This window comes from Electrophorus electricus, chromosome 6, assembly GCF_041902795.1.
Source record: "Electrophorus electricus isolate QZ-2024a chromosome 6, ASM4190279v1, whole genome shotgun sequence".
Taxonomy (NCBI): Eukaryota; Metazoa; Chordata; class Actinopteri; order Gymnotiformes; family Gymnotidae; genus Electrophorus; species Electrophorus electricus.
In genome coordinates, this window is record NC_137502.1 from 36,832,993 (window position 1) to 36,968,953 (window position 135,961).

Consider the following 135,961-nt stretch of genomic DNA (forward strand, 5'->3'; position numbering starts at 1 on the left):
TTAAACAGCTTGAATAGGCCTAGAGTTTTATGAAAATTGTGAGCTCAGCCGGAGGGTTCGATGAATAGTGGATGATGGTAGAGGGATTCACCCCTTCTGCCTCTGTGTGACAAATTAATGCACTACATAAACTATTAGACAAAATGCAGTATTTTAACATATGTTAATCAACTTGTATCAACTCATTCAGTATATAAACTATTTCATCATTTTGTGTCCTTACATCTGCTGATAAAAAATAACAAAAAATTAAAATGATAAATAAAATATATAAAATTTTATAAAATGTATAAAAGTTTACAAATTAGAAATTACCTTGGTCGGCAATTCTCTCTACAGATTCAAGGAACTCGTGATCATCTGAACCTACGGAAATACATAGAACAGAATTATAGACCGTGAGCATAAAAGATCGTCATGATGGTATCCTTTATAACAGAACAAATAGATGTTACGTCATTTAATGCTTAATATAAATAAATAGAATTACCTACTTCGAAGTTAAAGTTTTTCTATATAGCTAGCCATGAGAATAAGAATAGCCGATCAAAATGTTTCACATACTCTATGGTCATATTAAATATTGATTAAAAAAATCATCAGAATAAAGACAATATCCTTTCCTAGCTAGCTCACAAAAAGAATAGATAAAATAGCTTGTACATATTACGTAATGATTGTATGATAAGATACAATTAAGTTACGCAACCTGTAGAGATATCCAATCGGCTAATTCATAAAAAAAACTTCTTGGAGGATCATTACTATTTTCCCCCTAGTTTAGCTAATATGTGGCAGTGAAAAAAGACGACTGACCAACGTATTCTTTTTCTAATACGATGAATAATTTTCAGATCCTGACAGCGCAGGCCTTGTAGGTTTTATGTAGACCTGAATTTAATTACTATCTTAGGCTGCTACATGTTAAATCATGCAACGCATGATAAAGTATTTCAACCATTAGCTAAATAAATAGCTAGATACACGTCAGCCTTTTTAGTAAGTTACTAATATGTTTTAACATGAACAGATAAAAAGAACATACCTGTTGAAAACTGTTGAGCCATGTCCATGTTCGTTCAGAGGTCTTGACAAAAGTTTTCAGATATATCGCTTTACAATTATGAGTGTGAACTAAAGGAGTGAAGTACCATAAAACACAGCTTTAAGAAAGAAATGTAGGTGGAGAAAAGAAATGGTTTTCAGATAAAAGCTGTAAATTACAATCCACCCCTCCCCAACACCACTCTCAGATGTGGAATGGACTGAAAAGTGTTAAGGGCCCAACATGTGATAATGGACAAGAACCTAGTGTGATAAAACTTAGAGTAAACATCTGGGCAACAACTGATTAATAAGTTCCGAATGTTACTACACATTTTCTGTAAGATTCTGTAAGTGAAAATTCATAGGTATAACAGTAATTTCCAAGAGCACATGGCCTAACGAGATATGAAAATGAAGAACAGAATAAGTTGATACAGAGGAATAATCTAGACAACAATTGAATGGTTATACTGACTAGTTGGATTTTATTCATGATTAAGCACAATTCAGAATTTCCATGTATAACGTTACTTTCCATGAGTTTATACTTACATGTTCATTTCACTTGCATATGTTGTGAAAGTGGTTGCAGTCACTGCGTGGCACTGTGGGTCCATGACTCAAAACAAAAAAGGAAACAGTCAACTTGTAATTAATAGTTTTTTTTAAATTAAAATTAGCTGTTTTGATATCATTATAATGCATGTGGAAAGATATGTCCTTTGGGAAATGTTAGAATCCTGTAGCCATTCAAGATCTTAACAAGCATTGCAAATATAACTCCTTTGACCATCAGGAGAGGTCAGGGATCCAGCTGGGAATCCAGGGATCCAGCCATGTGTCCTTGCAGTAGCCAAAAACTTTTCTTTATTTAAAACGTAAGACTTGATAATGGTGACGCAGCTCAGCCTGGCTGGAGCCATGTGTGCTCTGTTTCTGATAACATGGTGTCCAGGATGGTTATTCTATGGTTCATTCACAGGTGAGAGTGTGGTTGGAAGGGGGGACTGTCATTCTCCGCTACACACATATACTCATGTGTAAAATATTGTTCATTAATGTATTACAAAACCACTAGATGTACAGTATGAAAAGACTGATAATCACCCATTGATTCAATTTGCACTGTAATCTTCCTCATGGTCCTCAACAGGAGGCTCTACAGAATGGACACTGAACCCACTCGCCCACTTAGCTAAGATATAATGAGGGAAATACATGCAGAGTCAGCATTGTAGTAGCTAGATCACCATTGTATTTATCCAGAAGGACTAGACATAAGGGAGAAACACTAGCAGTAGGTGGAGCGTAATCACACTGGGAGTTCTCACATCAGTGGATATCAGGGCAGCCGAATGATGTGTTAGCTCAGTTACAGAGGGAACTAGAGTCGTGAGTTATTGGGTTTTCCTGATTAACTTCTCCACCATGTTACTTAAAGATTCCATCTGCTGATGATGTTGATTAAGCAGCTGACCTTGGGCAACCATAGCAACAGGTAATAATCCATTTCCTGCCAACTCCATGTGAAGGTGAGGTCTTCTGTAAGATTTGATAAGCCAAGATGGAGTCAAATGCAGAAAGACAGAATTTAATAATAGAAGGGGGCAATCCAAAGGTGTAGTCAAAAACAGGCAATGGTATAAATCCAGAAGATACATGAGAGGCAAACAAATCCAGGGGGGAACAGGTAATAGAGTACATTCTAGAATGCAGGCAGAATAGACATAAACCAGGAAAACATACACAAATACAACAGCTCAGAAATGTATGGCAGGCAAACAAAACTTCACAATAACAAAAAAAAAACATATGTAGTGAGAAATATTAGGGAAAACTAGAAACAGGTGAGACTAATAATCTGGGGAGTTAGCTCGAACAGGAGGCTTGTGGGTAATGTAGTTTATTGTGGACTGAGTCCACTCAGAATGCATGACAGTATTGTTCTTTTTTTTTTGTTTGGAGCTGTAGGGGTGGGTGCCATGTTAATTTTGCCTTTGCTATTATCTATTTTTGCAATAGGGAGTTAGGGTGGGAGTGTTTTTTTATTTTATTTTGTTTTAGGGAAGTAAGTGGTTCAGCTGGTGTCAGTTAATTTTTGTTTTGTTGTGTTTTGGCATAAGCCAACCCTGAAGAAATAGTCCTATCTGGGTTTGATTTATATTGTGATTATATTTTTATGCAATGGATAAACAATACATAATTGAATCCCAGTAAAGTGTATGTCTCTGTGTTTTTTATGTTGTACTATTTTTTATGTCCTGGACTATCGAGTTCATGAGGGGAGCCTGTTATAGGGCCGTAACATAAATTAGGGGTTCATTTGTTTGTCTCTGCATTCTTTGCTGGGCTGTTTTCATTTTAGTGTGGGGATGTGCTTACGGTTTTCACCATATTTGATTTAGATGTGTTTACCACTGTGCCTTCATTGAAGCAGTTTGACATGTGCTGGAAGGTGGAATTGTTGCTGATTTTTTCAGTATTCAAGTAAGCCATTTAACTACAGAAATTGAAATCAAGGCTGATCTGTATAGACAATTGGTGGACCAAGGTCTGTTTCCTGAACATGCTTGTGCTGTGTTGGGGAGGGTGGGTGGTGTTGATTTCACAACTGAAGGAAGTAGATGTGGAGGCCATGGTAGGGTCACCCAGCACTGACAGACCTGTGCCTGTACCATGTTTGTCTTTGTCCAGTTGGTTGGGTGATTCTCCTGATTTCGACATTAGTAGGCAGATTTTGCTTGTACCTCAGTTTAGGGATTCAGAAGTTTATTCCTATTTTGACACTTTTAAGCATCTAGAAAGTACTAGGAAATCTCTGACTCGTGTATGCTTTTATTTTCACGAACATGGTCACCTTGCTGACATTTTGAAATGGAGGAATGTGCTGACCTTCCCTAAGGAAGTCGCCCTGATTTAATACGTTAGCTTGTGGGTTGTAATTTTGGGGATTTATAATGTGCATTTGGATGCTGCAAATTCATTTTCAGTCATGCTCTACATTTTCTAATTCACCAGGGTATTGGCTAATAATGTGAACACTTCTGAACATATACATGATATTACATAGGAACTATAGTTTCCACTAGGTGTCCTATACATCTCTAAAGTGCCCCAAAACCTCTCCAAATGCACACAAAATCAGTAATCACTATACACTATACATTAAATTAATGAGATCCAGTAGAACAGGAAAAAGGATGAAATACAGCATTAGAACTTTACAGAGAACTTTAAATTATGCTTCTGTTGTAATTTTGTGCATAGTTTTTTTTATCCTGTTCCTTATAAAGTTATAATACAGATCCTCTATATTAATGTCTGTGTAGTAGTAATGTCAGTTAGTGAGTTTAATACATAAATAGATCAAACCTTTTAACATTGTAAATATATTCTGAGGTTCCTGACCATTATGTCCATTGACAGAAGCCACCAGTGCTTTGTGTGATAATATAATGTGGGTGTGCACAATGTTACACTGCACCTGAAGATGTGGGGTGTGATTTCTGCACTGGGAGAAAACTCAAAGCCATCAAGTCCTGTCTGGTGTGTCAGGCCTCCTTCTGTGAAACTCATCTGAAACCTCACTATGAAGTTCCTGATTTGAAAAAGCACAAGTTTGTCAAAGTGTCAGTCTCAAAGTGACTGGGGTTCACTCTCTACCTTTTGGTTATTTACTTTTCTTGTTTTACCGGTTCCACGATCTAACTGTTTTGCATATGGGCCCACCATTGTTAGAGTGTGGTTGCTCACCCAGTAGGCTGTTGGTGTCATCACTTATCTCACTTGGGTTTGAGCCCATGCTACAATTTACAAGACACGATTTACAATCTTTAAGTGTCGTAATGTGAAATTTGGCAAAGATGAGTCAGGAGAGTCATGTACAGTTCCCCAGATTCTCCATGTTTATTTGTATAGCAAACTCTGGATCAGATTTTACTAAGACAGAAAAAGTGTGCTAGTCTAACCTCAGGAAGTCAGTCCAACCACAATAGGGGTGAAAATTGGAGTTCAGAAGAGAGAGAAAGACAGGAAAAGGAGAGAAGGAAGGAGATAGATTAGGCCTCAGAGAATGTTCTCACCTCCTGACCTGGGAGCTTTCACAGGGACACCATGGCACAGTGACATTCAGAAAATAAGAATAAAAGAAGTACTTTACATAAACAGGTGGTGTAAAGCTGTCAAACAGAATCAGAAACGAATACGATTTAAACACGCATGTGGTGGCATATGAATTCCTTCAGCAGTCAACACCCATCCAACATTTTACAGATGAGGAAAGTGCACATATGACAGTATTAAAGGACAGAAGGACAACAGTGAATTTGTACTTTTTAGATACCAATAGTGCTCCATATCTTGGTTAAAAATCACAAGTATATGAATATAATCCATTTGTCTACAGAGTGGTTCAAAGGAGGAGCAAAGGAAATGGCAACAGAGAATCCAGGAGAAAGAGAAGAAGAAGGTCCAGGAGCTAAAGCAGGCTGTGGACACTCTTAAGGTGAATACTGAGCAGAGAGCTGCTGGAGCAGCTATTTCAGAGCTCAGTCATGCCTCTCTTCCAGTAAGCCAGTGAGAAGACCAGTGTTGACACACTTTGGGATCCTAAACAATTACAATGTGCACTATAAGTCATCCAGGGTCACATTGAAAGAGTGAATGATAGTTCAGCTTTAAATGGACCTTGATCTTGTCTGTGTGTCTCTGAACAGTACTCTGTACAGGCAGCAGTGGAGGACAGTGAGGAGAACTTTAGTGTGCTGATCCACTCCATTCAGAAAAAGCGCTGTGAGGTGAGAGAGCTAGTCAGAGATCAGGAGAAGACTGAACTGAGTCGAGTTGAAGGACTTCTGGATCAACTGGAGTAGGAGATTGCTGATCTTAAGAGGAGAGACACTGAGATGGAGCAGCTCTGCCACACAGAGGATCACATCACATTTCCTCCAGGTAACAAACTCTGTCTCAGCTACAAAGGAACCTGCTCCTCAAGTTTCTATAACTCTTCACAAAAGCTCATAAAGACCACAAAAATATAAATGTGTAATAACAAATGTGTCTTTGCTGTAATTTGGTTTGAGATCATTCATTACTCTTGTACACCTTTTATCCTTCTCTTTGTAGAGTTTCCAGTCCTTCTGTGTTTCTTCTGGATCTGGATCTACATCCCTCATTTGATCGAGTGAAGAAATCTCTACCTGATCTGAAAGAGCAATTTGAGGAATTCTGAGGTGGAATTCAATATGATCCCTCCACAAGGTAAGAGGAGCCGTCATTCTGTGAAACACAATGATGGAAATCTCTACTTACTTAGTGGCAGAGTAAAGAAAACTATAAGATTTCCTAAACTACATGGACGGGTTTTAACATGCTTGGATCATTACTGGTCCAGGCAGTTTGGACCCGGTATCTATGGCCAGGCGGTGGTCAACGAATCTGTACTTGGTCAAGGTGGACTTCAGTTTTAGATCAGGCATCTAGTAGGTCATCTACCAGATAACATTCCATTTTACTCTGTGTTTGATTGAGTTTCCCAGTAGGTGATAATTTTGTTTGAGTAGTTTTGTAATATGGGAAATTTTGAGTGGGTTTGCTGTTATGTTCTGTTCCTGATTGTGTGTGGTCTGTGTGTGTTGGTGTGTGTTAATGCTGAGCTGTGATTCAGATCTCAGAGGACTGTTCTCTTTGCTCAACTCCTGTTACTGCAGGGCTTTAGAAAGATATGAATGGGGCTTGCTGTTTTATAAATATGCCCAGAATTTTATTCCCCTTTTGTGAATTATGATTAATGGAAAATGGCCTAATTCTACATTGCATGCATTGTTTGTAGTGTTCCTGTGCACCTTTAAAATCATTTAAAAAAAACTTTGCCTGCAAGGTCTCAAGTGGATGTTTGCTGAGTTCCTGATTTATATACAGGCCCCAGACCTCACAACCATACAGGGCAATTGGGTCAATTACAGATTCAACATTTTTAGCCAAATTCTAATTGGGGTTTCTAGAGAACATGTTGTATTATGGTATAAAATGCCCTGTGTGGTTTTTGCTGCCAAGTTAAATGTCCTGATAAACTCATTTTGAGTCCTAAATAATTAATTATTTAAATATTCAGCATTGTTGTTAATGTAAATGTGTATTTTGTTCCCTGAAATGGAGATCCTTTCTGGAATGTCATAACATAGTCATTTTAGGTTGACTGCCAGGGCCCAGGTCTGTCAGGACTGTTCCAGTAGGTCCAGGGTGCAGGTCTGTCAGTACTGCTCCAGCAGGTCCAGGTCTGTCAGTACTGCTCCAGCAGGTCCAGGGTCTATGCAGTGGGGGACAGCAGAACCAGGTTGTCTGCATAAACTAATCTGAGTCATGAAGAGTGAGACCAGGAGCTGTAGACGCTTCTAGTATTTTTGCCAATTCATTAATATAGATGATGTGTTAAGTGTTGGGCTTAGATAGTAGGCTTGTCTCACTCCACATTCCTGAGAGAAGAAATTTGTTATAAAATTTGTGAAGCCGAGGAAGCTCTGAAGTTTCTTAATAGTAGTGGGAACAGGCCAGTTGCAGATGGCCTTTATTTTCTGGTCGCCCATTGCGATCCCACCATGACTGATGACGTAGCCTAAAAATGTCATCGTAGAGAGATGAAACTCACACTTCTCTCCTTTAACATATAAACCATTGTTTAGGAGTTTCTGTAAAACAGAACGGAAGTGGTGTATGTGGCTATTGCGATCAGGTGAATAAATGAGAATGTCATCAATGTAAGATATAACATATTTCCTATATAATCCTGGAAAACATTGTTCATAAAAGCTTGAAAAACAGAGGATGCTACACTGAGGCCATAAGGCATGACTCGATACTCGTAATGACCCCTGGTGGTAAAGAAGGCAGTTTTCCATTCATCCACTTTTTTTATACGTACCAAGTTGTAGGCACTAAAGAGGTCTAACCTGCTGAAATATTTGCCTGTTCTGAGTTGATCCAGGGTGACTGAGATAAGAGGTAATGGATAGGCATATTTCTTGGAAATCTGGTTGAGGTTTCTATAGTCTACGTATGGGCAGAGACCTCCGTTCTTTTTCTTTACGAAGAAGAAGCCAGACGCAAGTGGGGAAATGGATGGTTGGATGAACCTCTGGTCCAGTGCTTCTTTGATGCATGTATCCATGGCTCTTTCCTCTTCCTGAGAGAGGGGATATACCTGGGCTTTACAATAACATTAAGACTAAGATCCCAGGACCACCACCCTCCAGAATAGGAGTGTATGTGGATCATAGTGCAGGAACTATGTCCTTCTACAGAGTCTCTAACACAATGACCCTCCTATACAAAGTTCACACCACATTCACTCAGCCCCTCTATGCTGGGTTCAGGATTGGTCTAAATTCAACTATGATGTTATGTGATCCCATATAATGTGTTTGTGGTATATTGCGGTTAATAACAGAGATTAAAAATTAATGCAAAATGCCACATTGTTCTTCAGTTGTGATCATTCTCTGATGTGTATCATATCCTCAGAGAGTTGATATTGTTCAATAGTACAGATTAGCTCCTCTGGTGTAAAGACTTTACTAATTACAGCATAACTACTCCTAAAAAAAACTAGAATCATCAGTTAGTCTGCTGTACAACATACACAAACAGTGAAAACAGGTTTTCTTTAATAAAAGCTGTGTTAAAATTATACCATTACATTAGGACGCAGTTGAGTTTAAAATGCAGAAGATATCACAAATGATCTTCTGTAAAGACTTTACTAATTACGCATAAATACTCCTAAAAAATTACTTTTTAACTTTTATGTTGCTGGTTTTAAATAAATAAATAGCTATTTTCTGAAACAAATGTAAATGTAGATTAATTTTCTTTAGGTATATAAAGATCTCATCTTGAAATTTACATTATGGATTTCTTTCTCACTATCACATGTAGATGGAGAACAGTATAATTCTTTTTCCTGAAATAAACTCCATCTGATTCTGCTTCACCTACACATCACCTCTCCAAAGACTCTTTACCCCCTACAACCCAGGAACCAGACACAGACCCTGTAGTTTCTCATTTGCTGTATCTGGGATAAACTGGATTTGGCTACTCCAAAACCTGTTCTCATTATGCCCTGTAGAATTCAGATTTCATTGAAAAAGTGCTGTGGTCCTCTTGTGGTCATTTATAGTGGTGCATTCTTGCTGCACTCTAAAGTCTCTGGGACCTAAATGGACAGACAGCTTCTCTCTTTCTCTGTTGTCAGCTATTGCTGTATTACATGTCCAGTTACACTAAGAAAGTAATCTATATGTCTGTTGTATAATGATTTAAACCATGATAAATGTTACAAACTGCTTCAAAGTGACCAGTCCTTCAGGTTCGATCTCCTCCAAGTTACCCTCTGCCCTCTGTCCACTGTAGCCGGATCAATCCGGGGAAGTCAAGAGACACTGACACCAAGGTAGCGAATCAAGAGAGTTCCACTTTATTGAGAAAAGCACAGAGTATATATGTGTCCTATATCTACTATCTAAATCTACAGGATGATGGGGAAAAGCAAGGTATTTTTTAAGGGTTTACGTAGAAAGCAAAGAGACATGGTTAGTAAAGATTAGATGTTCTCTGCATGAACGAGCCACGAACTGTTCCCGTGCCTGCCATGAGCCACTCCTGTGCTAAGAGAGAGAGAGAGGGACAGAGAGAAAGAGAAAGGGAGGGGTAAAGGAAACAAGAAGAGGGAGCGGATGACCTCGGGCGACCAGCTCACGGTCAAGCCGCCATGTCATGGCTGATAGGCAGAGACCTTGCGTTGGGTGCCTGAAGGCAGAAAGGCTCCAGTGTCTAACAATAAATGTGTTTTGTGTACATATGTGTGTTGTGAAGGGTGGTGTTGAGTATGTGTTATTTTGATTTTTATGTAGCTCAACTGTATATATTTGGCTAAAATAATGAAACTGCATTGTATTACAGATGTCTAACTTTGAGATGAACACTGTTTTTAACAAGTGTGTTTTCTGTTTTTAGCTCTTACGGTGTGTTTATGCGCAGTTAATAAATAAAGGAAGCATGAGCATGTTGGAGAGCTGATCCATAATTCAGTAGTGATGCTGTAATGACAGTGTTTCTGCACCTTAATTGAGACTGTGGTTTCTGTTAGAGTGAACACCCCCACACACCTTCTGGGTGATTTAGGCTACTGGAGTCTCACACCTCCAGGGTGATTTAGGCTACTGGAGTCTCACACCTCCAGGGTGATTTAGGCTACAGGAGTCTCACCCCTCCAGGGTGATTTAGGCTACAGGAGTCTCACCCCTCCAGGGTGATTTAGGCTACAGGAGTCTTACCCCTCCAGGGTGATTTAGGCTACTGGAGTCTGACATTCATAATGTCATGTAGGCAAGCTTTTCAAGTTTCAAGTTTGGTTTATTTGTTACATACATAGTCATATACAGTATAACCCGCAGTGAAATGGTTGAGAGTCCTCTGTCCAAACTGAGGAAAAAGAAAACAGGGGTGCATAGAGAAATATATATTCTATATGTGTACAAAAATATATTAACAATGTATGTACAATATATGTATATTATGTTTATATACACAATGTACAATGTATATGGTTCTGTATATATGTATGTACACAATGTACAGAATGTACAGATCCATCTTGTAAAATGACATTTTCAGTTTTTATGTTACATGGTGGTAATTGAACATATATATACAGTTATGTTACATGGTGTTGGTGGTCCCCACAGTTTATCAGTTTCCCTGATTCAGGGCCCGAATGGCCTGTGAGAAGAAGCTCCTCTTCAGTCTCTCTCTATTGGTCTTCAGGGAGCAAAAGCGCTTCCCTGACCTCAACAGAGGGAAGAGCCTATTGTTCGGATGGGTGGGGTCCTTCACAATCCTCCTGACCCTGGTCTGGCACCGCTTGTGGTAGATGGTCTGCAGGTCAGGAAGTTCCGTGTGAGTGATGCGCTCTGCTGAACGCACTACCATTTGGAGTGCTTGTCTGTCCTGCTTGGTGCTATTCCCAAACCAGACTGTGATGTTCCCCGTGAGGATGCTGTGCAGGTGTAGAAGTTTCGCAGTACCTTGGAGAGCAGTCTGAAGTCTCTTAGGCGTCTGAGGTGGTAAAGACGCTGACGAGTGTTCTTTGCCAGGGAGTTGGTATGGCGGGACCAGGACAGGTCCTGCGAGATGTGAACACCAAGGTACCTGAAACTATCTACTCGCTCCACCGTGGTCCCACTGATCCTCACAGGTTGGTAGTGCTGTTCCTGCTTCTTGCTGCAATCCACAATCAGCTCCTTTGTCTTACTGACGTTTAGGAGGAGATTATTTTCCTGGCACCAGTTTTCCAGGTGTTTAATCTCCTCCAGGTAGGCCCTTTCATCATTGTCCGAGATCAGGCCCATGACAACGATATCATCAGCAAACTTGACGATGATGGTGGAGCTGGAAGTGGCTGTGCAGTCGTAGGTGTACAGTGAGTAGAGCAGGGGGCTTAGGACACAACCCTGAGGAGCTCCAGTATTGAGGGTGAGGATGGATGAGGCACAGTTGCCCACCCATACTGATTGTGGTCTTTCTGTTAGGAAGTTGGAGATCCAATGGCACAGGGATGTATGCAGTCCTAGATCCTCCAACTTAGTAGGGAGGGGATGTTAGTGTTAAATGCTGAACTGTAGTCGACAAACAGCATTTTAACATAATTACCCCTCCCTTTGTCCAGGTGGGTCAGTGTGGTGTGGAGCAGATGTGCAATTGCATCATCAGTGGAGCAGTTGTGGCGGTATGCAAACTGCACTGGGTCCATGGAGGCTGGCAGTGAAGATGTGATTAAGTCTCTGACTAGCTTCATCATGGCTGATGTGAGGGCAACAGGGCGGTAGTTATTGAGGCCGGAGGGTCGAGGTTTCTTCGGGACGGGGACGATGGTGGATCGCTTGAAGCTGGATGGGACGATACCGAGCATCAGGGAGAGATTAAAGATGTCGGTGAATACTGGGGCTAGCTGATCTACGCAGGCTTTGAGGACTCTCCCGCAGATACCGTCTGGTCCCACCGCCTTCCTGGTATTCACCCTTTTAAACACTCTCCTCACGTCACTCTCCGTGATGATGAGAGGGCGCTGTTCTATGGTGGGCTCTGCGCATGCACCGTTGGCTGCGCCAATAGTACCATTACCATTCGCACTAGCACTGTTAGCATTGGCGCTTCTAGCATTAGCTCTGTTAGCATTAGCGCGACTAGCATTAGCGCTGCTAGATGTAGCCTCGAAGCGAGCGAAGAATGTATTCAGCTCGTTCACCAGAGACTCATCCGCGCTCATCAGTCCGGAGGGTGGGCTCCTGTAGTCCATGATCGTCCGTAGTCCCTGCCACAGGGATCTAGAGCCACTCTGCTGAAACTGTGACTCTAGTTTCCTCCCGTAGCGCCAGTTCGCCTCCCTCACCGCCCTGCGCACTCCGTATGCCGCACACTTGTACTCGTCCATGTTCCTGCTGATGATCCCCGCGTTATAGGCAGCAGTGCGAGAGTTCAGAGCCTCGCGGATAGTTTTGTCCACCCAGGGCTTCTGGTTGGGGAACTTCTTGATGGTGATTCTTGGAATCGTGTCGTCCACCAGTTTCCCAATAAAATCTACTACTGTCTCCATAAACTCGCTGACATCATCAGTGCTGCGCCGGAACATGTCCCAGCGTCATCCAGAGCATCCTGTAGAGCGGCCACTGATTGGTCTGTCCAGCGCGCAACCTCCCTCTGAACCAGAGCTTCCCATTTCAGCCGTTGTTTATATTTTGGTAGGAGGAAGATGGCGGCGTGGTCCGACTTACCAAACGGTGGATGAGCTAGTGCCTTGTAGCTGTCCTTGTATGGGGTCTAGCAGTGGTCTAGTGTCCTATTTCCCCTGGTGGGGAAGGTTGGGCACTGCACGCTTGAGGTTAGCACTGTTGAAATCCCCAACCACGATAAGTGCAGCGTCCCGGTGCTGTGCCTGAAACTGTGTGAGAGCCTCATGAAGTTCACACAGTGCAGTGTCCATGTTGGCCTGAGGTGGGATGTACACGGTGTTGATGATGACCGAAGTGAACTCCCGGGGAATGTAGAAAGGACGAAGCTTGAGGGCGAGCAGCTCCAGGTTGGGTGAGCAGGAGCGGGCGAGAGTAACAACATTGGCAGTGTTGCACCAGCTGTTGTTTACCATCACACACACTCCACCGCCTCTCGACTTCCCCGAATCTGCTGTCCTGTCCATACGATGAACAGAGAAGAACTCGGCCGGCCGGATGGCGTGGTTTGGTACCGCTGGGTTCAGCCACAACTCGGTGAAGCAGAGGAGATTGCAGTCCCAAATGTCGCTCTGGAACTTTATCCTGGCCCAGAGGTCATCGAGCTTGTTGGCCAGAGACTGGACATTGGCTAGCAGGATGCTGGGTAAGGGAGCTCAGTGTACCCGAGCCCTCAGCCTGTTCCTGACGCCAGCTCGCTTCCCTCGAGGTCTTTTCCTCGCGTTGCATCCTTTGTTTTCCCTCAGGATCTCCGTTGGCCATCTTGGGTCCGGAGTTGGAGACAGCTTGAGGTGAGTGCTATGTATATTAAAAGCAATAAGGGCGTCTCTGCTGTACGAGATACGCATCGTGGTGTAGAGAGAAGGGCTGCAGAGAAATCAGGGGTAGCGGGAAGAGCGAAAAAAGTGCCAGGTGTGGACGGAGCGGTCGTGACGGCAGCCAACCTCACCGGCGCCATATTGAGTTTCACCCCCACCCCCACAGTGAAATGAACTATCCACCTTGTCTAGAATAATCAGTTACACTGTTGTACACAGAACAGGCCATACATCTAGATAAAGCTTATACAGCATAATACAGAAATAATACAGTAAAAGACATATTAAAATGAAGAATTATAGTATGATTTTTGAGTTTAAAGAAAATCATTTGTCAAGGCTTAAATGCAGATTGGCACTATGTTGGTCACTGAAAAACACTGGCATATGAAACGAAAGTGAAAAAAAACTCTTCTCTAAACGCTAAGAACACGTGTGCTTGCTCTCAGCCTTGATTCAGGTGATTTTGCATTTCACAAAGCTAAATTATGATCAGTGGTTGTATTTTTTATTAGTTACTTTAACTTCCTAGAGTAGTTCTGCCTGTTTGTCATAACTATAAACTGTACCTTATCTAACACTGGTAATGTGTTCCTAGCAAAATTGATGCAGTGCCTTCATTTCTTCATAAACCATGATTTTTTTTATACCTCAGAAAGCTTAAATGCTCTGGTGTACAGTTTACTCTATCTGCTCCACTCTGATAATGTGCTGGACTACTCCACTATAACTTAATCGTTCTTGGGGTTCCTACCACAATCATTTGTTTGGTTTCCATGGATGTAATTATTATGAAATGTATAATTTCATAATAACTTATAATGACAAACAGGCATTACTTGGTAATGAACAGGTCTCAAACATAACATGAGGATGATATCCTGTTTCAGTGTGCACACAGTGTCTGTTCTGTGCTTTATGATATTTTCTATTTTTATTATGGGTCTAGATTGCATGATATAGCAATGATAGTTCATTTTGTACTGTTGCTTTGCCATGCGCAACAAGCGTGAACAAAGCACAAAGCATATTTTTTTGCTTACTTTGCACATTACTGCTTTGGTAAAAACGTTACATTAGTTAACATAGCATCATTAGACATGCACCTGGTGTCTGTAAATCTTCTTTGTGTTATTGTCTTTTGTAAATGCCATTATAGAAATAAAACTGAATTGAAATGAGCTGAAGATTATCAAATAGTGTCATTTAAATCTGTTATACTGAACAGTAAATTCTGCTAGCCAGGAAATGTTACTAACATTTAAACAGAAGAACAGGAAGAGGAAGGATACAATATTAAAACTTTGCATAGAACTCTGCAGAGTATTTCTGTTTTATTTTTTATTAATAGATTTTATAGCCTGCACCTTATAAAGCTGAACCACGGTGCCTCCATAATAACTTATGTTCACTAGTAGAAATAGCAGTTAGTAGTGAGTTTAAAACATAAAGCCTTTAAATATTGTTTCTGACTTTACCTGTTAATACATTTACCTGCTGCAGGTAAATTGTTGATCAAGAATTATAACAGAAATGTATTTGACATTTTCTGAACTTTTTGTAGGATCGTGAAGTCCAGCTGGTTCTGTCTGGGGGCTTCATTCTGAACATTATCCATCCAGACTGAATCATGACTGAAAAGGGTATCAAGAGAGCAGCAGAGGGCAGTGCTGCCCATGATATCACTGTGGAAGGAAAACACCTAAACTTGTCTGCTGAGGAGAGGTTAGTGGAACTAACGATTCATGAACAGAATTACTGAACAACAGGAAGAAATAGAATCAAATGCAATATGGGGAAATGCTCTTCCCCATATTGCATCACCTACTGATTAATCCATAGTGTGTCACTCTGTCTGTTTGTGCTTGACTGTATGTCCCAATATGTCCTTTACCTGCACCATAAAAGTCTTCATTATGTCTGAATGTGAACGCTCTTACATCTTGTAAAATTGACTTAGTTATGTCTGTGTGTGAATGCTGTTAGATTTTATAAACCAGATTTTATGTCTGTGTGAGAATGCTGTCTTAGATCTTATAAAACAGACTTAGTTATGTCTGTATGAGAATCTTGTGTTAGATCTTAGAAAACAGACTGCCACTGTGCTAGTTTGTATGTTAAAAGTTAATTTATTTACATATCACACTTCGAACAACCAACACTAGACTGAATTACTAGGAAATATAGACAGATGATATTTATACTTGACTGTAAATAATATTTATTATTTATGCCTCAGAAACTGTTTCAGATACAGCACAATCCCTCAGTTTGTACAAATTACAGTAATTTAGTAATAATACAGTAATGATATTACAGTGATATTTGGTCATACTCACTCCATATGTGGGTATTACAGTAGAGTGATATTCAAGCTCAGTGTAAACCCCCCACTCCATATGTGAGTATTATAGTACAGTGATATTCAGTAACCGGGTAAACCGCTCATTCCATATGTAGGTATTACAGTACACAGTACAGTGATATTCACAGTGTACACCCCTCACTCCAAATGTGGGTATCACAGTAGAGTAATATTCAGTCACAGTGTAAACTTATTCGTTTGTATATGGGTATTACAATAGAGTGATATTCAGTCACAGGGTAAACATATTAATCCATATGTGGGTATTACAGTAGAGTGATATTCAGAAACAGTGTAAACCTCCCACAGCTGGTATAAACACGTTACTGGTTTCTGTTGACTGCATATCAATAAACTCTGCACACACTCCTTTTAGACACAACTGCACGTAGTTGTACGATGCTAACTGGGGGAATAAGCTTCCCTTATTAGAAAACTACATTACCCACAAAGCTCCAGTGCAAAACTAAAGAAGGAAAATTGTATAATAAAAAAAAACACTGGCATTATTTAACATTATTTGAATGATATTATTCTCCATGCAGGAAAATGGAAGCAGCCAGTATTTCAAAAGGTCAGGACCAGTTGAGCTGTCCAGTCTGTCTGGATCTACTGAAAGATCCAGTGACTATTTCCTGTGGGCACAGTTTCGGTATGGTGTGTATTAATGCCTGCTGGGATCAGGATGATCAAACAGGAATCTACAGCTGCCCTCATTGCAGAGAGACTTTCACTTCAAGACCTGTTGTACGCAGAGACAACATGCTGGCTGAAGTGGTGGAGAAACTGAAGAATATAGAACTCCAAGCTGCTTCTCCTGCTCACTGTTATGCTGGACCTGGAGATGTGGAGTGTAATTTCTGTACTGGGAGAAAACTCAAAGCGATCAAGTCCTGTCTGATGTGTCTGGCCTCCTTCTGTGAAACTCATCTCAAACCTCACTATGAAGTTCCTGGCTTGAAAAAGCATATGTTGATCAAAGCCTCCTCATACCTACAAGAGAAGATCTGCTGTCAGCATGATGAAGTGACCAAGATCTACTGTCGTACTGATCAAAACTGCATCTGCTATTTGTGCATGATTTATGAACACAAAGGACATGATACAGTTCCTGCTGTAGCAGAAAGAAATGAGAAACAGGTGAGAACAAGAAATATTTTTCATTTAGTTCATACTATGTCAACTGTATGTCTGATCTGGAAAAAAAAAATTATTTGCATCTTTTGCTTTGGCACCTCAAGTTCTTTCAATGCAAACAAGTCAAGAGCAAAAATAATGCTTCTTTTGAACTATTTGTTAAAAATAGGGACTTGCTGCACACAGTTCAAATGATTCCAAAAAACTGATTTGTGAGGACAAAAATTGTGAAAATAAATTTCCATGCTCAAAGAAACTGCTGGTGAAATATTTGATAATTTTACAGGTACCACAGGCATGTATATAACAAAAAACAAAGCAACCCTAAACTTCTAAATTTTACAAAAATAAATTGTTGATAAAATATCAGATTGAGTCACAGTTAAGTAAACATTTTCTTAGCCATTTGATCCTGTTGACAACCTCAAGCCTATGTTTTGCATTTGGCAGATGCATATCTTTTGCATTATCCAGAGCGACTTAAAAAAGTGCTTTGTCATTTGTCATGCTGATGCCTAGAAGTGCAAAACACATGAGCTCTATAACAGACAACAATAAGTACAATAAACAGGGATCAATGCTGATGACTAGAAGTCCAAAACACATAATAAGTGCAATAAACACTACCCTACAGTAAGTACTAGAGTTTCAGTTACTCAACATAGGTGCAGGATCAGTGGTCATTTAAATATTCCACAAATAAAGGGTCTTCAGTCTACGTTTGAAGACTGCAGGAGACTCTGCTGTCCAGACAGTCAGCGGACGTTCGTTCCACCATCTGGGAGCCAGGACAGAAAATAGTCTTGATGCTTGTCTTCCATAAGACTTGAAGCATGGTGTTTCAAGCTGAGCTGTACTTGAGATTTGAAGTAATCAAGGTATGGATCAGGCTTTGACCATTGTGACACCATGTATGGAGGTCCATTTTTGGCTTTGATAGCATGCTGCTGCATTCTGCACAAGTTGTAGAGGCATGATGGCTCTTACAGGAAGATCAGCAAGTAGTGTGTTGCAGTAGTCTTGCACTGAGATTTAAATAGTCTGCACAAGAACTTGGTCAGATTCCTGTGAGAGAAAGGGCCAAATCCTTTGTAGGTTGCAAAGAAAAATGTGCAAGACCAGGTCAAAGTGGAAACATGAGTTGAAAATGACAACTGGTTGTCCAAAGTTGTGCCCAAGCTACAAGCAGCTTTAGATGGTGATACCATAACAGGAAACGGTTGTGTCATGTTATGGGCTGGAAGTTCCTAGGATGTACAGAAGCTCGGTTTTACTGGGGTTGAGCTTCAAGTGGTGGGCTTTCATCCATGATGCAATGTCAGTCAAGCAAGCTGAGATACATCTGGAAACTTGCATGTCGGAGGGTGGGAAAGAAAGACTTAATTGGGTGTTGTGAGCATAGCAGTGGTAGGAGAAGCCATGAGAAGATATTACATCACCAAGAGAATGAGTATACAAAGAGAAGACAAGATGGCCTAATACTGAGCCCTGTGGGACACTGGTGGAAAGTCTACATGGCATGCGTGTGATGCTGTTTGGCGAAACTGATGCAGTCATGGATATTGTTTTTAGTGAATAATTTGACCAATACCTTTGGACATCATGGAAAGGAAGAGGCTTATTTTAGCTGGAGTTTATGTAGAGTTGTTTGGGTGCAGTTATGAGCTGGAACCTGAGAGATAGTTCAGTAGCTTCTAGCATGGACTACAATGTTTGTATTGCAAATTACTGGATGTTTTCATTCAATGCTGGAAAAAGTCATAATCCTGCTACAAATTGTGAATATAAATGAGAAAGCTTACTATTTCTTTACAGTATTACAGCATTTACAGTATTACAGTATTTTCCCCAGTATAACATTTTAGCCTAATAGCAATGAAGCTATAATGAAGCTAATTTTTGTCTTTTAGTAAGTTTTTGGGCACTAGGACACCTAGTGGAAAATATTGTGTGGCTCTTGAGTAAATTCATGTATATGCTCAAAATTGTTCACTTTATTTGACAAGACCCTGGTGAATCAGAAAATGTAGAGCATGACTAAAAATGAACCTCCAGCATCCAAATACACAATATAAACCCCCAAATTAAAAGGTGTTTTAAATTTTGTTTTGACATATTGTTCTGTATTAGATAAGCTCAAATGGAACCCAATTGAATGAAAAATAAACCTGGATAGGAATGAATGTCTTGGACCACTGCAATTTGAACCCTGAATGATCATTGTGCTGTGTACAATTTCAGATAACTAGTGTTAAAGTGAACAAGTACAAATCAATCCACGATAAAGATGCTCTCTAGGTTTCAATGGTTAAATCTCGAGTGTGAATAATTCTACAGATAATAAAACATATAAAAGGGGCACAGAATCGTTTGGAGGTCATACAGTAATACAGTATATCACAACATTAAAGATGTTATTTTAGATACTTCAAAAGTCATTATATTAAAAAACTTCTCTGGCTTAGTTTTACACAAAGCAGCCCTGCTTTAACACTCTCTCACACACACTGCTGTTTGGCAGTTTGATCACATGTCCTTATTGGCGTGAGAGAGATGGAAACACCAGAGCACAGCAGTAGGTGGTGTGACCCCAGAACTTTTCCCTCCATCAAAAAAAAGTCAACAGTACAGAAATATTTTGGCTACAGATTAAATTAAGCACAGATGATTGCAGACACCTGGCCAATATACATAATGTGTGGGAAGCAGCAAAGTTAGCCAATGTAAGCAATGTAATGGTGTAACTCCATGATAAATTACTCAAAGCAATTCAGCACACTTACGGTAATATTGCAATCCCATTTGAAAAACATGACGATGGTTTTTAACAATAACGTTATGTGTAAAACAAAGTTCTGGCTAGCTGGAATGAGAGGTAGACAACTTGACCCAAAATCGAAGGGGGCTGACAGGTATTGGTTATTGGTTCAGGCTCCTGTTTGTGTTCTAATGATGGAAATATTATGTACCTATCTAGTAGTTGTATGTGTATTAAAGGATATTATGATGTGCATGGATTTTCTCTCTCCTGCACACATTCTCTCTACCATTAGTCTCATTATAGTTAGCTAGATGTGTTAAAATCACCCTGCATTTCAGCAAAAGAGCAAACAAACAAACAAAGAACATAACCAAAACCATAGGCTACTATCACTGCCATAGAGGATGCTGTAATGTGGAACAATTATGAGGCAGGTGCACATGCGGAGTGGAGCGAGATTTGTTAGAGGAAAATCCATAAGCAGTGTCAGTAGAATGGGTCAGAGTCACGAAGTCAAGATACACAGAACCGGAATGCATGATAAACAGAAACAAAACCCAATAACTAGAACAGGCTACAGATAAGCAGACAAAAACACATAACATAGAACACTGTGAGAAGACGAAACACAGCAAGACGAAACACTGAAAGGAACAGATGGAGGGTAGAACAAAGAAGAAGAGAGATTACGTGCAATCATGGCAGCTTCAGATCCAAGGCCTGCCTGCTCAGTCCACGCCCTAGTAAAATGGGAGACAAACACTGAGCACGGCTCATCGGGGCCACATCTGCAGCTGTTTGCTGCATAAATGTCTCTCCAAGAGGCTTGTAGTTTAAGTAGGAATTCCCTCAGTTCCTGATAAAAAGTGTCATTAGTGTGCTTTGCCCAGTCATAAACATAGGCTCGGTCACTATTTGAATTTGGGAGGGTGTCATTCCTAAACGACAGTGACTTCATGCCATTAATCAGCTCCTCCTCAGTAAACCTGTGCTTTAAACAATGCATCAGAATGGTCCTGAATTCAGGTCCTGTTAATTGAGCATATTTGGTGCATCCCTTTAACGCATCCACAAATACATGAACATTAGTTGGATCAGGTAAACTGTCACATATATTTTTAATATCAGTCATGCTAGGAGGCATAACTCTACACAGTTTCTCACCCAGCATCATGAATGGAGCAGAAATTTTAACGGGGGGGCTGGAGCCATGCCCTGAAGTCTCACCGTGCTTTAGAGAGGCTAGGTTAAGATAGAGGGTGGGTGTGGTCTTGCTGTCCACTCCTCCTCCAGAAGCCCCCTTCTCAGGTTCCTGACTCAGCTCAGATGTGAAACATCCGCCCGAGCAGGAGCCTGTCTTAGCAGTGCATGCTTCAAAAGCGGAGGAGGAGATCCTTTCAGCTGTGTGGTAGCAAAAACAGCTATTTGAGACCCAGGCCACTTCTTGGGTTTTATCCAATGCACCTTGTCCCACACTGGCTTGGCCTTACTCCAGGCTTGCCAAGAATTCTTCATATACTGAAAATCCCAGCTAGGGTCCCCATATCCCTCATAAACAAACATAGCACTGAGTGCTATAAACTCCCTTTCAAATGAGCCTGTACGTGGATAGTGTCTCAACCCAGCACATTTAGTCCAACCAGCCCAAACGTGAGACAAAAACGCACCTAAACTAAATTTAAACAAAATTTAAGCACAGAGATATAATACTAGGGTGTCAATTACCTGCGCAGTATCTCACTTCTGACCCAGACTGTTACAAATTGATTCAAAGTGACCAGTCCTTCAGGATCAATCTCCTCCAAGTTACCCTCTGCCCTCCGTCCTATCTAGCAGGATCCGGGGAAGTCAAGAGACACTGACACCAAAGTAGTAAATCAAGAGAGTTCCACTTTACTGAGGAAAGCACAGAGTATATATGTGTCCTATATCTACTATCTAAATCTCCAGTATCTAACTATATATATATATATATATATATATATATATATATATATATATATATATATATATATATATATGATGTCTAAATGTTAATTGTGAGCGTCACCATTGTCTTTGTGTTTTGTGTCATTAAATGTTTCACAAGCCAAGAGAGTCTGTGTGTCCTGCTCCACGCCCTGCAGCACTCAGGCAGTCGTTCCACATGAGCAGATCATCTGAAGCACAAACACAATTCATCTTGTACAGTTTCTGTTATGATAATGACTTCTAGTTTGGTAATGCAGGATGATTTTGTACTTTTCTTCTATTTTGATCAGAAAAGCTCTCATGGTTCTCAGCCTTCCAGCTCATGCAGGAGCTCCTGATAAGCAGGTCATTTTAATCCTTTGTGCAAAAACTCTTTGTTTAAAGATCAAATCATCTATTATGATTTCTGCATCGTAACACGTTTACCTTATTTCCACAATTCAAAATACTCTAATGAAACAAAGCATCTTTCCAGTGAACCTGACAATACCCATGATGTTGCAAGGTGAGTGCTTAGTGATTAACCTTTCTTGTTAGCCTGAATAGCAGAAGTATGCACTTTTCCTTTCCATAGAAGAGAAGCATGACTTTCCAGTGAATCTGATAACAGCCTTATTTTCTCACTTCTGCAGAACTCATAAATAACTGTGCAAGACTTAACAGATCACACCTTTTGAAATCTTTGAAACCTCACCCAATTTTCATGATAAGCTTAACAATCACAAGGTAAACAAAAGTACACTGGTAAACCTCTGTGGGATTCTATGGGATTTGAGTATAGTTTATTATCTACTTTCTTTAAACATAGGACTCTTCTTGGGACTGCTTTTGGGTGGTGCTGTAAGTTACCAAAAATTATCTGATAACTGATAATTCCCATTGTGTTCTGCAGCTATTCCTTGTAAATATTATGACTTTTAAATGCACTATGGTTGACACATAACATTCAGTGTCCAATAGAAGGCCTACTGATCTTCAATTTTACAAGCAATTTGAGTTCTGTGCTATAAAATATGTAAAGTATACATCTTTTTATTTAGTTTTGTAAAAATAAATGAATGTACAAGTGGCATATTTCTTCTTATGTCATGGGCATGCTTAAGCAGAATAATTTATAATGCAAATTCTTTTACTTTCAGGAATGTTTCACACACATCAGTCAAAATGAAGAACTCTGGGAGAAGAATTCTAGTCATGGATACAGTATATTGCACTGAAATGGATTGATGGCACTAAAATGAATTGAGAATAAAGAATATCTACACATCATGTCACCGACATGCATAAATGCCTTATGATGCTGTATGTGTCCTTACTGACAGTTTCATGGAGGAAGTATTTTTTGTGCTGTCCAGCAATGCAACTTAAAATTGGGTAACAGCAGGTCTCCTCTGTCATATGGAAGTTAGAGTAAAGAATTTGTCTTAGTGACATCTGGGGATATTTTAACTCCAAGGTGAGTGAATCCCACTTCAGTAGAGATAAGTGGTGTTTGTAGAGGTGTACAGGTGTTGTTTAACTTGTACCCATAAATAATATCAAATGCTCCAATTAATTCAAGGAGTGTGGGAACTGCTTGTTTCAAACTGGACAGTAATATCATCTGTCCAGGGTTTATGCCAGTTTACACTGAAAATGAATTAGTTCAAATATCAGTTTATACTAATGAAAATTAAATAGTTCATAGTTCAATTTTTTTTTTTAATTGAACTAAGTTTACAGTTCCAAAAATGAACTAGATGACATTCTTTTTATCTCAATTCTTTTTCAATAGAATATCTTTCTACCCATTCTTCACAAGCCTAAAATCATTGGTACTCCCACTGAACAACCACAGACATTAGTTACATTTAAAAGTTACACTGAAATCCAATGTTGAGATTGAGAATGTATTTTACCTCTTAAACAATGTGTTAAGTTATGCGAACAATAAACGATGAACAATGGCTTTGCGACCTTACTTAAAGGCTGTGGATCTCCCACAGTGTAGTCCAGTACAATTTCTTGTTGGCAAATGAAGGCAGCATGTCCTTTACAGGACATGTGAATGAACTCTGCAGTTGTTGCATCGTAGTTGTTAATGATTTCTTGTGCTCATGTCACATATATTCTACAAGATTGCTTTGATACTTCAAACCTATGTGTCATTTTAAATTCAATGCAGATATGGCTGACGTCCAGACATGTTTTTTCAGACACTTGTATGTTCATAAAACTGATTCAAACGCTCAAACAAACCAACTTTTACTTACACCACTAGCACCAGACATACTGGGCTGTGTTTATAGAAGTATCATGCCACGTGCCATAAAACTGTCGTAAAACATGAGTGGAGTTCATATTTATTATTTGTAAATTCGGTACTCATAAAAATATGTTTTCAATGAAATGTGAATGTTTTCAATAAGTATTTCTATTGGTATGTCATCAAGTCTTTCCTTCCCTTCATGTTACTCTTCATGTTCAGGTTAACACTCCAAGGAAGCAGAACACTTTTTACAAAGGTGTGCTGTAAAACTGTAACTATAAAATAACTATAACTATAACTGATAACTATAAAATTCTGACTGCCTATGTTGCGATACATAGGAGTATTATCAGATGCATAATGTCTGCTTATATGCCTGCTTATATGCAAAATGAATTCTTTCTTTCTTCTGGGTCAACGGCAATATGTTCATCCTCACCCTCAATAGCATTTATGGATCTGTCTGACAGCATTTGCTTAATACACAAAGCCACAAGATTCCCTGTTCTCTCTCCCTGTTTCTAAAGTCTCTACTTTAGTTGCACTGAGGTCTTCAATCCCTGGTTTGACATTATTTTGGGGTTTCAGTTTGTGCAGTTGGGGAATGAGTCCTGAAGACATTAAATGAATACATTTGTATTTTCTCCAATGTAAAATGTTCTCTACTCTAAAGTATTTGCCTTATTTCATTAATTCTAGGTAGTTTATGTAATCAGTTACAATATACATTCACAGGACCACTTAACCTCAAGTTCCAGGTAGCAGTTTGACTGTGAATAGCAGAGAGGTTGTCTTCCTTTCTGGGGAAGACAACCACATCACTAATAAAACAGAGGGTGTTTTGCAATGAAGGGAATGATTCATTTTTCAATTTTCAAATAACTTTTGGTATCTTACAGCACCACCCCACATAAACCAGGAAACTAGAAATCCTGCACTACATGTTTGGTTACTTAAAGAAGAAAGACCCTAATGATAATAGCACGTTCTGGGACCATAAAAGAAAAAATTAATTGTTACAATTGCAACCGTGTCCCAGCACTTAGTGGGTGAACCCCTAAAACACTGTAACAAAGACAGTACGGTTGGCAGGCACTTATGTGCTTGAACCCATAGTAAGAAAAAAAATATGAGCAGTTCCAAGAAGGCTTAAGGAAATCAGATAATAAACTATACAAGTACTCACATTCCACAGACATTCTATAGACATCTGCTGAATGGTCTGAGAATTATCTTTCTTGAGGATAGATTTTTCTTTTCTCAATTTTAGGTTCAGGACAAGTGAACACCACAGCACAAAAAGTATTTTAAAATTCAAGAATAAACTTTATTGCAAAGATGATATTCTCTTCAACAAGGAGCCTCTCGAGAGGAAAAGTTAACATTTGAGTTAATCTTAAATACACAAAAAGTTTTGCAGAGGGGGAACCTTCAGACTATGTCTGTTTGACTTGCTAGAATTCTCTCTTGCTCACACTTTCTCCTCATTGGCTATCAGCTGGTGAGCTGGGTGATGTAGCTATAGCCGATAAGACTCATGTATCGGGTCAGACTGACCTCAGTAATGGCTACACTTGTTGGCATTAACACATATTGCTCTTAGATATGTACTTTGAGTTTGGTATGAGCTGGCACTATTAGTAAGTTTCACTAGCATTTTTTTGCATCATGGAATATGTTTACCTCATTCCTCCCAGATCTCAAAGGGCTCAGCACACACACACACACACATACACACACACACAAACACATGCACACACGCAGACAAACACACTGAGTGCACTCTCCTGCTGCCCAAGACTGCTTGTCCTCACACACATGCATACTTCAGTTCATCTTTTCCTCTCAAGTCACATTATGAAACATGGAAATAGAGTGTTATATTGTATAAGTATATAATATAAAAGTAGAAAACATTATATTCTGATTATTATTCCACATTTCACAAAACTGCTGAAAGTTTTTGTGCTTAGTACTTGGGACAGTAAATGATCCCAAGATGCTAGAATTAGAAGAGCTAAACATGAAACCTATGCATTTGGAGGTAGAGTGTGGGTCAGAGCCTTTTCAGTCTAATCAGGCTGCAGCTGGCTGTGCAGGGTCACTAAGTATTGAGTGTGATGCTCAAACTATACTAGAACCCTCTGAGTCTTACCAGTTTGATGGGGACCATACAAAGCCGTTAGATGTGGAGTGTGATGCTAGGCCTACAGTGACTCCCCAAGGTGATGTACCAGTACCAGCTCCCAGACAGAGTAAGAGTTAATGGTGAGATGCATTCAGATCCATGTCAGGAACCTCGGTCAGATTGCGGTGTTCTTGAGCCCTGAAGTGTTTTTTCCAGGTCTTAAGAGATGTTTTAGATTGAATACAGAGATCAAAAGGCAGTTGTTCTAGATGTTCTCCAGATAACCTGCAGTACTTGATATCTGACTGAGGGGTTGATATTTAATGACCACAGAATGTGTTTGAAACTGATCAAAACTATTAAAACTACTACAGCAACAGCTGAAAAAGACCAAGTTACTTTTGGAAGGTTAATTCAATTACTGGCAAATTGAAACTGTAGAATAAAGAGATAACTATCTTTAATGGAGTTATACTACAATACTATACTATATGTTCTACTATATAGAACAGCACAGTAAACAGGGCTACCTATGTGTACTTGCAGTCATATTATTGTGTAATCATTGCAGGCTATTACAGCAGCAAAGTACAGTTCTTATCTTGGTTGCAAAGGGACAGTTGCAAAGAGACAGAGTGTTTTCACCAAACATTCACAAAAGTGATGTAACCAGACACATGCATATAAGCTTTCACTCAGTCAGAACTAACTAATTGTAACTGTCACTGGAAGTTAATTCCATACAAAAACATTAGTTCTAAGGCAGTGTGGTGCAACAAACAATAGAGCAGCACTGAACAGTTACATTTTAGACCATCATCAAAAACTCAGTAACCAGCTTTTCACGTTATATGCAAATTGTTATTGTATACATTTTAAAACCTTTACTGACTGGATGGAGGGCAGGGGATATAGTAATCTATACATTTATATGTCTATACATTTTTATTAACTTGGCAAGCTCCAACATGTATTCACTTAGGAAAATACAGTACACCTGGATTCAGATGATTCCTTTCAGGTGTCCAAACAACTTGCCAAATGCAAGTGTTTTTCAAAAATGTTTAGTTCTGTCAAATTCATTATTGTATAAAATTTGCATTTTTTGAACTAGATTTTTTTTTTCATTCACATCAGTTCAGGTCTTGAAATAATCTTTAGAGTCTGAAATTAAATAATTGACTGTATGTGGTTCCAACACATTGATCAAATGGGTACCAGTATCACTTTTCTGAGTCATATCACTGATACACTATCATAGACCAAAATGGAAACATGTAGTCAAATTACCATTCTGAGGAAAACAGCAAAGTTTCAGCTAAATCCGTTACTGGGGGGCTCTACAGTGCAGAATTAACTATTTTGCTTATAATCGTAAGCCTTGTGTTTTCATACCTCAATGGGCAGAAGTCAGGAGCAATATTTCAAAAACAGAAATCTACAGACACACATGTAATGATAATTGCCTGCAAAGACTGAGCCAGTTATGACATCGGGAGGCTGTACAGTGCACAATTACCTTAAAGGGCAGAAGTCAGGAAAAGTAATTCATATCAACACAGAAATTTACAGACATACATGTAATGATAGCCTGATGTTGCCTGCAGAGATTGAACCAGTTATGACATTGGGAGGCTCTACAGCACACAATTACCTATTTGGCAATTATTCACATGCTTTATATTTAAAGAATATTTTATTTCTTTTTCAGTTCATCAGTTTCCTTTCTTAGTTTCTAAATTTCCTTATGACTTTGTCCATCCAAGAAACGGTAGTTTTTTCAATATTTCATATAGCTTTTGATGTTCTTCCACCATCTCCTGGTTGTGTTTATTTTGACCTTTGAAGACATTAAGCTCCTCAGTCTACTTCTGGTTTCATCCTCATACTTCTAATTCATTGCTCTCATTTCCTGATCAAAATTCCTCTCCATATCCTCACGCTCTCTTGCCTCTCTCTCTTTCCTAGCTCTTTCTGCTTGCTCACTTCTCTTAATGTCTTCATGTTGTTCTCTCACTATTTCCTCTCTAATTCCAAACAGACTCTCTCGTACCTCTACGGTTCTCTGATCATACTCATGCCTTCTTCTCTCCCATTCCTCCTTCCTCTTATGCTCCAGCTGCTCACAGATTGTTCTCATCTGCTCTTCCATCACATGTTTCTTTTCCTCATACTCTTTTTTGCTTGCTTTAATCTCTTTTCTGTCATGTTCAGCCTGTTTTATTCTTTGCTCCCAACTACATCTCTCTCTCTCTTCTCTCCATCTGTTTTCCTCTAAATCTCTCCTTCTAAGGTCTTCATCTTGCTTTTTCTTCAGTTCTCCATAGCACCTTTGCTCATTTTTGAGATTTTCCTTATCTTTTCTGTATCCATCTTCTCTCTTTATATGATCTTCCTCTTTCACCTCCAGTTGTTTTTCAAATTCAGCTCTCTGCTTTGTATTCTGTCTTTCCAACTCTTCAATTTCCTGGTGCCATTTTCCATTTGCTTTTTTTTCCTCCTCTGACCCTTCAAAGTCTTCTGTCTGCCATTGCTTCTTCTCTAGTTCATCTTTTCCTTCAAACTTTTCTGAGCGCTTCCATCTTTTCCGTTAACTTCTTTTCTGTTTGCTGTTTTTCTTCATCAGCTTTTAGTTTTTCTTCCTCCAGACTCTTCTTCATCTGCTCCAGTTCTCTGTGGTATTTAGCCTTTATTACTTCCACCTCAGCCTGAATCTCTCTCTCTCTTTCAAAATTTCTTCAACTTTCTTTATTATTGACATTTCTGCATCTTCGAACATACTGTTTGTGAAGTATTGGCTTGTAAGTTGATCACTGGTTCTATCATTGGAAAAAGTGTAGAAACTTGCATGCGGTCATTCTTTTCTTTGTTATTAAAGACAAGAAACTATGTCTGCAGTCTCTGACCAGCTTCTTAGTCTGGGCATTCTTACTTTTTTGAATGTATTCCTGTATTGACACTTCTATGTCATCTCCTCTAGTGAACAGAATTATAGTGAGCATTGCAGCCTTTGGGCCAAAGACCTTGTTAATCAGGTCCATTATGTCCAGCTCTTCCTTTGTAATCCTTCCCACAGGCAACACAATGATGAACACATGGGGAGCAGGAGATAACAAAGAGATGCACTTCATAATTTCCTACTGCAAATGTTCATTTCACAGTGTGGTGTCAAAAAGGCCTAAACTGTCGAAAACAGTGATCTTTTTCCCCTGACCTTCACCAACTCCTTTCTGGCAAACCATTGTTACTGAATCTCTACTGGCTTGAGATATAAATTCCTGTTTCCCCAGGATGGTGTTTCCTGTTGCACTCTCCCCATTTCCTGTCTTCCCAATCAGCACCACCCTCAAACACTTTATACCAGATTGTTCATATGCATCATCTGAGGGTAAAACTATACATTTAAATATTACTGAATGTCAGTATATTACTGAATGTCAGGCTCTGTCAAAGTTCATAGTGCACTCAGACTTTCAACAGATTGTTTTTTTAACATATTAAGAACAAAGAACAACAAAGTGATGATTTTAATTTTTAATAGTACGAAACACAAGTTGGCAGATTGAGTATTGAGTATAGTAGTGTATGTGGTTGCAGATGTTCGTCAGAGCTGAGACAGTGAACAAGGAATTATAAGAGATCATTCCGAGAGATTATAGGAGTTAATCTCAAAAGACAATAAGAGATAGTCAGTGAGTGTTCATTGTACTGTGATGATGGTCACAGCTGTTCACATAGTTGAGGTGGCAAACTAGGAACCTTATACTGATGAGTATTTGTGTTTAGTGAAGATGCGCCGGTGCACATGGAACAGTCTGACGAGCATTCGTAACAGACACATACTGCCAAACATATTTTGTATTGTGTTTCTGATGGTCGTTTTTGCTGTTTAGTAAAGTGTATTGTGTGAGGCTTATATATATATATATATATATATATATATATATACATGAAAAAAATATATATATATATATTATTGTTATTAATTATTACTATTGATTACTATTGCTGATAGTGGGAATCATAATCATAATAAAAATCAAGAAAAAAGCCAATGAACCAACTCTAAAAGTTAACGGTCAGGATCCACTGCCGCCCCCCATCATATATGAGATAAAGAGAACAGGGTGTTCTTTTGTCAGTCCAAATATTCAGTTCATGATGCTCAATTAAGGAGAAGAATGTTGAGCACAGTTTAACATGTGGATTGAAGACTGTGTGTTCCCAGATAGAGGAAGTCTGATCACTAGACAGATAGAACAACTCAAAGTGAGAAGAAAGTTGGGGTAGATAAAGTGTTTTTCGCAGACTGGAAGGTGTTTGGGGTCTGATAGATGGAGGCACATAAAAGAGAGAGGAGACAGGCAGGCATCTCACCCTCTTCTTAGTGTCTAAAGTTACAGAGGGACCCCGACCTGGACTCCGCCGCACCTGTACTGCCAAGACGAAAGCCACCACAGAATGTGCAACTACTTCTGCTTGTGTACCAATCAACAGCTGAGGGAGGAGTCTCATCACTCTATCCAAACCTTTCCCAAGTCCAGGAGCCTCCCCCTTACACATCAGGCATGTCAGATCTACCTCAAACTGCAAAGATCACCCCTACTCTCCCCGCCACATTCATACTCTGGGACAGCTTATCATGCGGAGGAGATGAGGCATAATGAAGGGTCCATGCCAAGCAGTCCCATGAGAGCTGATTCACAAGGTCAAGAGGAAGAGGGAGAGGTAGGGGGAGAGGAGGATATGAGTCAGGGGACAGAGAGGGGCCTGTTTTACCTGCGGGAGCTTTGGACACTTAAAAACTGTGCTAAGAAAGAGGAAGAAACAGCCCAGTCTCCAGACAAGACCAAGCAGACTGATGGGTGGAGGGCAGCGAGGGGCCCTCCACTGGGAGCAGGGGAGGTAACACACAACACCAGTAAAATCAGTTAGCTCACATTAGTCATGATACACACCACAAAGTGCACAAATGTAGAACAGAAGACAAGCCCCAAATGCCCAAAGAAGGAAAGGTTGATAATAATGTAGTTAAACCATCAGAAATATCCTATTGTTTGTTATGCCTGTACACCCTATAACCAATTATCGTGCATACCATTAACTATTGATGGGGAATTGTTGACATTTTTAGCAGACTCAGGGGCAGGACATTCAGTCATACAACAGGGGGCGTTGAAGAAAGTACCAGGTCTCACTAATAAAACAATTCAGACAGTGGGTGTCATGGGTCATTCAACCACAAAACTGAAAGTTTGCAGTGTCAAACTGAGAGTGGGACGCACACTACCCACTCCTTGCTAATATCTAAACATTGTCAATTTATTGGGGCATGACCTGATTGCACCTAACTCTTTCTTCTTCCCCAGAATGTATTACAGTCACCACAGGGGAGCCTCATGGAGTCATGTATAACCCAGGGGAACCCCTATATGTGTATGTTTGGAAACTCTGCCCCGATAAGATAACTCGCGTGTGTGTGTGAAGAAATGCTTATCACTGCCCGCAGCCATACATCACCGAACAACACTGATTACATGTTTGCAGACTGCCTGCACTGCACCAGACACTTCCATGAGGTGCAGGATGAGAAGTATGAAAGACGTTTGTTTAAAGACTCCCACATTAGAGAACGATTGAATCTGACAATCACATTCTGCTCTGCCCATTACTGTGCCATACAAGTTCAGCTAACTAGATGCACTGACGGCTGCCCGGGGTATGCGGTACCATTAAGGCTACTTTTAGCTAACAAAAACATCCATCATCATGGCTGTTGTCAAGCTGATTATTTTTATTTATTAATTTTTTTAATATAATGGGCTGCAAACCCCACATTTCTCTGACTAAGTCGTCCGATAGGGATTAGAAGGATATAGGCCACTGGGTTCTGAAATGCTCAAACACAAGAAGTGGTTGGGTCTCCACAAAAGACCCCTCCTTCTTGTATAATGCATCTCTGGGGGCCTTTAAACAAGGTCATGCCTCATGTGTACATGTTAAGCGCAGCATTGTACTAACCTCTTGTGACAAGTGCAGCATGGAAGTATTTGTTTCTGTTTCAGAATTAACCATGGCAGCTGAAATTCATCCCAGACTCCAAGAAGTTCCAGAATCAGTGTGGGCACAAGGAAAACATGATGTGGGCTTAAGTAAAGAAGTAGACTCAGTGGTGATTACACCAAAATCTGATTTTAGGCCAAGACAAACCCAGTATCCACTGAAGACAGAGGCCATTGAAGGCATTAGACCCGTGTTTATCTCACTGGTGAAAGCCAGAGTAATTGTCCCCTGTCCAGACTCGCCGATGTGTACACCTCTCTTCCCTGTAAAGAAAGCTAGAAAACCACAACAACCAGAAGAATGGAGGTTTGTACAGGACTTGCAAGCAGTCAATGCAGCTGTAATTCCAAGAGCACTTGACATTCCAAACCCATACATGATTTTAGGGCAGGACCCTGCTGATAGCAAGTGGTTTTCTGAGGTGGGGCTAGCTAAATGCAGCATCCCAGTTCACAAAGACAGCCAGTGCTGGTTTGCATTCATGGTATGATGGGAAGCCATACACCTTTACATGACTGTGCCAGGGGTATTGTGAATCCCCAATCATTTATAACCAAATGTTCAGAGACTGTTTGAGCCCCTTGAAACTGATGCCAGTGTCGGCCATCCTCCAATACGTTGACGACCTCATAATCTGTTCTCCCACAAAAGTGAAAATGTGAAGATGATACTGTGGCATTGTTGCAGCACCTCGCTAAAGTGGGCCACAAAGTTACCCTATCCAGACTGCAGTTTGTAGAACAAGAGGTGCATTTTTAAGTCATGACATCATGGGGGAAGGCAAAAGTGTGTCAGCTATTCAAAAGATTCCCAAGCCTGTCACAGGTAAAACAAGTACTATCTTTCTTGGGCATGTGTTCTTACTGCAGGAATTTCATTCCTAACTAATCCATCCTGGAAGCTCCTATTAAAGAGATGGTGCATGGCACTTCACTCAGCGCATCCTTACAAGTCACCTGGTCCAAGAAAGCAAGTAAAGCTTTTGAAGAACTAAAAGAAACTCTACAGAGAACTCCTATGTTAGGCTTACCTGATCCTAGTAATCCATTTGTACAAACTGTTGAGGAAAAAAAAAGTTGTATGACTTCTGTTCTTTTGCAGAAACACAGGGACAGGCTGAGAGCAGTGGCCTACTTTTCAAGCAATTTGGACCTGGTAGCAACTGGTCTTCTGGTGTGCCTCAGAGCAGTGGCCACAGCAGAAAAGGCAGTGGCAGCCTCCAGAGATACTGTAGGATATTATGACTTGACTCTCTTAGTTCCTCAGGCCATCTCTCTGCTTCTGCTGGAACGAAATACATCACACTTGTTGACAAAGAGGTGGCTTATATACAATACAGTCTTACTAGACATGCCTAACATCATAGTGAAGCGCTGTACTGTACTTAACCCTGCTACATTACTTCCAACAGAGGATGATGGGGAGCCCAATGACTGTGTCTCATTAACTAACCACTTATGCTCTCCTAGGAATGATCTGACGGATGAACCCCTCCAGATCCCTGTTTTGATTTGTATGTAGATGGGTCAGCATCCAGAGATCCAGACACTAGTAAAAACAATGTGGGCTATGCAGTAGTCACAGATCACAAGGTGTTGAAATCAGCACCTCTCCCATCAGATCTCGCTTCACAAGAAGCTGAGCTCCATTCACTAATAGAAGCATCTAAAATAGCTAAGGATCACTCAGCCACCATATACACTGACAGCAGATATGCCTTTGGCATAACTCACGATTTTGGCGCCATCTGGAAACACTGCCAATTTCTCACAAGCTCAGGCACTCCAATAGCCCATCATCAGCTCGTGTCTGACCTCTTGGAAGCCATCCAACTACCTAAAGCAATTGCAGAATGTAAATGTTCAGCTCATACTAACAATTCTGATCCAGTCCCCCTAGGTAATGCACAAGCAGATGCAGCAGCCAAGAATGCAGTTCTAATGAAGAAGAAACTGTTTCTTGTGACCCCTCCCTTACAGCTAACAGAACTCCAAGCGAGAGTCACAGCGGATGAGAAAACACTCTGGAAGAAGTCCAGATGCATCCTTAAACAGAATGTGGACATTTCTGCAAGGATGTCCATGCTCACCCAAATGCATGTTTCCATTCTTCACTAAGTTGACTCATGGTAAAGCACGTATCACAAGGGGGGATGGTAGCCAAAGTAAACAAAATATGGCTCACTAAGGGTTTTTCTAATTACTCTCAAAACATTTGCAAACAATGTGTTATTTGTGCACAACACAACGCAGGATGTGGTTTTAGAGTGGAACAGGTAGCACACCCTATACCAGACAAGACATTTGACCATTTATAAATGGACTTTATAGAACTGACATCTAGTGAGCAAAAGAAATATTGTCTGGTAATAGTCAATATGTTCTCCAAATGGATTGATGTTTTCCCAATGGCAAAGCAAGACTCTGATGCTGTTGCAAAAGCACTTCTGAGAGATATAATTCCAAGATGGGGTATACCTAATAAGATGTCTAGTGACAATGGTACACCCTTTGTAAGCGAAGCATTGAAAATGGTGGGAAAATTCTTTGGAATAGATCTAAAACAGCATTGTGTTTAACACCCAGCTAGTGTAGGAGCACTAGAGAGGGAAAATGGCTCCTTGAAGAATAAATTGAGCAAGGCACATGCAAAAATGGGGATACGATGGACTAAGGTCCTCCCTGTAGTACTCATGCAAGTGACTCCAGATTAGCCCAAAACACAGACCAAGCCCATGTGAAATTTTGTTCAGATGACAACACAACACTGGAATATCTGACCTACCCATGTGTGATGACGCTATGCTGAACTATTGCGCAACCCTGTCCTGTGCTCTTGAATCTATTCACAAGCAGGTGAAAGCAGCGCTACCAGCTCCAGCAGCAGGACCCCTACATGACCGGAGACTGGGTGGTGATCAAGGACTTCAGAAAAATGAGATGGAACAAATCTAGGTGGACCGGACCACTCAAAATTTTACTACACACACAGCAGTGCAGACAACTGGAAGAACCACAGGGGGCCATGCCAGTCACTGTAGGAGAGTTCCTGAATCAACTGAACAATCTGAATCAGAAGAACGGAGTCAGTCAGACCAGTAGATAAGGGCATACTTGTTACCAACTAGCTTCAAGTACCACTAAGCCCCGGTGGGAAGAGAGAAGATTTGGTATACCTGCACTCTGGGCACCAATAAAAGGTTCTATCCTAAACAGGCTATGCCTAGATTTTGCCTCCTGCAAAACCATTGTGTCAAATCTTTGCTCATAGGCATTATTGTCAGGTGTGTTACCCAGGTGGAGTTAAATTTCTACTGATATATAGTATGACACATGACAATGGCTCCCTGGCCATAGATCTCAGTCATTCTAATTCCTAACCCTATGCCTCATGCTGCTAATAACTTGACACATTATATTTCAGGAGGGGCAGCAGGCCCAGTTTTACTGTGATGTTTGGGCAGGGAATGAGTTTAGAGTGCCCTCGGTTTCAGGACAAATAGCCAATTATAAGTATGCCTGCAAAGGCAGTTGTCCCTATTGGGCAGATGTCGTCACTTGTACGGACCCGTCCAAGCAATCATCTAAGCCCATGTGGGAGTGTCAAAATTTACAACCTCAGGGGTGTTAAACAGTACTACAAGCGAGTGTCGAGCCAATGTCAATAATGTTACCATTCAGTTTATTTGTAACATCTCGCTCATTTCAACTAGTGGGAGACATGCATATCATGACTTGCCTCAGACCTGGTACGGTTGCTGCTATCCAGTGTTGTTGTGCCATCTCACCACCTATTTATTGAAAATGCACCCCAGGGGGTTGGTACTATACACAGATCTAAGAGGTTTCTTACAAGTGAAATGCCTGCATGGTATCAGGGTCACCACCTCTGGGCTCCTTGGACAGGGCCATGGGCGGCGACAGGGTGGTCCTTGTTGCCTGATGGTGGAACCATGGCCCTGCTTAATAAAATGAATGGACTAGCATGGTAGGTATTAGCTCTAGCAAATGAGACAGAATCAGCCCTAACACTGCTGAATGATGAATTAAGTGCTATGCACATCACAGTAATACAACATGGGCTTGTGTTAGATATTCTACTTGCTGAGAAGGGTGGTGTTTGCAAACTTCTCAAGACTTCTCAAGACTTTGTGTTGTTTCTTTATTCCAGACAATCACAACAACCATACTTCAGTCATCGAGTATATGAAACAGAAGATTCAAACACCCAGAGACACTGGAGAAACAGGCTTTGCCTGGCTTCGCAGCATGTTTGGGAAAAGGGGGTCTTGTCAGGTTTACTGGAAAGATGTACTCTGTTTCATAACAAATTCAGGCATATTTTTCTTCCCCATTACAGGGATTCATCATGTACATACCTCTGCAAGTATGTAATATAAAATTATTCTGATTATTATTCTACATTTCACAAGCAAAATGTTTGTTATGGGGGACATATTAACTGCTCTCCCCCAGGACTAAATAGGTCAGTAGGGACGCAGTCACTGACATTGTGATTGTGTACAAGATGCAGAAAACAGCAGTGGTAATAGATATGGCAGTCCCAAATTATGGAAACATCTAAAGGAAGGAATATGAGAAGTTGAAAAAAATATGCCAATGACTAAAAGAAAATGTAGAGAGAATAGAGTACATGTAGAGAGAGAAAAGAGAGATTGTGGAAGGTTAACACCAAGGTCATCCCACAGGTGAGAAGAGCTGTGACCCCTAAGATGGAGGTGTGACTCAAACAGATCACAGCAATGAAATCATCAGTCTCTGTCCAGAAGGGCACAATCCTAGAAATCCTAGAGTGTGAGGAAAAATGATATGACCACCCATTGGAAGGTGGATTTTTGATTATAATGGGTTCACAATACAGATAGGGACTGAATGAGGGGTTTGTAGGATTGCCATTACTAACCAGGTGATCACGATGCATAGAGTAGTCAGTCAAATCCAGGGGTCAGAACTGGTAGGCAGAGTCCAGAGTGAACCGAAGCTCTAGGAGTGAGGTGTAGTCTGGGGAGGAAACAGAGGTCAGTAGCCAGAAAAATCAACAGTAGAAGAGAATGCTTGGTAAGTTTGGCAATACTTTGCAAAGAGGTCTGGGAGAATAGGAGCAGGTAATTGTGCAGCCTCCTGATGTCATGAGTGGCTCAAACTTTGCAGGCAACATTAGACTATCATTTCATGTATGTCTTTAAATTTCTGTTTATTTGAATTACATTTCCTTACATTTGTTCATTTTGAGATTTGTAATCTCAAAGCTAGACTAGTACATCTTGCTAATTGCTGGTCTTCCTCTAAGAGCCGTCAGACCTCTACAACTTGTCCATAATGCAACAGTACGACTCGGCTTCAATCTTCCAGAGTTCACATCACCCCACTGCTGTGCTCCCTTCATTGGTTTCCAGTAGCTGCCCACATCAGATTTAAAACCTTGATGCTTGTCTACAAAGCCAAAAAATGGACCAGCCCCTACATACATGATGTCAAATGGTCAAACCCCAATCCATGCCACGAGTACGTCGAACCTCAAGTATAGCTTGGCTTGAAATACCATGCTTTAAGTCTCATGGAAGACAAGCATCAAAACTATTCTCCGTCCTGGCTCCTAGATGGTGGCACGAACTTTCGCTTGCTGTCTGAACAGAAGAGACCCTTGCAATCTTCGAACACAGACTGAAGACCCATCTATTTGTGGAATATTTAAATGACCACTGACCCTGCTCCTTGTTGACTAACTGAAGCTAGTACTTATTGTAGGGTATTGTTTATTGTACTGATGTTGACTGCTCCTTTGTTGACTAACAAACTCTAGTACATATTGTTTATTGCAGTTATCATCGTATGAGAGAGCGCTTTTGTTTTTTCTACTTTTAGGAATCAGCATTAATCCCTGTATTTCAACAGTATTCTATTTCATTGGTATATTGGACTCTAACCTACTGTACTGGCTAGGATGTATTCTATGAGTAAATGTTAAAGCACTCTTATAAGTTGCTCTAGATAAGAGCATCTGCTAAATGCTGTAAATGTAAATAGAAGTCACACAATTATATGCAAAGTAGATAATTGTGCGCTGTAGAGCCTCCTAATGTCATAAGTGGCTCAAACTTTGCAGGCCACTTTGCAGGCCACATTAGACTATGTGTGTCTGTAAATTTCTTTTTGTTGATGCGACATGCTGTTCTGCCTATTTAGGTATGAAAACACAAGGTTGAATATTATAAGCAAAATAGGTAATTCTGCAATGTAGAGGCTCAAACTTTGCACTTTTCCTTAGAATGAGTCATACTGGTACACCTTTGGTCAATGTGTTGCAGCCACATACAATCAAAAAGTAAACATAGGCATAGTCTGGAGAGCAAACAGAGGTCAGTAGCGAGAAAAATCAACAGTAGTAGAGAACGCTTGGTATGCATACAAGTTTGGCAATACTTTGCAAAGAGGAATCTTTAAAAGGAAGCTGTCATGGAAGGATGGCCCCCCAGCAGGAGGATCACGCTCCCTCGCTGTAGGGACCACAGTAAACACCTACCCTGCTTCCAATCACCAGCCTAGACCGCAGCATATAGGCCGCAAATCCGCATCCGCAGTGTCTACCCAACCGGTTCTATGTCCCGCTTAGACATCGCGTGGACCTTATCACCTGTGTGGGGACTGGACATCCAGGGTCGACGCGCACCATGCAACTGTTCAGTGCAAGTGGTGGCCTGCCATGCACAGGGACGTTGTCAGGTACATTTTGTTGTGTACTGACTGCGCCGGCAGCAAGACTCCATGCACTCCTCCTGCCTGTAAGATACTCCCCCTCCCCACTCCTCAGCAACCTTGGACCCACATCTTGATAGATTTTGTCACAGACCTGCCCGCCTCTGAGGGGAACACAACCATCTTGGTAATTGTGGATTGCTTCTCCAAGATGATTAGGTTCGTCCCACTAAAGGGCCTACCCATGGCCTTGGAGACATCGGACTTGCTCTTCCACCATGTCTTCAGGCAGTTTAGGCTGTCAGAGGACATTGTCTCAGACAGGGGGGCTCAGTTCACCTCAAGACTGTGGAAGGAACTGCTGGGGAAACTAAATATTACCATAAGTCTGACATCAGGTTACCATCCCCAGAATCCCCAGACCAATGGCCAAGTGGAAAGGGTAAACCAGGAGGTGGGAAAATTCCTTCGTCTGTTCTGCCAGTGATATCCAGAGACCTGGAGTGGATACCTCGCATGAGCCGAATACGCACAAAACTCCCATTGTCATGCTGGAACAGGGCTAACACCTTTTAATGTGTTTTAGGGTGCCAGCCCCCCTTTATCCCTGGAACCCACCGATGTCAGACCAGCCGTCTGTCGAGCAGTGGTGCACACGCAGTGAACAAGTTTGGCATACAAAAAAAAAGGCAGACCGAAAGCAGGGCGCGACTCCCCGCTTCAAGCCTGGACAGAAAGTGTGGGTCGCCACCAAGAATGGCTGGTTCTTACAACTCAATGGCTCACGCATATAAAGCCATCTGGATGGCACTAAGGGAGAGTCCCCATTTTCTACTGAAGCTGACTGGAGGGCACTGAGAGATTGTGCACCATCTTTCTTTAAACCACTGAGATGGCACAATAAGAGAGAGTATCCATTTACCATGAAACCGCCAGGGTGGCACTAAGAGAGAGTGTTCATTTTGACAGTCCACAAGCGATGAAGGCTAATGACAAGGAAATGACCAGACTTCTTGAACTGAGGGATTAGCTCTTGGGAGCTGGCTCGGTTAGAGAATCATAGCTTGTTGTGGGTAACCTTTCCAAATCAGGAAATTGTATATGCCACACAATGGAAATCCAGGTCTTATAATGAATAATAACATGGTATGGATGAAGTAATTAGTTTATTAAGTTTGTTTGTTGCTCCTAATGGATAATAATGATTGGATATCTTGTATAATAGCTAACCAAAGCAATCTGTTTGGTTAGATAGGCTCAGTGGTCCAAATGTATCCATGCGTCATAACCAACAGTGGTGTTTCTGCATAATTTAATAGTAACGATTTGCAAAATAACAACACAGTTTTAGTAATGCTACATATTTATTCTCTAATTTATTCGGATTGGATAGTTGAACATGAATTGTACATATATGAACATGACTTATAGATATGAACGTGGCTTATAGATACCCAGTCCTTGTATTAGATATGAGTGTTCAAAGAGCGATTCCTTTTAAAGGTTAATGTTTTGCTTCAGAATGATCAACTGTGATACATTTTTCATCATAAGATGATATGTTATACCTGAAGATAAATTATAGAAAGCCACTGTACTGAATTCAGTAATGCTTTTTCAGGATTGACTCAACTTTGGAACTGAACATTTACGTGCTGTTCCTGTGTTAATTTAAAATGTATTTGACTTTGTCTGGAGAATGTCATATATTCTGCCCTTCAAAACAACATTGAGTGACATCATATGTCTGTTTATAGACTTTACCATATAGAGTTGTGACAAATCTACATAAGTAAAACTATAAACAAGCATAAGCGATCACTCAAATAACAGCATCTTAAAAAGAGTAGCATATGATGTTCTCCAAAAAAAGCCACATTATTTACCACCCATCAGGGGTACTGGTATTTCAGGGAGCCCCTCAGGTCTGTTCTCCTCCTTTTTTAGTTACTCTTACAGCTAGGCCTGTCAGAGTCTGTTGCAGTTGTAGTTATATTATGCCTGTTGCAGTCTAATGCACATATAACTACGTGTTTTGTTTTGTTTTATTTTTCTTTCCCAAATGGATCAACTTCTTCTCCTGTCCAGTCTGATGCTGATTCCGTACTTGTGGATGGAGATCCTGCTCAGCTGTCCACATCTCATTTTGAATGAATTCCTTACCCCACAAACATGACTCAACTATCAGCTGTATTTATATAAGATATTGGCTAGATAAACTGCATGTCCAATCAAAGACATACCTAAAATGGAGCAGGACTGAGAAACCCTAAAGCTAAGGGGTTATTTAGATGCTGCACTTGTTGAGTATCCAAAATTACCCACACTCCAAAATATCCCCTCAACTACTATCCCATCAGTCTAAAGCCTTCTACCCTTCAAGTAAAATGAATCCCCACAGCCAAATATCCCCTTAAAAGCAACTACCACCACAAAGCCAATAACCCCCAACTACAACTACACAAGTGCCAGTTAGCCCTCAACCAACATTACCTTACAGAGCAAAATAACCTTCAGCAACATTTACCCCATCGGCCTAATAGCCTTCAGCTACAACCACACAACAGCTAAATGCCACTCAGCATTAAATACCGAACAACCAAATACCCCTTAATACAAGTTAACCCCCACAAACAAATGCCCCACAACAACTACCCCATCAGCCAAATTGCCCCTGAACAACTACCCCATAGCAACCACATGAAACATTATAGCAACCACATATCACCACCCCATCAATAACCTTGGATACCATAGCTACAGGTTAGCAATTACCTAGTATCAGCACAGCAACCACTTATCAACCACTTCAAACTCCATAGCAACCTAGCAACCAGTTAACAACCACCTAGTAACAAAATAGCAACATAGTAACCACAGCAATTAGCTGGGAAGGAATTACATTTAATAGGTGTATTTGCATTCTTCACTCTTTATCGTATCATAAACAATATCTGACCTGTACTAAGACGATTCTTCTAAAAGATATCATATGAACATTAAGGTATATATATACCTCATCTTTGGGGAAAAAGTACCATTGGTTAACAAGACTGGTAGTTCTGTAGCTCATCATTTACAGCTCAATAGTTCACTTGACAGAAAAAGGCTCCAAAAGAGGGTGAACAAGCCTTAGATAAATCATATTATTATTAAAATAAAACAAAAGGCCAGATGAAGGTATATTCTTAAGGCGCAGGACATCAGGATTCATGTGTGATACAGGTGTCTAATAGGATGAGCTACCTCCCATAACCAGTAACCTTTTTTGGTAGCATCACCAGTCACCGATTTCTTTCATGAATGAACTGCTTCTCATTGATACTTAGAAGCAAATGAGATGACTGAATTTAAATCTTTGCAGAAAAGAATGAACTGTTGTTTGTGTCCTCAAATAAAGCTTCATCCATTGGATGCTTTTCTAATCAAACGGTTCTGAGTGTAAATAACATTTAATATAGTTACTGAATTCATGAGAAAGTAAGTGTTGTTTCATTTTTCCCAATAATTTTATGTAAAGTGTTTACAATTACCTTGTATAACTGTTCTTGTGAATTTCAGCGGTAAATCGCTAATCTACCCGCTACAGCACAAATGCACACCAGGCATTCAGAGAGAGAGAGAGACGACCAATACTACGAGTACTTAGGTACTACGAGTGTTTAAGCTATGCTAAAATCAATAGAAATTTAATCTGATAATGTTTACAAGGTGGTTATTATTTTAAAAAACAAAACAGAAAAAACAGCACTATAACCATTAGTTGAAGTTAGCATATTCTCCACCATCGTTCTTGAAATATCAAGTCTACCTTAGAACTCAGCAGGCTACTGGACAACAGCGGGGTTTTTTTCCCTCTTTTTCATGCGGTTTGAATATACTAAAGCTATAGAGTATTGAACTTCTTGAATTCTGAGAAGGCGAGTATTTTATTAGTATGTTTGTTCTTTCGCCTATCTGATTCTCTTTCTGTCAGCTTTCGGCTGCTCTCTGTACTTTCCGCAATGGTCAGAGATATAGCAGTGCACAGTGATAAAACACTATTTTGTCTCTCTTAAATGCTCTCATTAGAAGGTTGGTAGCCTATTCCCCGCACTGGGTTATCAAAATGATAGTAATGAAAATCATGCGTGTCTGAGTGCATGGATAGTTGCATGTAAACATAATAGTTTTTAATTCATATAATATAATATAATATAATATAATATAATTAATTAATATAATATAATATAATTAATATCATTAAAAACTATTATATTTTAAATATAATAGTTTTTAATTAATATAATAGTTTTTAATGGGATGAAAACACTTAAGTTAAAATTTACAGCTGTTTATAAACTGCACAAACTGGCCCAGCTGTTAATGTGTGACCTGCAAAAACTAATCTGGCTGTTAATCAATGCGCTATTCCAAATGCTGTTGTGCTATTTTCAGGCTGGATTTGTGATATCGTGGTATCGGATCAGTTTCTTCACCCTTATCTGATTGCTGATATCCGATCCTGCATTTTTGCTGATATTTCGATACGTGATATCAGATTTCTATTACAGATCACTTACTACAAAGATTCACAAGTAATTTGGCAGAGTTTCAAGACAATATACAAACAATATAAGATGCCAAACCATTGTTCAAGTGTTTTTATGGTTAGCTGTATTATATTATGTTATTACAATGCTGTCTGTCTGGGTAATGATACAAATGGCTTTGCTTCATTGCTTAACTGTGAGGTATTGATGGTAAGTCTAATGTTCCTAGTTTGTCATTGAAAAAATGCTAATTTATTACAGTTTTAGGTAGAGAGGAGTTCTTGAGAGAGCACCTGGCGAAATGTTAAGGATACAGTAATGAGGCTTAGAGGGAATATAAGAGAGGACCTTATGAGCATCTGAGTGTCATGAGTCACATGTTGATACAGTACATTACAGGGTGTGAAGTCACACCCTTTAGGTTTGCAAATATAAATAGGGGAACATTTCAGCAACTTTGCCACACCTACATAAAGCATTTTGGCTCGCTGGGAAGGTTTCACTGAGTGGAGGAACAGATCACTACTGAAGCATCATGTGTTCTTATAAAGGTGGATCGTGGTCCTCATGGCAAGATGTTGATGAAGAAGTGAAGAATATCTGCAGTAAAGTAAGTGTCATCTATTATTATCTTTGCACTGGTTAGTTCAGTATTGTTTGTTTAATTGAGGAATTAACCAGCATAAACATCTTATTAAATAACTTAAATCGCTCCTGAGTTGTTACTTATCTGTCACAAGAAACACAAAACATATTCTTCCATATCACTGCTGCATTGGTCATAGTAATATTATAAGATCTTTAGGGTGTCATTAATATTAGTACATGCTCATTTAAATTAGCTCACTAGCACTCATGTGCACATGTAAATATGAATATTGAATACACACTAAGAAAGGGATCAAAGAATGCAGATACTCAGTATGAAAGATGAAAGTATGACGATGCCCCAGTGTAACCTGTGAGCTGACTTTGTATTCTTTTTTCTTATATTTGTTTTCAGGTAAAGCCATGTGTTGAGGAGAAGACTAGAGAAAGCTTTACAATTTTTGAGCCCCTGACATTTCGAAGCCAAGTTGTCAAAGGAATGAACTACGATATTGTGGTATGTGTATATATACTAGTCTGAGAATCCATTGTATTTTTGAGTTTGTCAGGCTTCTAAGATATCTTTTTTTTTTTTGCTTCGCCAGTTTGCACAGTAGTAATACACTATGATTCAGTTTAAATACATTAGTAGCCTGTATCTGAGCCCTTGTCATGCAATGTGTACAACTAGTATAGTGAAGATCTATGCCTAACAGTGCTTAACAGTGTTGGAAACGTATGATAAACACAATCCCATCTTAAAAGATCCAAAATACCATATATCATTACAAAGCTTACATATTCTCTAGGTAATTATTTTTAATACCTCATGTTTTTTGGTCATTGTAGTCCACTGCATGAAATTCAGAGGAAAAACATTAGAACTTTCTGTGGGAACATTTATTCTTATGATTGTCATGATGAAGAATGAAATTACATATCTTCAAACAAACCTTCAGCAGGAAAGGTCATTTGTTTGAGACAAAACAAGCAGTCTACTGTAAACAAACAAACAAAAACTCTCTTTTAGATTGTGTGTCCTGTTTAGTATTTATAATTTTCCAGGAGATAAACGTTCAGCTGAGCTAGTGTTCAATTACTGGATAATGTAATTGACATGTATCTTTAACTGTGACACTGTAGAATAATCAAGTGAAAAATCTGTTTCCTGCTGTAACGGCGAGCAGTAAGGAGGCGGACGCATGTGCGGAGAAGAGCGAGATCTATTCAGGGCAAATCCAAAATCAGAGTTGGTATAACGCTCCAGGGTCAAAGAGCCGACACGGAGAGTACGTGGATACATGGTGAACAAACCAAAACACATGAAGGCAAATGGGGGAAGCAGGCTAAAACAAGATGCAAGGAAAACTCAGGACTAGGAAACACAAAGGCTAGTACAAACCAACACAACCATACAAAATAAACACACAACCATTCAAATGAACAGGCTCAGGACAGGCGTCGTCTCTCATGCCGGGAACAGGACCATACTGGGCGGTTTGCGGGATAGCCACAGGCATTGGTGGGGTGACCCTGGACCGTTTTACTGATTCTGATTCTGGGATTTGCCCTGAATAAATCTCGGTCTTCTCCGCAAATGTGTCCGCCTCCTTACCGTTCAACGTTACACCTGTATATGTTTCAGCAACTTTTCTTTTAGAGAGGTTCTATTACATAACAGTTGCCTTCCCTACTGAAAGTATTCTAAACTGGAAAAAATGTCTTTCAGTTTTTTAATCTCTAAATTTAAATGTCTCTCTTTCTTTCTGTCTCTCCCCCTAGTTGTATACAGGAAAGCAGACCTGTCTGCAGATGCGTGTTTGGCAAGATGTTGCACCTGTCAAACTGAATGTGATGTCAATTGCAGTTTTTCCATTGCTCACTGTCAGCATTAAAACATAAAAAGCATAAACAATAATCTGTGCATTTTCACTACAAATTATGAAAATTTGACTTTCATTTTGGCTGCCTCATAAACATATATTTTGTATCAGTTTTTCTTTATTTAACTGATCATTTGAATGATTTAACTGCATAGTTTTGTGGTTACTAGGGGAGATGCATAGAAAATCAAACGATCTGGCTGGCTTTTTGGTGCCTATGGTTTTTAGAAATAAATAAATAAAAACACTCCAACACTTTTCTCATGCAAGTGTGTTTTTATAAACTATTTTACCTAATACTACACAAATATATCATCCTACTAATATGATCCTATATAAAACTGCTTTTGACTAATCCACAAATAGGCTGAAGCAAATGAGGAGATGACTGAGGAAAGAATTAAGTGCTGTTTTTCCACCTCAAATAAAGCTTCATCCATGGGAGGCTTTTCTAATAAATGAAATCTAATATAGGCACTGAATTTATTAGGAAGCATGTGCTAGTGAGCTAATTTAAATGAGCATGTACTAATATTAATGACACCCTAAAGATCTTATAATATTACTATGACCAATGCAGCAGTGATATGGAAGAATATGTTTTGTGTTTCTTGTGACAGATAAGTAACAACTCAGGAGCGATTTAAGTTATTTAATAAGATGTTTATGCTGGTTAATTCCTCAATTAAACAAACAATACTGAACTAACCAGTGCAAAGATAATAATAGATGACACTTACTTTACTGCAGATATTCTTCACTTCTTCATCAACATCTTGCCATGAGGACCACGATCCACCTTTATAAGAACACATGATGCTTCAGTAGTGATCTGTTCCTCCACTCAGTGAAACCTTCCCAGCGAGCCAAAATGCTTTATGTAGGTGTGGCAAAGTTGCTGAAATGTTCCCCTATTTATATTTGCAAACCTAAAGTGTGTGACTTCACACCCTGTAATGTACTGTATCAACATGTGACTCATGACACTCAGATGCTCATAAGGTCCTCTCTTATATTCCCTCTAAGCCTCATTACTGTATCCTTAACATTTCGCCAGGTGCTCTCTCAAGAACTCCTCTCTACCTAAAACTGTAATAAATTAGCATTTTTTCAATGACAAACTAGGAACATTAGACTTACCATCAATACCTCACAGTTAAGCAATGAAGCAAAGCCATTTGTATCATTACCCAGACAGACAGCATTGTAATAACATAATATAATACAGCTAACCATAAAAACACTTGAACAATGGTTTGGCATCTTATATTGTTTGTATATTGTCTTGAAACTCTGCCAAATTACTTGTGAATCTTTGTAGTAAGTGATCTGTAATAGAAATCTGATATCACGTATCGAAATATCAGCAAAAATGCAGGATCGGATATCAGCAATCAGATAAGGGTGAAGAAACTGATCTGATACCACGATATCACAAATCCAGCCTGAAAATAGCACAACAGCATTTGGAATAGCGCATTGATTAACAGCCAGATTAGTTTTTGCAGGTCACACATTAACAGCTGGGCCAGTTTGTGCAGTTTATAAACAGCTGTAAATTTTAACTTAAGTGTTTTCATCCCATTAAAAACTATTATATTAATTAAAAACTATTATATTTAAAATATAATAGTTTTTAATGATATTAATTATATTATATTATATTAATTAATTATATTATATTATATTATATTATATTATATGAATTAAAAACTATTATATTTACATGCAAATATCCATACACTCAGACACGCATGATTTTCATTACTATCATTTTGATAACGCAGTGCGGGGAACAGGCTACCAACCTTCTAATGAGAGCATTTAAACGAGACAAAATAGTGTTTTATCACTGTGCACTGCTATATCTCTGACCATTGCGGAAAGTACAGAGAGCAGCCGAAAGCTGACAGAAAGAGAATCAGATAGGCGAAAGAACAAACATACTAATAAAATACTCGCCTTCTCAGAATTCAAGAAGTTCAATACTCTATAGCTTTAGTATATTCAAACCGCATGAAAAAGAGGGAAAAAAACCCCGCTGTTGTCCAGTAGCCTGCTGAGTTCTAAGGTAGACTTGATATTTCAAGAACGATGGTGGAGAATATGCTAACTTCAACTAATGGTTATAGTGCTGTTTTTTCTGTTTTGTTTTTTAAAATAATAACCACCTTGTAAACATTATCAGATTAAATTTCTATTGATTTTAGCATAGCTTAAACACTCGTAGTACCTAAGTACTCGTAGTATTGGTCGTCTCTCTCTCTCTCTGAATGCCTGGTGTGCATTTGTGCTGTAGCGGGTAGATTAGCGATTTACCGCTGAAATTCACAAGAACAGTTATACAAGGTAATTGTAAACACTTTACATAAAATTATTGGGAAAAATGAAACAACACTTACTTTCTCATGAATTCAGTAACTATATTAAATGTTATTTACACTCAGAACCGTTTGATTAGAAAAGCATCCAATGGATGAAGCTTTATTTGAGGACACAAACAACAGTTCATTCTTTTCTGCAAAGATTTAAATTCAGTCATCTCATTTGCTTCTAAGTATCAATGAGAAGCAGTTCATTCATGAAAGAAATCGGTGACTGGTGATGCTACCAAAAAAGGTTACTGGTTATGGGAGGTAGCTCATCCTATTAGACACCTGTATCACACATGAATCCTGATGTCCTGCGCCTTAAGAATATACCTTCATCTGGCCTTTTGTTTTATTTTAATAATAATATGATTTATCTAAGGCTTGTTCACCCTCTTTTGGAGCCTTTTTCTGTCAAGTGAACTATTGAGCTGTAAATGATGAGCTACAGAACTACCAGTCTTGTTAACCAATGGTACTTTTTCCCCAAAGATGAGGTATATATATACCTTAATGTTCATATGATATCTTTTAGAAGAATCGTCTTAGTACAGGTCAGATATTGTTTATGATACGATAAAGAGTGAAGAATGCAAATACACCTATTAAATGTAATTCCTTCCCAGCTAATTGCTGTGGTTACTATGTTGCTATTTTGTTACTAGGTGGTTGTTAACTGGTTGCTAGGTTGCTATGGAGTTTGAAGTGGTTGATAAGTGGTTGCTGTGCTGATACTAGGTAATTGCTAACCTGTAGCTATGGTATCCAAGGTTATTGATGGGGTGGTGATATGTGGTTGCTATAATGTTTCATGTGGTTGCTATGGGGTAGTTGTTCAGGGGCAATTTGGCTGATGGGGTAGTTGTTGTGGGGCATTTGTTTGTGGGGGTTAACTTGTATTAAGGGGTATTTGGTTGTTCGGTATTTAATGCTGAGTGGCATTTAGCTGTTGTGTGGTTGTAGCTGAAGGCTATTAGGCCGATGGGGTAAATGTTGCTGAAGGTTATTTTGCTCTGTAAGGTAATGTTGGTTGAGGGCTAACTGGCACTTGTGTAGTTGTAGTTGGGGGTTATTGGCTTTGTGGTGGTAGTTGCTTTTAAGGGGATATTTGGCTGTGGGGATTCATTTTACTTGAAGGGTAGAAGGCTTTAGACTGATGGGATAGTAGTTGAGGGGATATTTTGGAGTGTGGGTAATTTTGGATACTCAACAAGTGCAGCATCTAAATAACCCCTTAGCTTTAGGGTTTCTCAGTCCTGCTCCATTTTAGGTATGTCTTTGATTGGACATGCAGTTTATCTAGCCAATATCTTATATAAATACAGCTGATAGTTGAGTCATGTTTGTGGGGTAAGGAATTCATTCAAAATGAGATGTGGACAGCTGAGCAGGATCTCCATCCACAAGTACGGAATCAGCATCAGACTGGACAGGAGAAGAAGTTGATCCATTTGGGAAAGAAAAATAAAACAAAACAAAACACGTAGTTATATGTGCATTAGACTGCAACAGGCATAATATAACTACAACTGCAACAGACTCTGACAGGCCTAGCTGTAAGAGTAACTAAAAAAGGAGGAGAACAGACCTGAGGGGCTCCCTGAAATACCAGTACCCCTGATGGGTGGTAAATAATGTGGCTTTTTTTGGAGAACATCATATGCTACTCTTTTTAAGATGCTGTTATTTGAGTGATCGCTTATGCTTGTTTATAGTTTTACTTATGTAGATTTGTCACAACTCTATATGGTAAAGTCTATAAACAGACATATGATGTCACTCAATGTTGTTTTGAAGGGCAGAATATATGACATTCTCCAGACAAAGTCAAATACATTTTAAATTAACACAGGAACAGCACGTAAATGTTCAGTTCCAAAGTTGAGTCAATCCTGAAAAAGCATTACTGAATTCAGTACAGTGGCTTTCTATAATTTATCTTCAGGTATAACATATCATCTTATGATGAAAAATGTATCACAGTTGATCATTCTGAAGCAAAACATTAACCTTTAAAAGGAATCGCTCTTTGAACACTCATATCTAATACAAGGACTGGGTATCTATAAGCCACGTTCATATCTATAAGTCATGTTCATATATGTACAATTCATGTTCAACTATCCAATCCGAATAAATTAGAGAATAAATATGTAGCATTACTAAAACTGTGTTGTTATTTTGCAAATCGTTACTATTAAATTATGCAGAAACACCACTGTTGGTTATGACGCATGGATACATTTGGACCACTGAGCCTATCTAACCAAACAGATTGCTTTGGTTAGCTATTATACAAGATATCCAATCATTATTATCCATTAGGAGCAACAAACAAACTTAATAAACTAATTACTTCATCCATACCATGTTATTATTCATTATAAGACCTGGATTTCCATTGTGTGGCATATACAATTTCCTGATTTGGAAAGGTTACCCACAACAAGCTATGATTCTCTAACCGAGCCAGCTCCCAAGAGCTAATCCCTCAGTTCAAGAAGTCTGGTCATTTCCTTGTCATTAGCCTTCATCGCTTGTGGACTGTCAAAATGAACACTCTCTCTTAGTGCCACCCTGGCGGTTTCATGGTAAATGGATACTCTCTCTTATTGTGCCATCTCAGTGGTTTAAAGAAAGATGGTGCACAATCTCTCAGTGCCCTCCAGTCAGCTTCAGTAGAAAATGGGGACTCTCCCTTAGTGCCATCCAGATGGCTTTATATGCGTGAGCCATTGAGTTGTAAGAACCAGCCATTCTTGGTGGCGACCCACACTTTCTGTCCAGGCTTGAAGCGGGGAGTCGCGCCCTGCTTTCGGTCTGCCTTTTTTTTGTATGCCAAACTTGTTCACTGCGTGTGCACCACTGCTCGACAGACGGCTGGTCTGACATCGGTGGGTTCCAGGGATAAAGGGGGGCTGGCACCCTAAAACACATTAAAAGGTGTTAGCCCTGTTCCAGCATGACAATGGGAGTTTTGTGCGTATTCGGCTCATGCGAGGTATCCACTCCAGGTCTCTGGATATCACTGGCAGAACAGACGAAGGAATTTTCCCACCTCCTGGTTTACCCTTTCCACTTGGCCATTGGTCTGGGGATTCTGGGGATGGTAACCTGATGTCAGACTTATGGTAATATTTAGTTTCCCCAGCAGTTCCTTCCACAGTCTTGAGGTGAACTGAGCCCCCCTGTCTGAGACAATGTCCTCTGACAGCCTAAACTGCCTGAAGACATGGTGGAAGAGCAAGTCCGATGTCTCCAAGGCCATGGGTAGGCCCTTTAGTGGGACGAACCTAATCATCTTGGAGAAGCAATCCACAATTACCAAGATGGTTGTGTTCCCCTCAGAGGCGGGCAGGTCCGTGACAAAATCTATCAAGATGTGGGTCCAAGGTTGCTGAGGAGTGGGGAGGGGGAGTATCTTACAGGCAGGAGGAGTGCATGGAGTCTTGCTGCCGGCGCAGTCAGTACACAACAAAATGTACCTGACAACGTCCCTGTGCATGGCAGGCCACCACTTGCACTGAACAGTTGCATGGTGCGCGTCGACCCTGGATGTCCAGTCCCCACACAGGTGATAAGGTCCACGCGATGTCTAAGCGGGACATAGAACCGGTTGGGTAGACACTGCGGATGCGGATTTGCGGCCTATATGCTGCGGTCTAGGCTGGTGATTGGAAGCAGGGTAGGTGTTTACTGTGGTCCCTACAGCGAGGGAGCGTGATCCTCCTGCTGGGGGGCCATCCTTCCATGACAGCTTCCTTTTAAAGATTCCTCTTTGCAAAGTATTGCCAAACTTGTATGCATACCAAGCGTTCTCTACTACTGTTGATTTTTCTCGCTACTGACCTCTGTTTGCTCTCCAGACTATGCCTATGTTTACTTTTTGATTGTATGTGGCTGCAACACATTGACCAAAGGTGTACCAGTATGACTCATTCTAAGGAAAAGTGCAAAGTTTGAGCCTCTACATTGCAGAATTACCTATTTTGCTTATAATATTCAACCTTGTGTTTTCATACCTAAATAGGCAGAACAGCATGTCGCATCAACAAAAAGAAATTTACAGACACACATAGTCTAATGTGGCCTGCAAAGTGGCCTGCAAAGTTTGAGCCACTTATGACATTAGGAGGCTCTACAGCGCACAATTATCTACTTTGCATATAATTGTGTGACTTCTATTTACATTTACAGCATTTAGCAGATGCTCTTATCTAGAGCAACTTATAAGAGTGCTTTAACATTTACTCATAGAATACATCCTAGCCAGTACAGTAGGTTAGAGTCCAATATACCAATGAAATAGAATACTGTTGAAATACAGGGATTAATGCTGATTCCTAAAAGTAGAAAAAACAAAAGCGCTCTCTCATACGATGATAACTGCAATAAACAATATGTACTAGAGTTTGTTAGTCAACAAAGGAGCAGTCAACATCAGTACAATAAACAATACCCTACAATAAGTACTAGCTTCAGTTAGTCAACAAGGAGCAGGGTCAGTGGTCATTTAAATATTCCACAAATAGATGGGTCTTCAGTCTGTGTTCGAAGATTGCAAGGGTCTCTTCTGTTCAGACAGCAAGCGAAAGTTCGTGCCACCATCTAGGAGCCAGGACGGAGAATAGTTTTGATGCTTGTCTTCCATGAGACTTAAAGCATGGTATTTCAAGCCAAGCTATACTTGAGGTTCGACGTACTCGTGGCATGGATTGGGGTTTGACCATTTGACATCATGTATGTAGGGGCTGGTCCATTTTTTGGCTTTGTAGACAAGCATCAAGGTTTTAAATCTGATGTGGGCAGCTACTGGAAACCAATGAAGGGAGCACAGCAGTGGGGTGATGTGAACTCTGGAAGATTGAAGCCGAGTCGTACTGTTGCATTATGGACAAGTTGTAGAGGTCTGATGGCTCTTAGAGGAAGACCAGCAATTAGCAAGATGTACTAGTCTAGCTTTGAGATTACAAATCTCAAAATGAACAAATGTAAGGAAATGTAATTCAAATAAACAGAAATTTAAAGACATACATGAAATGATAGTCTAATGTTGCCTGCAAAGTTTGAGCCACTCATGACATCAGGAGGCTGCACAATTACCTGCTCCTATTCTCCCAGACCTCTTTGCAAAGTATTGCCAAACTTACCAAGCATTCTCTTCTACTGTTGATTTTTCTGGCTACTGACCTCTGTTTCCTCCCCAGACTACACCTCACTCCTAGAGCTTCGGTTCACTCTGGACTCTGCCTACCAGTTCTGACCCCTGGATTTGACTGACTACTCTATGCATCGTGATCACCTGGTTAGTAATGGCAATCCTACAAACCCCTCATTCAGTCCCTATCTGTATTGTGAACCCATTATAATCAAAAATCCACCTTCCAATGGGTGGTCATATCATTTTTCCTCACACTCTAGGATTTCTAGGATTGTGCCCTTCTGGACAGAGACTGATGATTTCATTGCTGTGATCTGTTTGAGTCACACCTCCATCTTAGGGGTCACAGCTCTTCTCACCTGTGGGATGACCTTGGTGTTAACCTTCCACAATCTCTCTTTTCTCTCTCTACATGTACTCTATTCTCTCTACATTTTCTTTTAGTCATTGGCATATTTTTTTCAACTTCTCATATTCCTTCCTTTAGATGTTTCCATAATTTGGGACTGCCATATCTATTACCACTGCTGTTTTCTGCATCTTGTACACAATCACAATGTCAGTGACTGCGTCCCTACTGACCTATTTAGTCCTGGGGGAGAGCAGTTAATATGTCCCCCATAACAAACATTTTGCTTGTGAAATGTAGAATAATAATCAGAATAATTTTATATTACATACTTGCAGAGGTATGTACATGATGAATCCCTGTAATGGGGAAGAAAAATATGCCTGAATTTGTTATGAAACAGAGTACATCTTTCCAGTAAACCTGACAAGACCCCCTTTTCCCAAACATGCTGCGAAGCCAGGCAAAGCCTGTTTCTCCAGTGTCTCTGGGTGTTTGAATCTTCTGTTTCATATACTCGATGACTGAAGTATGGTTGTTGTGATTGTCTGGAATAAAGAAACAACACAAAGTCTTGAGAAGTCTTGAGAAGTTTGCAAACACCACCCTTCTCAGCAAGTAGAATATCTAACACAAGCCCATGTTGTATTACTGTGATGTGCATAGCACTTAATTCATCATTCAGCAGTGTTAGGGCTGATTCTGTCTCATTTGCTAGAGCTAATACCTACCATGCTAGTCCATTCATTTTATTAAGCAGGGCCATGGTTCCACCATCAGGCAACAAGGACCACCCTGTCGCCGCCCATGGCCCTGTCCAAGGAGCCCAGAGGTGGTGACCCTGATACCATGCAGGCATTTCACTTGTAAGAAACCTCTTAGATCTGTGTGTAGTACCAACCCCCAGGGGTGCATTTTCAATAAATAGGTGGTGAGATGGCACAACAACACTGGATAGCAGCAACCGTACCAGGTCTGAGGCAAGTCATGATATGCATGTCTCCCACTAGTTGAAATGAGCGAGATGTTACAAATAAACTGAATGGTAACATTATTGACATTGGCTCGACACTCGCTTGTAGTACTGTTTAACACCCCTGAGGTTGTAAATTTTGACACTCCCACATGGGCTTAGATGATTGCTTGGACGGGTCCGTACAAGTGACGACATCTGCCCAATAGGGACAACTGCCTTTGCAGGCATACTTATAATTGGCTATTTGTCCTGAAACCGAGGGCACTCTAAACTCATTCCCTGCCCAAACATCACAGTAAAACTGGGCCTGCTGCCCCTCCTGAAATATAATGTGTCAAGTTATTAGCAGCATGAGGCATAGGGTTAGGAATTAGAATGACTGAGTTCTATGGCCAGGGAGCCATTGTCATGTGTCATACTATATATCAGTAGAAATTTAACTCCACCTGGGTAACACACCTGACAATAATGCCTATGAGCAAAGATTTGACACAATGGTTTTGCAGGAGGCAAAATCTAGGCATAGCCTGTTTAGGATAGAACCTTTTATTGGTGCCCAGAGTGCAGGTATATCAAATCTTCTCTCTTCCCACCGGGGCTTAGTGGTACTTGAAGCTAGTTGGTAACAAGTATGCCCTTATCTACTGGTCTGACTGACTCCGTTCTTCTGATTCAGATTGTTCAGTTGATTCAGGAACTCTCCTACAGTGACTGGCATGGCCCCCTGTGGTTCTTCCAGTTGTCTGCACTGCTGTGTGTGTAGTAAAATTTTGAGTGGTCCGGTCCACCTAGATTTGTTCCATCTCATTTTTCTGAAGTCCTTGATCACCACCCAGTCTCCGGTCATGTAGGGGTCCTGCTGCTGGAGCCGGTAGCGCTGCTTTCACCTGCTTGTGAATAGATTCAAGAGCACAGGACAGGGTTGCGCAATAGTTCAGCATAGCGTCATCACACATGGGTAGGTCAGATATTCCAGTGTTGTGTTGTCATCTGAACAAAATTTCACATGGGCTTGGTCTGTGTTTTGGGCTAATCTGGAGTCACTTGCATGAGTACTACAGGGAGGACCTTAGTCCATCGTATCCCCATTTTTGCATGTGCCTTGCTCAATTTATTCTTCAAGGAGCCATTTTCCCTCTCTAGTGCTCCTACACTAGCTGGGTGTTAAACACAATGCTGTTTTAGATCTATTCCAAAGAATTTTCCCACCATTTTCAATGCTTCACTTACAAAGGGTGTACCATTGTCACTAGATATCTTATTAGGTATACCCCATCTTGGAATTATATCTCTCAGAAGTGCTTTTGCAACAGCATCAGAGTCTTGCTTTGCCATTGGGAAAACATCAATCCATTTGGAGAACATATTGACTATTACCAGACAATATTTCTTTTGCTCACTAGATGTCAGTTCTATAAAGTCCATTTATAAATGGTCAAATGTCTTGTCTGGTATAGGGTGTGCTACCTGTTCCACTCTAAAACCACATCCTGTGTTGTGTTGTGCACAAATAACACATTGTTTGCAAATGTTTTGAGAGTAATTAGAAAAACCCTTAGTGAGCCATATTTTGTTTACTTTGGCTACCATCCCCCCTTGTGACATGTGCTTTACCATGAGTCAACTTAGTGAAGAATGGAAACATGCATTTGGGTGAGCATGGACATCCGCAGACATGTCCACATTATGTTTAAGGATACATCTGGACTTCTTCCAGAGTGTTTTTTCATCCGCTGTGACTCTCGCTTGGAGTTCTGTTAGCTGTAAGGGAGGGGTCACAAGAAACAGTTTCTTCTTCATTAAAACTGCATTCTTGGCTGCTGCATCTGCTTGTGCATTACCTAGGGGAACTGGATCAGAATTGTTAGTATGAGCTGAACATTTACATTCTGCAATTTCTTTAGGTAGTTGGATGGCTTCCAAGAGGTCAGACATGAGCTGTTGATGGGCTATTGGAGTGCCTGAGCTTGTGAGAAATTGGCAGTGTTTCCAGATGGCACCAAAATCGTGAGTTATGCCAAAGGCATATCTGCTGTCAGTGTATATGGTGGCTGAGTGATCCTTAGCTATTTTAGATGCTTCTATTAGTGCATGCAACTCAGCTTCTTGTGAAGCGAGATCTGATGAGAGAGGTGCTGATTTCAACACCTTGTGATCTGTGACTACTGCATAGCCCACATTGTTTTTACTAGTGTCTGGATCTCTGGATGCTGACCCTTCTACATACAAATCAAATCAGGGATCTGGAGGGGTTCATCCTTCAGATCATTCCTAGGAGAGCATAAGCGGTTAGTTAATGAGACACAGTCATTGGGCTCCCCATCATCCTCTGTTGGAAGTAATGTAGCAGGGCTAAGTACAGTACAGCGCTTCACTGTGATGTTAGGCATGTCCAGTAAGACTGTATTGTATATAAGCCACCTCTTTGTCAACAAGTGTGATGTATTTCGTTCCAGCAGAAGCAGAGAGATGGCCTGAGGAACTAAGAGAGTCAAGTCATAATATCCTACAGTATCTCTGGAGGCTGCCACTGCCTTTTCTGCTGTGGCCACTGCTCTGAGGCACACCAGAAGACAAGCTGCTCCCGGGTCCAAATTGCTTGAAAAGTAGGCCACTGCTCTCAACCTGTGTTTCTGCAAAAGAACAGAAGTCATACAAATTTTTTTTTCATCAACAGTTTGTACAAATGGATTACAAGGATCAGGTAAGCCTAACATAGGAGTTCTCTGTAGAGTTTCTTTTAGTTCTTCAAAAGCTTTACTTGCTTTCTCGGACCAGGTGACTTGTGAGGATGCGCTGAGTAAAGTGCCATGCACCATCTCTTTAATAGGAGCTTCCAGGATGGAGTAGTTAGGAATGAAAGTCCTGCAGTAAGAACACATGCCCAAGAAAGATAGTACTTGTTTTACCTGTGACAGGCTTGAGAATCTTTTGAATAGCTGACACACTTTTGCCTTCCCCCATGATGTCATGACCTAAAAATGTACGTCTTATTCTACAAACTGCAGTCTGGATAGGGTAACTTTGTGGCCCACTTTAGCAAGGTGTTGCAACAATGCCACAGTATCATCTTCACACTGTTCTTTTGTGGGAGAACAGATCATGAGGTCGTCGACGTATTGGAGGAGGGCTGACAGTGGCATCAGTTTCAAGGGGCTCAAACAGTCTCTGAACATTTGGTTATAAATGATTGGGGATTCACAATACCCCTGGGACAGTCATGTAAAGGTGTATGGCTTCCCATCATACATGAATGCAAACCAGCACTGGCTGTCTTTGTGAACTGGGACGCTGCATTTAGCTAGCTCCACCTCAGAAAACCACTTGCTATCAGCAGGGACCTGCCCTAAAATCATGTATGGGTTTGGAATGTCAAGTGCTCTTGGAATTACAGCTGCATTGACTGCTTGCAAGTCTTGTACAAACCTCCATTCTTCTGGTTGTTGTGGTTTTCTAGCTTTCTTTACAGGGAAGATAGGTGTACACACCGGCGAGTCTGGACAAGGGACAATTACTCTGGCTTTCACCAGTGAGATAAACATGGGTCTAATGCCTTCAATGGCCTCTGTCTTCAGTGGATACTGGGTTTGTCTTGGCCTAAAATCAGATTTTGTTGTAATCACCACTGAGTCTACTCCTTTAATTAAGCCCACATCATGTTTTCCTTGTGCCCACACTGATTCTGGAACTTCTTGGAGTCTGGGATGAATTTCAGCTGGCATGGTTAATTCTGAAACAGAAACAAATAGTTCTATGCTGCACTTGTCACAAGAGGTTAGTACAATGCTGCACTTAACATGTACACATGAGGCATGACCTTGTTTAAAGGCCCCCAGAGATGCATTATACAAGAAGGAGGGGTCTTTTGTGGGGACCCAACCACTTCTTGTGTTTGAGCATTTCAGAACCCAATGGCCTACATCCTTCTAGTCCCTATCAGAGGACTTAGTCAGAGAAATGTGGGGTTTGCAGCCCATTATATTAAAAAAATAAATAAATAAAAATAATCAGCTTGACAACAGCCATGATGATGGATGTTTTTGTTAGCTAAAAGTAGCCTTAATGGCACCGCATCCCCTGGTCAGCCGTCAGTGCATCTAGTTAGCTGAACTTGTATGACACAGTAATGAGCAGAGCAGAATGTGGTTGTCAGATTCAATCGTTCTCTAATGTGGGAGTCTTTAAACAAACGTCTTTCATACTTCTCATCCTGCACCTCACGGAAGTGTGTGGTGCAGTGCAGGCAGTCTGCAAACATGTAATCAGTGTTGTACGGTGATGTATGGCTGCGGGCAGTGATAAGCATTTCTTCACACACACACGCGAGTTATCTTATCGGGGCAGAGCTTCCAAACATACACATATAGGGGTTCCCCTGGGTTATACATTACTCCATGAGGCTCCCCTGTGGTGACTGTAATACATTCTGGGGAAGAAGAAAGAGTTAGGTGCAATCAGGTCATGCCCCAATAAATTGACAATGTTTAGATATTAGAAAGGAGTGGGTAGTGTGCGTCCCACTCTCAGTTTGACACTGCAAACTTTCAGTTTTGTGGTTGAATGACCCATGACACCCACTGTCTGAATTGTTTTATTAGTGAGACCTGGTACTTTCTTCAACGCCCCCTGTTGTATGACTGAATGTCCTGCCGCTGAGTCTGCTAAAAATGTCAACAATTCCCCATCAATAGTTAATGGTATGCGCGATAATTGGTTATAGGGTGTACAGGCATAACAAACAATAGGATATTTCTGATGGTTTAACTCCATTATTATCAACCTTTCCTTCTTTGGGCATTTGGGGCTTGTCTTTCTGTTCTACGTTTGTGCGCTTTGTGGTGTGTATCATGACTAATGTGAGCTAACTGATTTTACTGGTGTTGTGTGTTACCTCCCCTGCTCCCAGTGGAGGGCCCCTCACTGCCCTCCACCCATCAGTCTGCTTGATCTTGTCTGGAGACTTGGCTGTTTCTTCCTCTTTCCTGGCACAGCTTTTAAGTGTCCAAAGCTCCCGCAGGTAAAACAGGCCCCTCTCTGTCCCCTGACTCATATCCTCCTCTCCCCCTACCTCTGCCTCTTCCTCTTGACCTTGTGAATCGGCTCTCATGGGACTGCTTGGCATGGACCTTTCATTATGCCTCGTCTCCTCCGCATGATAAGCTGTCCCAGAGTATGAATGTGGCGGGGAGAGTAGGGGTGATCTTTGCAGTTGAGAGGTAGATCTGACATGCCTGATGTGTAAGGGGGAGGTTCCTGGACTTGTGAAAGGTTTGGATAGAGTGATGGGACTCCTCCCTCAGCTGTTGATTGGTGCACAAGCAGAAGTAGTTGCACATTCTGTGGTGGCTTTTGTCTTGGCAATACAGGTGCGGCAGAGTCCAGGTCGGGGTCCCGCTGTAACTTTAGACACTAAGAAGAGGGTGAGATGCCTGCCTGTCTCCTCTCTCTTTTATGTGCCTCCATCTATCAGGCCCCAAACACCTTCCAGTCTGCGAAAAACTCTTTATCTACCCCTACTTTCTTCTCACTTTGAGTTGTTCTATATGTCTAGTGCTCAGACCTCCTCTATCTGGGAACACACAGTCTTCAATCCACATGTTAAACTGTGCTCAACATTCTTCTCCTTAATTGACCATCATGAACTGAATATTTGGACTGACAGAAGAACACCCTGTTCTCTTTATCTCATATATGATGGGGGGCGGCAGTGGATCCTGACCGTTAACTTTTAGAGTTGGTTCATTGGCTTTTTTCTTGATTTTTATTATGATTATGATTCCCACTATCAGCAATAGTAATCAATAGTAATAATTAATAACAATAATATATATATATATATATATATATATATATATATATATATATATATATATATATATATATATATATATAAGCCTCACACAATACACTTTACTAAACAGCAAAAACCACCATCAGAAACACAATACAAAATATGTTTGGCAGTATGTGTCTGTTACGTATGCTCGTCAGACTGTTCCATGTGCACCGGCCCATCTTCACTAAACACAAATACTCATTAGTATAAGGTTCCTAGTTCGCCACCTCAACTAGGTGATCAGCTGTGACCATCATCACAGTACAATGAACACTCACTGACTATCTCTTATTGTCTTTTGAGATTAACTCCTATAATCTCTCGGAATGATCTCTTATAATTCCTTGTTCATTGTCTCAGCTCTGATGAACATCTGCAACCACATACACTACTATACTCAATACTCAATCTGCCAACTTGTGTTTCGTACTATTAAAAATTAAAATCATCACTTTGTTGTTCTTTGTTCTTAATATGTTAAAAAAACAATCTGTTGAAAGTCTGAGTGCACTATGAACTTTGACAGAGCCTGACATTCAGTTATATACTGACATTCAGTAATATTTAAATGTATAATTTTACCCTCAGATGATGCAGATGAACAATCTGGTATAAAGTGTTTGAGGGTGGTGCTGATTGGGAAGACAGGAAATGGGGAGAGTGCAACAGGAAACACCATCCTGGGGAAACAGGAATTTATATCTCAAGCCAGTAGAGATTCAGTAACAATGGTTTGCCCGAAAGGAGTTGGTGAAGTTCAGGGGGAAAAGATCAGTGTTTTTGACAGTTTAGGCCTTTTTGACACCACACTGTGAAATGAACATTTGCAGTAGGAAATTATGAAGTGCATCTCTTTGTTATCTCCTGCTCCCCATGTGTTCATCATTGTGTTGCCTGTGGGAAGGATTACAAAGGAAGAGCTGGACACAATGGACCTGATTAACAAGGTCTTTGGCCCAAAGGCTGCAATGTTCACTATAATTCTGTTCACTAGAGGAGATGACATAGAAGTGTCAATACAGGAATACATTCAAAAAAGTAAGAATGCCCAGCCTAAGAAGCTGATCAGAGACTGCAGACATAGTTTCTTGTCTTTAATAACAAAGAAAAGAATGACCGCATGCAAGTTTCTAAACTTTTTCCAATGATAGAACCAGTGTGGTGGAAATTCAGCAAACAAGGAGTCAGATGTGGATAAGAAGATTTTATTGAGTTATTAGTTTCAAAAAATGAGCGTGCCTATTTGCTTCGCTCCCCTTTGGGTGATTCCCGTCCCCTTATATAATAGCCGTAGCGTTCGAGAGAACGAGGGAGGGTTTGCTTCTGCTGAGACCAGATAACTCCTTGGAAGGAGTGTATTTCTTCAAGGACGTTCTCTAGGGAACGTCCTGTTCTTCTAATCTTATGCTAAGCTTTCTCACGCTTTACAATGATAGAGAAAGAAACACAACAATATTTCCTTCACACTTCCCCCCTTTGATTCTTTGTCAATCATCAACATCATCTAGACTTCAATTTTCAATGAATAGTGCCTGGAGGTCATTAAATTCCTCAGAATCCTCATCCACCCCCTTTGGCAGTTCTTGCAACAGTTGATACTGTACACGAGTAAGATTAGTCACCCAGGTGACACAACAATTCATAATACATGGCAGGAAACACATAACCATCAATACGACAATGAGCACAGGAAAAAGCACCGTCATTGCCCAGTGTCCCCACGGGCCCAGGGCCGAGGTGAACCATGAGAACCATGAATTGTCTGCTGGGGACGGCTCCTGGATGTCCTGTTTCATATGTGTAATCAGGTCTGTTATATTATCATAATAATCTGGGATGTGAAAACAACATGATACATTTATCTTCTTACACACCCCACCTTCCTCGGCTAGGAGCAAATCTAAGGCCATTCTATTCTGCAGGACTACTTGGCGAATCTGGTGCAATTCTTGGTTTAGGAGTGTAAAAATCGTCTCAGTCCTATTGGCCAGAGTTAGGACTTGCCACGCTAAACCGTTAATCTTATTCAAGGCTGCAGTGGTTGCCGTCACCAATGCCATTGCACAAGCGATATTGCCTTTGCATCTTTCCTCTGGCAGGAGTTGTCGTCCCGCGATCGGGGCGAGAGTAGTGAGTAGGATAGTGACAAACAGAGAATTCATCATGAGTCCTCAGGTCATTCTGGCGCCTTCTTGCAATGAGTGTGGTGTATCCACGTTGCTCGTCCGTCGGTTTTGACGGCGGTGTTAGTCGTCAGCAGCACTTGGAATGGTCCTCTCCACCTGGGCTGGTTCCACCGCTTCCTTCTGAAGTCCTTTATCAGCGCCCAATCACCTGGTTGGTGGGTGTGGAGTGGAGTATCCGTCACCTCGGGAAGAACTGCCTTCACCTGCTTAGACACATGGGAGAGAGATTTGTGCAGAGACACACAGTACTGCAAAAGTGATTCATTGATCAGGTTAGTATCCCAGTCCGGCGGACCCACCCCCGTGTTGGGAGGCCGTCCAAACACTATTTCAAAAGCTGATAACCCTGTTCGTGCCTGTGGTCTGGTTCGACATTGCCACAGGACGAGGGGAAGGCATTTTACCCAATTCATGCCTGTTTCCTGCGTTACTTTAGCTAGACCTCCTTTAATGGTGCCGTTTGTCCATTCTACTGCCCCTGCACTAGCAGGGTGGTAACTGCAGTGTTTTCTCATATCTACCCCTAGGTATTTAGTCAAAGCTTTTAGTCCTTCGTATACGAAGGGTGTCCCATTGTCACTGGACACTCGTTGTGGTAACCCCCACCGGGGAATAATTTCTCTCAATAGCGCTTTTGCTACTGCCTCACTATCTTGTTTTCCCGTTGGGAAGGCCTCCACCCACTTACTAAACATGCACACACACACATGTACCTCTTCCTTTTGGCTGGTGTTAGTTCTACAAAATCTATTTGCCAATGTTGAAATGGCTCACTAGGCGGCGGGTGTCCGGCGGGTGCGTGTTTGGCATGATTGTCTCTGTGTGGTGTGTTTTGTGCACATACCAAGCATCGGGAACAAAATTTTTTTTGGGTATGTGTGTTTATTCCTGGTACATACCAATGTCTTGTTATGCTCTCCACTATCCCCCCTTTGCTCATGTGACTTCTCCCATGAGCAATCTCAATTGGTCCTTTCATATAAGAAGTGAGGAGACATGGTTTGTTCAAATGATTTATTGGGATCTGGAATGCCTAAAGCAGGCATGACCTGTAATAACTGCTTCAGTGCTGTAAAGGCCGCTTCAGCTTCTGGCGCCCATTCTAACTGAGAGGAATTCGATCCCTTGGTCCGTATTATATGGTATGAATATTATGATGGTATGAATGTTCTACAATAGGAACACATGCCTAAGAAGGACAGCAGTTGTTTTTTCGTCGTGGGTCTTGGTATAGTCAAGATGGCATTCACTCGGTCTTTAGTCAGCATGCGCGTTTGTTCAGTGATGTCATGTCCTAAAAAATGCACTTGCTGCTTACAAAACTGTAATTTGGATTTGGATGCCTTGTGGCCTTCCTCTGCTAAATGATGTAGCAGTGCCACCGTGGCTTGTTTACACGCTTCTCGTGTTCTCCCACAAATTAAAAGATCATCAACGTATTGCAGCAAGGCTGTTCCTTCAGGGAGTTCTAAAGCCTCTAGGCTTCGATGTAAGGCGGCATTGTAAATGGTTGGTGATTCACAATACCCCTGACACAGTCTTGTAAATATGTATGGCTTTCCTTCAAAAGTGAAAGCAAACCAAAATTGACTATCCTTGTGCACAGGTACACTAAAGAAAGCATTGGCCAAATCAACTACACTGAACCACTTACTGTCTGGTGGGATTTGAGAGAGAATGGTGTGCGGGTTTGGAACTTCTGGGGCTCTAGGGTGTACTGCCGCGTTGACAGCCTGCAAATCCTGCACAAATCTCCATTCATCTCTCCCTGGCTTCTTAACTGGGAAAATTGGAATACGTACTGGTGAATCTGGGCATGGTATGATAACTCCTGCTTGTTTTAAAGGTTGGAACACTGGCCTAATACCCTCCGCTGCCTCTGGTTTTAGAGGGTATTGGTGCTGGTGTGGTCTATAATCAGATTTTGGGGTGATGTGGATGGGCTCACATCCTTTTATTAAGACCACATCATTTTTTCCCTGTGCCCATAATCCTGCAGGAACTGTTTTCAATTCCTCCTCCTCTTCCTCTGAGAGGGTAACAGAGGCTGCCATAATTACTATATTAGGACTTACAAGCTCAACCCCCCTTTTACAATTTAGCCTATACGGGGTTGGCATTTTCCACACATCTATGCTTGGGCTGTACATGACTTTACACTGGGGTTCTTTTATCCAATCAGTTGTGCTCAACATGCGTTTTGTCCACAACCCTACTCTCTGCCAGTCTGGGTCAACATGTGCGCTAGCCAGCGACACATGAGGTGCTTCATGTGAGATCGAATATAAAGATTTCTGTTTAGCTGAGAGCTGCACCACTCCCGCAGCCCACTCGCAGTCCCATGCTATAGCTGTGATAATCAGACTGTCACTGCCCCCTAAGTCAAATTTTTGTTCAAAATCAACATCAGATCCCTCATGGACCTTCATTGTACAGTGAATAGAATCACTTTGTTTAACTGTCAGCTCACCAGGTAGCGTGTTAGTAACTTCAGTCATAAAATGTGTTAGTACTTCCCCAGCAGTGCACTGCAATTCATACACGTACAAAGGGACTCCTGCCTCTAGCTGGACTCCCTGTGTAGGTGTTTCCCACATAACAAATAACCCCTCTGGGTTGCTGCTAATTGTGCACCCGAGTTTACACATTAAATCTCTAGCTAACAAATTAATTGGACAGGTTTCTGACACCAAAAAGCTGTGTTTGAATTGGCTGTTTCCTAAACTACATTGGAGAGGCTCGGACATCCTTTCATCAATGGGATGACCCCCTACTCCGATTACTGTTATCCCATATCCTGTTCTCATTTTACATTCTATTAATCCTTCTTTTAAACACTGAGTGGGTGGCACCACTGTCAACCAAAAACCTAACATTTTTTCCCCTCTACTTTCACAGTTACCTCGGGGAGGCCTCTTGGCCCTTTACTAATCTGCCTCACTGTTTTTGTCAAAATATTTCCGTGCTTTCTTATCAGCTTCTCTAGGTTTGACCTCGAGTCTCTTAATTAATTTTAACAGGTATGCAACACTCAGCGTCCCTGAGGTATTAAACCCATAATGTTTAATCCAAAACGGGACATGTTTGTTTACATGTTCCCCATAATCTTTACTCATTTGAAAGAATAGGCTACTGGAGAGCTTGTCCTTACCGAACTCCTTACTATTGCCCGCACCCATTTTTTTTTTTTTTTTTTTTTACTTTTGGATTCAGGCAACAAACGAACAAAGGAAACTTACCTACTCTCTACAATTTTCCTATTTTTTATCTTATTATCCACACCATCTACCCCCGATATGGATTAGTTCCGCTCCAGCAAATCGTGCTAGTATACTGAGTCCACTCCTTTCCCTGCGGGGTGTTCTGTCGGCCCGGGCCTATTTCTTACACTAGTACGTCTACTCAGTGTGCCTATTCTCTTAGGCTGGCGGAGTCCCAGACTCCGGAGTCCTCTAGACCCTATTTTTAAGCCCTAGTATCTCATATACTATGCTACTTTACAGACCCACCCCAGGGTAGACTCAGGCGGATCACTATGTCACTTTCTTCTAGGATTAAATTACTGAACTTCACCACTTACTTTCTGTTCGTTACATCAGGCGGAGCACACCACCGGAGTCTAGCGGGACGTCACTCCCTGGTTAGGTACTTTCCCGTATTCTTGTGGGTTTCCCTCTTTCTCCAGCTCAGTTTTCTCTCTGAGCAGTGTCCTCGAAGTTTAGTCACCGCTGCTCCGCGTGGTGCCTCTCGCTGATCCTGCCGACTATGCCAATTTCTGTGGTGGAAATTCAGCAAACAAGGAGTCAGATGTGGATAAGAAGATTTTATTGAGTTATTAGTTTCAAAAAATGAGCGTGCCTATTTGCTTCGCTCCCCTTTGGGTGATTTCCCTCCCCTTATATAATAGCCGTAGCGTTCGAGAGAACGAGGGAGGGTTTGCTTCTGCTGAGACCAGATAACTCCTTGGAAGGAGTGTATTTCTTCAAGGACGTTCTCTAGGGAACGTCCTGTTCTTCTAATCTTATGCTAAGCTTTCTCACGCTTTACAATGATAGAGAAAGAAACACAACAATATTTCCTTCACACCAGTGATCAACTTACAAGCCAATACTTCACAAACAGTATGTTCGAAGATGCAGAAATGTCAATAATAAAGAAAGTTGAAGAAATTTTGAAAGAGAGAGAGAGATTCAGGCTGAGGTGGAAGTGATAAAGGCTAAATACCACAGAGAACTGGAGCAGATGAAGAAGAGTCTGGAGGAAGAAAAACTAAAAGCTGATGAAGAAAAACAGCAAACAGAAAAGAAGTTAACGGAAAAGATGGAAGCGCTCAGAAAAGTTTGAAGAAAAAGATGAACTAGAGAAGAAGCAATGGCAGACAGAAGACTTTGAAGGGTCAGAGGAGGAAAAAAAAGCAAATGGAAAATGGCACCAGGAAATTGAAGAGTTGGAAAGACAGAATACAAAGCAGAGAGCTGAATTTGAAAAACAACTGGAGGTGAAAGAGGAAGATCATATAAAGAGAGAAGATGGATACAGAAAAGATCAGGAAAATCTCAAAAATGAGCAAAGGTGCCATGGAGAACTGAAGAAGAGGCAGGATGAAGACCTTAGAAGGAGAGATTTAGAGGAAAACAGATGGAGAGAAGAGAGAGAGAGATGTAGTTGGGAGCAAAGAATAAAACAGGCTGAACATGACAGAAAAGAGATTCAAGCAAGCAAAAAAGAGAGTATGAGGAAAAGAAACATGTGATGGAAGAGCAGATGAGAACAATCTGTGAGTAGATGGAGTATAAGAGGAAGGAGGAATGGGAGAGAAGAAGGCATGAGTTTGATCAGAGAACTGTAGAGGTACGAGAGAGTCTGTTTGGAATTAGAAAGGAAATAGTGAGAGAACAACATGAAGACATTAAGAGAAGTGAGCAAGCAGAAAGAGTTAGGAAAGAGAGAGAGGCGAGAGAGCGTGAGGATATGGAGAGGAATTTTGATCAGGAAATGAGAGCAATGAATTAGAAGTATGAGAATGAAACCAGAAGCAGACTGAGGAGCTTAATATCTTCAAAGGTCAAAATAAACACAACCAGGAGATGGTGGAAGAGCATCAAAAGCTATATGAAATATTGAAAAAACTACCGTTTCTTGGATGGACAAAGTCATAAGGAAATTTAGAAACTAAGAAAGGAAACTGATGAACTGAAAAAGAAATAAAATATTCTTTAAATATAAAGCATGTGAATAATTGCAAAATAGGTAATTGTGTGCTGTAGAGCTGCCCAATGTCATAACTGGTTCAATCTGCTGCAGGCAACATCAGGCTATCATTACATCTATGTCTGTAAATTTCTGTGTTGATATGAATTACTTTTCCTGACTTCTGCCCTTTAAGGTAATTGTGCACTGTACAGCCTCCTGATGTCATAACTGGCTCAGTCTTTGCAGGCAATTATCATTACATGTGTGTCTGTAGATTTCCGTTTTGATTTGAAATATTGCTCCTGACTTCTGCCCATTGAGGTATGAAAACACAAGGCTTATGATTATAAGCAAAATAATTAATACTGCACTGTAGAGCCCCCCAGTAACGGATTTAGCTGAAACTTTGCTGTTTTCCTCAGAATGATAATTTGACTACATGTTTCCATTTTGGTCTATGACAGCGTATTAGTGATATGACTCAGAAAAGTGATACTGGTACCCATTTGATCAATGTGTTGGAACCACATACAGTCAATTATTTAATTTCAGACTCTAAAGATTATTTCAAGACCTGAACTGATGTGAATGAAAAAAAAATCCTAGGACTAGTTTAAAAAAATGCAAATTTTATACAATAATGAATTTGACAGAACTAAACATTTTTGAAAAACACTTGCATTTGGCAAGTTGTTTGGACACCTGAAAGGAATCATCTGAATCCAGGTGTACTGTATGTTCCTAAGTGAATACATGTTGGAGCTTGTCAAGTTAATAAAAATATATAGACATATAAATGTATAGATTACTATATCCCCTGCCTTCCATCCAGTCAGTAAAGGTTTTAAAATGTATACAATAACAATTTGCATATAACGTGAAAAGCTGGTTACTGAGTTTTTGATGATGGTCTAAAATGTAACTGTTCAGTGCTGCTCTATTGTTTTTTGCACCACACCACCTTAGAACTAATGTTTTTGTATGGAATTAACTTCCAGTGACAGTTACAATTAGTTCTGACTGAGTGAAAGCTTATATGCATGTGTCTGGTTACATCACTTTTGTGAATGTTTTGTGAAAACACCCTGTCTCTTGCAACTGTCCCTTTGCAACCAAGATAAGAACTGTACTTTGCTGCTGTAATAGCCTGCAATGATTACACAATAATATGACTGCAAGTACACATAGGTAGCCCTGTTTACTGTGCTGTTCTATATAGTAGAACATATAGTATAGTATTGTAGTATAACTCCATTAAAGATAGTTATCTCTTTAATTCTCAGACCATTCAGCAGATGTCTATAGAATGTCTGTGGAATGTGAGTACTTGTATAGTTTATTATTTGATTTCCTTAAGCATAAAACCCTTCTTGGAACTGCTCATATTTTTTCTTACTATGGGTTCAAGCACATAAGTGCCTGCCAACCGTACTGTCTTTGTTACAGTGTTTTAGGGGTTCACCCACTAAGTGCTGGGACACGGTTGTAATTGTAACAATTTATTTTTTCTTTTATGGTCCCAGAACGTGCTGTTATCATTAGGGTCTTTCTTCTTTAAGTGACCAAACATGTAGTGCAGGATCTCTAGTTTCCTGGTTTATGTGGGGTGGTGCTGTAAGATACCAAAAGTTATTTGAAAATTGAAAAATGAATCATTCCCTTCTCTGCAAAACACCCTCTGTTTTATTAGTGACGTGGTTGTCTTCCCCAGAAAGGAAGACAACCTCTCTGCTATTCACAGTCAAACTGCCACCTGGAACTTGAGGTGAATGTATATTGTACCTGACTACATAAACTACCAAGAATTAATGAAATAAGCTAAATACTTTACAGTGGAGAACATTTTACATTGGAGAAAATACAAATGTATTCATTTAATGTCTTCAGGACTCATTCCCCAACTGCACAAACTGAAACCCCAAAATAATGAAATGTAGTCAAACCAGGCATTGAAGACCTCAGTGCACCTAAAGTAGAGACTTTAGAAACAGGGAGAGAGAACAGGGAATCTTGTGGCTTTGTGTATTAAGCAAATGCTGTCAGACAGAGCCATAAATGCTATTGAGGGTGAGGATGAACATATTGCTGTTGGCCCAGAAGAAAGAAAGAATTCATTTTGCATATAAGCAGGCATATAAGCAGACATTATGTATCTGATAATACTCCTATGTATCGCAACATAGGCAGTCAGAATTTTATAGTTATCAGTTATAGTTATAGTTATTTTACAGTTACAGTTTTACAGCACACCTTTGTAAAAAGTGTTCTGCTTCCTTGGAGTGTTAACCTGAACATGAAGAGTAACATGAAGGAAAGGAAAGACTTGATGACATACCAATAGAAATACTTATTGAAAACATTCACATTTCATTGAAAACATATTTTTATGAGTACCGAATTTACAAATAATAAATATCAACTCCACTCATGTTTTACAACAGTTTTATGGCACGTGGCATGACACTTCTATAAACACAGCCCAGTATGTCTGGTGCTAGTGGTGGAAGCAAAAGTTGGTTTGTTTGAGCATTTGAATCAGTTTTATGAACATACAAGTGTCTGAAAAAACATGTCTGGATGTCAGCCATATCTGCATTGAATTTAGGTTGTGATCTGTTAGGACTTGCACAGTTATTTATGAGTTCTGCAGAAGTGAGAAAATAAGGCTGTTATCAGATTCACTGGAAAGTCATGCTTCTCTTCTATGGAAAGGAAAAGTGCATACGTCTGCTATTCAGGCTAACAAGAAAGGATAATCATTAAGCGCTCACCTTGCAACATCATGGGTATTGTCAGGTTCACTGGAAAGATGCTGTTTCATTAGAGTACTTTAAATTAAGGAAATAAGGTAAACATGTTACGATGCAGAAATCATAATAGATGCTTTGATATTTAATAAAGAGTTTTTGCACAAAGGCTTAAAATGACCTGCTTATCAGAAGCTCCTGAATCAGCTGGAAGGCTGAGAACCATGAGAGCTTTTCTGATCAAAATAGTACAAAGAAAAGTACAAAATCATTCTGCATTACCAAACTAGAAGTCATTATTGTAACAGAAACTGTACAAGATGAACTGTGTTTGTGCTTGAGATGATCTGCTCATGTGGAACGACTGCCCGAGTGCTGCAGGGCATGGAGCAGGACACAAAGACTCTCTTGGCTTGTGAAACATTTAATGACACAAAACATAAAGACAATGGTGGCGCTCACAATTAACATTTAGACATCGTATACCATATATATATATATATATACATATATATTGTTAGATACTGGAGATTTAGATAGTAGATATAGGGCACATATATAATCTGTGCTTTCCTCAATAAAGTGGAACTCTCTTGATTTACTACTTTGGTGTCAGTGTCTCTTGACTTCCCCGGATCCGGCTAGAGAGGACAGAGGGCAGAGGGTAACTTGGATGAGATTGATCCTGAAGGACTGGTCACTTTGAACCAGTTTCTAACAGTCTGGGTCAGAAGTGAGATACTGCGCAGGTAAGTGACACCCCAGTATTTAATGTGTCTTCTTCCTGCTCAGTATCTCTGTGCTTAAATTTTGTTTAACTTTAGTTTAGGAGCATTTTTGTCTCACATTTGGGCTCACGTTGTGATCCGTACATTGATTGTCTGATCCGTACATTGATTGTCTGATCCGTACATTAATATGATTTCATGCTGAGGGACTGCCTCTCGAAGTACTCCTTGGCCCTGTATGTCAATACACTTTAGCATTGGTACTATAACTTGATAGATATCCTATCTGCCTATTAACATTCTTTTGCAGACTCTTTGGTGCTTTCTCTCCTTGTTTTCTTGATAAGTGCATGCAAAACCTTACTATAGGAATAATGGGTCCCATTCGTGGGATAATATTGGCATTATTTTCAGTCTTGAAAGGTACAAAAGGGGGGATAGTGGGCTTTCAGAGTCATCAACAACAGTGTATTTGTAATTTAGCTTGTGTGGTCTCCCTGGTAGCGGCAGGAGAGGTGGAGCCAGGGAAGGACTGTCTGGTGTGTCAAGCATTCGATACAACCTGTGTACCAGTCCCAGTAGATAATGTTATGGCAACAGCACTTAATCATAATTCATCAGACTGTCAAATCAATATGGGAGTAGGGTTTATGCTAAATGTTAATACCCACTTTGTTTGTTAGTCATACCTGTCATCAATTTTCCTGGAAAGGATGTTGTACCCCAGCATTAACTATCCCGTCTCTGGTCATATATACACGTTCACAGTTGACATCTGACAGGGCTAAAAGGTCTGTAATTACTGGCATTGCTCAACGATGAGGTAGATAAGATCCGTACCGATGTCTTGCAGAACCGCCTAGCCCTAGATCTCCTCTTGGCAAAGGAGGGAGGCATCTGCAAGGTCATTAATGAAACGTGTTGCTTTGACATCCCTAGTTACTATAACATTACTGACATCATTTCACACATGAAGACCGTTGTTGCTGAGCCTCCACCCGTCGATGATTCTTTGTTCAGTTGGATAACTGACCTTGTCGGCCCTTGGGGATCTTGGCTCATAAACATATATTTTCCCGTACTTATGATTATTGTGTTGATTCTTGTTTGTGGACCCTGTTTATTGTCACTGCTGTCTTCTTTCATAACTCACATTTCTACCGCTGTGATTAATCATGCTAATGTTGCCTTGGTGCGTGCGTATGAGAAAGGTCTATATACTGATAGGTGATTCCTTTGGGATCAAAGGGGGGAGTGTTAGACACTGGAGCTTTTTTGTCTTCAGGCACCCAACGCAAGCTCTCTGCCTATCAGCCATGACATGGCGGCTTGACCAACAGCTGGTCGCCCGAGGTCATCCGTTCCCTATTCTTGTCTCCTTTACCCCTCCCTTTCTCTTTCTCTCTCTCTCTCTCTGTCTCTCTTTAAGCACTGGAGTGGCTCATGGCAGGCACGGGAACAGCTCGTGGCTCGTTCATGCAGAGAACATCTAATCTTTACTAACCTTGCCTCTTTCCTTTCTATGTAGACCCTTAGAGCATGCCTCACTTTTCCCCGTCATCCTGTAGATTTAGATAGTCAATATAGGACACATATATGTGCTTTCCTCAATAAAGTGGAATTTTCTTGATTCACTACCTTGGTGTCAGTGTGTGTGTGTGTGTGTGTGTGTGTGTGTGTGTATGAACACAAGTGAACACATGATGATGAATCAAGCTTTCTGACAAAGCTGGAAAACTGATATATTCCTACAACTAAACTGAACTGCAAGGAAGCATTTTAAAAACTCCTAAAATAAATATTATTTATTTCATGTTGTATTTGTTCTCCCTAATAGAGCCACTCTGAAAAGTTGCTTTGATGAACTTTATTTGTTGTATTTCTTTTACATCAATTTTTACATCAATTGTTGAGTTTCTGTTCTTTATTTCAACAACAGCAAGAAAAACAGTGACTATGGATTAAGTTTATTGAGGCACAGTGACAGTCAGCCTATTTTAGTCTAAAGGATGACTTCTTGTGTTTTTGTGTATCTGAGTGTTTTTCTCAGACAAATGCAGGGATAATCTTAAAATGTTGTACGTTCTCTGGTAGCATATTATCAGCAAAGACAGCATAACCAATGGTTAGACAAACACCATTATCATTTCCTGTGTAGACCTGCAAGTGGAAAAAAAAAGCAAATTCAATACTATTTATCTAGTAGAACATGAGAAAGATGGACTATATTTACAATATAGTCACAAAAAAACATTTTGCTACCTGCTCTTTCATTACACTAAATTAAATTTTGCAGGTTATTTTAAAATAATGGGATAATTTCACAGTTCAAAGCGTATGCAGTAATAGCATTGTTCATGAATTTATGACATCAGAAATATTGGCTTGTGAACTGTACATTGTTCAATGTCATTTATGTTCCTTTCTCTGTGACTCATTTCAGTCATTTCTAGTGAGAAATTGAATTTTTAGAATAGTGTGGCCGATGCTCTCTGGTTTCAGGTCTCTGTTGTCCTGTAGTACTGGTTTATGTCTAATATAGGTAATCTTCATTCTTGTCCCATAAGATAGTTGATTTATTTTGTGTGTATAGAGGTAGGTACTAGGTCTGGCATTTAATGCTGAGCATTTGATAACCTGTGAGAGGCTCTTTAGGCCATTATTCAAACTTACCTCTCACACTCACTATCAAACCTCTTATACACCCCATCATACTCTCTCACATGTGATATCAAACCTCCTACAATCACATTTCAATTACAATCATAGAATACTACATCAAAATTGTGTACAAACACACATGCACTACACACACCTTGATCTTGTATGTCCCTCCTCCAATCATATCACATCTTTTGTAGGAAAAGGCCTTGTAAAGTTTAAACACTTCATGAATTTCTGACCTCATCTTTGGGGAAAAAGTAGGGGGATTTGCAACCCAATTTTGTACCTTTCGAGTCTAAAAGTAATGCAAATATTAACACATGAATGGGGCCCATTATTCCTATAGTAAGGTTTTGCATGCATTTATCAAGAAAACAATGAGAGAAAGGACCAAAGAGTCTGCAAAAGGATGTTAATCAGCAGAGAGGATATCTATGAAGTTATAATACCAATGCTAAAGTGTATTGACATACAGGGCCAAGGAGTACTTCCTTGGTGTGTGGTGCAGCTGAGGGATAGTCCCTCCGCATGAAATCATAACAAATTTTGTACTATATGTGAATGTGTTGAGGTGCATTTTGCTTGTCGGACGCATCAGCTACTGGTGATTTCTTCAGCCGGCTTGTGTGTATCCACTGTGCTGATGCCAATATTAATACAGCGCTTGTGGTAATTGTGATCACTTTTGTGTTATGGGTCAATGCGCAGCTTCACCAACTTGCTGAGGGTACAAGATGTACAAGAAATGGCAAAACAGATTTAGAAAGGGCGATATGCCCCTCCGGGTCACGGATCAGACCATCTTTATCAGGCCTACATCCTTGATCAGCCCAGTGAGAGCAGTCCTGTCGTGTGACCCGAGCTTGTAAGAAAAGCAGATCGATATTAGTCGGTACCAAACAGTGAAAACATGCTTCACATGTTGATACAGCATATGGGCATGAGGGGGCATTAACAGCTGCCCAACATGCAACCTCGTCTGCTAAGGCATTGCCAGAGGCCATGTCAGATCCAGTGGTTGTCATGACCCCTGACCTTTATGACAGCCAGCTGAGCTGGTAGTGTACATACCGACAAAAGTGTAGACACTAGTCCTGAATTAGAAATGGGCTTACCGTCCGAGGTGCGGAATTCCCTGGAGTGCCAAATCTTACGGAAGTCATGAGCAACTCCAAACGCATAACGGGAATCAGCATAGACGGTGACAACCTGATCCTGGAATAGATGACAGGCTCTGGTCAATGCCATCAGTTCAGCTACTTGAGCAGACTTGTAACGGAGAGAGTAAGCCTCCAAAATAAGGTTTGGCAGAGAGCAGACAGAATAACCTCAGGAAAATTTGGAGTCAGACGGGTTAAAACATGAGCCATCTACAAAAATGTGATGGCTGCCTTCGATTGGCATGCTAGAGAGATCAGAGCGCATGCTCGAGGACTCAAGGATCGCCTCTATACAGTCATGGGGCACAGAGTCATCAGAATGATTTAGCGATGTCAAAAGCGATTAGCAGGTGAACTCAGGTTCGTGTGTGATTTAATGGTTAAATTCTGAGTGGCGCAGAGGATGGCCTCATAGTCTGAATGCTGCTGTGCTTTCATGTGCTGTGTTTGAATGTTATTCATAATATTAATAACTTGATGTGAAGTGTGTAGTACCATGGGATGAAACAGTGCTAATTTCTCTGCATCAGTGACCAGAAGGGCCAAGGCAGCCACAGCGCGTAAGCAGGCCGGCATGCCTTGAACTACTAAATCAAAGGTTTTGGAAAGGAAGGCAACAGGGGAACAACTACCACTATGCTCCTGGGCCAGGACGCCCACAGCTGTGGAGCCATTCAGAAACATAAAGGTGGAAGGGCAGAATATAGTTCAGCAGGCCAAGTGCTGTAGCAGAGCAAAAGGCTGATTTCAGAGTCCTAAATGAGTGATACATGGGCTCAGTCCAGACCAACGTATCAGTACAGTCTTTTCCACAGCCCTGCCTGAGGACTTTATCATGAAAGGAACAATACGGCACCCATTGGTGGCAGTAGTTAACCAGACCCAGGAAACTCAGCATGGCTTGTTTTGTGTTGGGTGAAGGGATGTCACGTATGACTGCCAGATGGTCATCTGAGAGGCGATGTTCACCAGCGGACAGCAGGAACTCCAAATACGTGACAGACAGCTTGCACCACTGGAGCTTGTGAAACCCTAAACCCACATGAAGCCAGATGTTTCAGTAGTGAGCGGGACCCCATCACGCAATGCTCCTGCATTGTTGATAAGAGGATGTCGTCTGCATAACTGGTAACAGTCTTCTGGAAGCACCCAGGATGCCAATGCGTCTCCTACAACAGCGGAGAACACAGATGAGGAGTCCAAGAAGCCCTGGGGGAGCCAGAACCACATGTATTGCCTACCCTGAAACATAAATGTGAAAAGTGGTTGGCTGTCTGGGTGGACTGGTACAAAGAAAAAGGCAGAGCAAATATCCACAACAGTAAAATAGCGATGTGTGTAGGAAAAGCGGTTAGAATGGTGGACACATCAGGCACCAGCAGGGCTATAAGAACTACTATGTCATTAATGTACCTGAGATCTTGTGTAACTCTCCATCCCTTAACACCCGGTTTACAGGTGTATTGTAGGGTCATCAGGGTCATATATGCAGCTGGTTGCTGCATAAATGTCTCTCCAAGAGGCCTGTAGTTTAAGTAGGAATTCCCTCAGTTCCTGATAAAAGGTGTCAACATTAGCGCTGTGCCCAGTAATAAACATTGGCTTCATCGTTATTCGAATTTGGGAGGGTGCCGTTGCTAAACGACAGTGACTTAATGCCATTAATCAACTCCTCCTCAGTAAACCTGTGCTTTAACCAACACATCAGAATGGTCCTCAAATCCGGTCCTGTTAATTGAGCATATTTGATGCATCCCTTAGAGCATCCACAGATGCATGAACATTAGTTGGATCAGGTAAACTGTCACAAATATTTTTAATATCAGTCATGCTAGGGGGCATAGCTACACAGTTTCTCACCCAGATTCATGAATGGAGCAGAAACGTTCACGGAGGGGCGAGGTTAGGATAGAGGGCGGGTGTGGACTTGCTGTCTGCTCCTCCTCCAGAAGCCCATCTCTCAGCTTTCTTTTGGCAAAAACAGCTATTTCTGACCCAGGCGACTTATTGGATTTATCCCATGTACCTTGTCCTACACTGGCTTGGCCTTACTCCAGGCCTGCCAAGAAGTCTTCATATACTGGAAATCTCAGCTAAGGTCCCCATATCCCTTATAAACAAACATAGCACTGAGTGCTACAAACTCCCTTTCAAACGAGCCTGTATGAGGATAGTAACTAAACCCAGCACATTCAGTCCAACCAGCCAGACAATCAATGTACGGATCCTGATGTGAGCCCAAACCACACCGAAACATCCAATTCTTCGGGGTTTCCCCCTTTTTGGATTTTACATAATGCTGGAACCCATGGGTCACCCAGCAAAATCACAACCAGTATACAACTATACAAAGAGCACTCAAATAGGTACAGAGGAGGGAGGGTTCACCAATAAAGAGTAAATTGTGTTTCAATAAGTCTCAGGCAGGATAACAAATCTTTACACAGTGTACACAAAATTCAGCTTGTGCCAATAGACAAGACTTCGTCCACCTTTTCAACAGGCAGGATAACAAGTACAAAATTCAGCATTCAGCTCGTGCCAATAGACGAGACCTCTTCCACCTTATTTGAAACAAAAATGCACCTAAACTAAATTTAAATTAAATTTAAGCACAGATACTGAGCAGGAAGAAGAAGACACATTAAATACTAGGGTGTCACATACCTGCGCAGTATCCCACTTCTGACCCACACTGTTAGAAACTGGATCAAAGTGACCAGTCCTTCAGGTTCAGTCTCCTCCAAGTTACCCTCTGCCCTCTGTCACCAGATCAATCTGGGGAAGTCAAGAGACACTGACACCAAGGTAGTAAATCAAGAGAGTTCCACTTTATTGAGGAAAGCACAGAGTATATGTGTGTCCTATATCTACTATCTAAATCTACAGGATGACGGGGAAAAGTGAGACATGTTCTAAGGGTCTACGTAGAAAAGAAAGAGACAAGGTTAGTAAAGATTAGATGTTCTCTGCATGAACGAGCCACAAGCTGTTCCCGTGCCCACCATGAGCCACTTCAGTGCTTAGAGAAAGACAGGGAGAGAGAGAGAAAGAGAAAGGGAGGGATAAAGGAGACAAAACAGGGAATGGATGACCTCGGGCGACCAGCTTGTGGTCAAGCTGCCATGTCATGGCAAGTATTTATATTATGTGTTAGACACTGGAGCCTTTCTGTCCTCAGGCACCCAATGCAAGGTCTCTGCCTATGTCATGCCTATATGATCTCAGCCAGAGTGTTTTCATAACAGCTCCAAACAATGGAAGGTGACAGATGACAAACAGGGGAAAACCCATTGGACATCACCCACCCAGCACACTTCAACTGATACATTCACTCCTCTCTCCATCCCGTCACTAACAATATAAAACTTTAGGTTTGTGAACCTTCAGAGACTGGTTCCTTCAGTAAACTGGAGTCTGTTGTATTTCTTCACAATATAGGATTGCAACCATTAAAGAACAGCTGCTGTATACTCTAAATGAGCTGGAGACAGAGGACCTGGAGTTATTCCAGTGGCATCTGAAAAATGGTGTGGACGGTTTCCCCCATATCTCAAAGGCTCAGCTGGAGAAATCTACCAGGCATGACACAGTGGACAAGATGGTGCAGATATATGGCCCAAAAGGAGCTGTGGAGATCACACTGGACATCCTGAAGAAGATGAAATATAACCAAGTGGCTGATGAACTCAAGACCAAAATCAGAGGAAGTAGTGCAGGTGAAATACCATTCACTATTCAAACACAGAAACAGGAAAGTAGCTGAAATCACATTCACTGTCTACGCATAAAGCTCAAAGTTCTGCTACAGCCTAGTCTAGGCTCAGGCCACAGCAGGAAAGAGAGCAGAACTGTTTCGTTGGACCGCCTTTAGCTTTGATTACTGCACGCATTCGCTGTGGCATTGTTTCTACAAGCTTCTGCAATGTGACATTTATTTCTGTCCAGAGTTACATAAATGTTTAGTTTAGTCCCAATTCCTTAAGTTCCCTTCGCATTGTTCATGTGGAAATGCTCATACTTTCACTATTAAACATATCCCTGAGTTCTACTGTTGTTTTTTTTTTATGATTTGATTTCACCACACGTTTAAGTGATAACTGATCACGATCACTCGAGATTTTTCCTAGCACATTCCTTCCTCGAAGATGATGTTTCCTCACTGTCCTTCCACTTATTAATAATGCGTTGGACAGTTCTTAACCCGATTTTAGTAGTTTCAGCAATCTCCTTAGATGTTTTCTCTGCTTGATGCATGTCAATAATTTGACCCTTCTGAAACAGATTATCATCTTTTCCACAACCACAGGATGTGTCTTTTGACATGGTTGTTTAACAAATGAGAAGTTACTCACTGCATTAGTTAGGGTTAAATAACTTGTTGCCAGCTGAAACATAATCACCTATGCAGTAATTATCCAATGGGAGGCTCTTACCTATTTGCTTTTTTTTGCCCAGGCAGTGTATTAAGCAGCAGGTCAAACAGCTATAAAATAAAACAGCTATTTAAATAAAACTACCTCTGACCAATTTAAGGTGAAATAAGACACACACATTTAACATGGATAGTTAATATGGTTACTAAGCAACGGTACTGTAAGTGTTACCTATCTAGGCAAATATATTCTTGTATTTTTTGGAATTACGCCAATGAAATGCTGTTATTTTCTTTCGCTTGTGTTTTTAATATTTTAATTATTGTACCAAAACTGAGAGGTGAAACACATTTAGTTTACAAACACAAACACAGACAACATGTGTGTGAAACAGAGAAACTGAAAGCATGAGAAAGAAGCTGTGTGAGAGGGAAGGAGAGAAAGAAAGAACACAAGACAGATATACAGATGCAGAAAAATGGAGAGAGAAACTTCCAGATATTTTCTGATCTTCCCAAAAGTCCATCATTAACAAAAAGATTAGATAGTGATTTTTAAACACATAATCCATATATTATCTCACTTTTATTATAATTTTCTGTGTTCCTCGATGGATCATTTGGGTCTCATTTATTCAATCTGTTGGATCATTTTGATTCTGTTTCTCCACAGCTGCAGCAGTTCAGAGTTTACCCTCAGAGCCAAAGACCAGAGAAGATTTCTTGAAATGTAACGCATGCACCCCCCCCCCCCCCACACACACACACACACACACATACATTGTCTGCTGGATTCATAAATTAGGTCCTTCTCTCTGTTTACTGCTTTAATTTCCGTGTTCTCGTTTCTCCTGATGTCTCAGTAAGTGTCATCTTTTTTATTTATTCCTGCAGTTTCTTTCTCTTTTCCTTCTTTCTTATTCTTCTCTGTTGTTTTGGCTTTTGTTCTTTCTTGCTTCCCGAGGTAGCCTGATTAAATTGCTATACTGTGTTATAAGTAATGTTGGCTAATATTTCCATTCCAAAAATCTTGGATAATTTAAATAAGTAACAACTACTTCACCTTATATTTTACAAATGTACACACAAACATCCACATTCATGTACAAAAACATGCACACACATTGCGCTCTCGCTCTCTCTCTCTCTCTCTCACACACACACACACACGATATTTGTATTTCTGGTTGTAATGATTATGCCATATTATCAGATCCATGGTAAATCACTGTGTACTCTTTACATTTTCATTAAAGCCTGTAAGGAGAAAGACAAACAGAGAAAAATATATTTTCATTGACATTAATAGAGTTTGTAAATAAAAAACTCTTGCTCTTTGTTTCAGATTTCTATCAACTGACTCTGGATCCCAACACAGCACATTGTTCCTTCAGGCTGTCTGAGATGAACAGAGTGGTGACACGGATTGAGCAAGAAAAGCCATACGATGCTCATCCAGAGAGATTTAACTGTTGTCATCAGGTGTTGTGTATGGAGAGTGTGTGTGGACGCTGTTACTGGGAGGTTGAGTGGAGCAGTTGGGGAAATGCGTACATATCAGTCTCATATAAAGATATCAGCAGGAAAGGAGACAGTAATGAGTGTAGGTTTGGATTCAACACTCAGTCCTGGAGTCTGCAGTGTTCTCCTTCTCTCTCTTTTAAGCACAACAACATTAAGACTAAGATCCCAGGACCACCACCCTCCAGAATAGGAGTGTATGTGGATCATAGTGCAGGAACTCTACTGTCCTTCTACAGAGTCTCTAACACAATGACCCTCCTATACATCACATTCACTTAGCCCCTCTATGCTGGGTTCAGGATTGGTCTAAATTCAACTATGATGTTATGTGTTCCCATATAATGTGTTTGTGGTATATAATGTGTTTGTGGTTAATAACAGAGATTAAAAATTAATGCAAAATGCCACATTGTTCTTCAGTTATGATCATTCTCTGATGTGTATCATATCCTCAGAGAGTTGATATTGTTCAATAGTAGAGATTAGCTCCTCTGGTGTAAAGACTTTACTAATTACAGCATAACTACTCCTAAAAGAAAACTAGAATCATCAGTTAGTCTGCTGTACAACATACACAAACAGTGAAAACAGGTTTTCTCTAATAAAAGCTGTGTTAAAATTATACCATTACATTAGGACACAGTTGAGTTTAAAATGCAGAAGATATCACAAATGATCTTCTGTAAAGACTTTACTAATTACACATAAATACTCCTAAAAAATTACTTTTTAACTTTTATGTTGCTGGTTTTAAATAAATAAATGGCTATTTTCTGAAACAAATGTAAATATAGATTAATTTTCTTTAGGTATATAAAGATCTCATCTTGAAATTTACATTATGGATTTCTTTCTCACTATCACATGTAGAAGGAGAACAGTATAATTATATTTTCCTGAAATAAACTCCATCTGATTCTGCTTCACCTACACATCACCTCTCCAAAGACTCTTTACCCCCTACAACCCAGAAACCAGACACAGACCCTGTCGTTTCTCATCTGCTGTATCTGGGATAAACTGGATTTGGCTACTCCAAAACCTGTTCTCATTATGCCCTTAAGAATTCAGATTTCATTGAAAAAGTGCTGTGGTCATCTTGTGGTCATTTATAGTGGTGCATTCTTTCTGCACTCTAAAGTCTTTGGGACTTAAATGGACAGACAGCTTCTCTCTTTCTCTGTTGTCAGCTATTGCTGTATTACATGTCCAGTTACACTAAGAAAGTAATCTATATGTCTGTTGTATAATGATTTAAACCATGATAAATGTTACAAACTGCTTCAAAGTGACCAGTCCTTCAGGTTCGATCTCCTCCAAGTTACCCTCTGCCCTCTGTCCACTGTAGCCGGATCAATCCGGGGAAGTCAAGAGACACTGACACCAAGGTAGTGAATCAAGAGAGTTCCACTTTATTGAGGAAAGCACAGAGTATATATGTGTCCTATATCTATTATCTAAATCTACAGGATGATTGGGGAAAAGTGAGGCATGTTCTAAGGGTCTACGTAGAAAGGAAAGAGACAAGGTTAGTAAAGATTAGATGTTCTCTGCATGAATGAGCCACGAGCTGTTCCCGTGCCTGCCATGAGCCACTCCTGTGCTAAGAGAGAGAGAGAGGGACAGAGAGAACGAGAAAGGGAGGGGTAAAGGAGACCAGAAGAGGGAGCAGATGACCTCGGGCGACCAGCTCATGGTCAAGCCGCCATGTCATGGCTGATAGGCAGAGACCTTGCGTTGGGTGCCTGAAGGCAGAAAGGCTCCAGTGTCTAACAATAAATGTGTTTTGTGTACATATGTGTGTTGTGAAGGGTGGTGTTGAGTATGTGTTATTTTGATTTTTATGTAGCTCAACTGTATATATTTGGCTAAAATATTGAAACTGCATTGTATTACAGATGTCTAACTTTGAGATGAACACTGTTTTTAACAAGTGTGTTTTCTGTTTTTAGCTCTTACGGTGTGTTTATGCGCAGGTAATAAATAAAGGAAGCATGAGCATCAGTTGGAGAGCTGATCCATAATTCAGTTGTGATGCTGTAATGACAGTGTTTCTGCACCTTAATTGAGACTGTGGTTTCTGTTAGAGTGAACACCCCCACACACCTTCTGGGTGATTTAGGCTACTGGAGTCTCACACCTCCAGGGTGATTTAGGCTACTGGAGTCTCACACCTCCAGGGTGATTTCGGCTACAGGATTCTCACCCCTCCAGGGTGATTTAGGCTACAGGAGTCTCACCCTTCCAGGGTGATTTAGGCTACTGGAGTCTGACATTCATAATGTCATGTAGGCAAGCTTTTCAAGTTTCAAGTTTCAAGTTTGGTTTATTTGTTACATACATAGTCATATACAGTATAACCCGCAGTGAAATGGAGTGCTCTGTCCAAACTGAGGAAAAAGAAAACAGGGGTGCATAGAGAAATATATATTCTATATATGTGCAAAAATATATTAACAATGTATGTACAATATATGTATATTATGTTTATATACACAATGTACAATGTATATGGTTCTGTATATATGTATGTACACAATGTACAGAATGTACAGATCCATCTTGTAAAATGACATTTTCAGTTTTTATGTTACATGGTGGTAATTGAACATATATATACAGTTATGTTACATGGTGTTGGTGGTCCCCACAGTTTATCAGTTTCCCTGATTCAGGGCCCGAATGGCCTGTGAGAAGAAGCTCCTCTTCAGTCTCTCTCTATTGGTCTTCAGGGAGCAAAAGCGCTTCCCTGACCTCAACAGAGGGAAGAGCCTATTGTTCGGATGGGTGGGGTCCTTCACAATCCTCCTGACCCTAGTCTGGCACCCCTTGTAGTAGATGGTCTGCAGGTCAGGAAGTTCCATGTGAGTGATGCGCTCTGCTGAACGCACTACCCTTTGGAGTGCTTGTCTGTCCTGCTTGGTGCTATTCCCAAACCAGACTGTGATGTTCCCCGTGAGGATGCTGTGCAGGTGTAGAAGTTTCGCAGTACCTTGGAGAGCAGTCTGAAGTCTCTTAGGCGTCTGAGGTGGTAAAGACGCTGACGAGCCTTCTTTGCCAGGGAGTTGGTATGGCGGGACCAGGACAGGTCCTGCGAGATGTGAACACCAAGGTACCTGAAACTATCTACTCGCTCCACTGTGGTCCCACTGATCCTCACAGGTTGGTAGTGCTGTTCCTGCTTCTTGCTGCAATCCACAATCAGCTCCTTTGTCGTACTGACGTTTAGGAGGAGATTATTTTCCTGGCACCAGTTTTCCAGGTGTTTAATCTCCTCCAGGTAGGCCCTTTCATCATTGTCCGAGATCAGGCCCATGACAACGATATCATCAGCAAACTTGACGATGATGGTGGAGCTGGAAGTGGCTGTGCAGTCGTAGGTGTACAGTGAGTAGAGCAGGGGGCTTAGGACACAACTCTGAGGAGCTCCAGTATTGAGGGTGAGGATGGATGAGGCACAGTTGCCCACCCGTACTGATTGTGGTCTGTCTGTTAGGAAGTTGGAGATCCAGTGGCACAGGGATGTATGCAGTCCTAGATCCTCCAACTTAGTAGGGAGGGGATGTTAGTGTTAAATGCTGAACTGTAGTCGACAAACAGCATTTTAACATAATTACCCCTCCCTTTGTCCAGGTGGGTTAGTGTGGGGTGGAGCAGATGTGCAATTGCATCATCAGTGGAGCAGTTGTGGCGGTATGCAAACTGCAGTGGGTCCATGGAGGCTGGCAGTGAAGATGTGATGAAGTAGCTTCATCATGGCTGATGTCAGGGCAACAGGGCGGTAGTTATTGAGGCCGGAGGGTCGAGGTTTCTTCGGGACGGGGACGATGGTGGCACGCTTGAAGCTGGATGGGACGATACCGAGCGTCAGGGAGAGATTAAAGATGTCGGTGAATACTGGGGCTAGCTGATCTGCGTAGGCTTTGAGGACTCTACTGCAGATACCGTCTGGTCCCACCGCCTTCCTGGTATTCACCCTTTTAAACACTCTCCTCACGTCACTCTCCGTGAGAGGGCGCTGTTCTATGGTGGGCTCTGCGCATGCACCGTTGGCTGCGCCAATAGTACCATTACCATTCGCACTAGCACTGTTAGCATTGGCGCTTCTAGCATTAGCGCTGTTAGCATTAGCGCGACTAGCATTAGCACTGCTAGATGTAGCCTCGAAGCGAGCGAAGAATGTATTCAGCTCGTTCACCAGAGACTCATCCGCGCTCATCAGTCCGGAGGGTGGGCTCCTGTAGTTCATGATCGTCCGTAGCCCCTGCCACAGGGATCTAGAGCCACTCTGCTGGAACTGTGACTCTAGTTTCCTCCCGTAGCGCCAGTTCGCCTCCCTCACTGCCCTGCGCACTCCGTATGCCGCACACTTGTACTCATCCATGTTCCTGCTGATGATCCCTGCGTTGTAGGCAGCAGCGCGAGAGTTCAGAGCCTCGCGGATAGTTTTGTCCACCCAAGGCTTCTGGTTGGGAAACTTCTTGATGGTAATTCTTGGAATCGTGTCGTCCACCAGTTTCCCAATAAAATCTACTACTGCCTCCGTAAACTCGCTGACATCATCAGTGCTGCGCCGGAACATGTCCCAGTCTGCGTCATCCAGAGCATCCTGTAGAGCGGCCACTGATTGGTCTGTCCAGCGCGCAACCTCCCTCTGAACCGGAGCTTCCCATTTCAGCCATTGTTTATATTTTGGTAGGAGGAAGATGGCGGCGTGGTCCGACTTATGGATGAGCTAGTGCCTTGTAGCTTTCCTTGTATGGGGTCTAGCAGTGGTCTAGTGTCCTATTTCCCCTTGTGGGGAAGGTTACGTGCTGGTAAAGGTTGGGCACTGCACGCTTGAGGTTAGCACTGTTGAAATCCCCAACCACAATAAGTGCAGCGTCCCGGTGTTGTGCCTGAAACTGTGTGAGAGCCTCATGAAGTTCACACAGTGCAGTGTCCATGTTGGCCTGAGGTGGGATGTACACGGTGTTGATGATGACCGAAGTGAACTCCCAGGGAATGTAGAAAGGACGAAGCTTGAGGGCGAGCAGCACCAGGTTGGGTGAGCAGGAGCGGGCGAGAGTAACAACATTGGCATTGTTGCACCAGCTGTTGTTTACCATCACACACACTCCACCGCCTCTCAACTTCCCCGAATCTGCTGTCCTGTCCATACGATGAACCGAGAAGAACTTGGCCGGCCGGATGGCGTGGTTTGGTACCGCTGGGTTCAGCCACAACTCGGTGAAGCAGAGGAGATTGCAGTCCCGAATGTCCCTCTGGAACTTTATCCTGGCCCGGAGGTCGTCGAGCTTGTTGGCCAGAGACTGGACATTGGCTAGCAGGATGCTGGGTAAGGGAGCTCGGTGTACCCGAGCCCTCAGCCTGTTCCTGACGCCGGCTCGTTTCCCTCGAGGCCTTTTCCTCGCGTCGCATCCTTTGTTTTCCCTCAGGATCTCCGTCGGCCATCTTAGGTCCAGGGTTAGAGACGGCTTGAGGTGAGTGCTATGTATATTAAGCGAATACGAGATATGCATCATGGTGTAGAAAGAAGGGCTGCGGAGAAATCAGGGGTAGCGGGAAGAGCGAAAGAGCGAAAAAGATAGCAAAAAGAGTGAAAAAAGTGCCAGGTGTGGACGGAGCGGTCGTGACGGCAGCCGACCTCACCGGCTCCATATTGAGTTTCACCCCCACCTCCACCCCCACAGTGAAATGAAATATCCACCTTGTCTAGAATAATCAGTTACACTGTTGTACATAGAACAGGCCATACATCTAGATAAAGCTTATACAGCATAATACAGAAATAATACAGCAAAAGACATATTAAAATGAAGAATTATAGTATGATTTTTGAGTTTAAAGAAAATCATTTGTCAAGGCTTAAATGCAGATTGGCACTCTGTCTCCCTCTGTTGGTCACTGAAAAACACTGGCATATGAAACGAAAGTGAAACGAAACTCTTCTCTAAACGCTAAGAACACGCGTGCTTGCTCTCAGCCTTGATTCAGGTGATTTTGCATTTCACAAAGCTAAATTATGATCAGTGGTTGTATTTTTTATTAGTTACTTTAACTTACTAGAGTAGTTCTGCCTGTTTGTCATAACTATAAACTGTACCTTATCTAACACTGGTAATGTGTTCCTAGCAAAATTGATGCCGTGCCTTCATTTCTTCATAAACCATGATTTTTTTTATACCTCAGAAAGCTTAAATGCTCTGGTGTACAGTTTACTCTATCTGCTCCACTCTGATAATGTGCTGGACTACTCCACTATAACTTAAATCGTTCTTGGGGTTCCTACCACAATCATTTGTTTGGTTTCCATGGATATAATTATTATGAAATGTATAATTTCATAATAATTTATAATGACAAACAGGCATTACTTGGTAATGAACAGGTCTCAAACATAACATGAGGATGATATCCTGTTTCAGTGTGCACATAGTGTCTGTTCTGTGCTTTATGATATTTTCTGTTTTTATTATGGGTCTAGATTGCATGATATAGCAATGATAGACTGAAAAGGGAATCAAGAGAGCAGCAGAGGACAGTGCTGACCATGATATCACTGTGGAAGGAAAACGCCTAAACTTGTCTGCTGAGGAGAGGTTAGTGGAACTAACGATTCATGAACAGAATTACTGAACAACTGAAATAATTACTGAATTAATGATTGAATTACTGAAATAGAATCAAATGCAATATGGGGAAATGCTCTTACCCATATTGCATCACCTACTGATTAATCCATAGTGTGTCACTCTGTCTCTTTGTGCTTGACTGTATGTCCCAATATGTCCTTTACCTGCACCATAAAAGTCTTCATTATGTCTGAATGTAAACGCTCTTACATCTTGTAAAATTGACTTAGTTATGTCTGTGTGTGAATGCTATGTTAGATTTTATAAACCAGATTTTATGTCTGTGTGAGAATGCTGTCTTAGATCTTATAAAACAGACTTAGTTATGTCTGTATGAGAACTTGTGTTAGATCTTAGAAAACAGACTGCCAGTGTGCTAGTTTGTATGTTAAAAGTTAATTTATTTACATATCACACTTCGAACAACCAACACTAGACTGAATTACTATGAAATAGACAGATGATATTTATACTTGACTGTAAATAATATTTATTATTTATGCCTCAGAAACTGTTTCAGATACAGCACAATCCCTCAGTTTGTACAAATTACAGTAATATAGTAATAATATAGTAATAATATTACAGTGATATTTGGTCATACTCACTCCATATGTGGGTATTACAGTAGAGTGATATTGAAGCTCAGTGTAAACCCCTCACTCCATATGTGGGTATTACAGTATAGTGATATTCAGTAACTGGGTAAACCGCTCATTCCATATGTAGGTATTACAGTACACAGTACAGTGATATTCAGTCACAGTTTACACCCCTCACTCCAAATGTGGGTATCACAGTAGAGTAATATTCAGTCACAGTGTAAACTTATTCATTTGTATGTAGGTATTACAATAGAGTGATATTCAGTCACAGGGTAAACATATTAATCCATATGTGGGTATTACAGTAGAGTGATATTCAGAAACAGTGTAAACCTCCCACAGCTGGTATAAACACGTTACTGGTTTCTGTTGACTGCATATCAATAAACTCTGCACACACTCCTTTCAGACACAACTGCACATAGTTGTACGATGCTAACTGGGGGAATAAGCTTCCCTTATTAGAAAACTACATTACCCACAAAGCTCCAGTGCAAAACTAAAGAAGGAAAATTGTATAATAAAAAAAAAAAACACTGGCATTATTTAACATTATTATTATTCTCTGTGCAGGAAAATGGAAGCGGCCAGTATTTCAATAGGTCAGGACCAGTTGAGCTGTCCAGTCTGTCTGGATCTACTGAAAGGTCCAGTGACTATTTCCTGTGGACACAGTTTCTGTATGTTGTGTATTAATGCCTGCTGGGATCAGGATGATCAGACAGGAATCTACAGCTGCCCTCATTGCAGAGAGACTTTCACTTCAAGACCTGTTGTACGCAGAGACAACATGCTGGCTGTAGTGGTGGAGAAAATGAAGAATATAGAACTCCAAGCTGCTTCTCCTGCTCACTGTTATGCTGGACCTGGAGATGTGGAGTGTAATTTCTGTACTGGGAGAAAACTCAAAGCGATCAAGTCCTGTCTGATGTGTCTGGCCTCCTTCTGTGAAACTCATCTCAAACCTCACTATGAAGTTCCTGGCTTGAAAAAGCATATGTTGATCAAAGCCTCCTCACACCTACAAAAGAAGATCTGCTGTCAGCATGATGAAGTGACCAAGATCTACTGTCGTACTGATCAAAACTGCATCTGCTATTTGTGCATGATTTATGAGCACAAAGGACATGATACAGTTCCTGCTGTAGCAGAAAGAAATGAGAAACAGGTGAGAACAAGAAATATTTTTCATTTAGTTCATACTGTATGTCAACTGTATGTCTGATCTGGAAAAAAAAAATTATTTGCATCTTTTGCTTTGGCACCTCAAGTTCTTTCAATGCAAACAAGTCAAGAGCAAAAATAATGCTTCTTTTGAACTATTTGTTAAAAATAGGGATTTGCTGCACACAGTTCAAATGATTCCAAAAAACTGATTTGTGAGGACAAAAATTTTGAAAATAAATTTCCATGCTCAAAGAAACTGCTGGTGAAATATTTGATAATTTTACATTTAACACAGGCATGTATATAACAAAAAACAAAACAACCCTAAACTTCTAAATTTTACAAAAATAAATTGTTGATAAAATATCAGATTGAGTCACAGTTAAGTAAACATTTTCTTAGCCATTTGATCCTGTTGACAACCTCAAGCTTATGTTTTGCATTTGGCAGATGCATATCTTTTGCATTATCCAGAGCGACTTAAAAAAGTGCTTTGTCATTTGTCATGCTGATGCCTAGAAGTGCAAAACACATGAGCTCTATAACAGACAACAATAAGTACAATAAACAGGGATCAATGCTGATGACTAGAAGTCCAAAACACATAATAAGTGCAATAAACACTACCCTACAGTAAGTACTAGAGTTTCAGTTACTCAACATAGGTGCAGGATCAGTGGTCATTTAAATATTCCACAAATAAAGGGTCTTCAGTCTACGTTTGAAGACTGCAGGAGACTCTGCTGTCCAGACAGTCAGCGGACGTTCGTTCCACCATCTGGGAGCCAGGACAGAAAATAGTCTTGATGCTTGTCTTCCATAAGGCTTGAAGCATGGTGTTTCAAGCTGAGATGTACTTGAGATTTGAAGTATTCAAGGTATGGATCAGGCTTTGACCATTGTGACACCATGTATGGAGGTCCATTTTTGGCTTTGATAGCATGCATCAAGGTTTTAAATCTGATACAGGCAGCTACTGGAAGCCAATGAAGGGAACGTAGCAGTGGATTGACATGTATGAACTTTGGGAGATTGAAGACTAGTCATGCTGCTGCATTCTGCACAAGTTGTAGAGGTATGATGGCTCTTACAGGAAGATCAGCAAGTAGTGAGTTGCAGTAGTCTTGCACTGAGATTTAAATAGTCTGCACAAGAACTTGGTCAGATTCCTGTGAGAGAAAGGGCCAAATCCTTTGTAGGTTACAAAGAAAAATGTGCAAGACCAGGTCAGAGTGGAAACATGAGTTGAAAATGACAACTGGTTGTCCAAAGTTGTGCCCAAGCTACAAGCAGCTTTAGATGGTGATACCATAACAGGAAGCGGTTGTGTCATGTTATGGGCTGGAAGTTCCTAGGATGTACAGAAGCTAGGTTTTACTGGGGTTGAGCTTCAAGTGGTGGGCTTTCATCCATGATGCAATGTCAGTCAAGCAAGCTGAGATACGTCTGGAAACTTGCATGTCGGAGGGTGGGAAAGAAAGACTTAATTGGGTGTTGTGAGCATAGCAGTGGTAGGAGAAGCCATGAGAAGATATTACATCACCAAGAGAATGAGTATACAAAGAGAAGACAAGATGGCCTAATACTGAGCCCTGTGGGACACTGGTGGAAAGTTTACATGGCATGCGTGTGACGCTGTTTGGCGAAACTGATGCAGTCATGGATATTGTTTTTAGTGAATAATTTGACCAATACTTTTGGACATCATGGAAAGGAAAAGGCTTATTTTAGCTGGAGTTTATGTAGAGTTGTTTAGGTGCAGTTATGAGCTGGAACCTGAAAGATAGTTCAGTGGCTTCTAGCATGGACTACAATGTTTGTATTGCAAATTACTGGATGTTTTCATTCAATGCTGGAAAAAGTCATAATCCTGCTACAAATTGTGAATATAAATGAGAAAGCTTACTATTTATTTACAGTATTACAGCATTTACAGTATTACAGTATTTTCCCCAGCATAACATTTTAGCCTAATAGCAATGAAGCTATAATGAAGCTAATTTTGTCTTTTAGTAAGTTTTTGGGCACTTTGGAGATGTCTAGGACACCTAGTGGAAAATATTGTGTGGCTCTTGAGTAAATTCATGTATATGCTCAAAATTGTTCACTTTATTTGACAAGACCCTGGTGAATCAGAAAATGTAGAGCATGACTAAAAATGAACCTCCAGCATCCAAATACACAATATAAACCTGCAAATTAAAAGGTGTTTTAAAATTTGTTTTGACATTTTGTTCTGTATTAGATAAGCTCAAATGGAACCCAATTGAATGAGAAATAAACCTGGATAGGAATGAATGTCTTGGACCACTGCAATTTGAACCCTGAATGATCATTGTGCTGTGTACAATTTCAGATAACTAGTGTTAAAGTGAACAAGTACAAATCAATCCACGATAAAGATGCTCTCTAGGTTTCAATGGTTAAATCTCGAGTGTGAATAATTCTACAGATAATAAAACATATAAAAGGGGCACAGAATCGTTTGGAGGTCATACAGTAATACAGTATATCACAACATTAAAGATGTTATTTTAGATACTTCAAAAGTCATTACATTAAAAAACCTCTCTGGCTTAGTTTTACACAAAGCAGCCCTGCTTTAACACTCTCTCACACACACTGCTGTTTGGCAGTTTGATCACATGTCCTCATTGACGTGAAAGAGATGGAAACACCAGAGCACAGCAGTAGGTGGTGTGACCCCAGAACCTTTCCCTCCATCAAAAAAAAGTCAACAGTACAGAAATATTTTGGCTACAGATTAAATTAAGCACAGATGATTGCAGACACCTGGCCAATATACATAATGTGTGGGAAGCAGCAAAGTTAGCCAATGTAAGCAATGTAATGGTGTAACTCCATGATAAATTACTCAAAGCAATTCAGCACACTTACGGTAATATTGCAATCCCATTTGAAAAACATGACGATGGTTTTTAATAATAACGTTATGTGTAAAACAAAGTTCTGGCTAGCTGGAATGAGAGGTAGACAACTTGACCCAAAATCGAAGGGGGCTGACAGGTATTGGTTATTGGTTCAGGCTCCTGTTTGTGTTCTAATGATAGAAATATTATTTACCTATCTAGTAGTTGTATGTGTATTAAAGTATATCATGATGTGCATGGATTTTCTCTCTCCTGCACACATTCTCTCTACCATTAGTATCATTATAGTTAGCTAGATGTATTAAAATCACCCTGCATTTCAGCAAAAGAGCAATATGTAACCTACAATCTCATTCTAATTTCCAGTGAGTTAACTAGTTATAGAGTAAACACTGGTGAATAGTGAATGAAGAATGAGTGAACCTTTATGACCAGTGGTGGATGTGGATGGAAGGCTAGCTGGATGGCAAGATAAATATTTCTTTAAGCAACAGTGGTATGACAAGACACTAGCAGAGCTGCTAACTAATGTTTAGAGGAGGGACTGTCCTGAAGTCACGGATTCTGTTAACTTCCTCTCCAAGACAACAGAAGAGCTTAACATGAACTGCATTTGTGAAGATTCAGAGCTTAATAGTGTCCATTAGCTGATGTGCTGCCAATTTCGGAAGACGTCTCTCCACTGTAGTCCCATTAGGAAACATGAGAAATTTGCACACTTCCTTGGTAATATCCACTAAATCTCTAGACTGCATTCTTTGTGATGTTGGGTATAATTACCTGTCAAATGCAGTATGATGGTGGATGCAATTTATTAGAGTACAGGGGTAGTCCAGAAATGTAATCCAATATACTAGCAAAGGTCGTAATCCAAAATCAGTCAGTGAGGCAAACTAAAACAGACAGGGAACAGGCAAAGAGAGTAATCCAAGGACTTATGCAGAAATCCAAATAACTAGGAGAAACATGCACAATAATCATCGGCTCAGAAATGCAATACAATAAGAAAAGACTTCAGAAAGACAAACTGAATACATGGGGATTATATACAGGGACAAATGAGGACTAACAAGATATAGGTGATTACAATAACAGGCAGATATACTAACAAGGGGGCAGAACCAAAAGAAACCAAAACAAGGAAGCACAAGGAAACAAGACTAGGAAGTAAACAAACAAGTAGCATTGCCATGGGAACCATGATGCCAGGGAGGGGCAAATTTGACAAAGGGTAAATATTATAATATATAATCTCATAATGTATTATTTAAAACTTTGTGCTGTGCAATGGTTTTACTTTCAGGTGTGTCACAGACCTAAACAAACAAATCACCAAACTACTTGTTTCAAAACATTGTCTAACACTGTTTAAAACACTTTCTTAACCCCCCGTCTCCTACTAAACAAGGTAGTCTTGTCATTTGAGTATATAGTTGGTTCTTACACAGATCTAATCATAAATGGTTTGTGTCATTTTGATGCACAAATTCCATTGAAGAGATGATGTTAAATGAAGAGGTTTAATCTGCAAACATTTTGCAGTGTTTTGAAGTCTTTATTTTTATATTTTGTATTTAGTTTTGTGGAAAAGTATATCTAAAAAAAAAGGTTATAACATCTATAATGCATAAACATAATATAATATATTAATCAACAGATTGATCTAAAGAAGGTGCAGAGGAAATTCCAGCAGAGAATCCAGGAGAAAGAGAAGAAGGTCCAGGAGCTGAAGCAGGCTGTAGACACTCTTAAGGTGAGTACTGAGCAGAGATCTGCTGGAGCAGCTATTTCAGAGCTCAGGCAGGCCTCTCCTCCAGTCAGCCAGTGAGGAGAACAGTGTTGACACACTTTGGGATCCTATACAACCACAATGTGCACTATAAGTCATCCAGGGTTACAGTGAGGGAGTGAATGATCAGCTTTAAATGGACCTCCATCTTGTCTGTATGTCTCCTAACAGTACTCTGCACAGGCAGCAGTGGAGGACATTGAGAGAATCTTTACTGAGCTGATCCACTCCATTGAAAAAAAGTGCTGTGAAGTAAAAGAGCTGATAAGAGATCAGGAGAAGATTGAACTGAGTCAAGCTAAAGGACTCCTGGATCAACTGGAGCAGGAGATTGCTGATCTTAAGAGGAGAAACACTGAGCTGGAGCAGCTCTCCCACACAGAGGATCACGTCCATTTTCTCCAGGTAACAAACTCTGTCTCAACTACAGAGGAACCTGCTCCTTATCAAGTTTTTATAATGTGTGTTCCCAAAAGCTCATTAAGACCACCATAAATATAACTGTCTGTCTAATAACAAATGTTTGGTTTAATTTGGTGTGAGATCATTTATTACTCTTGAACACCTTTATCCTTCTTCATTATGTTTTCTTCTCTTTGTAGAGATTCCAGTCTCTCTGCGTCTATTCTGGATCTGAGGAGTCACCCGTGATTTCTGTTAATCAACATCTCTCATTTGATGGAGTGACAAAACCTCTCTCTGATCTGAAAGATCGATTTTGTAGGGAGGAATTTAACAAAATCTCTCCACATGGTAAGGAGTTGACCTCCTGTGAAACATAATAATGGAATTCTCTACTTACTCAGTGACAGGGTAAAGCAAGCTGTAAGATTTCCTAAACTACATAGAAAGGATTTTATGTGCCTTTGGAAATAACTTTCACATAGTTACCCACATACTGTAAGTGTCCAGCCCAGGGTAGGGCCAGCTGCTAGACCCTAGGCCACCTTTGGCCACCAGAGGGTAGATCTGAGGTAGTCAGGGCCAATCAGTGACACCTGTCCTCCTGCCTACTTAAGATCAGCTCACACCCTTCCTGGTGTTCAGACTTTGGTCATGTTTGAAGATTGATAAGGCTTGTGTTTCAGACTGAGACCTCAATAACTGCTTCTGCTCCTAAAACGCTTGAGTTCCTCAGTCCCTTGTCTGAGTTATCCCCCATTCTTGGGATTTCTGTGGCTTCCCTTTCCTATTTACTTAACCAGCTCCCTATTTTTAGTTGGGTAATCTTTTAGTTTTTGGTCAAGATTAGTTTTCCAGCTCCACCTTGGGCACCTCCGTTATTCATAGAGAGAGAGAGAGAGAGAGAGAGAGAGAGAGAGAGAGAGAGAGAGACAGAGTTGAGATTAGATAACTATAGTTGATGATTTACCTCTGCATAATTACTATGGCAACAAAAGATGCATTGTTGTATAAGTTTACTTTATTTGATGAAACTACTAGAGGAACAAATAATTGCTCCTTATGTTCAGTCACTTGTTTCCAGTAGTTTCTGTATTCCTCCATAACTTGTTCCTGCATAGTTACTATGGTAACTAAGAATCCCTTTAGAAAGTGATTCCTATGAGTCTTACCATTACTTGGAAACAGACAAATGTGCTTGAATTAAATCCTGTTTTGAGTGTAGTTTTAACATATTTATTGTACCAAAACCAAGATTTGATGCACAATGTGTGTATGTGTGTGTGTGTGTGTGACTGAGAGAGAGAGAGAGAGAGAGAGAGAGAGAGCGAGCGCAATAGAAAATGTAAGAAGGCAAGTATGAGAGATGTATAGTGAGAAAAAGAACATGACAAAAGACAGAGAGACCGACATGTCTGATCTTCCCCAAAGTCCATAATTACCAGAAAGATTAGAGAATGTTTTCTTCATAAACACATAATCCACATATAATCCCACATTTATTATGATCACTTTTTGTCTTTCTGGATGGATCATTTGGGTCTCATTTATTCACTCTGTTGGATCCTTTTGATTCTGTTTCTCCACAGCTGCAGCAGTGCAGATTATTTTATCCTCAGAGCCAAAGACAAGAGAAGATTTCCTGAAATGTAACGCATGTGCGCGTACATACACATTTTCTCACATATGTACACATACTCCTCTCTTTTACTCTCACATGCATAGAAACTCACCCCACACACACTCCCTCCCTCTCTCTCTCACTCACACACCCAACTGTCTCACAACCATCTCTCCATCCTCTATTTCTCTCTCGCTCACACACACACCACTTTTTCTCTCACATAGACTTGGGCACACACATACACCACTCTCACACACATGTGCGAACACACTTCACTCTTTCAATTTTCAATTAAATTCAGTACGGTTTATTGGCGTAACCATATGCAGTAACACTATTGCCAAAGCATTATTACAATAAACAGCAAAAATGAAGCTGCAATTTAAAAAAAAGAAAAGGAATTCTGTTATAATAAAGAACTTGGGGGGGGGGGGGGGGAATGCAATTGTTATGAAATAATAATTGGAAGAAATGAAAGGGGAGAAGTGAAAAGAAAGGAAAATAAATGAATTACAATAATAAAGAAGGGGAAAAAATAAATAATTACATAAATACATAAAGCTGTTTATAAACTGGGCTATATATTGTGTGTGTGTGTGCTTGGGTGAGCTCACTGTTCCTTTTATTATAGCAGGCAGAGATATATCACCCAGCTAAAGTGCTGCTTTTTTCTTTTCTGTGATGGGCAGTTTGTCAGTGTTAGACACTTAAAATTGGGGTGGATCATCTCAAATTGTGTGAAGTAATTTGATAAAATGTTTTACATTCAGTGAGGAAGTTCAGCTCTGTCTCTACAGTGTCTTTGTTACATTGCTAGCAAAGTCTCTGCTCTGCGCAGCCATGATTTCTTATATTGACCAGTTTGAATGGCCAGGCTGTGTTCACCAAGTTTGTACTTTGTCAACATGGTTTTGTGTTTAATATCAGTACACTGTGAACAGATAATCTGCTACAGTGTACTGATGTTTGAGGGCCAGACAGCACTGCATTTTGTGTGGGTGATCTATTTTTGTTTTTGAAGTGTTATAAACTATTATAACAGACTTGCAAGGTGGATTCAAATCCAGGTCAGCTAGGTGATGACACAGACAGCCTACTGGGTGAGCTACCACACTCTAATGATGGTGGGCCTGTGTGCAGAACAGTTAGATCTTGGAACAGGTAAAACAAGAGGAAAAATTTAACACCACGCCGAGTGTGGAAAAAGGGAGAACAAAGGACGTCACGGAAAGAATAGCAACCCCGATGCACTGGGGAAAACTAAACTAAAACTTCCCAAACAAAACCTGAAAACAGGGCAGAACTTTAATGGCTAAGGGGAGCCTCTGGAGAGAGACAGACTCAAGAGGGAAAAACTGGAGAAGGGAGGAGACATGTAAAAACACAAACACCCTCACAGATAAGAAATGAGATGTAGCACAAGGGCTCACAGACCTCAATACCTGAAGCTAGGCACTTGGCTCAAAACTTTAGCAAAGACCCAGCACTGAATGACTGGGTCACTGGGCTTTTATAGATCTAGCCCAGCTGTTGGACATCAAGCCTGATTAGTACCGTACTGGTGGCCAGAGGGGGCCTCGGCCTGGTGCCAGCCCTTACAAGACTGGTCCTGATGTGGAACATTGTTAGTGTTTGCTAATGAGCTCAGTGTCAGGACCAGATGTGTGAGGGGACTATTTTCTCTGCACAGCTCTTGGCATTGGTAGGAGTGGGGGTCACTGTTTTTTTTTTTAAGTGTAGCCAGTATTTAATAATCCTTTTTTGAATTTTGAGTAATAGTGTAAAATAGCTTTACATGCATTATTTGTTGTTTTCCTGTGCACTTTCAGGATATTTTTACAGAGTTAAGAATACAGAATTTCAGCTGGGTGTTTATTCCATTGTTCATAATTTTGATTTGAGAGTGGCCCCTACACTTCACAACCACACAGCAGAGTTGGTTCTATGATAGACTGGAATATTTTTGGCCAAATTTAAATTGGTATTTGAATGTGAATTTAATGTTTGACTGCATAGAATGCCCTGAGTACTTTCTCTCTCAGTTCATTGACTGACTGTTGGACTGAAGGTTCCAGATGAACTAATTTTCAATCCTCTGTATTTGTAATTTATACAGATGTCTAGTGTTTGTGTCCCTAATGTGAAGTGTGGTCTGTTTCCCTGAGATCTGGCTCTTTTTTGGAAAATTATGGTTTTGGTCTTTTTCAGGTTCACTGTCAGGGTCCAGGTCTGTCAGAACTGATGCAGCAGGTCCAGGTCTGTCAGTACTGCTCCAGCAGGTCCAGGTTCTGTTGTATCTCCTGCTCTGTGGGTGACAGCAGAACCAGTCCATCTGCATAGAGCAGAAATGTGGTTTCTGAGTCATGTAGAGTGAGACCAGGTGCTGCAGAGCGTTATAAATGGTGGCTAATTCATTGATAGAAGTGTTGAATAATGTAGGGCATTTATTTCTTGATTAATGAATTGTGACCTGAGCCTCTGCTTGATCTCTCCCATCTCTGTAGTGTTTGTGGAGGGTAAAGTTTGTACTACAGGCATAGGTCTGCTGTTTGGGCTGCCTGTTAAGGGTGGGTGTTGATGGCAGGTGTACTTTACTGTGGACTGTTTGTGCTTAGATTTTTGCAAAGATGCTCAGGGTTCTTGTGCAGGTGGACATGATCATGAAGGTTGTGGATGCTGAGCTTGGAGTGGTGTGCAAGGAGCACATTAGCCATCAGTGTGCATCTGTGGGAGATTTCTGCATTTATCTTGTGGATTGTAGCTGGAAGTCTCTTCTGTGGATTGTAGCTGGAAGTCTCATCTCTAGTAGAGATGGTGATTTTGGAGGAGGGGAGGGTCTCTGTGTTGGTCTGTGCTAGTGTGTGCTTCTTAGACATTCTGCTACTCTCTCTTGCTTTGCCCTCATTGGTGCCTGTGTGGATATTGAGGTGGCTTGGATTACCTGAGATGGCATGTGTAAGAATCTGGGGGGAACCCCTAGTTTAAGGACACCAAACTTTGGCAAATTTGGATCCTGAGAATAGCTGTTCCTCATTTTAGAATTTATTTAAGAATCAAATAACATCGCTATGTCTGCATCTGTAGGAAAAATTGTATTAGGTTTTTTATCTGGCTCGGCGTGTGAAGGGTGTAGTTCAGACTGAGCTGGGTGGGGCATTTTCTGAGGTGGGCAGGTCTCACATTTAGGCTGGGCTGGGCTGGGCTGGGCTCAGAACTGGTGGGATGTGTCTTAATGGAGGTGTGGTGTGGTTCTGGCTGAGCCTAGTGGGCACTGTGCTGGGTGTGGCAGGGCTCAGATTGGACAGTGCTCTGGATGGACTGGATGGGGCTCAGTGTGGGTGGTCTGTGGTTTAGAGTTGATGGAGTGTTCCTCTGCCGGTTGGCTTTTTGTCTTTAAGCCTCTCTCAGGGTGATCATAGTGCTAGGTCAAAAAGATGTTTGAGTTCTATTATCTCAACTTCCTGGAGAGTAAGGCTTTCTCTTAGCTGGGATACCGTGCTTTCCAGTTGTCAGTGTAGTGCTGATCTGTCCTGTGTTGTGCTGGTCTGTTCTGTGTTGTGCTGGGCTGTGAGGTGTTTTCCTGATAATGTTAAAGTTTTCCTGAACAGTGCAGATGCTGGCCTTACTTCCTTCAAACATGATGGTGCCGTTGTGACAAACATTCACAGTTAGAATGGTGTTATTCTCATCTTCATTTTCAATGACTATCTGTCTTCCATTACATATGCCCCTCTTTTTCTGTCGTTTGTAGTCAGCACAAATAGCTCTGTGCCAGACTTCAGTGTATCCTGTTTATAACAAGAGATTGGTGATGCTGGTTTTTCTTTCCTGTTGTACTAGAATCTGCTGCAAGGATCTCTGGGTTTTCTTTTAATATTTTGTGATTGTATGTGATTGTGATTGTATGTGATGTGATTTTGTGATGCATATATTTCTTCGCCTATGTAGCTTTTAGCTCTGCTGGGTAGCCATGGCTCACTCAGTTACTAGCTACAATAACACAGGAGCAACTTTTTGGACGAATAATGTGCTAAAAGTTATTCAAATTTCTGTAGAGTTGAGGTTCTTACCTCAATATTCCCTGAAAGAAGGCTTGAATGTGATTATCTTTATAGGTTTCAAGTAATTTTTTTTTCCTTGGCTTTATCCTTACCTTTGTCCATAGCTGTAAGGAAATAGATAATGTTTTACATCTGTTAGCTGCTGTGCAGCTTTTAGGTTGGTTTCTTCAGCTTGGTATTTTTAAGATATTTTGTCAAAATGTCTTGTTCTCATTTCTTTTGTGATGTGGACGGCGCAGAAGGAGTGAGAGGTGAGGCTTCAAGGAAGTAGCTTTTATTGTCCCTGACAATAAGAAGAGCAAAAAAGGAAATTAAAATACTCGGTAATTGCTCTGTAGTCTGATAATGCGCAGCGCTGACTTCAGGTACCTGTGGGCTTAAATAAAAGGGGAAAATAAGGAACAGGTGATCAGGTGATTGTAAGCAGAGCAGGTGTGTAGTGCAGTCCTGAGTAGGAGTGGGCGTGTCCCTCCTGCTGGATGACTGGCCTACCATGACATCTTTCATGAAAGTTGGGCTGTTTTTTTTTTATCCCTTTACTAATTTACATTGGTTTATGTTGTTTTACTTTGGTTTATCTCATTTTAAAACTTTTGTACCTGAAAAAATCCTAAGAGCTCCAGTTAAACATGACTCTCTCTATCTCCTTTCACAAACCACTCTCTCATACACACGCACACACACCCGTCTCTCACAAACATGCATGCACACATTCTCTTCCCCACACCACACACCCCATTTTCTCTCACTCAGATTGTTAGACACACACATCACTTTTTCTGCAGCAGTTCAGATTTTACCCTCAGAGCCAAAGACTAAAGATTTACTGTAATAAAATATATAATCATGCAGCCCATTCTCTCACACACACAGACATGGACACACACACATACAAAAATATTTGTACTGCTGGTTTTAAAATGAATATGCCATTATAACTATGAAAAAACAATACAAATGTTCATTTTACAATGAATGAGGAGGGGGACAAGCACTGAATATGTTTTTAACATTAATAGAATTTGTAAATAAAAACCTCAAATGCTCTTTGTTTCAGATTTCTGTCAGCTGACTCTGGATCCCAACACAGCTCATAATTTCCTCAGTATCATTGAGAAGAACAGGGTAGTGACATGGAATAAGAATGTGCAGCCATACTCTGATCATCCAGAGAGATTTGACCACTGGCGTCAGGTGTTGAGTAAGGAGAGTGTGTGTGGACGCTGTTACTGGGAGGTGGAGTTGCCTAATAGGGGACATGTGTCTATATCAGTTTCATATAAAGGGATTAGCAGGAAAGGAGATAGTTATGAGTGTAGGTTTGGAATGAATGCTCAGTCCTGGAGACTGCAGAGATCTCCCAGTCTCTGTTTCTGGCACAACAACATTAAGACTAAAATCCTAGACCCCCCATCCTCCAGAATAGGAGTGTATGTGGACCACAGTGCAGGAACTCTGTCCTTCTATAGAGTCTCTGACACAATGTCCCTCCTACACACAGTCCATACTACATTCACTCAGCCCCTCTATGCTGGGTTCTGGCTTGGTCTGGGTTCAACTGTGAAGATATGTGATCCCTAACAGATTAAGATGAAGTTGAGTTGAAAATACTTAATGATTGGAAAGCTCCCTTTATTATCTTGCTCTTTTTACAGACCTGTCTAGGCTTTTTATACAGTGGATCACAATATTTTAATTGATGGATTACAGATATTGGTTTCTGGGACGATGCAAGACAGGAGGCAGGAACAATTTGGAATATCCTTAAACAAAAACATGTCTATTGGATTCGAAAGAAAAAGACAAAAATTCTACACATAAGAATGTATACGTAACATACAAACAAATTTACAAAGGCAGTCACTAGGGTTACAAAAGGAGTCACAGATGGTCAAATACAAAAGCACAACATGGCCACAATAACAGACAAGGGATGAGACTAAAAGTGGGTATTTATACTGACACAACGATAGAGAATGAGATGCAAGTGAAGCAGGGAACATGTGGGAACAGAGAGGTAAACAAAAGGGCATGCTGACAAGGAAAAACAAATACAGCACCATGTGAGCCTCAGCACTCACAGAGTTTAGCTTTGGCAGCTGCAAGTTCTTGTAAATATAGATAACTTTTAAAGTTGTTGTTTTTTTTTTAAGGTCAGCATTGTCTTTTGTTACCAAAAATAACTTTTAAAATATTTATTATGCTGCATATTCAGCTTATTACAAAAAGGTTTTTGTTAGGATTTTTTTCTACTGTGTGAAGGCAACTTTAACCTATTTTTTTTGTTGTTGTTCAATCAAATTATATTTGTGGTAACAAGCAGTAGTTGAATGTTTTTCATGTATCAGATGTATTCTGATTGACTACTTAAAATGATTCCATGGAAACATTTAGCCTAATCAGAACAGTGGAATTTCTGGAAGCAGCATGTTTGCAGATGTTTATACTTTTAAATAGAAAAAAGTAGAAATGAAAATTGCCAGAAATGTTGTACAATTTACTTTTTAAATGTAAAATGAAAAGCTTTTTAAAAAAAAGGTTTTACAAAAAGGTTTTACAAAGGTGTAATGGCCTGAGTGCCGCAGGGTGAAGAGCAGGACACGCAGAGTGCCTCAACAAAGACAGATGTTTATTAGACCAGCACAAATAAAGGAAACAGTGGCACTCACATGGAACAGGCAAGGTGAACACGGGCAATGTCGAACACAGCTTACAAACATATTGTGCAACACGAATGTAAACATGATCAAGATCAAAGACGTGCTATGACATTCAGCAATAACAGCTTCCTCGGAGGGACCCAGCCTGGACAATTAACATATCTCACCCACATGCACTGTGGGGGCACACAACAATGAGTAGATGCGCCTGTAGACAAACAAAAAAGGCGCATAGACGCAGCACCCACTGGAAGGGCAGCCGCTGGACGCTGTTCTTGGCCTTACAAGACACACAGAGGGGCACGTCCACCCTCGGTCCAGACGTGCTGCTATAGACTACAGCACACCTGTTGCCAGCTGCCCAGGGAGAGCCCCTGAGGCAGTCCTCCTCCAGGGCTTTGGGCGGACCTGTCCAGTGCTCATGGCCTGTACTCAGAAGAAGGCTACATCTGAGCTAGCTGACAAGGTCGAGTCCACCTTGCTGACTCCACCAGACCACCTACATAGCGGTCCCGGCTCGGTAGACTTAGGGCCCCCCCCCGAAATTCCAGGGGGGTTGGCTGGAGTGGGCTCTTTCCGCCTCCATATTATTATTCTTTCTGCCCTTATATTTTTCAGCCAGTATTTTTCAAACTTTTTGTATTTTTTCCTTTGGATGTTTCCATCATTAGGGTTTTCTATGTTTATTAGCACTGCTGTTTTCTGCATCTTTTTTACTATCACTTTGGTTGGTTGGTTTGCTACTGCATGTTTATTAATCTGGATTTGGAGGCACCACAGGATCATAGTCTTGGTGTTCTCTACCACATATTCTTGTAACTCAAGAACTTGAAGTATTTGAATGAAACATATAAAAAAACATTAATCTGCTTAATATTATTACCAATTATATTGTGTTATGATTTAATAACATTGTATTAATATGCCATGTAATATCTTGTATTTGTGTTATAATTGAATAAAATCACAGAATTTATGCTAAGTATTTCCAATCTTTTCAGTAATCTTGCTCCTCTTATTGCCCATGTATTGTCTGTTGTTACAATGTGTTCAGTGTTACTGTTCAGTTTACCTTGAGGTTTCATGAGAACTTTGTTCAATTGGTCATATTTTTCAGATTCTCAGTTCATTAGTCCAGCTCAGCCCTAGATTCATCAGCTACACTGTTGCACACAATAACAAATCAGACCTATAGATTAAAGTGAAATAGGTTTTATTTAGCATCATCTGTATTTAAATTAAGCATCACATTAGGATGTTTCAATTTGAAGAAAATAATTGGTCAAAACTTAAATGCAGGTTGCCTAGTCTCCCGTCAGTCATTGAAAAATGTCATATGAGAACGAAAGTGAATGAAAGACCCTCCTGTCTAAAAAAAAAGGAACATGTGCTCGCTTTCAGTCTTGACACTAAGTTCACATTTGAAAAGCTAAAATATTTTCAGTGTTTGTAGCTTTGTATTAGCTATTTTACCTTTCTAGACTAGTTCTGCCTGATTGTCATAACTATAAACTAATTTAATACTTCTAATCTTGCTAGCAAAATTGCTGATGTGCATTTATGTCTTCAAAAAACATGATGCTTTACCTCATAAATCTTAAAAGTGCAGGAGTACAGTGCACCTGCTGCACTCTAATAATGTACGGGACTACGCCTCTATAACCTAAGTCGTTTTTGTGGTTCAAACTGCCATCATAGAAATCGAGAGTACGTGTCTCTACACCTGTCATTGTTTATTTAAAATATTCTGAATGCATTTGCTTGGTTTCCAAGGATATTATATTAAGATTTTTTTTAATCTGAGGAAAACGTGGTAACAAATAAGCCACAAATATATAACAGATATAACAGGTTTTATTAATTCCATGAGGATGAGACATCTGTGACGATGGCAGCACAGAAGAAGCAAGAGGCGAACTTGAACTGACGTGCTCTTTTTTATCCATGATAAATGCATGTAACAAAGTTATCTGTAGGTAAACTCTGAAAGCTGAGTCTTAATATCCCGAAGACTTCCAGTGGTCTCCAGGACCGTTAATGTGCAGCGCTGTTCCTCGGGACCTGTGGAAGTATTAATAGGGAGACATAGTGATGAAAAGCAGGTGCCTCCCATCAGTAAACAGGTGATTTAGATCGGGGTAAACGACTGGTACCCACCCCCAAAGACCCCGCCAGCTGCCTGGAATGCAGTCTGCCTCGTCGGTGTGGGGCGGGCTTCCGCAGATGCAGCCTGTGGAAGGTGACGATGAGGTTGGGGTCTAAAACCCGGTAGGCCGGGACCCAACTATGTTCCTCAGGGCCATACCCCTCCCAGTCCACAAGGTATTGCAATCCTTTGCCTCTTCTCCGGGACTCGAGCAAGACCATCACCTTGTACGCTGGGACCCCATCCATCTCCAGAGGCAAAGGTGGAGGCAGGTCGATCGAGGAACCTTCTTTCCCAGCTAGGGGCCCCTGTGTCACGGGCTTCAGTGCCGAAACATGGAAGGCACAGGAAGCCCAACTACACCCAGCCAGACCAACCCAGTATGTTACCTCGTGGATTTTCTCCTTGACCCTATATGGGACTTCATATTTCGTGGCCAATTTGCCTGTGGCACCCACGCAGCCACCTCTGGTAGATACCCATACCTTTTGTCCCAGGGCGTACTGTGGGGTCTCCCCCCTCCTCCTGTCTGCCTTACTCTTCAATGCAGCTATTGCCTTGCGCAGTTGTCTCCTCCCAAGTCCTCTTGCTCTCCTTGCACCAGGTTTTGACTGCAGGAAGTGGGAGTGTTCCAGGGGTAGAGCAGAGGCACACACTTGAAGGGGTAAGGCCAGTACCTGCGTGACGCAGAGAATTCTGTGTGTATTCTGCCCAGGGTGGGTACGCGCTCCACGTCTCATGATGGTGCTGACAGTACAGACATAGAAACTTACCCATTTCCTGGTTAGCCCTCTCTGCTTGTCCATTCGCTTGAAGATGATAGCCAGAGGTCAGGCTGACCGTGATATTGAGTTTACCCAAAAGTTCTCTCTATACCCGAGATGTGAACTGAGGGCCTCGGTCAGACACGATGCCCTCAGGCAGACCAAACTGTTGGAATACTTGGCAGAACAGCAGGTCAGCCATTTCCAGCGTGGTGGGCAGGGACTTCAGAGGGATGAACAGGACTACCTTAGAAAACTTGTCAACTACTGTCAAAACTACCATATTATCCTCAGAGGCAGGTAGGTCAGTAACAAAGTCCACTGCAAGGTGTGACCAGGGTCTCATAGGAGTAGGCAGGGGGAGCAACTTACTTGTGGGAGGGATGTGTGGGGTCTTGCTGTGGGCGCAGTCCTTATGCATAGCGGGCCACCAGTAACGAGTGGCTATTAGTTGTGCTGTACTTGTGGCACCAGGGTGTCCCATTACCACAGAGGTATGAGCCCAGGTGATCAAGGCACCCCAGTGTTTTGGCGGTACGTAGAGGTGGTCAGGTGGGCACTGCGGATGTGGGTTCGCGGCCATTATGTGTTGGTCCATGTCCCATTCCAGTGACCCCAAGAAGCATGAGGGGGAAAGGACAGGTTCCACACTCATTGGTAAGGCCCCCACTTGGTCTTGTCGGGACAGCATGTCTGCCCTGGTGTTCCTCTCCCCTGGCCTGTAGGTTACGTGGAACTTGAACCTGGTGAAAATAGAGACCACCGGGCATACCTAGCATTCAGCCTCTTTGTGGTATGTAAGTACTCCAGGTTTGTGTGGTCAGTGTATACCGTAAATGGGTGTCATGCTCCCTCAAGCCAGTTTCTCCACTCTTCAAAGGCCAACTTCATGGCCAACAACTTCATGGCCAACAACTCGTGGTCCCCCACACCATAGTTCCATTCTGCTGGGCTTAACTTCTGAAAAAAGTAGACAACGGGTTTGAATCCACCCATGTGTTGCGACAACACAGCGCCCAATCCTGTGTCTAAAGCATCTACCTCCACCATGAAGGGCCTCTCCGGATCGGGTTGTTGTAGTACTGGTGCGGTGATGAAAGCAACCTTGAGTCCCTCGAAAGACCTTTCCACACTGGGGGTCCACCTGACCTGCCTAGCCAGTCCCCAGAGTTGGTCAGTGAGAGGTTTAGCTATGGAACTAAAATTTTTTATGAACCTCCTGTAGAAGTTAGTGAAGCCTAGGAAATGCTGTAGCGCCTTGCGCGTGCGGGGTCTTGGCCAGTCTTTCACTGCATCCATACGCACACTGCCTTCCTGGATGACGTAGCCCAGGAAGTCTACTTCCCTATGGTGGAACTCACGCTTTTCTTCCTTGCAGTATAGGTGGTTCCTTAACAGGGTCTAGAACACAGCCTGAACTTCCTGCAGGTGTTGGTTCTAGGAGGAGGAACAGATCAGGATGTCATCAATGTAAGCGATGACCAATCTTCCCAAGTACTCACTCAGAACCTTGTTGATGTGGGCCTGAAAGACAGACGGAGCCATGGCCAGGCCAGAGGGCAAGACTAGGTATTCGTAGTGGCCGGTGGAGGTGCTGAAAGTGGTTTTCCACTCATCCCCCTCTCTGACATGTATCAAGTTGTAGGTGCTGTGCAAGTCCAGCTTGGAGGAATATTTAGCCCCGCTTAGCTGTTCAAGTGCTGCCAGAACCAGCGGGAGTGAATAAGGGTACTAAACGAATAGTTTGTTCAGTCCTCAGTAATCCACATCCAAAGCCCCCGTCCTTTTTCTTAACAAAAAAGACCCCGGCTGATGCTGGAGAGGTAGAGGGGCGGATGTACCCTTGTTCCAATGCCTCCAAGATGTATCGCTCCATCGCTCGCTCTTCCTCTTGGGAGAAGGGATAGATCCTGCACCTGGGGGGCATCGTGCCCTCCTTGAGGGCAATGGCACAATCCCCCTCCCAGTGAGGGGGGACCAGTGTCACCTTCGTGGGGCTGAATACCTGCACCAAGTCCGCGTACTCCTGGGGTATGGTGACTTGTTGGTCGGCTTCAGGGCTCTCTATGGAGGTGGCCGTGAGGAGCATTACCTTTTTGGAGAGGTGACTTTAGTATCAATCGGGAGCCCACTGAAGAATGCGACTGGCAGGCTATGTCACGTGGGGGTTGTGGGCACGCAACCATGGCAGGCCCGGTGTGATAGGATGAGAGAGGGAGGGTAGAAGGTAAAAGGCAATGTGTTCCATGTGCTCCTTGTTGGTCACGAGGAGCACACGCGGTTGACGTAGGTAATATGCCCCGGACCCACAGGACCTCCATCCAGAGCCTGCATACTCAGCAGGGAAGGTAGGGTGAAGGCTCTTATCCCCAACCTTGTAGCGAAACCAGCCGCCCCTGAGTCTATTAAGGCCAGTGCAGAGAGTTGGTGAGTTTTAAATGATACCTCGACCAGTATTTTACACATGGAGAGTGTCGGGGAACACTTCACCTTGGTATTACCTTTCATTTGCTCCCCGAGTCTGTGCTGTACTCCTGGTGCTTATAGGCGCTTCTGGAGGGTTGGTCTGTCTAGCTGTCAAGGTCCCCTCTCTTGGTGGTGAGCCCCTGCTGGGGTGCTGACGCCGCTCCTGCAGTAGGCAGTCATACGTAATGGCTAAACGTACCACTTCGTTCAACGAGGTAGCCTCCTGCTTACAGTCTAGCTCTGCCTGCAGCTCTGCCCATAGCCCTGTTAGGAATGCGTCAATCAGCGCGGGTTCATTCCATCTCGTTCCTGCAGCCAGGGTCTGGAATTCCATTGTGTATTCTGCTGCTGGCCTGATACCCTGCCTCAGGCGCAACAGGGCTTGTCCACAAGTGCAACAGACAACACACTACACAAGTGCAAACTATACAATATAGTGCAATAATACCATACAATAAATACAAGACAGGACCAATTCACAATGAACAGACAGTGCATTATTTTGACCAGTACGGTATTGGGAATATGTAAAGTGGGTTTGTGCATAGAAATCAGTGACATGCTATACTGAACATTGCAGTCACCGGTAGCAGCCAGAAACAGTTCAGAATACAGTACTGATTTAGTACAGTATTCAGTATTCTAGTAGCAAGTAGAAAGAATGTGCAAGAGTGCAAAAAGAGTACATATTATATGTGTGTAAAATTTGACTTCAGCAATTTATCCGATAAAAAAACAATGTGTGTGTGTGTGTATGTATGTATATGTATGTACATATGTATGTCTGTCTGTGTGTGTGTGTGTGTGTTGTGTGTGTGTGTGTGTGTGTGTGTGTGTGTGTGTGTATAGTAGTGTCCATTTGTTTGGAATCGGAATTAGCCAGAGTTCAGGAGTCTGATGGCTTATGGGAAGAAGCTGTTGCACATTCTAGAGGTGAGGTACTGAATGCTGTGGTACCTTTTTCCAGATGGCAAAAGGGTGAACAGTTTGTGTGAGGGGTGTGTGGGGTCTTCCACAATGCTGGTGACTTTTTTGATGCCGCGTGTTGTGTAGATGTCCGTGAAAAAGGGAAGAGAGACCCCAATGATCTTCTCAACTGTTCTCACTATTCTCTGAGGGGTCTTGTGGTCAAAGATGATGCAATTCCCAAACCAGGTAGTGATGCAGCTGCTCAGGATGCTCTCTATAGTAACTCTATAGAAGGTAATGGGGATGGGTGATGGGAGATGGGCTTTTCTCATGTTTTCCTATAGTTAGTAATGGCCCGAATGCCCTCCCACATATGCCGTGTGTCACCAGTGTCTTTGAAGTGTCCATGGATCCTCTGTGCATGTGCACGCTTTGCCTCCCTAATCGCACGTGACAGTTTGGCCGTCACTTTTCTAAGAGCCGTCACCTGCTCTGAAGGCTGAGTCATGGATCCTCAATAGCATGCACACCTCAGCAGTCATCCATGGCTTCTGGTTGGGGCGTGTGATGATGGTGTGGGAGATAGTAACATCATCAATGCACTTGCTGATGTAGCCAGTCACTGATGCTGTATACTCCTCAAGGTTAACAGTGTCATCATCAGTAGCAGCCTCCTTGAATGTGATCTTTGTCGTCTGCTCAAAACAGTCCTGAAGAGCAGAGATGGCACCTGCTTCAGAAGCGGTTTCAAGCGTCTGCCGATCGGTCTATATGCAGGGATCAAGAATACAGATGTGATCAGAGTATCTAATGTGGGCACGGGGCTCCACCCAGTATGCACTGGAGATGTTTGTGTAAACAAGAGCCAGTGAGTTTGCTCCTCCCATTGCAAAGTTCACCTGTTGATGGAATTTAGGCACTTGACGAGATTTGTGTGGTTGAAATCTCTGGCAACAATAAACAGTCTGTCTGGATGAACGTTCTGCAGTTCACTATTCGCTCCATACAGCTCCTGGAGAGCCTCTAGTGTGTTCGCACTGGGTGAATGTACAGCACGATTATAAACACAGAGGTGAATTCCCGCGGTAAATAAAAAGGTCTGCATCTAACAATAACAAACTCCACAAGCGGTGAGCAGTACTTAACGACAAGGATTTTTACACCAGGTCTCATTGATTGTCTCATTAAACGCATACCCCTTTTGTCAGAGAGTGCATTGTTTCTATCGGCATGGATTGAAACGAATCCCTCCATCTGAATGGCGCCGTCTGGAATACTGTCACTGAGCCATGTTTCCGTAAAGACTAAAACACAGCAGTCTCTGAACTCTCACTGTGTAGTTTGCTGGAGTCAGATGCAGTCCAGTTTATTATCCAAGGAGCAGACGTTTGAGAGGAATAGAGATGGTAGAGCTGGTCTGCTAGGATTAGCTTTTAGCCTAGCACGGACCCCAACTCGCTTCCCCCGCTTCTGCTTCCTTGCACACCACTTGCGGTGTCTCGTCCACCTCCTCCAGCATTCGGACTCGGGCGACTCCGTGGTCTGCAGGCCTGGTTCCCATAGTAACCCAAACTCACAGTGCGTCTGAAGCACGGCGTCGTCCAGGTAAGTTAGCTTCTTAAGTGTAGCAGGCTCTGCTGGTGGTATACATGGAGGTTGATTGTTCCCATGTATTTGTGGTTTAAATTGTTGAAAATTGTTGTAAAGACAACAAAAAGTAACAAAATAGCATCATTTATTGGACCTGGAGTGGCAGCTGTGTGCTATCGTGCCACCACCTACTGAATCAATCATTATTCCTACAGATGGAGGCAACACCATCATTAATATTTATGATCCTCAGAAAACATTGGATGTTTTCATTCTCAGTGTCAATTATCATCAAATATCACTGACTAAATCTAGAAACAGTGTTATTTCACAATATTGGGTTGACCATAACGTGATGATAAAAGACTGGTTTACAGGAGAAGAATACCATCATATAAACATAATGTGAGACAATGTGGTATTGTTTGGTATTTCTCCATATGTAATATCCACTGTGAAGCTTGTGGCCAGAGGGGTGAACTTGATGTCAGAACCTGAAGGTCAGACAGTGGACACAACTGAGCCCTTTCTTGTCACTGTAACCAACATCATGCGGTCTCCTCACAATGACCGGCTGATAGGGAATGCCCAGATAAATATGATAGATGGAGGAGGAGGCTCAGACTATATGAAGGGAGGAGAGGGAGGAGATCTTTGTGGTGAATGAGAAGATACAAATTGAAAACTATTTAATGGATAAAGAAATGGACATGATGATAATAGAGGCAAACCTCAATGTCATTAACACTAAAGTAGAAGGAAACCATTTAATATTAATGCCTTTTAGTGACATCTGGTTGCTTTGATAAACTAGTTCCATTCAGAAAATGACATGCATTTGTTAATTGCCAAAAAAGATCTGATTACCTTTAATCTGTCCGCAGACAGGTTTCTCTGCAGACAGTGCAGAATGTCACTGAAGTGCATGGCTCAAACCTAGATGGATTTTAAAGGTAATGTGCAAGGGAACACCATCATTCCAGAAGAAAGACCAGATTTTCTCGAGGGTTGTGGAGGATAGGACTTGTGCATTGTGACAGCAGATTATGGACTTAAAACAATTGATAACTACTCACCAGAATTGGCTCTTGATACATTTTTCCTAAAAGAAATCTATGAACTCATTCAAATCAAATGCTTTGGCCCAGACCTTAAATTTCTTATAAATGACAGAGAAAGTCTACCTAAAACAGTGGTTTAGTTCAGTGATGTCACAGCACCTATAGGTTTGTACAGCAGATGGACTCACTTTCAACCTGCAATCAGATTCCATCAAATGTGGAGATCACCTAAAGCTCACAAACTATTGATTACAGGACTAAGACATCTGACCAAGTCATGTCAATAAATACCAAGGAGTTTGCTTCTGTGATGGCAATGTGATGGCAATTTACTGGTTTTGACACCATGATAGGAAATGACAAGGACAACCTGCTGGACCTTTTCACTGGTAGAGGGATAATGACAGGTGGAGAAAGTAAAGATACTTACACTATATAGAAGGGGATCATCTAATTGGAGGAGAGGGAAGAGATGTATACATGATGGTGCCTCACCATGGCTGCATCACCATTGACAACTGTGCTGAGGACAATGCCACTGATATACCTGCCTTCTGTTACAGGTGGCTCTCCTGAGTGCAATGAGTGTTCATCAGGGTTGTCAATGAGGTTCCACACTAGAGACAGCACTTTTGTGGGTATATTCCTGAAAGACTGGTTAACACCACTCACAGTTGTGGCCATCTGAGTTTTATCATGCAAGAGGGCATACTTTCTGTTCAGACACTTAAAGCAAAATTGCAAGTTAACTATGTCCAATGGACTGTGGTAGAATTGTTGTGGCAGCTATTACTTCACGTTAGTGCTTTGTACCTACTCCCAAAATGGAGAATGAGGAAGCAGAGAGATGGAGAATCTCCAGGTAGCACTCAGCACCAAAGACCTGATACTGCAGAAGATTACTGCATTTTACTGCATTTTGCTTCTGTCCCATACATTGTCGACCCATACATTTTATTAACCTGGAGAGTCTCAATACAAGCACTAGTTTTGCAGTAGATAGATATATGAAAGTGTAGTGGATAGCTGGCAAAACTAAAATTCAAAAAGGTTTAAAGTCTTGTCCATTGTGGCTTCAAATTGTGTAACAAGCAAGTAACGTCTGGTTAACTGTCACGCCCAGGAGGAGGGACATGCCCACACATTCACACACAAACAAGCACACATACACACGCGCACAAAGTACCTGCCTGAGTACTACCTGAGTACTTATTCTGTCTGCCTGTTCCCCTTTTCTTTGCCCCTCTATTTAAGCTCACAGTTTCGCTCCTCCAGTTCTGCTCCTTGCTAGCTGCACTGAGCTACGAGTTTTACAACTGTTTCAGCTCAAGTTTGAAATGTTCCTGCTGTTTTGTTTTTTTCCCTCTTTTGTCCATTTTTTATATATTTTTTTTATTTGTTTATTATTAATTGTTTACATCATTCTTACTGCAGACACATACTTAACTGCTTTTGATTGTGTTTACTGGTAATCTTATACTGACTATAACCCAAATGGTGAAATATAGGAATAGGGTTGCTAGAAAAAAAATATACAGGGTCCAGGCTCACTACCCATTATCTAGGCATGTCCTGGGTTTTCATATATATATATATATATATATATATATATATATATATATATATATATATATATATATATATATATATATATATATATATACACCTTTTTTCTCTCTCTCTTATGTATTCCTGATGGCTATAGAGTACTCCCAGTACGCCCCAACCACACACACACACCAAAAAGAGCAGTATAGTTTCAAATTGGGTAACTGTTATTTAAGAGCAAAAGTTTAAATGTATATAAATCAAAAGGACAACATGAATGAGCATTCAGGATAACAAAACAAACAAAATAGCTGCAGCTCGGGTTCTATTATTGTTATGCACAATTGTCTGAGTTTACATACAAGAGTCCTGAATATAGGGTTACTTTCCCATGCAAAAAAAAAAATCTTTCTGTGACATAACTGGTAGGCAGAGGCTTTTGTGTCAGAATGATGCTGTAATGGCGTGTCCAGTTATACTCACTCTGTTACGGTACCATGATGGATTTTCCTGGCGTGTCCAGTAATGCTCTATCCATTATGGCTTCGTGATGGATTTTCACACACCCTCTCTTGGTACCTCCTTCTCACTCGATAGTCCCATACAGACTAATATGAAGAAACAATATATTCAAACACAATATGCAAGTTTTGTGAATTAAATGCAGTGACTGTACTATCCACATTGGTTGCGAGTTCCTATGAGCAGCCACCAGATTTTTCTCCTCTCATGGCGCTAAACTGAGTACATACATGTGGTGCATGTAGTACATACACTGGCAAATTCACCAAATGTGCACAAGCAAACGCAATGAGTTTACATAAACTAGCTGAACTAAAAATAGTTATGAAAGACATTACATTCAAAGATTACAGCACATGCACAATGAAATAACAGTGAAAATCATTAACAAAACATATTTACAAAAGTTTATAACAAAGTTTAACCTAATACAATCTGCCAAATAGCTAGCTAATTTTCCCCCTAGTTAGCATAAATCAAAATGTGGTTGATACATAACTCAGAGCACAAAAGTAAATTAAAAATATAGCATTTCTGAAATAACTGAAATGTCTTATGTAATATGAAGAAACAATATATTCAGACATAAAATGCAGGTTTTGAGAATTAAATACAGTAAATGTAGTATCCACACTAGATGTGAGTTCCTATGAGCAGCCACCTGATTTTCTCCTCTCACAGTGCTAAACTGCACATGCACGTGACCTAGATGGGGTTCTGCAGTAGGGTTTCAGACCTGTCAATTGTAAGAGAAACAGACTATTTGTCTGGGCAATGTGTCTAAATATACCTTTTTTGTATATAAAAAACAAATAAAACCACTTTATGGGTGGGTTACATCCTCCCCTGCTAAACTCTGTCGTCCTTGTCAGGTAATTTAACCATAGTGTCACAAGGTTTAACAAAAGTTGTCTCTGAATTTGCTGTGCTTGAATCTGCTGTTGCATAATGTGTTCAAGCTGACTGATATAATCAGTTTGAGGCTTTTGAATAACACTGAGTAGTGTTGTTTGCAGTACAAACATCATTATTTCTTAGCCTGACAGGAGGGCATCTTTCCCCCCCGAGATTGTCAGGGTAAGATTTGTGGCTCTTCTATTGTTGGAGTGACTTGCCCCTGCCCAACTCTACAGGAGTCTGAATTATTTACTGCTGAAACATCATCTGCATCGGTTTCAGCAATGTGGCTAGATGGCTGTCCTCGCAGGCTGGATTGATAACTTTGAACTAAAAGGAAAGGATTATCATTTTGTTCTTTCACACCCAAAGAACTCCCTCCAACATTGCACTCATCATGCACAAGATAGAAATACCTAGACTAGAGTTGGACTAGAGTTGTCTCCATTGTTCAGCATAGCATAGAATAGAATTCAAGAGCATTGCAGAAGAATTTTCAAAGTTAAGGTCTATAAGAGCATCTGACTCCTCTTTGTCAGTAAGGGATAGAGAGCTCCTGATCTTTAAGTTTGGAATGGTTCTGATCAGAAAAATTAATCCTGGGTTCACTGCTTTGACCCAGTCCACCAAAAAACATTCAGCAATTACTTGCCTTGGCTGTAGAGTGACACTGTGGTCTGATATGTTGTAGACTACTACTTTAATTTTAGTACATGACCTGGCTTTTACTTGGATTAACTCTGTATTTACCTGCGCAAGTCCCCCTAGAAAAAAGAACCTCATAGGTTCCTCTAGAACTACTGGTCTTATTGACACTTTGGCATGGACAATTCCAACGAATGTATGACTCTCCTCTTTATGGATGGTGATTGCTTATTTACCAGATAAATGAACTGGCACTAGCTTTCTGTCTGTCATGTCTGACTTCAGCTTTGCATCACATGTAACATATGCAGCGATCAAGTCAGCATGTATGGGCAGTATGCTGAGATACCTCCCATCTTCTGACAGGCCTGAATGAGTTGTCTGAGAACACTGATTCCTACTAATGAGAGTATTTTAGCTTTGTAAGTTTGATCAGGACAGAGAAGTGCTAGAACAGCAAAGGTTTTTTCCAGTCCCATAAACACTGGCTGGAAATCTTACATCAATCTCAATATGTCCAAGGTAAGGCACTACTTGTCCTGCTGCACCCTCAATATGCAGGTCGTCACCTATGGAAAACAGCTCTCTGTGGTGCAAATGCTGCTGATAAAATTATTCTGAGAGACAAGTAATTTGGGTATCTATGATTAGTATCTATGAGGCAATGACACTGCACTCCATCCAGCCATGCAACACCATCACATGGTTCTCCAACTAAGCCAATAGGAATCTGCTTCTCACGTTTTGACACCCTGTCCCCTGGACTTTGACTGCATGCAAATTGCTTTTGGGCTACACTGGAAGTTCCTTTATTCCTAGCCTCTGTTTGTCCCACAACAGAGGCTACTCCCCATTTAAAGGTACTAAGGGTGAAGTTTCAGTACTTCTTGACTTATATTTCTACTCATGTCTTTTCACTAGCTTCTCCTGTACCAGAGCTACATTCACTGGGTTCTGACAATGCTGTAAAAAATGTTCTCTCCACACCTTTATCAAAATTTCAGCATTTCAACCACTTTGGCTTGGGTAGAGTTTGTCTCTGTTTTATCTTGTCTTTTAATACATCTTGTGTTGTAGAGTTAGACCCTTTGTACATGACCTTCTCTTTACTGTCCTCTGCCTTAGCTGTAGCTTTTGCTTCAGCCACTTCTGTTTCGAGCTGCTTAATTCTCCTTCTCAGATTTTTATTTTCAGCTTTACTACATTTACATTTATGGCATTTAGCGTACAAAAGTGCTTTGTCATTTACTCATAGAATATATCCAAGTATAGTAGGTTAGAATTAAACATACCAATGAACTAGAATACTGTAGAATACATGGATGAATGCTGATACCTAGAAGTGCAAAATAAATAAGGTCTATCTTAAATAATGATAAGTGCTATAAACAATAAGTGCTAGAGTTTGTTAAACAACATAAACAGTGCCCTACAATAAATACTAAATTAGTCAGTCAATAAGAGAACAGTGTCAGTTGTCCTTTAAATATTCTGCAAATAGATGGGTCTTCAGTCTGCGTTTGACCAGTCCAGCGGACATGTAGTCGGATTGCTGGAAGTCAGAAGTTGGAGAATTTTATCTGTGGAAAGAGGAGAATTAAGGAGAGAAGAAAAATAGTGAAGAGCTTGCATGGATCAGATGATGATGATGATGATGATGATGATGATGATGATGATGATGATTCGAATTTCTCTCTGTAGTAGGATGACTTTGCAGATGTTACTTCCAGTGAGAACTTGGAAAGGAGAGACTTGTATGAGCTAAGATCTGAATCTATGCGAGATTTCCTCCACCTCCTCTCTGCAGTCCTTAGTTCTCTCCTGTGGCAGTGAAGTGCTTCTGTTAGCCAGGGGGTAGGTGGGGAGGATTTAGCGCGTCTAGAGGAGAGAGGGCACAAAAGATTCATTGATGAGGAGAGTGTAGAAATGAAAGTATTTGTAACTGTATCCAAAGAGAGAGAGAGAGGATAGAGAGTGAGGGTGAGGAAGGGTGGACAAAATAGTAGAAGTAAGGGAAGAGGGAGGTATAGAGTGCAGATTGCGATGGAAGGAGGAGGAACATGTTGGAGAGGACTGTATGGAATGAGAAGGAAGGGAGAGAGAGAAGGATACAAAGTGATGGTCCGAGAGGTGGAGGGGGGTGACTACGATGTCTGATGTTGTGGTGGTACAGGTGAATATCAGGTCCAGAACATTGCCCAGAGGAGAGTGGTTGAGGGTGAGGGTAAATGCTGTCAACAATGGAAGGATGCAGGAGGAATGCAGCTTGTTTGATGGAAGGTAGAAGTCACCAAGGAGAATAAGTGGATTTCCTTCAATGGGGAAATGATTCCGAAGGATGACAAGCTCATCAATGAAGTGATCTAGGGAACCTGGAGGGCGGTAGATGAAAGTGATATGAAGTTTGGTGGGAAAAGATATTGTAATGGCATGAAATTCAAAAGAGGAGATAGAAAGTGTGGAGAAAGAAAGTGGAGTGAAACACCACTCTCAGGACATTAGTAAACCTGTGCCACCACCCCTGCCAAGACGCCTTGGAAAATGCATAAATGAAAAGGCAGAGGACAGGGCAGCCGGAGTCGCCGAGTTCTCAGGGGTGATCCATGTTTCTGTCAGAGCCAGGAAGTGTAGGGATGCTAATGCTGAGATGAAGTCAGCCTTCTGGACAGCAGATTGGCAGTTCCAGAGCCCTCCTACCACCACGATATGTGATGGTGTGAAGCGTTGTGGGTCAGTGAAGTTGCTGAGATTGCGATGTTTATGATTGTGTTGAGGAGATCTGTGGGATATGTGGACAGGAATTGTGAAGCACATTTCAGATGCTTGATTTGTGGATGTATGAGATAAAGGATTGAGATAATATGAGAAGATACTTAGCTGAATTTGTGAAGTCCTGTAGGTGAGATGTAGATGAACTGATTGAGAACACCACCAAACCTCCTCCAGATGTTGATTACCACTACAGACATGTGTTTGTAGCGGAGTCGTCTTAATTTAACTCAGTTCAATAAGTGCTGAGCCCGCCCCTCAATTCACACCTAAGGTCAGGGCGAAACTACACCTGTAGTGAGTAATTACTGCTACCAAGCAACTAACAACTAGGTTTAGACAACAAGCCTTGAATTTCACAGAATCTAAGACAAAAGTAAGTGAACACAGAGCCTACTTTAACCAACCAGATGATAATCCAACAAGACAGACCAAAGCACACTGAATCTGATGTTCAAGTCATCCTAATTTAACTCGGTTCAATAAGTGCTGAGCCTGCCCCTCATTTCAGAGATCAGTCAGGCCTCTCCTCCAGTCAGCCACTGAGGAGACCAGTGTTGACACACTGTGGGATCCTACACAACCACAATGTGCAATATAAATCATCCAGGGTCACACTGAGAGAGTGAATGATAGTTCATCTTTAGATGGACCTCCATCTTGTCTGTGTCTCCTAACAGTGCTCTGCACAGGCAGCAGTGCAGGACAGTGAGAGGAAATTTACTGAGCTGATCCGCTCCATTGAGAAAAAGCTCTGTGAGGTGAGAGAACTGATCAGAGTTCAGGAGAAGGCTGAACTGAGTCGAGCTGAAGGACTCCTGGATCAACTGGAGCAGGAGATTGCTGATCTTAAGAGGAGAGACACTGAGATGGAGCAGCTCTCCCACACAGAGGATCACATCCATTTCCTCCAGGTAACAAACTCTGTCTCAGCTACAGAGGAACCTACTCCTCCTCAAGTTACTATAATGACTCTTCACAAAAGCTCATGAGGACCACAATAAATGTAACTGTCTGTCTAATAACAAATGTGTGTTTGGTCTAATTTGGTGTGAGATCATTACTATTGTATACCTTTATCCTTCTCCATTGTTTTCTTCTCTTTGGATTACAAGTCAAATACCTTAACGACTGAGCTACCACTGCCCCACGTTACTGCATGGGTGATTATATTTCAGCTGGCAACAAGTTATTTAACCCTAACTGATGCAGTGAGTAGCTTCTCATCGGTTAATCAACCATATTGAAAGACACATCCTGTGGTCATGGAAAAGATGTTAATCTGTTTCAGAAAGGTCAAATTATTTGCATACATCAAGCAGAGAAAACATCTAAGGAGATTGCTGAAACTACTAAAATCAGGTTAAGAACTGTCCAACGCATTATTAAAAAGTGGAAGGACAGTGGGGAAACATCATGTTCGAGGAAGGAATGTGTTTGGAAAAAAAATCTTGAATGATTTTGATCGGCGATAACTTAAATGTGTGGTGAAATCAAATTGTAGAAAAATAACAGTAGAACTCAGGGATATGTTTAATAGTGAAAGTAAGAGCATTTCCACATGCACAATGCGAAGGGAACTCAAGGGATTGGGACTAAACAGCTATGTAGCCTTAAGAAAACCACTTGTCAGTGAGGCTAACCAGCAAAAACGGCTTCAATTTGCTAGGGAGCATAAAGATTGAACTCTGGAGCAATGGAAGAAGGTCATGTGGTCTGATGACTCCAGATTTACCCTGTTCCAGAGTGATGGGTGCATCAGGGTGAGAAGAGAGGTGGCTGAAGTGATGCACCCATCATGCCTAGTGCCTACCATACAAGCTTGTGGGGGCAGTGCAATGATCTGGGATTGCTGCAGTTGGTCAGGTCTAGGTTCAGCAACGTTATGTGCTCAAAGAATGAGCTCAGCTGACTACCTGAATATACTGAATGACCAGGTTATTCCATCAAAGGATTTTTTCTTCCTGATGGAACTGGCATATTCCAAGATGACAATGCCAGGATTCATCAGGCTCAAATTGTCAAAGAGTGGTTCAGGGAGCATGAGACATTGTTTTCACACATGGATTGGCCACCACAGAGTCCAGACCTGAACCCCACTGAGAATCTTTGCGCAGTGGTCCAAATCTCCCATCATCAATACAAGATCTTGGGGAACAATTAATGCAACTCTGAACAGAAATAGATGTTGTGATATTGCAGAAGCTGGTGGAAACGATGCCATTGCGAATCAAAGCTAAAGGCAGTCCAATAAAATATTAGAGTGTGTGACCTTTTTTTGGCCAGGCAGTGTATTATTGTAGTATTTCCCTTCAGTGTAGTTCTCTAGTCTTTCTAATGACTGACCTGCCACACTAATGTTCTACTACAGTGATGTTCTACTACAGGGATGTTCTATTACAGTGATGTTTTGCTACAGTGATTTTATACAACAGTGATGTTCTACTACAGAGATGTTCTATTACAGTGATGTTCTACCATAGCGATGTTGCTCTGTATATGCACACCCGCATTTCTGCCTTTCTAAATGAGAATGTACATTTAATAATAAAGATATATAATTTATATATAACATTCACATATATATATATATATATATATATATATATATATATATATATATATATATATACAATGTAAATTACATTTAAAAAGTGTAAATAGAAACACAATGAAGCAATTATAGTATACTATAGTAAAATACTAAACACAACATAGCTGTTAATTGTAAAGTAAGCATATGTTAAAAGAAGAATATTTCTTTGTAGAATCTACTGATGGCTGTAGTTTAAACACAAAAACCCTATTAAAGGTTAAAGTTACAATTAAAATTACATCATGACAATATTAAGTTTACAAATTCATGTTATATATTACAGATAAGAATATGTACAAACACAGTAAAATTGTGTTCATATGAAAGTATAAATCAGGTGATATGTCTGGTTAGAATTGACTGGACCTATATTTAACAACATATCAGTAGGATAATAGTAACACCATAGTAATAGGTCACCATATACATATACACCATATACAGACACACCCAAACACATTCAACCACATATAAACACATCCATCCATACTTAAACACATCTAAGCATATCCAGTCAGGACACTTTGTGAAGGTACATATAAATGCATTAATATCAATATATGAAAACCTGTAGAATGAGATGAGGAATCCACAATAACTACCAAGTGCTGGGAGGGAAATGATTGTGAGGGAGGTTATTCTGCACAGGGAAAGTCTCCATCCTACCTAATGAACAGCAGCTTCAGATTAAACTATCACATTCTGTACCAAGTTGGTTTAGTCATGGTGTCCCCCTTGAGGTGATATTAAATATTGCACTCATTTTTCCATCTTTTACACTATTCGCTGATTTAGTCAGGTAATGCTGTGAGGTCATCTGTTTTCTTTCCATGACGTCTGCCCTCAGCTTTAGCTTTATTCCTGTCTTGGGAAATTATAGCTTGTAACATTTATTTGTGTTGTTAAAACATTATATTGTGTAGTTGTGTTTTGTTTATAGATTTTTGAGTTTCATGTGTAAGAATCCTCAGCTAAAGTGTTTGCTGCACAGTGGGTTAGTTACTGGTTAACATATCTGTGGGAGAAATTTGTGTTTTGCTGAAAATGTTGTAAACATTCTGCTCAGAGAATGATCACATGAACACATCTATAAATGTAGCAAAAATACATACATGTGTGATGGAGCATCAGAGCAGGGTGGAGTCACTGCTGCTGTATGAAGAACCATGAAGGTGAAACTCCAGGTAGCCTAAATCACCCTGGAGGTTTGGGGGTGTTCTCTAACAGAAAACACAGTCTCACTTAAGACTGTGTAGCATCACCACTGAATTATGGATCAGCTCTTCAACTGATGTTCATGTTTCCATTATTTATTAACTGCATATGAACACCATAAGAACTAAAAACAGATTAAATACAGTGTTCATTAACTCAAAGGTAACCAGCATCTGAGAAACTATAGAGTCTGTGTCTGGTTTCTAGGTTGTAGCGGCTAAAGAGTCTTTGGAGAGGTGATGTGTAGATGAAGCAGAATCAGATGGAGTTTATTTCAGGAAAATACAAACATACTTTTCTCATTCTACATGTGATATTTTTCTAACAATAAATCCACAATTGAAAATTCAAGACATGTAGATCTTTATACACATAATGAAAATTTAACACAGTGTCTACAATGTTAAATCAGCTACTATAATATAAAATTAGCAAAGCAAAAGTTAAAACTCATGTACAGTTTTCTTCTAGGAGTATTGAGTTAATGGAGATGGAAAAATTATTTACCACAGTAAACCACAAAATATACCACAAACACATTAGTTAGGATCACAACCTCATAGCCAATCAGAAATAAGTAAAGAAATACCTTTACACTAAACAGCAAAAAAGGAGGTCTGTGATTGGTTCAGAAAAACAGCCCTTACTTGCTTTGTACTTGGTGGGGGAGGCGGAGCATAGCGGTGACTCTGGCACTGTGAATTAATGTCTCATCTTTCTACTACTAATTACAATATACCACAAACAAATTAGTAAGGATCACACAACCTCACAGATGAATCCAGACCAACCCAGAACCCACCATAGAGGGGCTGAGTGAATGTGGTGTGGACTGTGTGCATGAGGGTCATTGTGTCAGAGACTCTGTAGAAGGACAGAGTTCCTGCACTGTGATCCACATACACTCCTATTCTGGAGGATGGTGGTCCTGGGATCTCAGTCTCAATGTTATTGTGGCAGAAAGAGAGAGTGGAAGAACACCACAGACTCCAGGACTGAGAGTTGTATCCAAACAGACACTCATAACTCCGTCCTTTCCTTCTGATATCTTTATATGAGACTGATATGAACACCCCTCCCCCACTGATCTGCTCAACCTCCCAGTAACAGCGTCCACACACTCTCTCCTTACACATCACCTGAGGCCACCGGTTAAATCTCTCTGGATGATCAGAGTATCGCTGGTATTCTCCACTCCATATCACCACTCTGTTCATCTCAGACAGACTGAGGCGACACTGTGCTGTGTTTGGATCCAGAGTCAGCTGACAGAAATCTGAAATAAAGAGCATGTGAGGTTTTTATTTACAAGTTCTATTAATATCGATAAAAAATACACTTGTCTGTGTTTGTACATGACAATATAAAGATGACATTGTTACAATGATAACAATGGCACATTTACATTAAAATCAGCAGTACAAATATGTGTGTGTACATCTGAAAGAGATAAAGTAGTGTGAGTGTGTGTGTGAGAGAGAGAAAGAGGTGTGTGTGAGAGCTGGAACTGAGAGGAGATGTCCAGGAGTTCCAGAAGGACAGAGGCTCTCAGGAGGGAGCTCAGTGCAGTCAGAGGGGAACTACAGCTCAGGGACAGTACCATGACCACCCTGAGGGAGGTGCTACAGAGACTAAAAGCCAACTGTCAGACATCTGATTCTGCAGAGCAACACATCTGCCACATCTGGTCCATCCAGAGCGTTGCCCTGCCCAATCTGAGCCCTGCAACACCTAGCACAGTGCCCACAGGCTTAGCCAGAACCACACCACACCTCTACTAAGCCACGTCTGACCGGTTCTGAGCCCAGCCCAGCCTAACCCTAAGACCTGCCCAGTCCAGCAAAAGCCCTCCACAGGCCAGCCTGAGCAACACCCTGCACACTCAGAGTCAGATAAAAAAAACTAATACAAATATTCCTACAGTTACACAGACAGACAGTCATTTTGATGAATTCTAATGGAAACTCAAACGAGGAACAGCTTTTCACAGCATCCAAAGTTGCCAAAGCGATGCCCTCAAGCATCTTACACATGCCTTCTCAGGTAATCCAAGCCACATCATTATCCACACTGGCACCAATGAAGGCAAAGCAAGAGAGTGTAAGAAGACCGCCACAGAGACCTTCCCCTCCTCCAGAATCACCATCTCTACCATCCTGCCCAGAAGAGACTTCCATCCATCTACAAGCCACAAGATAAATGCAGAGATATCCACTGATGGCTAATGTGCACCTGGCACACCACTCCAACCTCAGCATCTGCAGCCTTCATGACCACGTCCACCTGCACCAGGACACTGAGCATCTTTGCCAAAAATCTGAAGGATGTGGCTCTCAGATGCAGGTCACCAAGGAGCACCAGACCTCTGTATGTCCCATCACCCTGGGAGATCAGCACACACCCAACTACCTGTCTCTACCGACCCCCACCTCTACTCTATCTCCAGCAAAGCAAGAGCAGCACGCCGGATCACCGCCCCGCAGATACGCCAGACCCAGCCCAGCTCCCCAGCAAACAGACCACAGTAAAGTACACCTGCCAAGAACACCCACCCCTAACAGGTAGCCGAAACAGCAGACCTATGCCTCTGTAGTACAAACTCCATCCTCCACAAACACTACAGAGAGGGCGAGATCAAACAGATGCTCAACCTCATATACAACAGACTGCTGAGCTAAGGTCATAATTCATTAATCAAGAAATAAATGAATAGATAAATGAATTCATAAATACATAGACAAATAAATAAATAATATCACTGTATACAGGTTAGTCATTAGACCATCTTAATATGTATGTTTATATACAGGAATGTTCATACAATACCATAATCTTTCAATTTTACAGGTGTATCTCATGTTGAATCCATTTATATTTTTCCTTTCATACTGAATTTAAATAATGAAACCCTTATCTGTCTCTCTGTGGAACATTCAAGGCATAAAATCATCCCTGCTTGGGTACAAAATTATAAAACAGTGAATTCACAAATAACACAGAAGAAAACAGCATCATAATTCTCCAGGAAACCTGGTGTAAATCTGATTAGGTGACTCGCTGTCCTGTAAACTCCGAGGAAATCATTACAGGACATGACATTAAACGAGGGAGAGATTCAGGGGGAATCATTATCTAGTAGAAATTAGAACTGTAAATTCATAGTTCCTTTGAAATAAGAAATCATAATTGTCTTAAAATCAACAAAGAAATGAGCATTCCAAAAGATATATTCCTTTGTAGAATTTACATTCCTCTCAGTGAATGCCCTTATTATAATGAAGACATTTGTCCCACTGTCCATGATCAGATCAGTGGCTTCCAGGCCCAATTGTGCTGATCTGAACACACGTACTGGATCTCTACCTGACTCCAACACAGAACAAGGTAACACACATATTTGGACACCATTACCAAAGAAATATAACTAATCTCCCATGATACAATTCTGATACACAGGTAAACAGGAATGGAAGAGACCTCCTGCAGCTCTGTCAAAGTCTGGATCTGTACAATGACAACGGTAGGTTACGAGGGGACTCTGGGGAGATACACCTTTAACTCACCTCTTGGCAATAGCACAGTGGATTATATAACAGATTTCTGTTCTCTGTCTGATCACAGCCAAATCACTGTGTTCATTACAAGAACAGAGACTAACATTACTGCACCCACAAAGCCCAGTAAGCTGTTTAACATCAGGAGACCATACAGATGGGCCCAAAGCAGCACTGAAGAGTTCCAGAAAGCAATCAGCTCTCAAGAAATTCAAACACTTTTAGACACCTTTCTGGACATACACTTACAATAATGAAGGCATCAATCTTGCAGTTAAGAATATGAAGCATATTTTTAGTACAACAGCCCAAAAATGTAACCTAAGGAACAAACCAAAAACAAAAGATAAGTGGTTTGACACAGAAAATCAGAAAATTAGGAAAGAATTGTGAAACACTGAGACTCTACAAACGTACACTCAGAATCAGGAAAGCATAACACACAAGCACAACTGACACTAACCGAGGAGTCCATAAATACAAACTGCTTTTAGGATCTAAATCAGAAGAATTGGCCATTCAAAACAGTGGCACATGGATAACACATTTTAAATCACTCTACAATCAATTACAATACAAGACCTGAACAAAAAGCATATAACTGAAAAATTAAATATATTAGAAGTAGCAATAAAAGACTGAGCAGGAAGTTAAAAATAAAATTTCTACTCTTAAACCAAAAAAAGCAAGTGGGCCTGATGGCATTTGAAATTAAATGATTAAACACACAAGTAAAAAATTCCAGTTGGCCATCCTCCAACACTTCAACATGATTCTGAGTGTAGGTTACTTCCCTCACATCTGGAGTCAAGGTTTTAAAACACCTATTTTCAAAAATGGAGATAAATTCAACCTTAATAACAACCAAGTCAATTGTGAGAACACTAATCTGGGGAAGGTACTCTGGAATATTATAAATTCAAGATTTATAGACTTCCTTATGAAGTACAGTGTCTTGAGTAAAAGTCAGACTAGATTTATATTAAATCACTGCACATCAGATCATATTTACACCCTACACACCCTCATTGACATACAAATATTTTGTTTTTGTTTGTATGTTTCAGACTTCAAAAAAAGATCGACAATCTGGCATAAAGGTCTATTCTACAAATGACTGGAAAGCGGTGTAGGAGCTAAAGCATATGACATTATCAAATCCATGTACACACACAATAGGTATAAAAACTAGCAGCAAAAAGACCATGTTCTTTTTTCAGGAGCGTAGTGTAAGACAAGGCTGCTGCTTAAGCCCAACATTATACAACATTTACATCAATGAATTAGCCGCCATTTTAGAACGCTCTGCAGAACCTGGTCTCATTCTACACGACTCAGAAACCACATTTCTGCTCTATACAGATGACCTAGTTCTGCTGTCACCTACAGAGCAGGAGATCCAACAGAACCTGGACCTGCTGGAGCAGTACTGACAGACCTGGGCCCGGACAGTGAACCTGAAAAATACCAAAACCATTATTTTCCAGAAAAGTGCCAGGTCTCTGGGAAACACAACACACTTCACATTAGGGACACAAACATTAGAAACCTGAACAAATTACTATTACTTAGGACTGAAGATTAGTTCAACTGGAAACTTCAATCCAGCAGTCAGTGAACTGAGAGAGAAAGCACGCAGGGCATCTATGCAATCAAACCTCAAATTCACATTCAAATACCAATTCAAATTTGGCTCAAAATATTCCAGTCTGTCATAGAACCAATTCTGCTGTGTGATTGTGAAGTGTGAAATTATGCACTCTGAATTCTGCCAAAGTATCCTCAAAGTGCACAGGAAAACAAAATGCATGTAGAGCTGAATTAGGCCAAGTTCCACTATTACTCAAAATTCAAAGAAGGATTATTAAATACCGGCTACACTTAAAAAAACAGCAACCCTACCACTACAAAGCCCTGCAATACCAAGAGTTCAGCAGAGAAGAGAGTCCCCTCACATAGCCGTTCCTGACACTGAGTTCATTAAGAAACACTAACACATCAGGACCATTCCGAAATACAATCAACCAGACCAAACCAAATAACAATTCAGAAACTAATCTACATGACCTATTGAAACACAAACACAAAGTAAAATGTATTGTTATCTGGCTCTAAAACTTCAGTACACTGTAGCAGATTATCTATTCATTCATTATCACTATTCTTGTCTAATGCTACTAGGAGTACACACTCTTTATTCATTCATTATCATTATTTTCCTCACCATTATTATTCTGTTTCTTATTGTTATAATCTCTTAGATACCTGTTAATATTAATACTTCAGTCTAATAAAAAGTTTACAAATGTACATTTATGTTCCACAGTGGTGTGTTTTTATGTGAGAGAGAGAGAAAAATAGAGACAAAGTGGGGTGTGTGTGTGTGTGTGTGTGTGTGTGTGTGTGTGAGAGAGAGAGACAGTGTATGCGCAAGTTACATTTTAGGAAATCTTCTCTGGTCTTTGGCTCTGGGGGTAAAATCTGAACTGCTGCAGCTGTGGAGAAACACATTTAAAATGATCCAAAAGAATGAATGAGATCCAAATGATACATCCAGAAAGACAGAAAATGATCAGAATAAATGTGGGATTATATGTGGATTATGTGTTTATGTAGAAGACATTCTCTAATCTTTGTTAATTATGGAATTTGGGGGAAGATCAGTAAATATCAGGAAGATTATTTCTACTTCTTTCTCTTATCTGTGCTTTCTTTCCCTCCATCCCCCTCTCTCTCTCTCTCTCTCTCACACCTCCCTTATTACACTGTCTATTGTTGAGTCTCACACCCCTCCCTTCTTATACTGTCTATTGTTGTGTGTGTCTCTCTCTCATCCCTTCTTACACTGTCTATTGTTGAGTCTCTCTCTCACACACACACTGCATGTTTGTAAACTATGGTAAATATAAAAGGACAAAACATAAACGAATACATCAACACTACAGAAGCTACTTGAAACTAACATTGCATATTACTAGAAATTGAACATGAGAAGCTTCCTCTAGTCCTTTATAATATATAAGTAATGGGGGACTAACTCCAAGGTAGAATAGGAAAATTAAAAGGGACCAAAACCATCTTTACCAACTAGAGTTATGGTAAACAGGAATAGAGAGGCAAAGGAACCAGGAGTTAAGAGAAAGCCTTTGAGGTCTCTACCTAAAACACCAGTGTTGTCCTTTACCAGAACATCAACAAAGTATAAGCACCAGGAAGCCTGTGAGCTGCTCTTAAGTAGGCAGGAGGACAGGTGTGGCTGATTGGCCCTGATTACCTCTGATCCACCCTGTTTCCCTCTGCTGACCAAAGGTATAGCAGATGGCCCTGGCCTTGGCTGGACTCTTACAGTATGTGAGAGACTTACTTTTAATAGTAGAAACACATTAAATATTTGAAGGTTTCAAATTATCGATACATGAAAGTCCAAACACAGAAGTATATTTACCATTAAAGGACATCAGTAATGGCCCAATTCCAAAGGAGATTAAATCTCTTCCATGTAGTTTATGTAATTTTATAGCTTTCTTTACCTTGTCACTGATTAAGTAGAGATTTAAGTTATTATGTTTCACAACAGGACGGCTCCCTTTACCTTGTGGAGAGATTTTGCTGAATTCCTCCATGCAGAATTCCTCTAGTCGCTCTTTCAGATCAGAGAGCGATTTGTTCACTACATCAAATGAGAGATGTTGATGGATATGGATGCTGGGAGAGTCCTCAGATTCAGAAGAGACACAGAGACACGGGAAACTCTACAAAGAGAAGAAAACAATGGAGAAGGATAAAGGTATACAACAGTAATGATCTCACACCAAATTAGACCAAACACACATTTGTTATTAGACAGACAGTTACATTTATTGTGGTCCTCATGAGCTTTTGTGAAGCGTCATTATAGAAACTTGAGGAGGAGTAGGTTCCTCTATAGCTGAGACAGAGTTTGTTACCTGGAGGAAATGGATGTGATCTTCTGTGTGGGAGAGCTGCTCCATCTCAGTGTCTCTCCTCTTAAGAACAGCAATCTCCTGCTCCAGTTGATCCAGGAGTTCTTCAGCTCGACTCAGTTCAGTCTTCTCCTGATCTCTGATCAGCTCTCTCACCTCACAGCACTTTTTCTCAATGGAGCAGATCAGCTCAGTAAAGATCCTCTCACTGTCCTCCACTGCTGACTGTGCAGAGAGCTGTTAGGAGACACACAGACAAGATGGAGGTCCATTTAAAGATGAACTATCATTCACTCCCTCACTTTAACCCTGAATGACTTATAGTGCACATTGTGATTGTGCAGGATCCCAAAGTGCGTCAACACTGGTCTCCTCACTGGCTGTCTGGAGGAGAGGCCTGACTGAGCTCTGAAATAGCTGCTCCAGCAGCTCTCTGCTCAGTACTCACCTTAAGAGTGTCTACAGCCTGATTCAGCTCCTGGACCGTCTTCTCTTTCTCCTGGATTCTCTGCTGGAATTTCCTCTGCTCCTCCTTTAGATCACTCTGTGGACAAATATGTTACATTCATCTTTTTATATGTTGTAAGTTGTAGAACTGTTTGAATATTGTTGTTTTCCACAAATGTTTTGGACATCATTTCTAAAACTACAAAAAGTACAAAATATAACAACAATAATGACAAACTTCTAAACTCTAAATGTTTGCAGATTGAAGCTATGCATTCTACACTCTCATCTCGTCTCAAAATGGGATTTTTGCACCAATATGTCACACATACAGCATTAAATGATTATATCCTGCTACACACTGACTGAAATAACAACACTACTACAAGTAGTTAGTGAGATAAGAGAGTGTTTTAGTGTTTAAAAAGCAGGCGGCTTGGTGTTTTGTTCTCTGGCACAAATTTTTAAATATACAGTAATATTATATTTAGCCACAGTGTCATTTCTATTTCGCTCACTCATATACATACATTACACTTGCTGTCACAATCGGCCACCGTACTAGGGTCCATGTTTCCATGGTTTCACTGTCTTGTGTCTGTTTTGCTTTATTTTTTTGTTGATTCCATTCCTTAGTTTCATTTTTTCCACTTGTGTCTTGTTTAGTGTTCATTAGATCATGGATTTAAGCCCTGTGTTAGTTTAGTCTTGTTGCTGTTCACTGTAAGCCTGTATGTATGTCTAGCCACTGTTTGTAAGTCTTGTTTGTGAATGCAAGCCTCTGTGTTATTCCAAGCCTTGTGTTTTCTGGTTTGTTATCACCAGTGGTTATTTGTCATTATCGCTGCTTTTGTCTTTGCTATAGCCTGCATCCCCTGTTTGTCGTTGTGTGTTTTTGCTTAGTTTATCATGTTTTCTTGGACTCTCTATGTTGGTAATTTGAACCTGGACTGTTACAATGACGCTAACTCTGGATTGGCCACAAATAAATCTCCCTCTTCTCCGCACATGCGTCCCCCATCTTACCGCACACCGTTACACTTACATTCCTTACTACACCTTTATTACAGCCTGTCGTACACAAAGCGCATAAGTCATAACAAACTGTAGCACAAAACTGTACTCCATGTAATAGCGTATGTGACCAGGATTATCACAATGTGTCTTCATCATGAACTCTGCCTCAAGCATGTGACCAGGATTAAAACAGAGAATGCGTCTACACAAACATGTCAGCACAGTCTCAATGATGCGTTACTCTGTGTGTGGTGATATTCACATAATTTAATCATTAATGTCTATACCTCTACAGTAAGTACAGTAACAACATTCCTACTGATATGTAGTACTACAGTCTACAGTAAGTACTGTATGTAGTACTGTAAGACAGTTTAAAGAGTGGAAATTTACTCTTGTTCTACTGAGCTTTAAGGCTGTCGTGTTGTTGTGACAGTATCATTTCTCTTAAAAAGAAAGAAACACAGCCTTGTTTTTAAGGTACTCAGCTGGTCAGGTGTTTCAGCCCTCTTTGGAGAACTTCCCACACTTCCCAAACTCGCATGAAGAGTTGGGCTGTCTCATTTGTTTAATGTTTGCATGTAGTTCCAGACTAACTCAGTTATGATGAGATCCAGCTTCTGTGGGGCCATATCATCTGGTGTAGGGCACCTTGCTGGAGATTTTGGTTGCATGTTCTGGGTCAATAGTGTGCTGAAGACTGAATTTGGGAACAATCAGACCTCCCTGGTGGAACTGCATGATGGTGTCACGATTAGACCCTCCCAGCTTCCATGTTCCATGTTTTCCCTGTCTTTATTTCAGTTCCGTGCTGTAGTTTCGTTTTCTCCGCCCCTCGTTTGATTTTCCACACCTGTCCCTTCCTAGTCTTGTTAAGTTCATGTATTTAAACCCTGTCATGTTCCCTATGTCATGGCTGTTCATTGTTGTGTTCATTTTGTCTGTTTGAATGCGTGCATTTTTGTGGAAAATATTGAATGTTTTGTATTGGATGCATGTACTGGGGCAGTGGTAGCTCAGTGGTTAAGTTACCTGACTTGTAATTGGAATTTGTTTGTTTAGAATGTATCCCCGTAATCTCCGTATTGGCTCTATGACTCTGGACTACTCCAACGACTATAACTCTGGATTTGCCCCTAATAAATCTCGCTCTTCTCCGCACATGCGTCTGCCTCCTTACCGCTCATCATTACAGATGGATGATAATCTGCCTGTATTTTTCAGCAGTGAGGAGGTCATTCATTTGAACCAAATCACCAACTTTCCATGGCTGACCACTGTGTTTCTCATCCCCGGTTCTGCCTCTTTGTGCTTCTGCAAAAGCTTTGACATCTGGGACACCTGACTGCTGTGATATGTCTGTTGGGAATTACCTCACTTCTGCAGGACAATCACCCTGATCCTGGACTCACACTTGGCCCACTCCTCCACATCCTGGTCACCCTCGCTCCTAGTCCTCTGAGAACCCTCTGGGGCAGAGGAGGGGGTGCTGTCACATTCTGGCCCACAGCCAATCACCCACACAGCCCGAATCGCCTTCCTCCAGTCAATTAAGACACCTCCAGCCTGACAATCACCAGTCTCTCCACCAATCACGACACACAACAACTTCCACGTTCACAATCATCTGCACCTTTATGATCAGACCCACCTGCATATTCCACCTTCCTTATTTAAGCCCAAAGGACCATCTATCCAGTACTTCACACTGACCTGCTCCTGTATGAGAACACGTCTCCTAAGCCTACAAACTCAAGATTATTCAGTCTTGCGTTCGCCTTTGTTCTCGCTTTTTCTTGTTACTTATTTCTGTTACATTTTTGCCTTCGGTTTGCTCCCATGTTTGCCTTTGACTTTATTTCATTAAAATTCTTTTTTGTGTGTGTGTCTCAGTCATGCCTCACGCATTCATTTGCGGCAAAAGAAGTGTTAGGAAATCTAAAATATGTTGCTTCCAACTGAAGTTATTGCAAAAGACATAACCATAAATTCTGTAAAACCTCTCTTTGCCTAAAACCTTTGCACACTAATGTATATTTTACTAATATAACCTTTTACATAACAGACATACATTTAGTATGAACTCAACGTAAAAAAAATTTGTTCTCACCTGTTTCTCAATTTTTTCTGCTACAGCAGAAACTGTATCATGTCCTCTGTGTTCATGCATCACACACATATAACAGATGCAGCTTTGATCAGTACGACAGTAGATCTCCATCAGTTTGTCATGCTGAGAGCAGATCTTCTCCTGTAGGTGTGTGGAGGCTTCGACCAGCTTGTGCATTTTCAAGCCAGGAATGCCATAGTGAGGTTTCAGATGAGTTTCACAGAAGGAGGCCTGACACATCAGACAGGATTTGATAGCTTTGAGTTTTCTCCCAGTGCAGAAATCACACTCCACATCTCCAGGTCCAGCATAACAGTGAGCAGGAAAAGCAGCTTGGAGTTCTTTCTTCTTCAGTTTCTCCACCACTTCAGCCAGCATGTTGTTTCTGTGTAGAACAGGTCTTGGAGTGAAAGTCTCTCTGCACTGAGGGCAGCTGTAAATTCTCCTCTGATTATTCTGATCCCAGCAGTCATTAATACACACCACACAGAAACTGTGTCCACAGGGAATAGTCACTGGATCCTTCAAGAGATCCAGACAGACTGGACAGATGAACTGGTCCTGAGCTACTGAAATACGGGCTTCTCTCATTTTCCTGCACAGAGAACAAATTCAGTTAAATAATATAATTTCATTCAAATTCAGACATATTTGATGTTCAAATATCATTGTTCTTTTCATTTTTCCTTCTTTTTTTCTACTGGCACTAAGAATGTAATGTAGTTTTCCAACAAAGGCATCTTATTCCCCTACATAGTATCATAAAACTATATGCAATGGTGTCTGAAAGGAGCCAGGGTGTTTAAAACAGTTATGAGGCTCCTGCTGTAAAACCCACTCTATAGAGTGAGTGGTTTACTCTGTGAGAGAATATCACTCTACTGTAATACCCACATATGGATTGAAGGGTTTTCTCTGTAAGAGAATATCACTCTAATATGAATTGCACTGTGTCTGAACCAGTGTCAGTGGGTGTAAATAGTAAACATTGTTATTTACAGTCAGGTGTAAAAAGCATCTGCTGTTTTTAAAGAAGTGTGTTCTAGAGCCATTTGTTCAAACAACCACACTGGTAGCCTGTTTTTTAAGCTCTAACACAGCATTCACACAGAGACATAACTAAGCCCCTTTTATAAGATCTAACACAGTGTTCACAAACAGACATAACTAAGACTTTTTAGTAAATGGCAGGTAAAGGGCATGTTGGGACATACAGTCAAACACACTGTGACACAGTGACTCTACTGTTAGCAATTAATTGCTTACACTAGTGAAGTACAATTACAGTAAAGCACAAAGTACTTCACTTTAACGCTACTGATGAAAATATAATTGGAATACACTGCTTAATATCAATACATTTATAATTACAAGACCTTTTAAAAAGCCTCAATATTCAGTAGGTTTTTAAAATACAAGTGATACATTTGAAGAGCTTATGAGTCCTACCTGTTTCATTCAGTAGTTTTTCCCACTCTGAAGCTGTGAGGGGAAAAAGATCAAAAGCGAGAAAAGAGTGTCTCGCGCACCTTAGCTAGCAATCTGGCTAACACAAACCAAACCATCAGAAACCAACAGTCATTAACGCGTTTTATTTAGGCGATATTTCTATTTCTGAAACTGTGAGGTATTACTACAAACTAGAAACAATGATCGTAAGACATTAATTTCTCACAAACCGTCCGACTTGACAACTCCATTAACTAACGTTCAATTTAAAACACTTTGACCGTTTTTTTACGGGCGCACGTGCCCAGTACACTCAAGCACGTGTTAATTCCGACGCGCGACAGGATGAGCCATGAAAGACCCTGTTCAAGGCTACAGCCAGCTGCATTAGGATGGAAGTGGCTCATAGAGGTCAGTTCAGATCCCACGAAGATGCCAGCAATAATTAATCTGACATAAAAGTATTTTATTTACTATGTCTACTGGCCTGTTGTTTTAACGTGGCAACTCTAGTTCACCATTACGCGGTAAAAAGGATACGACAAACTCTGAACACGGCAACTGCTTCTGGTGTCTACTCCACTGCACTTGTCAATTTAAATTAAGCTGATTTCATATAGTATCACCCCATCGCAACTAATTTGTGGCTTACTCCACTTTTTAGTTAACACTGAATTAATCTTAAAACGTGGTGTTAAAAGCATGAATACGTAATATAATAACGTGATATTTTATACATGTTTTTAATCTTAAGGGATATAAAATGGTGAAGATTGAACCATACCTACGCAAAGGCAAACAGCGTGTCTAAGTTCCTAAGTTACTTTCGTTTAGAGAGGGACTTTGCTTTCGGTTTTTCTCCCACGTGTCAGTGGCTTCGTCCGAAATCGCAGACTTCCGTGCTACACAACACACAGAGTGTCCCAACATGTAGCACTCATTAAACAGGACGCGGTAGCTGGGAAGGCAACTAGAAAAAAATCAACATTAAAAATATGGTTATGTACAACCCCAATTAATGTTTTGATGTTTTGGAGAACAACAAAAACATTTTGTCTGATTTTAAAATTGTTTTTAACGTAACTTGTGACTTTTCTATGGCAAGCAGCGTATATAACCTGAGGTAATCATGTTAACTCACTTAGCCAGCCAAGATAATGGAAGTACCGA

General features: G+C 40.9%; 3 protein-coding genes across 5 annotated transcripts; 2 read left to right on the plus strand and 1 right to left on the minus strand.

Annotated features, from left to right (window-relative positions):
• Positions 1-16,562: 16,562 nt before the first annotated feature.
• Positions 16,563-81,587, plus strand: LOC118241141 (E3 ubiquitin/ISG15 ligase TRIM25-like). The gene is made up of 5 exons (XM_081715727.1): positions 16,563-17,153; positions 67,166-67,255; positions 78,969-79,128; positions 80,458-80,514; positions 81,130-81,587. Exons 1-5 carry the CDS (start codon positions 16,563-16,565, stop codon positions 81,585-81,587), a joined length of 1,356 nt encoding a protein of 451 aa, XP_081571853.1.
• Positions 81,588-87,225: 5,638 nt separating this feature from the next.
• On the plus strand, positions 87,226-104,106 carry LOC113587902 (tripartite motif-containing protein 16-like). 2 transcript variants are annotated; one of them, XM_081716739.1, is made up of 8 exons: positions 87,226-87,305; positions 87,796-87,910; positions 89,122-89,716; positions 94,264-94,359; positions 94,567-94,800; positions 94,998-95,148; positions 96,387-96,455; positions 101,540-104,106. In XM_081716739.1, exons 3-8 carry the CDS (start codon positions 89,126-89,128, stop codon positions 102,061-102,063), a joined length of 1,665 nt encoding a protein of 554 aa, XP_081572865.1. In that variant the 5' UTR covers positions 87,226-87,305; positions 87,796-87,910; positions 89,122-89,125; the 3' UTR covers positions 102,064-104,106. The 2 variants fall into 2 exon arrangements, with proteins under 2 accessions (XP_081572865.1, XP_035381167.1); XM_035525274.2 differs by having other exon boundaries at positions 96,387-96,446.
• A 17,149-nt stretch (positions 104,107-121,255) lies between these two features.
• Positions 121,256-133,933, minus strand: LOC113587898 (tripartite motif-containing protein 16-like). 2 transcript variants are annotated; one of them, XM_027026837.3, is made up of 6 exons: positions 133,343-133,933; positions 130,217-130,312; positions 129,772-130,005; positions 129,417-129,576; positions 128,263-128,319; positions 121,258-123,546 (listed from the first exon to the last, which is right to left on the minus strand). In XM_027026837.3, exons 1-6 carry the CDS (start codon positions 133,931-133,933, stop codon positions 123,020-123,022), a joined length of 1,665 nt encoding a protein of 554 aa, XP_026882638.2. In that variant the 3' UTR covers positions 121,258-123,019. The 2 variants fall into 2 exon arrangements, with proteins under 2 accessions (XP_081572877.1, XP_026882638.2); XM_081716751.1 differs by lacking the exon at positions 128,263-128,319 and having other exon boundaries at positions 121,256-123,546.
• Positions 133,934-135,961: the final 2,028 nt, after the last annotated feature.

Coding starts and splice junctions, on each gene's coding strand:
- LOC118241141 (XM_081715727.1), top strand. CDS start 16,563: ATGGAAGCAGCCAGTATTTCAAAAGGTCAGGACCAGTTGAGCTGTCCA. Junction 17,154..67,165: donor CAGAAAGAAATGAGAAACAG/GTGAGAACAAGA, acceptor GAGCAGATGAAG/AAGAGTCTGGAGGAAGAAAA. Junction 79,129..80,457: donor AATCAGAGGAAGTAGTGCAG/GTGAAATACCAT, acceptor GTTTCTCCACAG/CTGCAGCAGTTCAGAGTTTA.
- LOC113587902 (XM_081716739.1), top strand. CDS start 89,126: ATGGAAGCGGCCAGTATTTCAATAGGTCAGGACCAGTTGAGCTGTCCA. Junction 89,717..94,263: donor CAGAAAGAAATGAGAAACAG/GTGAGAACAAGA, acceptor ATTAATCAACAG/ATTGATCTAAAGAAGGTGCA. Junction 94,801..94,997: donor ATCACGTCCATTTTCTCCAG/GTAACAAACTCT, acceptor TTCTCTTTGTAG/AGATTCCAGTCTCTCTGCGT.
- LOC113587898 (XM_027026837.3), bottom strand. CDS start 133,933: ATGAGAGAAGCCCGTATTTCAGTAGCTCAGGACCAGTTCATCTGTCCA. Junction 128,320..129,416: donor CAGCAAAATCTCTCCACAAG/GTAAAGGGAGCC, acceptor GTTTCTCCACAG/CTGCAGCAGTTCAGATTTTA. Junction 123,547..128,262: donor CAGAGAAGATTTCCTAAAAT/GTAACTTGCGCA, acceptor TCTTTATTTCAG/ATTTCTGTCAGCTGACTCTG.